Source organism: Pongo pygmaeus, chromosome 23 (assembly GCF_028885625.2).
Source record: "Pongo pygmaeus isolate AG05252 chromosome 23, NHGRI_mPonPyg2-v2.0_pri, whole genome shotgun sequence".
Classification (NCBI taxonomy): Eukaryota; Metazoa; Chordata; class Mammalia; order Primates; family Hominidae; genus Pongo; species Pongo pygmaeus.
The window spans coordinates 53306596-53439345 of record NC_085931.1 but is presented as its reverse complement, the minus strand read 5'-3'; the positions used below and the strand labels follow the sequence as shown (position 1 = coordinate 53439345).

The following is a 132750-nucleotide window of genomic DNA, read 5'->3' as shown; positions in this document are numbered from 1 at the left end:
CAGGAAAAAAAAAAGACACTTGTTAACCTATACCACAGGAATGTAACCAGCAAAATCCAGACTGTGGGAAGCGATACAAATTAACCATCCCAAATTTTTCAATAAGAAATTGAGAGAGAATAAAGAGATGCAGGGGGAATCTATAGATTGAAAGAGACTCTTAAAAGCAGGCAGTACTAACTATAATATTTATGGAGGCTATATTAATTTTCTATGCTGTGCAACAAGTTACTACAAATTTAGCAGATTTTTATTTTTTCTTTTTTTTTGAGATGGAGCCTCATTCTGTTGCCAGGTTGGAGTGCAGTGGCGCAATTCTGGCTCACTGCAACCTCTGCCTCCCGGGTTCAAGCGATTCTCCTGCCTCAGCCTCCCGAGTAGCTTGGGATGACAGGCATGCGCCACCACATCCAATTAATTTTGTATATTTAGTAGAGATGGGGTTTCACCATGTTAGCCAGGCTGATCTCGAACTCCCGACCTTAGGTGATCAGCCCGCCTTGGTCTCCCAAAGTGCTGGGATTACAGGCGCGAGCCACTGCGCCCGGCCTTTTTTTTTTTTTTGAGACAGAGTTTCACTCTTGTTGCCCAGGCTAGAGTGCAGTGGTGGGATCTCGGCCCACTGCAACCTCCGCCTTCTGGTTTTCACGTGATTCTTCTGCCTCAGCCTCCCGGGTAACTGGGATTACAGGTGCCCACCACCACGCCCGGCTAATTTTTTTGTATTTTTTAGTAGAGACAGGGTTTCATCATGTTGGCCAGGCTGGTCTTGAACTCCTGACCTCATGATCCGCCTGCCTTGGCCTCCAAAGTGCTGGGATTACAGGCATGAGCCACCATGCCTGGCTGTTTTTTTTTTCTTTTTCTTTCTTTCTTTTTTTTTTTTTTTAAGAGACAAGATCACCCAGGCTAGGGTGCCGTGGAGCAGTCATAGCTCACTGCAGCCTTGAACTCCTGGGCTCAAGCCATCCTCTTGCCTCAGCCTCCTGAGTAGCTGGGACTACAGGCACACACCATTACACCAAATTCAGTAGCTTCAAATAACACCCATTGTTAGCTCACAATTGGGTAGGACTGTAATGGATTCAATTGTGACTCGTTCTCCCCACTAAATTCACATGTTGAAGTTCCAACTCCTACTACCTCAGAATGTCATCTTATTTGGGGATAGGTTCTTCTCAGATGTGAACAAGTTAAAATCAAGACATCAGGCTGGGCCATATTCCAATATGACAGGTGTCCTTAGGAAAAAGGGAAATTTGCATATACACATCCAGAGAGAACATCAAATAGAAATGATGTGATTATTTATTTATTGAATCAGAGTTCGCTCTTGTTGCCCAGGGTGGAGTACAATGGCACGATCTCTGCTCACTGCAACCTCCGCCTCCCGGGTTCAAGCCATTCTCCTGCCTCAGCCTCCCGAGTAGCTGGGATTACAGGCGCCCACCACCACACCCGACTAATTTTTTGTATTTTTAGTAGAGACGGGGTTTCATCATGTTGGCCAGGCTGGCTTCAAACTCCTGACCTCAAGTGATCCACCCTCCTCGGTCCCTCGAAGTACTGGGATTGCAGGGGTGAACCACAGCGCCGGGCCCAGAATCCATTTTGGAGTGGAGCCAACAGGATTTGCTGCTGGGTGTTGTGAGAGTGGGAGGAGTCAGGGATGACCCATGGGTGTTGGCCCGAGCAGCTGGAGGAAGTGAGTTGCCATGAGCTGTGGGCACAGCCAGAGCTGGCTTTGTTGACTGTTTTATCTGATGTTGACCAGCCACTGACCTACTCTTCCTACAGATACATTGAGACTATCACACCGAGGGCCCATGGGCTTCGCTGGTCTGAGACCAAGTGCCCTTTCTCTTAAAGTGTTTGCATAATGTCTGCTTCAATGTACTGTAGGTGGTGTGCACTGTAGAGTTTCACTCTCAGGAGGAAATTTATTCCACAACTGTGGCTGCACATGTCTACCCAAAGATACTAACTTGCTGTGTTACCGACTCCTAGCATTCCTTACGACTGTATGGCTTTGAACTTCATCTGAGGCTGCTGCACTCTGTGGCTTTGACTTGGCCCTCCTCTGCTACCTTTGGTGATTCTTAGGGGTTGGTAGAATTCTTTTTTTTTTTTTTTTTTTTTTTTTGAGACAGAGTCTTGCTCTGCTGCCCAGGCTGGAGTGCAATGGCGCGTGATCTTGGCTCACTGCAACCTCTGCCTCCCGGGTTCGAGCAAGTCTCACCTCAGCCTCCCGAGTAGCTGGGATTACAGGCACCCACCATCACGCCCGGCTAATTTTTGTATTTTTAGTAGAGATGGGGTTTCACCATGTTGGCCAGTCTGGTCTCGAACTCCCAACCTCGCGATCCACCTGCCACAGCCTCCCAAAGTGCTAGGATTACAGGTGTGAGCCACTGCACTCGGCTGGTACAATTCTTTACCTCTCCCTTCATACCCCCCTTTTTTTTGAGACAGAGTCTTGCTCTGTTACCCAGGCTGGAGTGCAGTGGTGCAATCTCAGCTGACTGCAACCTCTGTCTCCTAGTCTCAGATCAGCAAAGCCCATGGGCCCTTGGTATGATAGTTCCCAGGTTCAAGTGAGTCTCATGCCTCATCTTCCCAAGTAGCTGGGATTACAGGTATGTGCCACCATGCCTGGCTAGATGTTTTTGTATTTTTAGTAGAGATGGGTTTTCGCCGTGTTGGCTAGGCTGGTCTCAAACTCCTGGCCTCAAGTGATCTGCCTGCCTTGGTCTCCCAAAATGCTGGGATTACAGGTGTGAGCCACCATGTCTGGCCCATACCCCGTTTTATCACACATGCATTCCCATGCATGCGCGTCCACATGCACGCACACACACACACACACACACACACTACTCTGCAGGTGACCTTGCCTACACACTAGGCAAGGTCACCAGAGTCCTCAGTCCTCCAGAGTCTGGCTCCTGGCCCCACCAATCTGTTAACATACTCCTATCAATACCACCTGTCCTGGCAAATGCCATCCGCAAACTTACAGCTGCAAATTCTTTGTAGATAGTCCCAATTTATAACATTCTGCAGCAGCTCTGTTCAACAGAAATACAACGTAAGCCACATATGCAATTAAAAATTTTCTAGGACCCTCATTTAAAAACATAAAAAGAAACAGGTGAAAGTAATTTTAATAATGTATGCATTTTATTTTACCCAACCTACTCAAAACATTTTTTTTTTTTTTTTTAAACGGAGTCTCTCTCAGCTGCCCAGGCTGGAGTGCAGTAACACGATCTCTGCTCACTGCAACCACTGTCTCCCGGGTTCAAGCAATTCTCCCATCTCAGCCTCCCGAGTAGCTGGAATTACAGGCACCCGCCATCATGCCCGGCTAATTTTTGTATGTTAATAGAGACAGGGTTTCTCCATGTTGGCCAGGCTAGTCTTGAACTCCTGACCTCAAGTGATCCACCCGCCTCCAAAATATTATCTTTTTTTTTTTTTTTTTTTTGAGACGGAGTCTCACTCTGCTGCCAGTCTGGAGTGCAGTGGCAGGATCTCAGCTCACTGCAACCTCTGCTGGGTTCAAGTGATTCTCCTGCCTCAGCCTCCCAAGTAACTGGGACCACAGGTGCACACCAGCACGCCTAGCTAATTTTTGTATTTTTAATAGAGACGGGGTTTCACCATGTTGGCCAGGATGGTCTCGTTCTCTTGACCTTGTGATCCACCTACTTTGGCCTCCCAAAGTGCTGGGATTACAGGCGTGAGCCACCGCGCCCAGCAAAAAACATCATCTTTTTAACATGCAATCAATATAAAAAGTATTGGAATGCTTTAAATGCTTTTTTTTCCCCTTCATGTCAAGTCTTCGAAATCTGGTATTTTACACTTACAGCACATCTCCTTTCCGACAAACCACATTTCACAGCTTAATGGCCACACGTGGCTGACTGCCACTGTTTTGCACAGTGCAGTTCCAGGTACTTAACTATCCCCAAAGTGGTCAGGCAAAATCAGCATCTGTCTCAGCTGGAAGTTTGTTTGTAATGCAGAATCCCAGACCCACTCAATCAGAATCTGCCTTTTAACGAGGTGCTCAAGTAATTTACACACACATTCCAGTGTGAGACACATGGGTGGATGGCCATTGTTTTGGTTTGTTCTGGAAAGTATACTTGCATTTTTCAGACTACATGCCTTAATTTTGGTTCTGAAAGCACAATCACTTCGCCTATGATGGCATCTGTATTAGGGTCCTCCAGAGAAACAGAACCAATAAAATATATAGAGAGAAATACAGACAGATTTATTTATTTATTGAGACATGGTCTTGCTCTGTTGCCCAGGCTGGAGTGCAGTGGGGCAATCATGGCGCACTCCAGCCTCGACCTCCCAGGCTCAGGCAATTCTCCTGCCTCAGCCTCCTGAGTAGCTGGGACCATGGGTGTGTGCCACCATGCCCAGCTAATTTTTAAAAATTATCTGTAGGCCGGGCACAGTGGCTCACGCCTGTAATCCCAGCGCTTTGGGAGGCCGAGGCGGGTGGATCACGAGGTCAGGAGATCAAGACCATCCTGGCTAACACAGTGAAACCCCGTCTCTACTAAAAATACAAAAAATTAGCCAGGCGCGGTGGTGGGTGCCTGTAGTCCCAGCTACTCGGGAGGCTGAGGCAGGAGAATGGCGTGAACCTGGGAGGCGGAGCTTGCAGTGAGCCGAGATAGTGCCACTGCAGTGCGGCCTGGGCGAAAGACAGAGACTCTGTCTCAAAAAAAAAAAAAAAATTATTTGTTGAGACAGGGTTTTCCTATGTTACCCAGGCTGGTCTAAACTCCTGGGCTCAAGCGATCCTCCTGCCTTGGCCTCCTGGGATTACAGGCATGAGCTATCAGCCTGGCCACCTAAATGATACTCAAATAAAGTTTAAAGACAATGCAAAGAACTCCCCAGAATATGCACCCTATGCTCCAAAAACAATTCCCAAAAGTTTGGTCACTGGCATTGCTGCTGACATCACCGCAAAACCTCCCGGGGCTACTTGGAAGGACCAGGCCTGTGCAGATGTGCACGCCAGCACCTCTTGGTAGGTGGCCCATGGCCTGTGGGGTCCACTGTTCTGCGAGCCTGGGAGAGTTGTGGTGCCCTCGCTATTGAGCACAGATACACCCGTGTTTAGGGCCGCTGCGTCCTTGGACAAATGGTGATGTGAGATGCTCAGGGGAGGTGGGTTGGGGGCGGGCATGAGTCCCAACGTGCCCCCAGGCCTTCACCCAGTGTCCCACACATTGTGGCCAATACCACTGCCACCGCAACTGCCCATTAGCTCGAGTGTGTGGCGCCCTCACCCCCATCTCTGATTTCCTTCAGCTGCTTCCGGCTGAAGAGCGTTCTCGGACTTCATGGGGAGGCTTCTGGAAAAGATTGCAAAAGCAACAGAGCAGCTCTGTCCACTGACATGGTGGCATGGGTGAGCACCAGGCCTGCCATGGCCAGAGCTTCAGGAGGACAAGAGGCCAGAGCTTCAGGAGGACAAGAGGCAGGACAGGTTGGGGCCTTTCAGCTGTGTGGGAGAAAGAGACCTGCTGACACCAGGACTGGCGCCCATTTGGGACACTGGCTACCAGCCAGGGAATGGGCACTGCTGAGATGTGAGTCTTTGTGTCAGCAATCAACGGCAAGGCGGTAGCATCCTACCTAAGTGCCCCTTCTAGAATGCCTGGACCAACCTTGCTGTTGGTTATTTTTATTTATTTATTTATTTTTGTAGAGATGGGGTCTTGCTATATTGCCCAGGCTGGTCTTGAACTCCTGGCCTTAAGAAATCCTCCCACCTTGGCCTCCCAAAGTGCCGGGATTACTGACGTGAGGCACGACACCTGGCCTGTCATTGTTATTATTTTATTATTTTATTTTATTTTACTTTTTTGAAATGGAGTCTCACTCTGTCACCCAGGCTGGAGTGCAGGGGTGCGATCTCAGCTCACGGCAACCTCCGCCTCCCAGGTTCAAGTGATTCTCCCGCCTCAGTCTCCCGAATAACTGGGATCACAGGCATGCGCCACCACACCCAGCTAATTTTTGTATTTTTAGTAGAGACAGCGTTTTGCCATGTTGGCCAGGCTGGTCTCGAACTCCTGACCGTGGGTGATCCTCCCGCCTCGGCCTCCCAAAGTGGTGGGATTACAGGCATGAACCACCACGCCCAGCCTGTTAATTGTTATTTTTTTTAATGGTGGTTGTCCATATGAAGTTTTTTTTTTTTTTGAGACGGAGTCTCTGTCACCCAGGCTGGAGTGCAGTGGCGCGATCTCGGCTCACCGCAAGCTCCGCCTCCCGGGTTCACGCCATTCTCCTGCCTCAGCCTTCCGAGTAGCCAGGACTGCAGGCGCCCACCACCACGCCCGGCTGATTTTTTGTATTTTTAGTAGAGACGGGGTTTCACTGTGTTAGCCAGGATGGTCTTGATCTCCTGACCTCGTGATCTGCCCTCCTTGGCCTCCCAAAGTGCTGGGATTACAGGCGTGAGCCACCGCCCCTGGCCCATATAAAGTTTTAGAAGGAAGGCTGAAGGCGTCTGTTTGAACCTAAATAGATCACCCTGCTCCCCTACTGCTGTCCCCGTGGAGGGTTTGTGACTCTGCTTTCAACATGATTAATTCTTTTCCTGCTTTACAGCTTTTGAAAGGGCACAGTGGGGGCTGCTAGTATGTTCTTCTCCTAAAAGACACCTACAAACTCAGACACAGACCAGAAACAATGGGGAGTGAACTTTTATTTAAGACTTGCTCAGTGGTTAGCATATCTCCTTTGCCTATTAAGGACGGCTCCTCATGTGCTTCCCTTAGGCATCCAGTACAAGTGTGGACTTCATAATCCCTGTGGCCAGCCAAGGTTGGATCCAGGGTGCTGGTTTCACAACAAGCCTAGGTGTCAGTAGAGGCACATTCATAGATAGCAGGATGGGCTTTTTCCTCTCTCCTTTGCTCCTAGAAAACTCTGCCTCAGCTCCAAATAGGATATTACAAACTATATTAATAAGTAAATAAAAGATAGGAAAGCTGAGTGCGGCGGCTCACACCTGTAATCCCAGCACTTTGGGAGGCTGAGGCAGGTGGATCTTTTGAGGTCAGGAGTTTGCGAACAGTCTGGCCAACATGGTGAAACTCTGTGTCTACTAAAAATACAAAAATTAGCTGGGCTGGGTGGTGGGCGCCTGTAACTCCACCTACTAGCGAGGCTGAGGCAGGAGAATCGCTTGAACCTGGGAGGTGGAGGTTGCAGTGAGCCGACATCACGCCACTGTACTCCTGCCTGGGTGACAGAGCGAGACTCTGTCTCAAATAAAAAAAATAAGGGAAAGATTAACCACTGCCAACATCTGACTAACGTTCTCTTTAGTAGTGGTGCCAGCCAGGCGCAGTGGTTCTCAGCCATCATCCAGCACTCTGGGAGACTGAGGGGGAAGATCGCGTGAGCCCAGGATTTTGAGGCTGCAGTGAGCCATGATTGCACCACTGTACTCCAGTCTGGGTGACAGAACAAGACCCTATCTCTAAAAAAGAAAGAAAGAACGAACAGGTAGATACCTATTCAGGATGATGCCTGTCGATGGCACTAATCGCACCTTGTGGCAGGGTTAGGAGTTCTCAGTCCCCATTCTCAGTAGCTTTCATCTTTCCGTCTTTATTCACACCACCACGCTGGCCTATCAGTCTTTTTTTTGTTTGTTTTTTTGAGATGGAGTTTCGCTCTTGTTGCCCAGGCTGGAGTGCAATGGCGCGATCTCGGCTCACTGCAACCTCTGCCTCCTGGGTTCAAGAGATTCTCCTGCCTCAGCCTCCCGAGTAGCTGGGATTATAGGTGCCTGCCACCATGCCCGGCTAATTTTCGCAGTTTTAGTAGAGATGGGGTTTCACCATGTTGGTCAGGTTGGTCTCAAACACCTGGACCTCAGGTGATCCACCCGCCTCGACCTCCCAAAATGCTGGGATTACAGGCGTGAGCCACCATGCCCGGCCATAGTCATTTGTATGTTTATTATTATTTTTTTCCTTTTTTTAATTTTTAGAGATAGGGTCTTGCTGCATTGCCCAGGTTGGAGTTCAGGGGCTATTCATAGGTGCGATCCCAGCCCACTGCAGCCTCGGACTCCTGGCGTTGAGCGATCCCCCCACCTCAGCCTCCCAAGTAGCTGGGATTACGGGCACATGCCACTGTGCCCAGCTTGTATGTGTTTTCTGGGGTCATCCGTTCCTTTAGCAAAAATGTGTTGAGCGCCAGTGGAGCAGCAGTGCACCTGCCCAGGAGGCCCGTGGCATGAGGCTGAGTCTAAACAGAAAGAGAGTAATTTCCTGGACTTTTACGAAGTGAGGCCCAAGTTTTGAACAGAATGCCCTGGTGAAAGGTTAGCTCATAGACCCCGGTGTGAGTTGAACTCTTAACCTTGTGGAGCAATAAATGAAGGCCTCCAGATATGAAATGATTTGCTCGGTGTCTCCTGCCTGCAATCTGTACATTTTTCTTCTAGACCATGCCTATTGTATTCTTGATTTTTTAAAAAGGACTATTTTGAGGAAACAGTTTTAGGTTCACAGCATAATTGAGAGGAAGGTACATTTATATGATTTTTAAACCTTGGAGGAAGAGGAAATTTTTTTTCTTTTTTTTTTTTTTTTTTTTGAGAGAGAGTCTCGCTCTGTCACACAGGCTGGAGTGCAGTGGCATGATCCTGGCTCACTGCAACCTCCGCTTCCCGGGTTCCAGTGATTTTCCCGCCTTAGCCTCCCAAGTAGCTAGGACTACAGGCACACACCACCACACCCGGCTAATTTTTGTATTTTTAGTAGCGACGGGGTTTCACTATGTTGGCCATGCTGGTCTGAAACTCCTGACCTCAGGTGATCCACCCACCTTAGCCTCCCAAAGTTCTGGGATTACAGGTGTGAGTGTGGCCTAATTTTTTCATATTTTTAGTAGAGATGGGGCGGGGGGGGTTTCACCATGTTGGCCAGGCTGGTCTCAAACTCCTGACCTCAAGTGATCCTCCTGCCTTGGCCTCCCAAAGTGCTGGGATTACAGACATGAGCCACAGTGCCTGGCCTCACAGGTAATAATTTTATTTATTTATTTATTTATTTATTTATTTATTTATTTATTTTGGGACAGAGTCTCGCTGAGTCACCCAGACTGGAGGGCAGTGGCATGATCTCGGCTCACTGCAACCTCTGCCTCCCAGGTTCAAGCTATTCTCCTGCCTCAGCCCCGCAAGTAGCTGGGATTACAGGTGCCTGCCACCACGCCCAGGCAATTTCTGTATTTTTAGTAGAGATGGGATTTCAACATGTTGACCAGAGTGGTTTCAGACTCCTGACCTCAAGTGATCTGCCTGCCTTGGGCTCTCAAAGTGCTAGAATTGCAGGTGTGAGCCACTGCACCCGGCCCTCGAAGGTAATAATTTTTGGGTTTTTTTTCAGACGGAGTCTCACTCTGTCACCCAGGCTGGAGTGCAATGGCACGATCTCGGCTCACTGCAACCTCCGCCTCCCAGGTTTAAGCGATTCTCCTGCCTCAGCTTCTCAAGTAGCTGGGATTACAGGTGCGTGCCACCACGCCTGGCTAATTTTTGTATTTTTAGTGGAGACAGGGTTTCACCATGTTGGTCAGACTGGTCTCAAGCTCCTGACTTCGTGATCCACCCACCTCGGCTTCCCAAAGTGCTGGGATTACAGGTGTGAGCCACCTCGCCTGGCCGAAGGTAATAATTTGAAATTATTGAAAGTTGCCCCACATTTTCTGTAATTACAGTTATTAGGCACAAGGATTCTGGAAAATGTTTCTTTTGCATGTGAACATTTAAAAAAATTAAAAACCACATATGCCTTGTATAGGTTGTCTACTGTCCATGACTTCAGTGGGCTTAACGGTTTTCTCTCAAAGGTGCTTAGCAAATATTTCGTAACTAATAGTGGGAAGCTCAGTTAGCCTTGGTGAGGGTCCTGGTCTTAATTCAGGCCTGACTCTGCCCTGACAAACCTGCAGAACTCTGAATCGCACAAGTTAGGTCCAGATTTAAACATTCCCAGAAAGTCCTAGCTGCAAAGGAGATGAGGAACACATGGTTACAGTGATTTTTCTGGAGTTAGGAACCTTATATTCTGGTTTTGGGAAGACACTTGGCTTCTAAATAGTTTTCTTTACCATTGGTCCTCTTTTCATAGATCTTACTATTTTATAAGTTTAGTTAATGAAAGAAAAGCTTTTCTTTTTCTTTCTTCTTTTTTTTTTTGAGATGGAGTCTGGCTCTGTCGCCCAAGCTAGAGTGCAATGGCATGATCTCAGCTCACTGCAACCTCCGCCTCCTGGGTTCAAGCAATTCTCCTGCCTCAGCCTCCCACGTAATTGGGATTACAGGTGCCCACCACCACGCCTGACTAATTTTTGTATTTTCAGTAGAGACAGGATTTTGCCATGTTGGCCAGGCTGGTCTCGAACTCCTAACCTCAGGTGATCCACCCACTTTGGCTTCCCAAAGTGCTGGGATTACAGACGTGAGCCACCATGCCCTGCCTCTCTTTCTTTCTTTCTTTCTTTTTTTTTTCTTGAGACAGAGTTTCACTCTTGTTGCCCAGGCTGGAGTGCAATGGCGCGATCTTGGCTCACTGCAACTTCCGCCTCCCAGGTTTGAGCAATTCTCCTGCCTCAGCCTCCCATCCTGCCTCAGCCTCCCAAATAGCTGGGATTACAGTCATGTGCCACCACGCCCAGCTAATTTTGTATTTTTAGTAGAGATGGGGTTTCACTCTGTTGGTCAGGCTGGTCTCGAACTCCTGACCTCAGGTGATCCACCCACCTCAGCCTCCCAAAGTGCTGGGATTATAGGTGTGAGCCAATGTGCCTGGCCACTTTTTTTTTCTTTTTTTTTTTTTGAGGCAGTGTCTTGGTTTTTTGCCTAGGCTGAAGTGCAGTGGTGTGATCACAGCTCACTGCTGCCTCTACCTCTTGGGCTCAAGTGATCCTCCTGCCTCAGCCTCCTGAGTAGCTGATTCTACAGGCACTGCCACCACACTAGGCTAATTTTTCAAAAAATTTTAAATGAATAAAGTGTTTTTACATAGAGACATAGTCTCACTATGATGCCTAGGCTGGTCTCGAACTCCTAGGCTCAATCAATCCACCCGCCTTAGCCTCCCAAAGTGCTAGGATTACAGGTATGAGCCACTGCACCTGGCCTTTTTTTAAAAAAAAAAAAAAAGAAAAAAAACAGCATCTCACCTTACACAGTTTGCTGCGGCCTCAGCCTCCCGGGCTCAAGTGATCCTCCCATCTCAGTTTCCCAAGTAGCTGGGACTACAGGCACACACCACTATGCCTGGCTAATTTTTTGTATTTTTTGTAGAGACGGGTTTTTGACATGTTGCCCAGGCTGGTCTCGAACTCCTGGACTCAAGTGATCCACCCACCTCAGTCTCCCAAAGTGCTGGGATTACAAGCATGAGCCATCGTGCCTGGCCAAAAAGTTTTTCTTCACTTGAGTGTCTGATGATAATAAATACTTCATCTTCATTCCTCCTGGGTGGTGATAGAAGTAGAAATTATTTACTTTGGTTTCCAATTATATGTATTTTATATATATATAATAATTTTTTTTTTGAGACAGAGTCTTGCTCTGTCACCCAGGCTGGAGTGCAGTGGCTCGATCTCGGCTCACTGCAAGCTCCGCCTCCCGGGTTCACGGCATTCTCCTGCCTCAGCCTCTCGAGCAGCTGGACTACAGGTGAGTGCTACCAAGCCCGGCTAATTTTTTGCATTTTTAGTAGAGACGGGGTTTCACCATGTTAGCCAGGATGGTCTTGATCTCCTGACCTCAAGTGATCCACCCGCCTTGGCTTCCCAAAATGTTGGGATTACAGGGGTGAGCCACCGTGCCTGGCCAGTCTCCAGTTATATTTATAGTAAAAGTCAAAATAACATTGCATTCAATTCTGGTAGACAACGACCTGCCCCAAATTTATCTTTTTTTTTTTTTTTTTTTTTTTGAGGCAGAGTTTTGCTTCTTCGCCATGGCAGGAGTGCAATGGCACGATCTTGGCTCACTGCAACCTCCGCCTCTCAGGTTCAAGGAATTCTCCTGCCTCAGCCTCCCAAGTAGCTGGGATTACAGGCACATGCCAGCATGCCTGGCTAATTTTTGTATTTTTAGTAGAGACAGAGTTTCACCATGTTGGCAAGGCTGGTCTTTAACTCCTGACCTCAAGTGATCCTCTTGCCTTGACCTCCCAAAATGCTGGGATTACAGGTGTGAGTCACCGCACCTGGCCCCAAATTTATCTTAGTAAAAACTTTTCTTTATAGTATGCAATAGTTTAAAAGAACATTGTAAAAATACATTAAAGTTATGTTTTATTAGTTTGTTTAATTCAGGCTTGTCACTGACTGGGTCTAGCTTTCTGCCAAATGGTCCAAATTGGCCCAATTTTCTGTCACTGTTGTCACCTGCCTGGTGCACTAGGCCGGGCATTGACTCCTGATCCAGCTAGGTTGCAGATCAGTGATCTGAATGACCCTGCTGGCTTAGCAAGAAGTTCAGAGCAAGTAATTCAAGCTTTCCACCTCTGAAGAAGTTCAGAGCAAGTAATTCAAGCTCTCCACCTCTGAAGAAGTTCAGAGCAAGTAATTCAAGTGCTCCACCTCTGAAGTCCTTGCTGATTGGACTCTTTGGTGACCTCTGTTCCCTTGGGAACTTCATTCTGGAGACAGCGTAGGTATCCACCCCTCAAGCACTGGTGAGGGTTGCCAGTGCTGTGCCCTAAAGTTACGACAGAGCCTTAAGGACCTACCCAGCGAGGACAAAAGAAAAGTGAGGGACAGAGCTCTCAGAGCTTTGTAATTGTGTCCATCCTCTCCGTGAAGTCCAGGTTCAATGGGAATAAACAGAGGCACCTTTAAAACAGAAAGGGAGGCCAGGCGTGGTGGCGCACGCCTGTAATCCCAGCACTTTGGGAGGCTAAGGCAGGTGGATCACCCGAGGTCAGGTGTTCGAGACCAGCCTGGGCAACATGGTGAAACCCCATCTCTACTAAAAACACATAACTTACCCGATGTGGTGGTCTCCTGTAATCCCAGCTACTCGGGGGGCTGAGGCATGAGAATTGCTTGAACCCGGGAGGCGGAGGTTGCAATGAGCCCAGATTGTGCCATTGCACTCCAGCCTGGGCTATGGAGCAAGACTCTGTCTCAAAAAAAAAAAAAAAAAAAAGCAAACCCAGAAAGGAAAATTAGCCATTGCAGAATTGCAGAGAACAACTGTGTTTTGTGAGCAGGTCCCAACAATGCCACCACCGGGAGCGGGTGCCGCCTGCTCGGCCCCTGCAGAGCCGGGGACCTCAGAGGAAGGGGTACACGTGGTAGGGAGGGCTGGGCTGCAGATGTGGGGCCTCATTTTCTTTCCCTGTAAAGTGAATTCCCCAAAGGGTTCTGAGGCTTTTGCTTGGCAGAGCAAGGGAAAATAAGACATTTTAAATGGATTCCTTTGTCTTTCCTGGTGACAGAGCAGCCTCCCCAGCATGTTTCCGTGTCTCTGTAGCCCTGTGAGAGCAGTTGCTCCCTTCTCCTCTTAAAACGCGGCAATAATGAGTCGGAAGAAAAAGTGCTTGTTGCCAAAGGCTGATTATTATAGGTCTCCGAGCATTCTGCATCCACCTGCTGAGGAAATCATGGCTTTGAGTGTGCAGAGATTTATTGCCATGCAAGTTCATTTGCAAGTTTAGAAGATAGGAACAGACTAATATTGAACTACAGAGGCAAAGATGGTAGAGTGTTTGAAGGGGTGCGACTTAATTTTAAGATCCAGCCAATTCTCCCCCTCATCTCTCCTTCCCATCCCAAGGGCAATAACATCCCGAATCCCTGGGGCCATGCCCTGCATAGCTCTACGTAGCTGGCACATTTTCTAGGACTTGAGCTAACTGGAGCTTGGAGTCTTTGGCGATGACAAGCATGATATGCAGGGCAGCTCTCATCTCACAAGACCAGCTGGTAGGAAGCCCTTCCAAGACGTGCGTGGCCCTGAGCTTGAGCTTAGCTCAGGCAAAGTGGGAGACTGGAAAGAGAAGTGGAGGCAGGCTGGCCATCTTCCTTTTCTGACATACCTGCTGTGGCCTTAAGGAAGTCCTGTAAACTTTCAGGGCCCCAACTACCTCCTTCTCCAAATGGCTAGTGGCCTCCTTGAGCTCCTTGAGTAGGGCCGCAGGCCACAGCAGTGAGAGTCCGCTGGGGGGTGATGAAGTTTTAGGGAGCCCAAGGCAAAGCAGCACACAGTGTGAAATACCATTTCATAGCATGAGCTTGTGTGTATGCCAATTAGTTGGTATAAAGATCAAGGCCAGGCATGGTGGCTCACGCCTGTAATCCCAGCACTTTGGGAGTCCAAGGAGGGTGGATCTCTTGAGCCCAAGAGTTTGAGACCAGCCTGGCCAACATGGTAAAACACCGTCTCTACAAAAAAAAAAAAAAAAAAAGCCGAGCATGGTGGTGCATGCCTGTAACCCCAGCTATTTAGGAGGCTGAGGCAGGAGGATCACTTGAGCCAAGGAGGTCAAGGCTGTAGTGAGCCATGATCACACCACTGCACTCCAGCCTGGGTGTCAGAGTGAGACTCTGTGTCAAAAAAAAAAAAAAAAAAAAAAAAAAAGATCAAACTCAGATTCTACCCAGGGTTTCAAAGATGAGCACTTACAGAGGGATGTGGACCTGAAAGGACGTATCTGGAGAATTTTAACTGCATTCAGTATGCTTTGAAATTGTGTATGGGTAAAAATGGCTCCAGTTGCCATCGCAGGTTGGGGGAGAGCTGGCAGGTGATGGGGAGGAGGGCAGCTCACATGCAGAACCATGATCAAGCAAAGGGGGTCTGAGAAGGTGGCTCCAGGTTCGTGGAGCTCAAAGACAGCGGGTGAGGGTGGGTGGGGGAGGCTGGGCCAGGGAGGAGGCCTAGGGAACAGCAGGTGCTCTGAGTTGGAAAGCGCCCCCAAGAAATTCATGGCTACCTGGTACCCGTGAATGTGACCTTATCTGGAAATAACGGTCTTTGCAGTTGTAATCAAGTTCAGATGAGGTCACACCCACATCCAATGACTGGCATCCTTAGAAAAGGAACATTTTGACACAGAGATACTGCCCCAGAGGGGCAATGGCCACATGAAGACGGAAGCAGAGGTCAGAGCGACGCTCCCACAAGCCCAGCAATGGCAATGACTGCAGGTGTCTTCGTCTGCTGTGGCTGCTAAAGAAGATGTGGTAGACTGGGAGGCTCAAAGAACAGACATTTGTTCTCACAGTTCTGGAAAGTGGAAAGTCAGAGATCAAGGTACTGGAAGATTTGGTTCAATCTGGTGAGGGCCTCTTCCTGGTTTTAAGGATGGCTGCCTTTCTACTTCGGACCTCACATAGCAGAGGTGGGTGTAGAACGAGAGAGGAGAGCGCAAGAGAGCGCACGATCCTCTGTCCCTTTTTTTTTTTTTTTTTTTTTTTTTTGGAGATAGAGTCTCACTCTGGCTGGAGTGCAGTGATTAGATCTCAGCTCACTGCAGCCTCTGCCTCCCAGGTTCAAATGATTCTCCCCCCTCAGCCTCCTGAGTAGCTGGGATTACAGGCACCCCCCAACCACACCTGGCTCACTTTTGTATTTTTAGTAGAGATGGGGTTTCGCCATGTTGGCCAGGCTGGTCTCGAATTCCTGACCTCAAGTTATCCACCTGCCTTGGCCTCCCACAGTGTTGGGATTACAGACATGAGCCACCGCGCCCGGCGTCCCCCATCTCTTCTTATAAGGACACTCATCCTATCATGGCATCAGGGGGCTCTACCCCCATGACCTCATCTAACCCTAGTTACCTCCTGAAGATCTCACCTCCTAATACCATGCCTAACTGGGGGTTAGGGTTTCAACAGATGAATTTTGCGGGAACACATACACTCGGTTCGTAACAGCCAGGAACCACCAGAAGCTAGAAGAGGTGAGGAAGGATCCCTTTCTTGATGTGACTCCTTCATTTTAGACTTCTGGCCTCTGGAACTGTGAGAGAAGAAAGTCTGTTGTTGTAAGCCACCCAGTTCATGGTTGTTTTACTTTAGCTGTGGTAGAAAGCCCAGGAAAAAGTCTCCAGAGTGAGCTGGGGGACATACCTGCCCCTCACACCCTTGGCCATGGTCACCCAAGGGTCTCCTTTCCTCCTCATGCCTCCTCCCTCTTCCACCAGGGGCACGGGCACCATCCAAGTGCAGCCTCTGCAGGCAGGGGAGACTCCTGCACGGACTTCCTGCAGAGTCAGTTCTGCAATAGACACCAGCCGGGGGTCCTCTGCTTCCACTCAGTCCCAACACTGTCTACCTGGAGATGTCCTCAGGTCCCACAGGTTGAGGACTTGGTCCCACAAGACCTGAGCCCCACTCCCAAAGCTGATTCCAAGCCCAGGTTATTCTGAGTTTGCTTCTTCTTCTTTCTTTCTTTATTTTTTTGAGACAGGGTCTCACTGTGTTGCCCAGGCTGGAGTGCAGTGGTGAGATATTGGCTCACTGCAGCCTCCACCTCCCAGGTTCAAGGGAATCTTCTGCCTCAGCCTCCCCAGTAGCTGGGACTATGGGCCTGCGCCACCATGCCACACCAATTTTTGTATTTTTAGTAGAGATGGTGTTTCACCAGATTGGCCAGGCTGGTCTTGAACTCCTGACCTCAAGGGATGCACCCACCTCAGCCTCCCAAAGTGCTGGGATTACAGGAGTGAGCCACCATGCCTAGCCTATTTTGTGTTTGCTTCTGACCAACCAGCCATAAATTGGGGTTCCCACAGCCCTCTCTTTGGGTTCAATTCACTTGCTAGAGAGGCTCAGAACTTGGGGGAACACTTACTCAGGTTTACCATGTGGGGTGAAGGGAAAACTTCCCCTTTGCCCTCTGAAGGTTCACGGAAAATCAACTCACAAAAGGCAGATGAATAGGAGAAAGGGATGCGCATTTATCTGATTATAGTTTTACCTGTCACAGGAGCCTTCGGAATGAAGACCCAAAGATACAGGGGAAATTGTCCATTTTCATGCTGAGGTTCAACACAGTATGGGCGGCTGTGGAGACATAGGACTGGACAAAAACAATCTGATCTGATGCTAGCAGATGGAGTGGGGAACCAAGCAGGCCTGTCTGGCTAGATTCCTCTTGGTCTCTCTGAGCAGAGTTCCTTCTGGGTGTGGGGAGGCCCCTCTCTGGAATGGGGGTCTTATTACTATTTTTTTTGAGACAGAGTCTTGCTCTGTCGTCCAGGCTGGTGTACAGTGGCGTGATCTCGGCTCATTGCAACCTCCGCCTCCTGGGTTCAAGCGATTCTCCCGCTTGAACCAGCCTCCTGAGTAGCTGGGATTACAGGTGCACGCCACTACGCCTGGCTAATTTTTGTGTTTTTAGTAGAGATGGGGTTTCACCATGTCGGCCTGGCTGGTCTTGAACTCCTGACCTCAGGTGATCCACCCACCTCAGCCTCCCAAAGTGCTGGGATTACAGGCGTGAGCCATGGTGCCTGGCCTGGAATGGGGGTCTTATGGTCTACAGTCAAACAAAATAGGCCAGAGAATTTCTTTATGGCCAGTTTTTACACAGATAGGGCAGTGGGGAAGTTAGAGTCATACTTTAGGTTGTGTGGCTGGTTTGGGGGAAAGGGGTTCTGGTTTCTATGACCCACCCTGAGGATGAGGGACTCTAGTCTCTGTGGTCAGCCTCAGGGCAGAATGAGCGGCCAGAGACAGGAGGGCAGGAGAAGGTCAGAGAGAAACTTTTGCTTCTGAGGCTGCTGCTGAGGCCTTCATTTTGGGGAATCATTTTCTGAGCCCCAAATCTCCTTTAGTATACAGGAGCCAGCCTTGGCAACATAGCAAGACCCTGTCTCTATCAATCAATCAATCAATCAATAATCCGGGCGTGATGGCACACACCTGTGGTCCCAACGACCCGGGAGCCTGAGGTGGAAAGATCGTTTGAGCCCAGGAAGTTGAGGCTGCAATGAACTGTGAACATGCTACGGCACACCAGTCTGGGCCTCAAAAACATATATTGAAAAATTAAAAAAGCAGCTAGATGAGGAGCTATACAGGCGAAGGTCTGGAAGGGCCCTGAGCGCAGGAGCTCCTGTCCCCGTGGAGTTGGGTGGGCCACCCCCAGCATGTGGATGTGTTCCTGTTCACTTTCCTGGAAGCCCCTGTATGTCTGGCTGCCTGTAAGCTTTCCGAATCCAGTCCTGTTGGGGTTTTATGGAAGCTTCATTATGTAGGCATGATGGATTAAATCAGTGGCCATTGATAATCAACTCAAACTTCAGCCCCTCTCCCTCCGGGGAGATTGAAGGATGGGGCTCAAAGTCCTAATTCTCTAATCTTGTCTCGGTCTTCCCAGTAACCAGGCCCCCTCCAGAAACCACTGGGGGCTGCCAGTCACCAGCCAATCATTAGCATACAAAAAGATACTGTCATTTTGGAGGTTCCAAGGGTTTTAGAAGTCATGTATCAGGAAACCAGGTAGAAGACTAAATACATATGTCACTGTGTCTGTATTAGTCCGTTTTCACGCTGCTGATAAAGACAAAGCCAAGAATGGAAAAGTTTAATAGACTCACATTTCCACGTGGCTGGGGAGGCCTCAATCGTGGCAGAAGGGGAAAGGTGGCGGCAAGAGAGAAATGAGAGCCAAGCAAAAGGGGTTTCCTGTTATAAAACCATGAGCTCTCATGAGATTATTCACTACCATGAGAACTGCCCCCATGATTCAATTATCTCCCACAACACATGGAAATGATGGGAGCTACAATTCAAGATGAGATTTGGGTGAGGACGCAGCCAAACCATATCAATATCACTACTCCCCTCTCACTCAGCCCACTTCCTGTTTGACGACAACCTCGATTTCCTTTTTTAACTTTTATTTTTTACTTTTTGGGATGGAGTCTCACTCTGTCACCCAGGCTGGAGGGCAATGATGTGATCTCGGCTCACTGCAACCTCTGCCACCCTGGTTCACATGATTCTCCTGCCTCAGGCTCCTGAGTAGCCGGGACTACAGGTATGTGCCTCCATGCCTGGTTAATTTTTTGTAGTTTTAGTAGAGATGGGGTTTCACCATGTTGGCCAGGCTGGTCTCGAACTCCTGATCTCAGGTGATCCACCTGCTTTGGCCTCCAAAAGTACTGGGATTACAGGCCTGAGCCACTGTGCCTGGCTGTCAACCTCGATTTCTTGAGTCTACCAAGCAAGGTCCTTGGGGGTCCTAGGAGCCCTCAGAGGCCTCCCTGCCTCTGCCTTCTTGCCCTTAGGTTTGGTTCCTCCCACACCAGCTAGGGCAATCCTTTAAAAACCCTCAGACCGCTTGCTGGGAGGAGGGTACTGAATGCTCCCAGCACAGTGACATGATAGACATGATCAAGAAGATGGATATGCTAATTATGTTGATCTGATCACTACACACTATATGTATCAAAACATCACTGTGTGCTCCATAAATATGTACAATTATTCTATGCCAATTAAAAAATAAGATAAAATAATATTCTGATTTTTTTTTTTTCAGACGGAGTCTTGCTCTGTCACCCAGGCTGGAGTGCAGTGGCACGATCTCAGCTCACTGCATTCTCCGCCTCCCGGGTTCAAGCGATTCTCCTGCCTCAGCCTCCTGAGTAGCTGGGACTACAGGCGCCCGCCACCATGACTGGCTAATTTTTGTATTTTTAGTAGAGACAGGGTTTCACCATGTTGGCCAGGATGGTCTCGATCTTGACCTCATGATCCACCCTCCTCAGCCTCCCAAAGTGCTGGGATTACAGGCGTGAGCCACCGCACCCGGCCCTGATTTTTTTAAGTAAGCCCAATTATATAATTCTGTTTAAAACTCCCTCATGGAGCTCCCCTAGAGTAAAAGCCAATGTTCTTGCCATGGCCTGTAAAGTGAAACCAAACCTGCCCCCTTCTTTCTCTCAGGCCTTATCCTTATCCCCCCATTTACTGTGATCCAGCCACTTGTCCTTGCTGCTTGGGGATCCTGCTGTCGAGAGGTGACCTGTGTCCAGGCTGGTGTCTGTTGGTAAAGTACAGTTTTTTGTTTTTTGTTTTGTTTTTGTTTTTTGTTTTTTGAGACAAAGAGTCTCACTCTGTCACCCAGGCTGGAGTGCTGTGGTGTGATCTTAGCTCACTGTAACCTCTGCCTCCAGGATTCAAACAGTTCTCATGCCTCAGCCTCCAAGTAACTGAGATTATAGGCGCCCGCCACCATACCCAGCTAGTTTTTGTATTTTTAGTAGAGACGAGGTTTCACCATGTTGGCCAGGCTGGTCTCGAACTCCTGACCTCAAGTGATCTGCCCTCCTCGGCCTCCCAGAGTTCTGGGATTACAGGTGTGAGCCACCACGCTCAGCCCAGCATAGTTCTTAATAGTGCCACTTTCACTCCTGAATGGATTTTGGATGCATCAACCTAAAGAAACTGAGGTAAAATTAATATAGGTAGAGAGTTTATTTTGGGCCAAAGTTTAGGACTACGGTCTCAGACACACTGGGAAGTGCCCCGGAGAACAAAGGAGAGACTGGAGTTTTTAAAGAAAAAAGGATCGGGCCGGACGTGGTGCCTCACGCCTGTAATCCTAGCATTTTGGGAGGCCGAGGTGGGCGGATCACTTGAGATCAGGAGTTCAAGACCAGCCTGGCCAAACATGGTGAAACCCTGTCTCTACTAAAAATACAAAAATTAGCTGGGCATGGTGGCACGTGCCTATAATCCCAGCTACTCAGGAGGCTGAGGCAGGAGAATTGCTTCCATCTGGGAAGCGGAGGTTGTAGTTAGCCAAGATTATGCCATTGCACTCCAGCCTGGGGGACAAGAGTGAAACTCTGTCTCAAAAAAAAAAAAAGAAAAAAAAAAGAAAGAAAGGAAAAAGGATGAATCAGGCTGAGCACAGTGGCTCACACCTGTAATCCCAGAAGTTTTGGGAGGCTGAGGTGGGAGGATTGCTAGAACTCGGGAGTTGGAGACCAGCCTGGGCAACATACTGAGATCCCTATCTCTATTTAAAAAAAATCAGCCAGGCATGGTGGTGTGTGCCTATAGTCCCAGCTACTTGGGAGGCTGAGGCAGGAGGATTGCTTGAGCCTGGGAGATGGGGGCTGCAGTGAGCCACAATCACATCACTGCACTTTAGCCTGGGCCATAGAGCAGGAACCTGTCTCAAGAAAAAAAAAAAAAAGTATGAAACAGGAGAGAAGCAATTACAGATGTTACAGGAATTCTCATTGGTTTATTGAAATCACATTGATTAGGGTATGAGTTATGGTATCCAGCAAATGGCGTGGTTAGGTTAATTTATGGCTGTCGGTGTTGACAGTTAGTCTAGGGTCCCAATAGCAGGTGGCTTTGGGGGCAGGGCGGGGAGGGGGCTTGTAACTGCCATCACATTTCGATGCCTCTCTGGGCCTGATCATTTAAAGGGGGCTCTCAGCAGGGCACAGTGGCTCACGCTTGTAATCCCAGTACTTTGGGAGGCCAAGGTAGGGGGGAAATCACCTGAGGTCAGGAGTTTGAGACCAGCCTGGCCAACGTGGCAAAACCCCATCTCTACCAAAAAATACAAAAATTAGCCAGGCCTGGTGGCGGGCACCTGTAACCCCAGCTACTCAGGAGGCTGAGGCAGGAGAATTGCTTGAACCTGGGAGGCAGAGGTTGCAGTGAGCTGAGATTGCGCTACTGCACTCCAGTCTGGGCAACAGAGTGAGACTCCTTCACAAAAAAACTAAAATATAATAAAACAAAGTCAGCTAATTAGCAAACTTCATTTCATCTTCGACCTTCATTCCCTCTTGCCATGTAACACAACATATTCACAGGTTCCAGGGATTAGGACATGGACGTCTTGCGGGAGGCACCATCCTGCTACCACTGTGAGGATGCTACTTTGAACAGGGTGGTCAGGGAGGGCTTCTCTGAGTAGCTGGCATTGAAAGGAAGATCTGAAGCATAAGAAGGAGCTGACAACATCAAGTGGCAGCTTCTCAGGCAGAGGGAGTGCCACGTGCAAAGGCCCCAGGGCAGTGAAGAGATGGGTGTGTTTAGGAGCAGGTGGGATCTAGAGTGGTACAGCGCACTAAGGGGAAGAGTGACCCCAGGTGAGGGTCAGAGGGAAGCTGGGATCAGCTAGTGCAGGTGCGCTGGTTTTCTCTCCCAGCCTAGGTCATCATAATTAGTGTGATTTCCATGCCATTGTCAAACACAAGCTTGATTCTGTGTGTGAGGTGGCTGTGTTTTAACAATGTGTGATTCTTGTAGATTTGTTCACGAAGCGGTTTGAGATCTGGCTGTAAGACACAGGCAATTGCTACTCATTCATAAGGTCACTTTTTTTTTTTTTTTTTTTTGAGACAGAGTCTCACTCTGTTGGAGTGACTGGCACGATCTTGGCTCACTGCAGCCTCTACTTCCTGGGTTCAAGCAATTCTCCTGCATCAGCCTCCAGAGTAGCTGGGATTACAGTTGTGCATCACCACACCCGGCTAATTTTTGTATTATTAGTAGAGATGGGGTTTCACCATGTTGGTCATACTGGTTTCAAACTCCTGACCTCAGGTGATCCACCTGCCTCGGCCTCCCACAGTGCTGGAATTACACATGTGAACCACCATGCCGAGCCCCAGTCACCTTTTAAATTTACTGAATGGACTGATTCATCCTTCAAAGAGAAGGGATAGCCAGGTGCAGTGGCTCACACCTGTAATCCCAGCACTTTGGGAGTCTGAAGTGGGTGGATCTCTTGAGCCCAGGAGTTTGAGACCAGCCTGGGCAACATGGTGAAATCCTGTCTCTACAAAAAATACAAAAAATTAGCTGGACGTGGCTGGACACAGTGGCTCATGCCTGTAATTCCAGCACTTTGGGAGGCCGAGGAGGGCAGATCACGAGGTCAGGAGATCGAGACCATCCTGGCTAACACGGTAAAACGCCATCTCTACTAAAAAAAAAAAATTACAAAAAATTAGCTGGGCATGGTGGCGGGCACCTGTAGTCCCAGCTACTCAGGAGGCTGAGGCAGGAGAATGGCGTGAACCCAGGAGGCAGAGGTTGCAGTGAGCCGAGGTATAGCCACTGCACTCCAGCCTGGGCGATAGAGCGAGACTCTGGCTCAAAAAAAAAAAAAAAAAAATTATCTCGATGTGGTGGTGCAAGCCTGTAGTCCCAGCTTCTCGGGAGGCTGAGGCAGGAGGATCACTTGAACCCAGGAGGCGGAGGTTGCAGTGAGCTGAGATCGTGTCACTACACTCCAGTCTGGGTGACAGAGAGCAACTCTGTCTCAAAAATAAATAAATAAATAAATAAATAAATAAATAAATAAATAAAATGGTAATATAACCCTAGTTTGCATAATGATTTTGAGCTATGAACCTAGACTTAAAGGGAATACATTGAATAAATCGAATGACCATGGAGAACTAGATGAGACCTGTTGTAACCAAGTGGCTTGTTTTCTTATTTTGTGTATTTGGGTCTCAACTTCCCCAAAGAAATTTATCCAAGTGTGGCATGTAGTATTAGCAACAGCACAGACATTTCCTTATCCAACCAATAAACAATATAGAGCAAATTCATCATCTAGCATCCCATGACTGGGATGAATTAAAGCCAAGTGAACAACAGTTCTATTAGGGATGTTGCCAAAGTTACCCACTAGGTGGCCTAAAGGATCTCTTAGGTCAGGTTCTGTCAAGTTACCAGCAGAAGCTACTGATTGTGAAGTTTCAGTTGCATCATTATCCTGCCAAGTGGAAAAAATTGGCATAAGCAGGGAAAAATTAAGAGGGACAAGAGGCTCATGATGGGGACTCTCGTTCTGTTGTCTTGGGAAAAGCCACCCACAGCGTGAAGCCATCAACCGCTTGTCCTGGTTTGCAGTTACGATGTCTCTGCTTATGGCATGGGGCAGTTCAGTGAACGTTCTAAGTGGTCCATAGATCACACACAAGACTCATCCCTTAAAATTCATTTAATTTCAGCTTATAGTGCCTTAGGAACAGAGCAATTCCCATTCTTAGTATACTATGGAAGAAAGTTGGATTGGAGGAACCAAAAAGAATTTAGGGTCAGGTGGGCATGGTGGCTCACGCCTGTAATTCCAGCATCCCGTGCATGCTTCAACCAGAGTAAAAATCTTTATGCGGTAAAAATCTTTATTTCTGGAATGTGCACAGAAATAGAACTAAAAATGGTCTATAACTGATTCCCTTGAGCTCGCAAGTCCCCACTCTTGCTAACGGCAAAAGAGAGAAAGGAAATAACACCAGGAACATGCTCATCAGAGCTAACTCAGCCTCTTCGGTCTTCGAAAACGCCCTTCCTCATTAATGCGTCAAGATTGAAGTTCAAGTTCAGGTTCAAGTTCCGATCAAGTGTCTCTCCCTGCTCCTTTCTGAGATGCTGCTGGGGTGCGGGGGAACTAGGGCACCCTCCTGGCTCCTGCCTCTCAGCCATGGCCAGGGAGGTTCCTGGGCCTTCTGTCCTGGTGTCCACGAGGCAATACCATCATGCATTATTCTCAGGCTCCAGCCCAGGGCTCCCAGCCTGGCCTCTGTACCCCAACCTCAGTCTTCTGATTCATCAGGGCCTGGGCTGCTTTTCCCACTCCACACTAGAGAGTGTAGGATCTGTGAGGCTGCCTTCCAGGCCACCCTCCTAGACCCTTTCCTGGCCATTTCCAAACCATGCCTGAGCAGCCTGTGCCATTCTGTTGCCATGCTCACCGCAGGCCTTGCTACCACTGTGTTAACCTCGAGGAGGGAATCAGGACGCTGACATCTAATCTCCTGTGTCTTCCTGCTGATGAGAACTTCCCTAAGTCACACCTTCTGACCCTGTGCACTGCTTATAATCCAAGTCCAGGATTCTGTTCTTTATGTCTTAAAGCAGAGCCTTTGGAATTTAGAAAATCTCTTTTTCCTCTGAAAGCTCAGTTTCAAGACTACCAAATCACATGCACTTGGAGTCAGTCTTAATACTTAAAGGTGAAAGGGTCTTTCTTTCTCATCACCTTCCTACTATGAAAATCATAATTATCCTTGTGGCCAACAGGAGCTTCTGACTAAATAGGAGAAGGAAAAAATATTAATACATCTAAGATAGTGTCTGGCCAGGTGCGGTGGCTCATGCCTGTAATCCCAGCACTTTGGGAGGCTGAGGTGGGTGGATCATTTGAGGTCAGGCGTTTGAGGCCAGCCTGGCCAACATAGTGAAACCCTGTCTCTACTAAAAATACCAAAAAAAAAAAAAAAAAAAAAAAAAAAAAAAGAGCCTGGCATGGTGGCCCACACCTGTAATCCCAGCTACTCGGGAGGCTGAGGCATGAGAAACGCTTGAACCCAGGAGATGGAGGTGGCAGTGAGCCAAGATTGCACCACTGCACCCCCGCCTGGGTTACAGAGTGAGAACCTGTCTCGTATCCCTCTTTTACTTGTAGCATAGCACTTATCACAAATGTGCTAGAATTGTTCCATATCTGTCATCCTAAATAGAGAGGAATTACTTAAAGGAAGGGCACAACTCTTACTCACTTTTTATGTCAAGTGCCTAAATATTGTTCCTGGCACTTTATACACTCTCAGAAACTATTGGATAGATGGATAGGTGGACGAGTGGGTGGTTGGGTGGGTGGGTGGTGGATGGATGGATGAATGGATATGTTGATGGGTGGATGGATGGGTGGAAGGATGGGTGGATGGGTGAATGGATGGGTGAGTGGGTAAGTGGATAGGTGGGTAGGTGGGTGAATGGTTGGTGGATGAGTGGATGGGTGGATGAGTGAGTTGTTGGCTGGATGGGTGAGTGGATGGATGGATGGGTGGGTGGATGGATGGGTGGGTAGATGGGTAGTGGATGAGTACATGGGTGGATAGATAAAAAATAAAATGGGGATAAAAAGGATTGGAGGTAGGCAAAGGAAGAGGTCATATTTTTTTCCTTGATGCCAACAATAAAAACTTTTAAAGCGTCTTACACGTACCATGACTTGCATCCAGACCACAGGAGACTTCTTGCCAACAGCCATGTGAGTAAACCTCCTTGGAAGAAGATCCTCCAGACCTAGTCAAGCCTTTGGATGACTGCAGCCCCAGTGGACACCTTGACTGCAACCTCATTAAGATCTTGAACCAGAACCACCCAGATAAGCCACTCCCAAATTCTTGACCCACAAAAATTGTGAGATAATAAAAACATCCATTGCTTTAAACCACTAAGTTTTGGGATACTTTGATATGCATCGATAATTAATAAACCTAGCAAACTTCAGCCTGAATCTCATTGTCCAAAACTGTGTCACTTGGCCGCCCTGAGATACAGAGGGAGCTGGGAATATAATACGATAGTTGTAGTCATTTTAAAAGGACCATATTAGAACAAAATTATCGTTCTATTCTTAAGGAAGTGGGGCAGAATGGATACTGGCTATGCTCTTGGCAGTAACAGCCAAAGGAGGTTGCATTTTAGCCAAACCTCACAGGGTGCAAAGGAGAGGAAGGTCATTTGGAGCTGAGAAAACAGCCTAATCAAAGGTATAGAGGCAAGAGAGTTCCTAACGAGAGCAGGGAATGGCTCCTAGTAAGTTCTGGGTAAATGCTAGCCCATGACTATTAATATACATACACAGAGGATTCTGTAGAAAGGATTTGTATTTTAACCTAAACTGTAAATAAATATTGCATTATAGAATGAGGCATGAAACTGACTCATAAATGTGAGCTATCGTTATTTCTGACTCTCTACTTTAGCTGTGTTCAGTTCCTTGGGTTAATTCCTAACAAGCCCATGCTTTCTCTTGCATTTGCTCTGCTGCTGTTGCCAGAGGTCTGCCTATTTCATGAGTCTTAAAGATCCAGCTGCAGTTTTGTGTATCCTCTATTCATTTTTTCTTTGATTAATTTCTGTTTTTATCTTTATGATTTTCTTGTTTCCTTCCTTCTACTTTTATTTTTGTTGTTTTATTCTACTCTTTTTCTTACTTTTAGAGTTGGACACTTAGCTCATGAATTGGGAATCTTCTTATTCTTTTTTTTTTGAGATACAGTTTCATTCTGTCACCCAGGCTGGAGTGCAGTGGCGTGATCTCAGCTCACTGCAACCTCTGCCTCCTAGGTTCAACCCATTCTCTTGCCTCAGCCTCCCGAGTGGCTGGGATTATAGGCAAGTGCCACCACACCTGGCTAATTTTTGTATTTTTAGTAGAGACAGGGTTTCACCATGTTGGCCAGGCTGGTCTTGAACTCCTGACCTCAAGTGATCCACCCACTTCGGCCTCCCCAAGTGCTGGGATTACAGGTGTGAGCCACTGTGCCCAGCGTTTTTTTTTTTTTTTTTTTTTGAGACAGGTTCTTACTCTGTCATGCCACCCAGGCTACAGTGCAGTGGCACAAACACAGCACACTGCAGCTTCAACCTCCTGGGCTCAAATGATCCTCCTGCCTCAGCCTCCCAAGTAGCTGGGACTACAGGTGTCCACCACCATGCCCGGCTAATTTTTGTAAAGATGGGGTTTCGCCATGTTGCTCAGGCTGGCCTTGAACTCCCAAGCTCAAGCAGTCTACCTATCTTGGCCTCCTAAAGTGTTGGGATCACAGGAGTGAGCCACCATGCCTGGCTGAATCTTCTTCTTTTCTAATGTGCGCAGTTAAGGCTGTAAATTTCCCTCTGCATACTCCTTTAGTGGTATCCTTCGAGATTTATCACACAGTGACTTAATTATCTTTCAGTTCTAAATATTTTCTGATTTCCCTTATGATATCTTCTTTAACTTTTATGTTAGGCAATCCATGAATTCAAATTTTAAAACATATGGGTTTAGAAAATCATTTTATAATTTCTTTCTAACCTGACTGCATTGTAGCCAAATACCAATTTATTGTACGTGTTGAGCATGACATTGCAACCTGCTACACATGCAGTCTAAAAAACTTTTTTTTCATTTCAGTCTTAAAACTATTTCTTCAAAGACAACATGTACAATTTTTGTAAAAGTACTATGTGTGTTTGGAAAGATATAGTCTCTAATTCTTGGGCATAGGAGTCTCTTATTGCCCATTCATCTTTAGGAGAATATCTCCATTTTGCCTGCTTGGTCTATCAATTCCTGAGAGATGGATAGGATGCAGATTATGACCTTCTACTGTAATATTACATGTGGTGGCCATGGACTTACGCCGCTCAGATTCCCCTTCAAAGGGACCTGCTGCAGGGAGTGTGATCGGCCAACAGCCTTCAGACCACTGTGATATTCAAGCCAAAACCACATTCCTGTCCCTCCGACCCCAGTTGCTCCCAGGCAATGACTAATCACCAGGGGGGTGCTGGAGCCCAACCACATTTGCCTGGTGCAAGACTCCTCTAACGAGCAGTCATTGCTTGGAGACTCATCATCTGCCTGGCCAGGCTTGCTCAGAGTCCTGCTGCAGCCTGAGGCTTCCTTCTTCTCTTCCTCCTTTATACGTCAGACCTGCCTCCGTGGCCTGAAGGCTCTCCTGCTACTTCTTTGCTTCTTTTTTTGAGACAGAGTCTCACTCTGTCTCCCAGGCTGGAGGGCAATGGCATGATCACTGCTCACTGCAGCCTCAACTTCCAGGGCTCAATGCGATCCTTCTGCCTCAGCCTCCCAAGTGGCCGGGACCACAGGCATGTGCCTTGATGCCTAATTATTTTATATTTCTTAGAGATGGGGTCTACCTATGTTGCCCAGGCTGGTCTCAACCTCCTGGCCTCAAGCAATCCTCCTGCCTTGGCCTCCCAAAGTGCTGGGATTACAGGCGTGAACCACCATGCCCAGCCCCTAGCCTGCTTCTGCACTCTCTCCCCTTCATCCTTCGCCAAATCTCTTGGGTATCTAACGTCATCTTGGTGTTTATTTCTTGAAATCCAAACTAGCACAGGGAATTTGTCCATTTCTCCTTGTAATTCTGACAATTCTTGACATATTTTGGGGTACATAAAAGTTCAACTTCTTATATATTCTTGATGAATTGTTCCTATTATTGTATATGATAATCCTAATTCTTAATAGCACACTTTATTAAGTATCTATGCCCCTGAACAATACATAGTATTGTTCTATATTTTTTCAACTTTAAAGTTGTTTTGAAGTATTCCTCTCCAATTTATGTTTTTGAGGTTTATTCATGTAGATATATGTAGTTGCAGTTTATTTTTACTGCTTTAATCTGTTATGTGAATAAAATACAATCTATTTATCTCCTCTGTTACTGAAGGACACATAGCTTATTTCCAGATTTTCTCTATTGCACATAAGGCTGCTGTAGACTATCTTTTCTTTTCTTTTTTCTTTTTTTTTTTTTTGAGACGGAGTTTCACTCTTGTTGCCCAGGCTGGAGTGCAATGGCGTGATCTTGGCTCACTGCAACCTCTGCCTCCCGGGTTCAAGTGATTCTCCTGCCTCAGCCTCCCGAGTAGCTGGGATTACAGGCATGCACCCCCACCCGCATGCTCACCTTCCACATGCGCCCTGCTAATTTTGTATTTTTAGTAGAGATGGGGTTTGTCCATGTTGGTCAGGCTGGTCACGAACTCCCGACCTCAGGTGATCTGCCCGCCTCAGCCTCCCAAAGTGCTGGGATTACAGGTGTGAGCCACTGCACCCAGACTGCTGTAAACGTTCTTGCACACAGAACACGGTGTTCATATACGAAAGTTTCCTTAGGATATTTGCCTGGCAATAAAACTCCTAGGTCATAGCACATGTACATCTTCAATAGAAAAAATATCCAATTGCTCTCTGCAGTGGTTGTCCTTATTTACACACAACTAGCACAGATATGGGTTTTCTTGTCTCCATATCTTTGCCTATACTTGGTATTATTAGGCTCTGATATTTTTGACAATCTGATACTATCTTATTGTGGCTTTTTATGTATGTATGTATGTATGTATGTATGTATATATGTATTTGAGATGGAGCTTTGCTCTAGTCACCCAGGCTAGAGTGCAATGGCGCGATCTGGGCTCACTGCAACCTCCGCCTCCCAGGTTCAAGTGTTTCTCCTGCCTCAGCCTCCCAAGTAGCTGGGATTACAAGTATGCACCACCATGCCTGGCTAATTTTTGTATTTTTAGTAGAGATGGGGTTTCACCATGTTGGCCAGGCTGGTCTTGAACTCCTGACCTGAGGTAATCTGCCTGCCTTGACCTTCCAAAGTGCTGGGATTACAGGTGTGAGCCACTGCCTCAGGCCAGCTTATTATGATTATTATTATTAGAGACAGAGTCTCACTGTATCACTCAGGCTGGAGTGCAATGGCATGATCATGGCTCACTGCAGACTCGACAACCCAGGCTCAAGCAATCCTCCCACCTCAGCCTCCCAAGTAGATGTGACTACAGGCATGCATCATACCCAGGTAATTTTATTCTATTTTTGTAGAAACTGGGTCTCACCATGTTGCCAAGTTTGGTCTCAAACTCATGAGCTCAAGCAATCTGCCTGCCTTGGCCTCCCAAAGTGCTGGGATTACAGGTGTGAGCCATGGTGCCCAGCCTGTTTGTTGTAGCTTAAGTGATCATTTCCCCTAATATCAATGCAGTTGATGGCACCAGTGGCCCATCTAGAGCAGCCACTGCCATGACACCGGCCGCAGTGGGGGAAGCACGGCCAGGGCTGCACACTCAATGGAACTGGCAGGAGCTGGGAATGGGTGGAAGCCCCACCCCCTTCTGAGATGGCAGGCTGGGAGCCTTGTGCTCCCTGGGCACAGTTGTAGCTGTTCAAGCCACAGCTGCAGACCTGGGCATCCCTGTGCTCTTGGGGGCTGGGAGCAGGCAGGAGTCCCACCCTTCCAGGCACAGCTGAGGCCGCCCAGCTGTGGCTGCTGACCCAGTCATCTCCGCACTCTTGGGGCTCAGAAAGGCCTCCCCTGTCCCTGCAGGCTTGGAGGTGCCTGCTCCCACTGCCTGTGGCCTCTCCCTGTTTCCAGTACCCGCTCAAGTCTTAGAGTGGAATTGAGGCCAAGCTCAGAGGCTGTCACAACCAGCCAGGTGTGCACATGCTCGAGGCAGCACTTACACACCAGCCCCCTGCCATCTTGGCCCCTTCCAGACTTTGGGCACCAACGAGCATGAGAGGGTGGCTGAGCAGGGTGCTGAGGGCAGCAGGGTGCTGAGGCGTGTCTCATCACAAACAGCCTCAGTGATGGCAGGAGGCAGACAGGCTTCTAGGCAGAAAGGGGAGGGTCCTCTGTGAAGCCCCACCTTCAAGCCAGGGATGGCCTGAAGTCTGGGGGCTGGGCTGATGGACCAGAATGGGAACTTATGATGCTTTTTCCAGGCCCGCCTAGAGCTGCCCATGGACCAATCAGCATGCACTTCCTCCCCTCTGAAGCCCATAAAAACCCCAGACTCAGCCAGACTCCAGGAGACAACAGGAAGACCTACCTTCAGAGAGGGGTTACTCACTCCAGGATCTCCTCTCTGCTGAGAGCTGAATGCTCATTAGGACATCCTGGCTGCAGAGAGGAGCTACCCACAGCAAGCCTCCTCTGAGCTGTTCTATCGGTCAATAAAGCTCCTGTTCATCTTGCTCACCCTCCGCTTGTCTGCATACCTCATTCTTCCTGGGCACAGGACAAAAACTTGGGACCTGCCAAATGGTGGGGCTGAAAGAGCTATAACACAAACAGGGCTGAAACATGCCCCTTGCTCATCATGTTGTGGATGACAAGAAAGAGAGAAGAGCTGCAGCACTTCAGGGAGCCCAGACCTAGGAGCTCACCAAGCCAGGGCTGTGACACTCTCTTTGGGGCTCTGTGGTTCTTGACATCACCAAACTTCCAGGTGCCACTGCGTTTCCCCAGTGTCAGCTGTGGAAGCTGCTTGCGGTACGCCTGGTCCAGCTGCAGCCTCTCAGGAAGTCGGCACCCATGCCAACACTTGGAACTACCTGCCCCACCACAGCCAGAATGCCTAGTTGTGCACAGTGGCTGGATTCCACACTTGTTCGCTCTCACACCCCTTGGCAAGCATGGGATCCAGGCCAGTAGCACGAGCTTAGTGCAGCTCAGCAGGCCTGAGCAAAACTTGGCCAGAGGCGCCACTGGCCATGGAGGTTTCCAGCTGGTGAAGTGACCCCCCCCCCGGGGTCCCATAACACAGTGGAACATCTTTTCATCTTCTCATTAACCATGTAAGATTTCCTTCCTGTAATTTGGCATTTGTTATCCTGTGCCTATTTTTCTAATAAACTGTTTGACTTTTTATTTCTGGGAATTCTTTGTGTATATTGAAAATGAATTCCTTGGCCAGGCACGGTGGCTCATGCCTGTAATCCCAGCACTTTGGGAGGCTGAGGCAGGTGGATCACGAGGTCAGGAGATCCAGATCATCCTGGCTAACATGGTGAAACCCCGTCTCTACTAAAAACACAAAAACAAAATTAGCCAGGCGTGGTGGCAGGCGCCTGTAGTCCCAGCTACTCTGGAGGCTGAGGCAGGAGAATGGCGTGAACCTGGGAGGTGGAGCTTGCAGTGAGCCAAGATTGCGCCACTGCATTCCGGCCTGGGTGACAGAGCAAGACTCCTTCTCAAAAAAAAAAAAAAAGATAAAAAGATAAAAAAAGAAAATGAATTCCTTGTCTGTTATATATGTGTTCTATCTTCTCCTAATCTATGGTTTGTTAAATTTATCATGTCATTGAGACAGAAAGGTTTTTTTTAAAATGTAAATATAGTCAGATTTTTCCCTCATTTAATTTACAACTTGTGCTTTTAGTGTCTTCTTTAAGAAATCTTTTGCTTCTTCAAGGTTGTAAAAATTTATCCTGGCCCGGCATGGTGGCTCTTGCCTGCAATCCCAACAATTTGAGTGATTAAGGATCACTTAAGCCTAGGAGTTCAAGACCAGCCGGGGCAACATAGTGAGACCCCATCTCCACAAAAATAGAATAAAATTACCTGGGCATGGTGAATAGAATAAAATTACCTGGGCATGGTGAATAGAATAAAATTACCTGGGCATGGTGAATAGAATAAAATTACCTGGGCATGGTGAATAGAATAAAATTACCTGGGCATGGTGGTGCACACCTGTAGTCCCAGCTACTCAGGAGGCTGATGCAGGAGGATCACTTGATCCCAGGAGGTTGAAGGGGCAATGAGCCTTGATTGTGCCACTGTGCTCCAGCCTGGGCAACAGAGCAAGACCCTGTCTCAAAAAGAAAAAAAAGATTGATCACGTTTGGGCCTCTGATGTTTTTATGTATGTGGTATGAAGTAGGACTCCAATTTTATTTTCTCCCATTTGTAAAACAAATAGTCCCAATATCATTTACTGAATACTGCCATTGTTTTTATACCCTAATTGTTGTTGTTAGTATTGTTTGATGGGGTCAGTGGTTGTTTGGGTCCATTCACCTTTTTTCAGGTCTTTGCTCACTACAATTTCCATTTGAGAATTCCTTCTCAACATTTTTTCACAAATTTATATTTTTTCAAATGCTGAAACCCAAGAAAAATAAGTTGAGAAACTGGGGGAAAGGATTAGAAAACCCTATGAGAACTAAGGCTTAATCAAAATAGAAATGTTTCTGGTTCAGGCTGGGTACAGTGGCTCACGCCTGTAATCCCAGCACTTCGGGAGGCCGAGGCGGGAGGATCACCTGAGGTCAGGAGTTCAAGACCAGCCTGGTCAACATGGTGAAACTCCGTCTCTACTAAAAATACTAAAATTAGCCGGGTATAGTGGTTGGCACCTGTAATCCCAGCCACTTAGGAGGCTGAGGCAGGAGAATCACTTGAACCCAGGAGGTAGAGGTTGTAGTGAGCCAAGATCATGCCACTGCACTCCAGCCTGGGCAACAGAGTGAGACTCTGTCTCAAAAAACAAAAACAAAAACAAAACAAATTGCCTGGGCCCAGTGGCTCACACCTGTAATCCCAGCACTTTGGGAGGCCGAGGTGGGTGGATCACCTGAGGTCAAGAGTTCAAGACCAGCCTAGCCAACATGGCAAAACCCTGCCTCTACTAAAAATACAAAAAAATTAGCCAGGTATGGTGGCGCATGCCTGTAGTCCCAGCTACTTGGGAGGCTAAGGCAGGAGAAGCGCTTGAACCTGGAAGGTGGCGGTTGCAGTGAGCCAAGATCGTGCCATTGCACTCAAGCCTGGGTGACAGAGTGAGAATCTGTCTCGGAAAAAAAAAAAAAGAAGGCATCTTGCTCGCAGCTATTCCATGTTGTGACCATGGATGGCCCTGTCTGCTGCTGCAAGTCATTCTTGCAAATAAAATAATTATTAACTTGTCTATATGAATAATATACTTTATATAAACTCTATCATATCAGTGGTGTTCCAAGAACAAATTTGGGAATCAAAATAAGTCTTAAAATTGGCAATTTTGACACATGAAGTGTTATTTGCAGTGACACATGAAGTACTATTAACCTTGCTAGGAAATCCAAATATTACATTATTTGAATATCACCCAATAATGGTCACTGGTTTTTCCCGTGTTGTAATATGCCCTATAGGCTACAGTTCTTTATAAATAGTATTAAGCTTAATGTTTCTTATTTGTTAAATATGTTTTTAGGTGATTGGGTTAAGAGTATGAATCATGTTGGAAGCATTTTAGGAATAACTTATGATTTGGGGAATTCCCAAGAATTCCTGGGAATTCTGATTTCTTATTCCTGAATTTTAAACTTTAATATCTGTCAGAATTTGGAAATGGTTTTACTCATTGAGGCAATATTGCTTACTTGAAAAGCACACCATTGCTTCTATTAAAATTTTTTTTTTCTGTCAAAAGAGAGCTGGAGTAATGTCATAATTTTTTGAGACAGGGTCTCACTCTGTTGGCCAGGCTGGAGTGCAGTGGCACAATCATGGCTCACTGCATCCTCAACCTCCCAGGCTCAGGGGAGCCTCCTGACTCAGCCTCCTGAGTAGCTGGGACTATAGGTGCACACCACCATGCTCGGCTAATTTTCCAATTTTTTGTAGAGATGGGGTCTCACTATGTTGTGCAGGCTAGTCTTGGAACTCCTGGCCTCAAGTGATCCTCCTGACTCAGCCTCCCAAAGTGCTGGGATTACAAGCATGAGCCATGACACCTGGCTCTCCACTACCACTTCTTGAGTTGGTATAGCATAGTGTTTAAGAATGTGTTCATGTCCTTTGTAGGGACATGGATGAAATTGGAAATCATCATTCTCAGTAAACTATCGCAAGGACAAAAAACCAAACATCGCATGTTCTCACTCATAGATGGGAATTGAACAATGAGAACACATGGACACAGAAGGGGAACATCACACTCTGGGGACGGTTGTGGGGTGGGGGGAGGGGGGAGGGATAGCATTGGGAGATATACCTAATGCTAAATGACGAGTTAATGGGTGCAGCACACCAGCATGGCACATGTATACGTATGTAACTAACCTGCACATTGTGCACATGTACCCTAAAACTTAAAGTATAATAAAAAATAAAAAATAAAAAGAATGTGGACTTTTGTAGCCAAACCTTGACCTGTGACCAGGGCAAGTTTTAACCCCTCTGTGGTTTCCCCATCTGTAAAGGGCGTATGATAGTAATCACACCCAGTTCTGAGGGTTAACATGAGAATTAAATAAATAAGAGGCCGGGCATGGTGGCTCACACCTGTAATCCCAGCATTTTGGGAGGCTGAGGCGGGCAGATCACTTGAGGTCAAGAGTTCAAGACCAGCCTAGACAAGATGGTGAAACCCTGTCTCTACTAAAAATACAAAAATTAGCTGGTTGCGGTGGTGAGCATCTGTAATCCCAGCTACTCAGGGAGCTGAGGCAGAAAAATCACTTGAACCTGGGAGGCAGAGTTTGCAGTGAGCCGAGATTGCACCATTGTACTCCAGCCTGGGCGACAGAGTAAGACTCTGTCTTAAAAAAAGAAAAGAAAAAGAAAAAGAAATAAATAAGGAAAGGTACCCACCACCACACTCGGCTAATTTTTAAATTTTTTGTAGAGAAAATCCTTAGAACAGTGCCCGGTATACAACAACCACTCAATAAACGAGACTTATTATTATTGTTTCCAAGTCTTTTCTTCCTCTGGGTTGACTTTTCCCTTTCATAAAGTACATTTTTACTAGTACAGCACTTCCAGTGAGTGTGGCAAACAGCCTCTGTCTTCATTCTAAAATATATATATATTTTGCCCTCATCCTAGAACAATAATTAAGCTAAGCATAGGATTCTAGGTTGACAATTCCTTTGAAAACACTGCTTAGCTGCCTTCAGAGATTTTGGTTGCTGTTGAGAAGTCTTCTGTCAGCAGAATTGTTACCCGTAGGTGAGGTGCCTTTTTTTCCTAGTTGTTCCTATGATTGTCTTTGTGTCTTTTGTAGCTTACAGTTTCTCTATAGCGTGCTGAGGTGTAAATTTATTATTACTTATTGCTCAGAGCCGTTTCTGCTTCTTGAGCCCAACGAGTTAGATCTTCCACCAATTCTCAAAAAACTGTCCGTTACGATTTCTTTGAATCTCACCTCTCCCTTTTTTCTTTTCTTTTCTTTTCTTTTTTTTTTTTTATTTTTTGAGACAGAGTTTCACTCTTGTTGCCCAGGCTGTAGTGCAATGGTGTGGTCCTGGCTTACCACAACCTCTGCCTCCCCAGTTCAAGCGATTCTCCTGCCTCAGCCTCCAGAGGAGCTGGGATTACAGGCATGCACCACCATGCCCAGCTAATTTTGTTTGTATTTTTAGTAGAGACGAGGTTTCACCATGTTGGCCAGACTGGTCTTGAACTCCTGACCTGAGGTGATCCTCCCGCCTCAGCCTCCCAAAGTGCTGGGATTACAGGTGTAAGCCACTGCGTCTGTCCCCTTTTCTTTTAGAGTTCCTATTAAATGAGCAGGATGCCTTTCAATATATTCCCTGTGTCTCTTAATCTCTCCTAACGTTTTTTGTTTTTTTTTTCTCTCTCCACTCTGCATTCTGGATTTTTTTTTCTTTTTCTTTTTTGAGACAGAGTTTCACTCTTGTTGCCCAGGCTGGAGTGCAATAGCACGATCTCGGCTCACCACAACCTCTGCCTCCCAGGTTCAAGTGATTCTCCTGCCTCAGCCTCCCAAGTAGCTGGGACTACAGGCATGCGCCACCACGCCCAGTTAATTTTGTATTTTTAGTAGAGACAGGGTTTCTCCATGTTAGTCGGGCTGGTCTTGAACTCCCGACCTCAGGTGATCCACCCACCTCAGCCTCCCAAAGTGCTGGGATTACAGGCGTGAGCCACTGCGCCCAGCCCAGATATTTTTTTTTCATATCTTCTAGTTTATCAATTCTCTCTTCATCTGTGTCCAATCTGCCATTAAGCTTGTCCTAAGTGTTAAATTTCATTATTGATATTGTTCATTTCTAGAAGCTCTATTTGGAGCTTTATGTTTTGTTTCATAATTTTTATTATAGAAAATTCAAATGTGTATAAAATTAGAGACAATGGAATAAACCTCTGTACTTATTAACCTTTTTTTTATTTACTCATTTTTTAAAATAGAGATGGCATCTCACTATGTTGCCCAGGCTGGTCTTGAACTGCTGGGCTCAAGCAATCCTCCCACCTCAGCCTCCCAAAGCACTGGGATTACAGGTGTGAGCCATGGTGCCTGGCCCTGTGTAGTTATTATTCACCTTCAACAAGTATCAACCCATGTCTCCTATTGTTTCATCCATGATCCTTCCTATAGCTCCCCACTCTGAGATTATTTTGAGGCAAATCTCAGACACCATATCATTTCATCCACAAATATTGTTCAAATCTGTCTAGTCTAGCCAGGTGCGGTGGCTCATGCCTGTAATCCCAGCATTTTGGGAGGCCAAGGTGGGTGGACTGCTTGAGCTCAGGAGTTCAAGACCAGCCTGGGCAAAATGGCGAAACTCTGTCTCTAGAAAAAATACAAAAATTAGCCTGGTGTTGGTAGCTTGCACCTGTAGTCCCAACTACTTGGGAGGCTGAGGTGGGAGGATCGCTTGAGCCCAGGAGGCAGAGGTTACAGTGAGTTGAGATCGCACCACTATACTCCGGCCTGGGTGACGGATTGAGACTTCATCTCAAAAATAAATAAATAAAATTAGCTGGGCATGGTGGCATGCCCCTGTAGTCCCAGCTGCTCGGGAGGCTACAGCTTCTCGCTTGAGCCCAGAAGGCAGAGGTTGCAGTGAGTCGAGATTGCACCACTGCGCTCCAGCCTGGGTGACAGAGCAAGACCCAATCTCAAAAAAAGAAAAAAAAATCGGTCTATTCTTGGTGTCATGATGTCTCACTATCTTCTTGAGAGTTTGAATCTTTTATTTTGGCCTTTAATCATCACGAACATTCTTATTCAATATTCTCTTTTGGCCTGCTATTCGGTTATCTCAGAGTCTCGGCCTCTATTCCTTCTGTGTGTACCATCTGTCCATGTGATCCAGGTGACCCCTTTCCTTGTGTGTACTGAGATTTGATTGTGAGCTCATCTTCAGTGGAGCATGTTTTTCGCGTGGGAATTTCCTGCTGCTGGAGTTGTAAAAATGCCCCTCCAGAGCCATTTTGCAGCTGCTGCACCAGGTGGCCCAGAGTTAACACCAGCCTGGTACCAATTTTCTTCTCTTGGCATAGGAATCCCAGGCCACGCATGAAGTACAAATTTGGATCTCAAACCCCCTCAAAGCACAGATATGAGGCTTGGATTTTTCAAGGGATCCTTTTGTAGCATGTCCCCCAGGCCCCCACTGCTCTATGCCCCTGCTATGATAAACAAGCTTTCTTGTTATCTCCCTGTGCCAGAGGGTAGGTTTTTTTCTAGCCCATCTTTCACTGAGAGATCTGCCCCCAGAGGAGTCTGGCTTTTGCAAGGAGGCATAGTTTCAACTCTCTACTCCTGTCAGCTGAAGATCTTATCTCCAGTCTCAACACAGCCACCAGAACCAAGGCTCCTGGTTGCTGGCTCTGATAACCCTTGCCTTCTCTCACGTGCCTCCTGGAGGCAGCTGTGGGACAGAACCCTGTGCTTACCATTCTGGCTTTTCCCTCTTTGTTTCTGGCCCCTGGGGATATTCCTTTCTTGCTTGCTAACTCAGTCACACACTGGCATTTTATTCATTTACTTAGATTTTATCATGAATTTGTTTTTGTAGGGAGAGGTTTTTCCCATGACCCTAGTCAAATACGATGTCAGACTGGAGTTCCTTTCATTGGTAAACCCAGTTTAATTTGGTTTTATTTCTTCCTTGCAATTTAAAAAACCTAACTGATCAATGATCGCAGCAACAGGCTCAGATCAGACCCATCTGACAGCAAAGCTGCTGCGGAGGTGCACCTGTCTCTCTCTGAGCCTTTCCTCGCTAAGGAGCCTGCACCTGCACTGGACAGAGGCCGGCCTGCTCACAACCCAGGATTCACAGGTGACCCAGCACTTCAGTCTGAATGCAGCCCCCTGCAGAACCTTTGAGGACAGAGCCTATGCCCTTTATTTGGTCCAGATCAGCTGCGGTTCTTGCTGCAGGAAACTTGCTGGACAGTGCTCTGTCATGCTCCCATTTTGCAGAAACTTCAGCATTCTGGATTTCGCTATGATATAGCCGCTCTGTCATTTTTTTCTTTGTAAATAAGCAACATCATCCATAATACTGATTTGTAGAACTGCCACTAAATAGCCAGCCAGCAAAAAATGACCTGCGTCTTCATAACCTAGTTCTTTCCCTGGCAAATCTAAGAGATGGAGTCTATTCTGTCACTGCTATAAATCTTTAGCCCTTGTGCACAATCACTGCTGTGCCATTGCTCATGTTCTTGGCTCAATGAGGGCCCACACTCGTCCCCTCCAAGCCCGTCTCTGCTCTGCTGCCAAACTGATGAGACATAATTTGGGCAGGCCGTGACCCTGTCAAAAACCCTCCTCAGAAGGGCTTTTCTGTGGGATGTCCTAAAGTTAGTTATGGTGACACAACTCTGTGAATATACTAAAACCCATTGACTTGCATACTTTAAGCAGGTGCATTTTACAGTATGTAAATTCAACCTCAATAAAGCAGTTTGTTGGTTTTGAGATGGAGTCTCACTCTGTCAACCTGGCTGGAGTGCAGTGGTACGATCTCGGCTCATTGCAACCTCCGCCTCCCAGGTTCAAGTGGTTCTCCTGCTTCGGCCTCCCAAGTAGCTGGGATTACAGGTGCATGCCACTACACCCAGCTAATTTTTGTATTTTTAGTAGAGCCAAGGTTTCATCATGGCCAGCCTGGTCTCGAACTCCTGATCTCAGGTGATCTTCCCACCTTGGCCTCCCAAAGTGCTGGGATTACAGGGGTCAGCCACCACACTTGGTCTGTTTGCTTTTTAAGTGTATGGGAATTATAGGGAGAAAACCTGCAAGGCACCCAAGCCCTGCTGGAGGCAGGTCCTCCACGCGACCTTAATCTCTAGCCATAGCAAACTTCTTACTGCTCCTCTCAGACACCACCATGCTCCACGGCGCCTGTGACCTTCGACAAGCTGTCTCTTCTACCTGGGATGTTACTGCCGCCACCATCTCCCAGCCAACTCCTAGTTATCGTACAAAGCCTAGATCTAATTTTGATTTCTCCAGGAAGTTTCTGTGACCCTCGGTGAGTCCCGCAGTATCCTGGTTTACCTTTGCCACTGCTCCCATCACATCAAACTGACAGTTTGTCCCATAGGACTATCAAAGGGTCTTAGTCACCTCCGCATCTCTAGGACCTGTCTTGGTGCCTGGTACCTCCAAGATGCCAACGTTTGCTCAACTGGCCCCAGCTGATCTCATGGGTCTCCTTATTGAATATTGAGCCCGCTACAGAAAGCAGGTGCTGCATCCGAGAAGCGTTTAGGCAGCGCCAGCTCACCTCAAGCTACAGAAACACGTGGTCCTAATTCCTTCCTCGCTCTCCTCTTTAGCTTTTTCTTAACCTCTGATTTCACAGTTACCAATTAGCAATTTAGCAAGAAACACCTTCCTTGTCTTTCTGAAATGCGTCTCTACTAAGGTACCTTTTCCTTGGGGTAAAAAAAAATAGGGGACGGGAGGTACTAAGTGAATGGGGGAGGGGAGCCAATTAACATTCAGCTAAGAAAGAAAATGATTTCTCCTATCAGCAGTAAAAACTGACAGCTCTATCAGAAAACGAGCTGGGGGAGCCACAAAGCCTGGCAAAGCAGGGTGGGGAGGGAAGGCGTCTGCAGCCCTAATCAGGAGTGATAAAGACGGCTGAGGGCAGAGTCCGCTGCTGGGAGCCAGGGAATCGCTCAGGCGTCCAAAAGGAATCACCTCAGGAGGTGGAACCGTTGCCTTCCACCTCCTCCCTCCTGTCTGATCCGGCCCCAGGCAAGAGGACTGGTACTATTCAGGTTTTATACCTGAAACTTACAGCTCCAACTCTCCTAACCACCTCTCCCTATGCACTCGTTTCCTCTGACCTTATCATAAAAGGTGGCCACGTGCTGTCTATTCATGGTAGCAGGATGGTCTGGGGAGAGGAGGCTCCGTGCGCGAATTCCAGGGTTGATGAAATTGCTCCGGCCCTCTAGATCTCTCCTCGCCATGAACGAATAAACGGGTTTGGGGGCAGGGTGGTGAAATCAAACTCCAGTGTTATCTGACATACAAGTTCTTTCTTGAGTGCCACATAGGTAATTTGTTATAAATCAGAGCTTAAACACCAGATCGGATTTCACAGAGCTCAATTCCATCGCTTTAAGATGAGAAGACGTGCAGAGAAGGATGGGAGAAACACCCCCATTCGGCCTGGCAGAGAAGATATTTAGCGTTTTAAAATGTAACCACTGATCTTCTGCTTGAAATACAAGTGCATTTTGCTAAAAAAGAAGATGTCAGTGAAATTGAGACAGGAAGTGATGGAGAGAAACCAAAGGCTCGAGCAGGTTGTTTAATTGGAAAGAGCGAGAGGCAGTTTTCGGTCATGTTTTGTGTACAGTTCCAGGCCACGCTCCCTCTCTCATATACAATCTGAAACATAAAGACACGGGAACAAGCTCAGTGCCTGAGAGCATCGACACCTCCCTCGAGGCGTGTGTGTGTCCATCACCAGGATGTAGGGAAAAGGAATAGTCTCAGCCTGTGTACAGACTGGGATTTCTGCAGACGCTAGTCTTCAGCAGACACTAATGGGGGAATGCAGAGAGGTCCAGGCCCCGCATCTTCAGAGACTATAGCTCCGGGGCTGTGGTTTTCTGAATCACTCCCAAATGCTTTTGAACTGGGTTTTTTTTTTTTTTTTTTAAATTAGGTTTCTTGTCTAAAATGTTCTACTTTTTTAGTGTTCTTAGTACAGGAGGTATAACAAGGCAGTTAAGCATTTAATACTCAAGAATTGGGCTGGTCGCAGTGGCTCCAACTTGTCATCCCAGCACTTTGGGAGGCCAAGGCAGGTGGATCACCTGAGGTCAGGAGTTTGAGACCAACTTGGTCAACATGGCGAAACTCTGTCTCTACTAAAAATACAAAAATTAGCTGGGCTTGGTGATGGGCACCTGTAATACCAGCTACTCGGGAGGCTGAGGCAGGAGAATCGCTTGAACCTGGCCAGCAGAGGTTGCAGTGAGCCGAGATTGCATCACTGCACTCCAGCTTGGGCAACAGAGCGAGACTCCGTCTCAATTAAAAAGAGAAGAAGAAGAATGTGTCTTTCAAGATACACTGATGATTTTTGAGGATAACAGCAAGGAAACGCTAGCTGTTGTAATAAATAAATCCCCTGATATAAATCCCCAAATATCAACGTCTTAACCCAAAAGACATGTGTTTCTCACTCACATAACTGACCAGTGTGAGTGTTTGTGGTTGATGAGGGGGTTTTCCCCCATCACCTTCCATCTCCTCTGCCTAAGGCTTCATCATCATTGCTTGCCTCAGTCAGGGGGAAGGGAGAGGGAGTAGAGAAAGAATAACTACTACTTTTTTTTTTTTTTTTTGAGACAGACTCTTGCTCTGTTGCCCAGGTTGGAGTGCAGTGGTGTGATCTTGGCTCACTGCAACCTCCGCCTCCCGGGTTCAAGCCATTCTCCTGCCTCAGCCTCCTGAGTAGCAGACACACGCCACAATGCCTGACTAGTTTTTTGTATTTTTAGTAGAGATGGGGTTTCACCATGTTGGCCAGGCTGGTTTTGAACTCCTGACCTCCAGTGATCCAGCCGCCTCGGCCTCCCAAAGTCCTGGGATTACAGGCGTGAGCCACCGTGCCCAGCCTAAGAATAACTACATCTTGATTGCATTGGCAGTGTGCAAAGCTGACTCAATATTCAAAAATTAATTAGACAGGGCACGGTGGCTCACACCTGTAATCCCAGCACTTTGGGAGGCTGAGGCAGGTGGATGGCCTGAGATCAGGAGTTCAAGACCACCCTGGGTAACATGGTGAAACCCCATCTCTACTAAAATACAAAAAATTAGCTGGGCATGGTGGTGTGCGCCTGTAGTCCCAGCTTCTTGGGAGGCTGAGGCATGAGAATAGCTTGAGCCTGAGCCCCGGAGGCGGAGGTCGCAGTGAGCTGACCACTGCATGCCACTGCACTTCAGCTTGGGCTACAGAGTGAGACTCCGTCTCATAAAACAAAAACACAAAAAAATTAATGTAATTTAGCATACCAACAGGATAAAGAAGAAAATCATATGATCATATCAATTGATGCAAGAAAAGCTTTCGACAAAAATCCAACACCCATTCATGATTAAAAAAAAAAAAAATGGCCAGGCACGGTGGCTCATGCCTGTAATCCCAGCACTTTGGGAGGCTGAGGCGGGCAGATCACAAGGTCAGGAGATCGAGACAATCCTGGCTAACACAGTGAAACCCCGTCTCTACTAAAAATACAAAAAAATTAGCCAGGTGCGGTGGCGGGTGCCTGTAGTCCCAGCTACTCGGGAGGCTGAGGCAGGAGAATGGCGTGAGCGCAGGAGGCGGAGCTTGCAGTGAGCCGAGATCACGCCACTGCACTCCAGCCTGGGTGACAGAGCGAGACTCCGTCTCAAAAAAAAAAAAAAAAAAAATTCCCAGCAAACTGAGAATAGAGAACTTCTTCAACTTGATAAAGAGCATCTACAAAGAAACGTACAGCTAATAATACCACACAACTTGATATGTTGGGTTTTCCTTTTCAGTCAGTTCCAAATACTTTCTGACTTCTCTTTTGACTTCTTTTTTGACCCGTGGATTATTTAGAAGTGTGTTATTTCGTTTTCAAGTTATTTGGGCATTTTCAGAGCTCTTTCTGTTATCAATTTCTAATTTAATTCCATTGTAAGAGCATACTTTGAACGACTTGAGTCCCTTTAAATGTACTGAGACTTGTTTAATGTCTCAGAATATTGTCTGTGTTGGTAAATATTCTGCGTGAACTTGAGAGGGATGTGTATTCTGCTGTTGTTGGGTAAAGTGTTTTATAAATGTCCATTGGATCGAGTTGGTTGATAATGTTGTTCAAATCTTCTATATACTTGCTGGTTTTCTGTCTATTCATTCTATCAATTTCTATTTATTTATTCAGAGGTGGGATCTCACTATGTTGTCCAGGCTAGACTCAAGTCCTGGGCTAAAGTGCTTCTCCTGCCACAGCCTCCTGAGTAGCTGGGACTACAGGTGATACACAGCTACCCCCAGCTATTCTGTCAATTCTGTCAATTATTGAAAGCAGGGTATTGACATCTTCAACTACGATTGTCAACTTTTCCATTTCTTTTTGGTGTTCTATAAGTTTTTGCTTCAAGTATTTTGAAGCTGTTATTAGGTACATAAATGCTTAGAATTGTTATGTCCTCTGGAATAACTGACCCCTTAATCATTATTAAATTAACCTCTTTATCCCTGGTAATATCTTCTGCTGTACAATCTACTTGGTCTGATATTAATAAGCCACGCTAGCTTTTTTTGGATTAGTGATAGTACGGTAGGTACGTCTTTTTCCATCCTTCTACTTTTAACCTATTTGTGTCTTTATATTTGAAGTGTGTTTCTTATAAACAGGATACTGAATCTTTTTTTAATCCAATCTGACAATCCCTGTCTTTAAATTTGGACATTTTCTTTTCTTTCCTTTTTTTTTTTTTTTAGAAAGGGTCTCACTCTGTCACCCAGGCTGGAGTGTAGTGGTGCGCAATTTTGGCTCACTGCAGCCTTCACTTCCTGGGCTCAAGTGATCCTCCTGCCTCAGCCTCCCCAGTAGCTGGGACTACAGGTGCACACCACCACACCTGGCTAAATAATTGTATCTTTTGTAGAGATAGGGTTTCACCATGTTGGCCAGGCCTAGACCATCTACTTTTTATTTTATTTTATTTTATTTTTTTTGAGACAGAGTCTCGCTCTGTCGCCCAGGCTGGAGTACAGTGGATCCACCGGCCTATGCCTCCCAAGGTTCTGGGATTACAGTCATGAGCCACCGCATCCAGCCTGAACTCATTGTATTTATTGTAGTTTCTTAAATAGATGGTGGAGTGTGTATGTGGAGAATCAGAAATACACTACTTTTAGGTTCTTTTTTTTGGGAGGGTGGGGAGTGGGGATAGGGTCTTGCTCTATTGCCCAGGCTGGAGTGCAGTGGCACAATCATCGCTCACTGCAGCCTTGACTTCCTGGGCTCAAGCGATCCCAAGTAGCTGGGACTACAGGCATGCACCACCATACCCAGCTAATTTTTTACATTTTTTTGTAGAGATGGGGTGTCACTGGTCTCAAACTTGTGGGCTCAAGCAATCTACCCTCCTCAGCCTCCCAAAGTGTTGGGATTACAGGCATAAGCCACCGCACCTGGCCAATCTTCTTATGCTTTATATTAAGTAGTATATTGGGCCGGGCACGGTGGCTCATGCCTGTAATTCCAGCACTTTGGGAGGCTGAGGCAGGCGGATCACAAGGTCAGGAGATCGAGACCATCCTGGCTAACACAGTGAAACCCTGTCTCTACTAAAAATACAAAAAATTAGCCAGGTGTGGTGGCGGGCACCTATAGTCCCAGCTACTGGGGAGGCTGAGACAGGAGAATGACATGAACCCAGGAGGTGGAGCTTGCAGTGGGCCGAGATTGCACCACTGCACTCCAGCTTGAGGGACAGAGCGAGACTCTGTCTAAAAAAATAAAAAAATAAAAAAAGTAGTATATTATCACTTAAAGGCAGATTGTGATTGGCAGGGCACAGTGGCTCACGCCTGTAATCCCAGCATTTTGGGAGTCCAAGGTGGGTGGATCACGAGGTCAGGAGTTCGAGACCAGCCTGACCAACATGGTGAAACCCTGTCTCTACTAAAAGTACAAAATTAGCCAGGTGTGGTAGTGCACACCTGTAACACCAACTACTCAAGAGGCTGAGGCAGGAGAATCGCTTGAAGCCGGGAGACAGAGGTTGCAGTTCACACCATTGCACTCCATCCTGGGTGACAGAGTGAGACTCTGTCTCAAAAAAAAAAAAAAAAAAAAAGAAGGTAGATTATGATTAATTGAAGTTGAACAGAAATACTTTTTTTTTTTTTTTTGAGATAGGGCCTCACTCTGTCACCCAGGCTGGAGTGCAGTGGTGCAATCTCGACTCACGCAAACTCCACCCCTCAGGCCCAGGTGATCCTCCCACCTCAACCTCCCAAGTAGCCTCCAAGCACCTGCACTACCACATCTGGCTAATTTTGTATTTTTTTGTAGAGATGGGGTTTTGTCATATTGCCCAGGCTGGTCTCAAATTCTTGGGCTTAGTTGACCTGCCCACCTCAGCCTCCCAAAGTGCTGGGATCGCAGGCGTGAGCTGCCACCCTGGCCTGGGAATTTTCTTTTTTCAATTTAAATTTGATTTAGAACTAAATAAAGCATTTACATGATGGCAAAGGCAAAACTGAAGAACAAGGGATATTAAAGAGGTCTGCTTCCATCTCCTCTATACTGTTACTGATTTTTTTCCTTGGCGTGGTCTTATTTTTTAGATTTTAGGTTCAAGAGATTCTCCTGCCTCAGCCTCCAGAGTAGCTGGGATTACAGGCGCATGCCACCATGCCTGGCTAATTTTTTGTATTTTTTTAGTAGACACGAAGTTTCACCATGTTGGCCAGGCTGGTCTTGAACTCCTGACCTCAGGTGATCCACCTGCCTCGGCCTCCCAAAGTGCTGGGATTACAGGCGTGAGCCACAGCACCTAGTCCCTCCTCCAGACTCTTAATATTGATGCTGCTCTTCTTCTATGACATCATGAGGTGGCAAAAGACACAGGTTCATTGTTAAGGGTCATGTCGACAGTCTGGTGACGAGGCTTATATGCTTAGATTTCCTGAGTATTTTGAGTTCCCCTGGTGTATACAGAAGGGTCTCCGTGGTCAGTAACTGATGCTTGCCATGCGCCGGCACCACGTTGAGTATTTTATAGATGTCTATGACTGTGTAACAGGGTGGGCACGGTGGCTCAAGCCTGTAATCCCAGCACTTTGGGAGGCCAAGGTGGGCAGATCTCTTGAGCTCAGGAGTTTGAGACCAGCTGGCCAACATGGTGAAACCCTGTCTCTCCTAAAAATACAAAAAAATTAGCCAGGCATGGTGGCGGATGCTTGTAATCCCAGCTACTTGGGAGGCCGAGGCACGAGAATTGCTTGAACCTGGGAGGTGGATGTTGCAGTGAGCTGAGATCGTGCCACTGCACTCCAGCCTGGGTGACAGAGTGAGACTCCATCTCAAAAAACAACAAAAAACGATGTCTATGACTGTGTAACAAATTAGCCCGAATCTCAGCTTAAGCAGTACATGTTTATCATCTCACAGTTTCCGTGGGTCAGGAGCCTGGGTGCAGCTTAGCAGGGTCCTCGGGCTGCTGTCTCTCACCAGGCTGCAGTGAAGGTGTCAGCCAGGGCTGCGGTCACCACGAGGCTGGACTGGGGAAAGAGCCACTTCCACCCTCACTCGTGTTGCCGGGTGCCTTTGGTTCTTTGCCACGGGGCCTCTCTCTAGGGCAGCTCTTGATATAGTATTAGGGTGAGCAAGTGAGCAGGAGAGAGTGGAGGAAAGAGTCAGAGACAGAGAGACCCAGAGAGCCCCAGTCTTGATCACCTAGTCTCAGAAGTAACCCTACCAGCTGTGCCCTGTCCTCTTGGGTGGAAGCAGGCAGTGAGTCCAGCCCACACACAGGGCAGGGGGTTCCACAAGGCTGTGAAGGTCAGGAGGCAGGGGATCTTGGAGAGCCGTTTTGGAAGCTGCCTAACACCGAGACGTTACCTCATTTCACAGCCCTAGCCGCCCCAGGAGGGAGGTGTTACCATCCCCACCTCACAGGTGAAGAAATTAAAGCACGGAGAGGGTGGGCATCTCCCCAGGACCCCAGAGCTAGCCAACTGTAGAGTTGGGAGTCCACCCAGCAGCCTGGCTCCAGGCCCCACTCTCAGCCCCAGCCTGAGAGGAGGAGGAGGAGTGGCAGGCGGCACTGGGGCCTGGGCGGGTGCAGCTGAGCCCTGCCACCTGCCAAAGCGTCACAGGATTCCCTAGGCCGTGCATCAGTTCAGGCAGAGGTGCCATGTCAGGACCACAGTTGACTTCCATGAAAACCAAAATCCAAACTTAAGCAGCGTCAAGATGACATTCGGAAAAGCAGTCTGAGAGCAGGGGCCCCATCTGCCTCGTTCAGCCCTGTCCACCCCGGCCAGGCAGGGCCTGGCCACAGAAGGTAAACATTCACTGGCAGCTAGTCAGGAGAGTCCCCAACCCTGTCCTAGGCAGCTCCAGAGCTGGATTTCTTTTTTCTTTTTCTTTTACTTTTTTTTTTTTTTTCTTGAGACAGGGTCTCACTCTGTTGCCCGGGCTGGAGTGCAATGGCACGATCATGGCTCACTGCAGCCTCCACCTCCCAAGCTAGAGCGATCCTTCCACTTGGGATCCTCAGCTTCCTGAGTAGCTGGGGCTACAGGCATGTGGCATCACACTCGGCTAATTTTTTAAGTTTTTTGTGGAGACGAGGTCTCACTATATTGCCTAGGCTAGACAGCTGGATTTCTAAAGCCCAGATCTGACCACATCTGTCCTTGCTCTACAATGGTGACTCCTCCCTGCCTAGGATCCAGTCTGAGCTCCGCCTGTCTGCCCCACCTCGTCACCCAGGTCCCCATCCTTGCCCGTTTTGTGCCTCCACTGCACCCCAGCTCGCCTTTACATCAGCCCCACTCTGTTTACTCTGCCTCCATGGCCACCAGTGGCCCCTTCAGCCCAGGGACTCTGTCTTATTCAGCTTTATGTTTCAGGGACTGGGGACCTGAGTGTGGAGCCTGAAGCTCCCATAGCATCTGTACAGAATGAGGAATGAAGGGAAGAGGGGCCTCTGCTACAGGGGATGGTGTGGGGAGCCACTGCTCATCCTCTGTACCTAGAAGAGGGAGGAGGGAGGAGGAGGGGGAGGAGGAGGAGGGGGAGGAGGAGGAGGCTTTGCTAAAGCTACCAGGCCATGAGGGGGCTGCAGTGAGGGGATCTAAATCTTGTCTGTTTTGTTTTTTGTTTTTTGTTTTTTGTTTTTTTTTTTGAGATGGAGTTTTGCTCTTGTTGCCCAGGCTGGAGTGCAATGGCATGATCTAGGCTCACTGCAACCTCTGCCTCCCAGGTTCAAGCGATTCTTCTGCCTCAGCCTCCTGAGTAGCTGGGATTACAGGTGCATGCCACCACACCCGGCTAATTTTTTTTAATTTTTAGTAGAGACAGGGTTTCATCATGTTGGCCAGGCTGGTCTCAAACTCCTGACCTCAAGTGATCCACCTGCCTCGGCCTCCCAAAATGCTGGGATTACAGGCGTGAGCCACCGTGCCAGCCCTAAATCCTGGGTTTTTCTTGAAATCTGGAAATCAGCTCTGGGGTAAGATGCCTGGAACCCTGGAAAGAAACACTGCAGATTATGAGTAATGACTCTAGAAATGCCCTCAGCACAGGTTCTGCTGTGTGCAAAAGCCACTGAACGCAAATATCTTGGAATCCCTCCGCTCCCCACTCAGATTATAGATCTCAAAATACCTGAGTCAGCTTAGCTCCAACTCAAGTCTGCATTTGTCTGTGACTTATGTTCAGGTCTAGATTTCCATCAGGAAGCATCAGTCGCCACCAGCAGCATCAAGGGTGCAGAGTCAGAGCTGATGATGTTTTCTGAAGGTCTAATTTCTGAGTTAATCCAAAAAGACGAAGCCCTGCACTTCCAGAGGTAACCTGCAGAGATGCAAGTATTGAAAAGTTTCTAGTTATTTATATTAAATTCTATTTGTTTATTTATTTAATTTATTTATTTAGAGACAGAGTCTCACTCTGCCGCCCAGGCTGGAGTGCAATGGTGCAAGCTCAGCTCACTGAAACCTCCACCTCTCGTGTTCAAGCAAGGGGTCACTCTGGCTTTCCCCATGGCAAAGAAACTTCCCATGGGCACCTGCACACACCCCAGGCCTCCTCCCTGCCAAGGCAGGGATTCCTGTGCCACCTGCTGGGGAGGGCAGCCCAGCAAATGAGCCAGCTGCATGGGTGGGAGTTGGTGACTGTTCTTCGTTTTCTGCAACGGTTCATTTTTTTGCATCAACTTGTTGGAGCCATGAGGTGCCCAGTATTTGGTTCAACATGATTCTGGGTCTGTCTGTGAAGGTGTTTCCAGAAGAGATAAGCATTTGCATCAGTAGACTGAGTAAAATGATGGCCCTCCCCAGTGTTGATGCTCTTCGTCCAATCCATCGAAAGCCTGATGAGAACAAAAGACAGAGTAAGCCCAGTGTGGTGACACATGCTGGTAGTCCCAATTACGCAGGAGGCAGGAGGATTGCTTGAACCCAGAAGTTTGAGACCAGCCTGGGCAACATGGTGAGACCTTATCTCTACAAAAAAATTTTTAAAAAATTAGCCAGGCGTGGCACACTCATAGTCCCAGCTACTCAGGAGGCTGAGGCAAGAGGATCATTTGAGCCCAGGAAATCGAGGCTACAGTGAGCCACGTTCACACCACTGCACCCTAGCCTGGACAGCGGGGCAAGAGCCTGTCTCAAAAAAAAAAAAAAAAAAAAAAAGAAAAAAAAAAAAAAAGGCCGGGTGAGGTGGCTCACTTCTGTAATCCCTGCACTTTGGGAGGCCAAGGCAGGTGGATCACCTGAGGTCAGGAGTTCAAGACCAGCCTGGCCAACATGGTGAAACCCCGTCTCTACTAAAAATACAAAGATTAGCTGGGTGTGGTGGCGGGCATCTGTAGTCCCAGCTACTCAGGAGGTTGAGGCAGGGAGAATTGCTTGAACCTGGGAGGTGGAGGTTGCAGTGAGAGTGTACCACTGCACTCCAGCCTGGGTGACAGAGTGAGACTCCATCTCAAAAAAAAAAAAAAAAAAAAAAAGAAAAGGAAAGGTAAGATAGAATTATTCGCTCTGTCTGCCTGACTGTGAGCTGAGCTGGGACACTGGTCTCCTCTCTTTGAGCTTGGACTCAGCCTGCAATGACACTGTTGGCTCTTCTGGTTTTCTTCTGCTTGGTGACCGCAGATCCTGGGACTTCTCAGCCTGAGCTGGGCCAGGGCTGCATTTAGGTAGAAGAAGGGCTCAGGGTAATTAGATGGGGCAGCTGGGACTCTCCAGCAGCAATTTTGGGGCAAGTCAAGCTAAGACAGCTCCTTGAGAATTGCTCTGCAGAGAACTGCCCAACCCCAGGCAGTAAGAGGTGAAGCTGCCACGCCTTTGCCTAATTCAGGAACAGTCTTTGCCTTTAGAAATTCCCTCTGCTGGGTTGGGCGCGGTGGCTCACACCTGTAATCCCAGCACGTTGGGAGGCCAAGGCAGGCGGATCACGAGGTCAGGAGATTGAGACCATCCTGGCTAACACGATGAAACCCTGTCTCTACTAAAAATACAAAAAAATTAGCCAGGCATGGTGGCGCATGCCTGTAGTCCCAGCTACTCGGGAGGCTGAGGCAGGAGAATGGTGTGAACCCAGGAGGCGGAGCTTGCAGTAAGCCAAGATCACACCGCTGCACTCCAGCCTGGGCGACAGAGCGATACTCCTTCTCAAAAAAAAAAGAAAGAAATTCCCTCTGCTGTTATGTTCAGGGTGGGATGGAAGTAAATATAATGTTTCATGCAAAGCAAAAAAATAGGATATAATACGGATTTTGGGCTGGACTGAGTGGCTCACACCTGTAATCTCAGCAATTTAGAAGGCCAATGTAGGAGGATTGGGTGAGCCTGGGAGTTTGAGACTAGCCTGGGCAACATAGTGAGACCCCATCTCTTAAAAAAAAACAAAAGAGGACTTTTTAAAAGTCTTACTTTGGCCATTACTGTTGATTCCCAATTATTCAGGATTCGATCATCCAGTTTGAGAATCATTGAAGCCTTTTCTAGGCTGTTTTGACTCATCTTTTCATTCTTTCACTAATCTTGGCATTTCCTAATATTAATGAAAATAAAAGGAAATGAGAGTGAAACAACAGGTTTACTTTCCTCTATTAGCTTCTGAGGGAAAAGGAACGGACAGGTTGGGCGACCAGCTGGCATTCGTCCTTTAGTCAGGTGACCTCGACATCCCCGCATTGCAGAAAGGACCCTGAGAGCTGACCTTGCCTGTGTGCGTCTCCCCAACGACACCTCTCAGCAAGTCTGACTTACAGACCACTAGAAACCTGATCGGGACCCAGAAACCCCACTCCCAGGTATTCGCCCAAGAGAAGTGAAAACTTCCATTCATACAAACACCTGTGCGTGAATGTTACAGGAGCTTATTCATAATCATCGAAACCTGGAAATCGCCCACATCCTTTACCTGGTGAATAGATAAATAGACCACAGTCCATCCAGACAGTGGAACACTTCTCAGCAATGAAAAGGAACCATACAACAATGTGGGTGAACCTCAAATCACGATGCTCAGCAAAAGCACCTGGACTCACACGATTCCACTTCCAGGACTCGCTGGAAAAGCAATGGGAGAACAGAGCAGTGGTTGCCAGGGGCAGCACGGGGAGTTCCGGGAGTGACGGGATGTTCCCTGTCTTGACGGTGGTCATGGTGCATTTGAACTATATACCAGAAGAAGTGAATTTTACTGTGTGTACATTTGAAAGTATTTTTTAACCATTAAAAAAGAAAAATCGAGGCTGGGCACAGTGGCTTATGCCTGTAATACCAGCACTTTGGGAGGCTGAGGCAGGCAGATCACCTGAGGTCAGGAGTTCGAGACCAGCCTGGCCAAGACGGTGAAACCCCATCTCTACTAAAAATACAAAAATTAGCTGGGTGCCATGGTGGGCGCCTGTAATCCCAGCTACTCAGGAGGCTGAGGCAGGAGAATCGCTTGAACCTCAGAGGTGGAGGCTGCAGTGAGCTGAGATTGTACCAGTGCACTCCAGCCTGTGCGACAAGAGTAAGACTATGTCTCAAAAAAAAAGTGACTTCAATTTTTCCTCCTCCTCCCCTTGGCTTGTAAAAGGGTTGATCCTGCGTGGCTTCAGAGTGTTTAAAATCGCTTACCTCCTCTTGAGGAGGTTCAACATTCTTTCTTTTTTTTTGAGACAGAGTCTTGCTCTGTCGCCCAGGCTGGAGTACAATGGCATGATCTCGGCTCACTGCCACCTCCACCTCCCAGGTTCAAGGGATTCTCTTGCCTCAGCCTCCCGAGTAGCTGGGATTACAGGTGTGCATCACCACACCCGGCCAATTTTTGTATTTTTGTTGCCCAGGCTGGTCTCAAACTCCTGGACTGAAACAATCCACCTGCCTCAGCCTCCTAAAGTGCTGAGATTACAGGTGTGAGCCACTGTGCCAGGCCTCAATATTCTTTCTAATAAGCTCACTTGGGTTCTTATTCAGTGTATTCCTTTTCCCAGGCTGCTGTAACAAAATAACATAAACTGGGTGGCTTAAGACAACAGAAATTGATTTCCTCCCAGTTCTGGAGGCGAGAAGTCCAACACCAAGGTGTCGGCAGGGCTGTGCTCCCTCTGAAGGTTCTAGGGAAGAATCCTCCCTCACTTCTTCCAGCGTCCAATGGCCACAGGCATCCCTTGGCTTGTAGCCTCACCACTGCCATCTCTGCCTCCATCTTCCTATCTATGGCCGTCTTTCCTCTGTGTCTCCTCTGCTTCTTCTTCTTCTTTTTTTTTTTTTTTTTTTTTTTTTTTTTTGAGACAGAGTCTCGCTCTGTCGCCCAGGCTGGAGTGCAGTGGCGCGATCTTGGCTCACTGCAAGCTCTGCCTCCCAGGTTCACGCCATTCTCCTGCCTCAGCCTCCCAAGTAGCTGGGACTACTGGCACCCGCCACCACGCCCGGCTAATTTTTTGTATTTTTTAGTAGAGACGGGGTTTCACTGTGTTAGCCAGGATGGTCTCAATCTCCCGACCTCATGATCTGCCCACCTCAGCCTCCCAGAGTGCTGGAATTACAGGTGTGAGCCACCACGCCTAGCCGTCTCCTCTCCTTCTTATAAGGACACCAGCTGTTGGACATAGGGCCCGCCCTAAGTCCAAGATTATTTTATCTTGAGTTGAAAGGACCTGATTACATCTGAAAAGACCTTGTTTCCAAATTCAGGTCACATTCACAGGAATGGAAGAGTCAGGGGGAGGGAGAGGTTAATACTTGAACATATCTCTTGGGGAGCACAATTCAACCCCTACATTCAGTAAGACTCTCTTAGAGAGGGCAGGGCAAGCTGGCCCTGTACTCCTTGGCCGTCCTCTGCTGTCACCCTCAGACCTCAGGCAGGGCGGCCCCTCACTCTCCCCCATCTCCTCTGTCCAGGTCTCTGAAGTCACCATTTCTCCATGCCCAGCTGTGGCCTGTGGAAGAGAGCTAGGGGGGTGAGCTGGAGCTGCTACTTAGCAGCAGAGTCACAAACTCACCGTTCCTAATGAAGCCCATCGCTTCTCCCTCCTCTTCCTCCCAGCAATGTCCCCAGTGGTGCCTGCGATGAAAGAAGCTGACCTAAGACATAGGAGGGAGGTGATTATGGGTTTAGAAAAGTCTTGACAAAAACATATCCTTTTATGATTGGGATGGTTCTGTCAGGCTCTGCTGGCCCAGCATCCTCCCCACAGCCCACCCCAGCCAGAGGGACAGACTCCTGATTTTCCTGTGGGGACTCCTGTCCTCTCAAGGTAATTTAGTTGAGCAGGATTGTCCCTACCCCCAGTTCCCTGTCCCTCTGTCTTCTTTCCACTGCAGGCCAGCCAGCAGAACCCTGCTTTTCTGCAGACCCTGAACAGGAGCTGCAGCCCCTCCCGGCCCTGTAGCCGCAACTGGCCCCATCTCTTGATTCTGCTTACCTGTCCGGCCCAGGCTGGAGCTACCCCACAGCTGCCAGGGCTGGGTCCTCCGGGCCACCTGACTATGAACCAGCAAGGTGAGCACAAAGCATGTCTCCCCCACCCCCTGTCTTGGGTCTGTAGGGACAATAAAATGCCCGCCAGTGAAAAGGGCACAGTGAGGCCGGGTGCTGTGGCTTGTGCCTGTAATCCCAGCACTTTGGGAGGCCAAGGCAGGCAGATCATTTGAGGTCAGGAGTTCGAGACCAGCCTGGCCAACATGGTGAAACACTGTCTCTACTAAAAATAACAAAAATTAGCCAGGCGTGGTGTCTTGCACCTGCAGTCCCAGCTCCTCAGGAGGCTGAGGCGGGAGAATCACTTGAACCCAGGAGGCAGAGGTTGCAGTGAGCCAAGGTCATGACACTGCACTCCAGCCTGGGCAACAGAGTGAGACTCCGTCTCAAAAAAAAAAAAAAAAAGAAAAGGGTGCAGTGCTGAGCCACGGATTTAAGATATCCTATTTCGGGAAAAACAAACAAGTCCAGATTCTCTTGGCTGTGGCTCCATGCTTTATATGTTTGCAGAATCAGAAGAGTGAGTGACAAAGGTTACAGGTGAGCCTGCAGGAGTAGACACCTTTGGGGGAGAGATTGGAGGAAATGATTAGCTTTTTCTGTATAGATTTTTGGATTATTTCACCTTGTGAACTCTGATATTTGCTCTGACGCCAGCCACCCTCACTGGGTCCTTGGTTCTGCCCTGTTCTGTTCCACCTCCTTCCTTGCCTGTGGGGTTTCCGGGTTTCCATCCTGAGCTCCGAGCCAGGGTCCAACCCAGCAACCTGCGGCCCTGAGGTCCGTACGTCCCCACGTGGGCACTCTTGACCTCCTAGGCTTCGCGGACCTGCAGGCCTCCTCGCCAGTGACTCATGAACTTGGCTGAGGCACAGCTTTTCAGATCCCGGGGGGGCCCCCTCTCTCTTCTCTCCCACGGGGTTCTTATGAAGCTCAAGGGAGAAAATGGTTGACAAACAGTTTTGCTAAACTAGGATCGGTTACCCAATGGGGAAGCTTATTACTGAAGACGCTGATGAGGAACATTCGAGCAGCGCCCCATCAATCTCCTCTGCTGTCAAGAAGGCTGGGGGAGGGGTGGTGGGACCCACGCCATCAGGAGCGGGATGCCACCGAGTTCTCAAAGACATTGTCCATCCTGGCACTTCCTGTCCGGCCTCCAGGGGGCACCAGATCTCCACCCAGTGTGTGACCACCCCCTCCCCACCAATCCCTCAGCGAGATTCTAGCAGAGGGAGAGAGCCAGGGGCCGTGGGGACCCAGGGGTGAGAAAGGGGCTGGCAGAGAGCAGGGAGTCCACCCAGGGTCAGGTTCAGGGCTGCATTGATGTGTGGCCAGGGTGCAACACAGAATTCTGCAAGATTCAGAACATCTCTCAATCACTACATTTTCAGAAAATGGATAAAAAGCTGATCAAACAGACGTTTGATGCCAGGATGAAGAGAAGCTGGATCTTGCACCATCGGGCTGGAGGCAAAGTGCGGGCTGGAGTTCCCCACAGCTGGAGCAGGAGTCCTCTGTCATCCATCAAGTCTGAAGCGGGAAATGCAAGAAGGATCATCGGCGCCTCCTCCCACGAGCCAGGCTGCTGAGAGCCTGGGGTGTGCAGTGGCGGGTTCAGGCCAGGGCAGCGGGACTCTGGGAGCTGGGCTTGCTGGTCCAAGAACCTTGGAGCACAGTCAGGTTTGCAGTTCAGCTCAGAATCCTGATTCAGAAACACCACCCCTTCTTCAGGCCTGGGGAGATAGGTGAACTCCCAAACTGGGCTCCCGGGGCCGCCCCAGCAAAACCCTAAATGACAGAATTGCCCAGATAGAAGCTGGTTGATCTGTTAGCAAGACTAACCCCATACTTGCCCATGCCCTCTTCTAGTTCACAGGGCACTTTCGTGGCAGGGGAATATGAACTATTCTTGCTAATGAGGCTGGTGAAGCTCACAGGACCTGCACTTGTCCAAGGCCCCACAGTTAGGAAACGGCAGAGCTGGGCCTTTAACCCAGATCCCCTGCCTCCAAGTCCTGGAATGGTTGTTTCAGAGGCTGAGCCTTCTGAGTGAGATGATAAAACTAACAGGAGTCTGGCTGCTGAATCCTCTTTGGGGCACTTTCTCTAGAACAGCCAAAAAGGGGTCCCCAGACTCCACTTGCTTGTATGTACCTGGTAAGTCAGTGCCATTCAGTAAAAAGAAAGTCCTTTTTTTTTTTCTGCTGAATTGCAATATGTAATTGCAATGTGTTCCTATGTCATATGTTTCTGTAAAGTTTGCAAAGGTGAGACATCAGTTAGTCACACCAAGCCAGCTTGGTGGCACAGCACATGCTTGTAGTCCCAGCTACTCAAGAGGCTGAGGTGGGAGGATGGCTTGAGCCCTGGAGTTCAAGGCTGTGATGAGCAAAGATTGCACCACTGCACTCCAGCCTGGGTTACAGTGAGACCTGTCTCTAAAAAAAGAATCAAACCTGGGCAACGTAGTGATAGACTCTGTCTCTAAATATACACGTATGTCTATGAATAAGGCTTTTAAAAATAATAAAAATAACTCAGCTAAGTCTATTTCCACTCTAATTCCCTGCCTTCCCCGCTCCCATCCAGTTGGATGGTGTTGGACTGGCTGTGGGTATTTTGGGAGAAGTTGATATGGAAATAGTTCAGAATTTAGGGGTACTTCTTGTGGTTCACGGTTCTATCCATGTGTAGCTCAGTCGTTGCTGGCTGTCCGAGGGTACAGATGGCTTCCAGGAACACGCTCACCAATGAATGAAGGAGAATGAATACAATGATCATGATGAAAAAAGATTTAAATTTCTTGCTGATTTGGCGTAAAATATTGACACCAACAAAGACAACATAAAACTCAGAACAGGTCCCTGTGATGACAGCATCAAAGCCTCGCTTGGTAACCAGTGTGGTCCATCCAAGGAGCATTTAAGGTCAGGTCCCACATGAGAAAACTTGACACAGCCATGCCCTGAACTCTTCCTGCTACCATATCAAAGAAATTTGATCAAAGTTTGTGTTTTCTCTATAGAATATGGCATTACAAAATCCTTGTTGTATAAGGAAGCGATTAGGGTATAGAAAAACATAGGGAAGCCAGGTGTGGTGGCTCAAGCCTGTGATCCCAGCCCTTTGGGAAGCCGAGGCAGGCAGATCACCTGAGGTCAGGAGTTCGAGACCAGTCTAGCCAATGTGGTGAAACCCTGTCTCTACTAAAAATACACAAGTTAGCCGGGTATGGTGTGGGCACCTGTAATCCCAGTTACTCGGGAGGCTAAGGCAAGAGAATCACCTGAACCCAGGAGGCAGAGGTTGCAGTGAGCCGAGATCACACCACTGCACTCCAGCCTGGGCTACAAGAATGAAACTTTGTCTCAAAAAAAAAAAAAGAAAAAGAAAAACATAAGGAATGCATTGTAGAGGTGGTCAAGTCGTTGATACAAAATGCCCTGTTATGTTTCCGAGTAGCTTGATGTTTATGATATTTACCAACCTTCTAAAAATTGTAGTGTGATTTGTATTTGTCTTAGAATGGGCAGTTAAAATTCACTGTCGGCAGGGCGCGGTGGCTTACACCTGTAATCCCAGCACTTTGGGAGGCCAAGACGGGCGGATCACGAGGTCAGGAGATCGAGACCATCCTGGCTAACACAGTGAAACCCCATCTCTACTAAAAATACAAAAAAATTAGCCGGGCGTGGTGGCGGGCACCTGTAGTCCCAGCTACTCGGGAGGCTGAGGCAGGAGAATGGCATGACCCCGGGAGGCGGAGCTTGCAGTGAGCCGAGATGGTGCCACTGCACTCCAGCCTGGGTGACAGAATGAGACTCTGTCTCAAAAAAATAAAAAATAAAAAATAAAATAAATAAATAAAATTCACTGTCATGCCTAATTTTGGTTTTGTAATTGTGTTTTTTGTTTGTTTTTTAAATGAGAGTCCTCTTGAAATTGTGTAAGCTTCAGATACCATAAACCCAGCTCAGCCCCAATGACCAACTCCCTCTGTGCTGTAAACAGGTGGTTTATAGAAAAGAGGAGGCTTGAGAGCCAGAGATATCCGGGTCCAAATCCTGGTTCAGCCTCCTCCTCGCCCTGAGAATCCTGGGTGACTTGCTTCTTGCAGACACAAGTTCTTTCCCTATAAAATGGGGATAACCTGCCTGACCAACATGGAGAAACCCTGTCTCTACTAAAAATACGAAATTAGCTGGGCGTGGTGGCACATGCCTGTAATCTCAGCTACTCAGGAGGCTGAGGCAGGAGAATCGCTTGAACCCGGGAGGCAGAGGTTGTGGTAAGCTGAGATCGCACTATTGCACTCCAGCCCAGGTAACAACAGGGAAACTCCATCTCAAAAAAAAAAAAAAAAAAAAAGGGAATAATCTGAGCTCCACAGGTGGCTGTGAGGTCTGGTGTGTGTGCAGCACCGGAGGACTCTGGATTCCTTCACCTCTGCCATTCTTTGCCCCTTCCCTCGATCTTTCCTGCTCTGTAGCCCACCCTGTGGTGCCCATGCCTCCTGCTCAGTGCAGGGCTATTACCCTGGCCAGGCATCCCTAGGGAGAGTAGATCCCAGAACCTGATCATGTCTTTTTCTAAATCAAAATGACGAGTGTACAATCTCAGCCACTGAGCAACGTCCTGGAATGAGGATGGGACAGAGGAGAAGGGCAGTCAAGGGGTCTTTCAAAACAGCTCCCTCCCTAAGGGCCACCCCGAATGAGTCCCTGCGAGGAAGGAAGGGCCTCGCCATGAGGGAGGCCCAGGTGGTTCAGCATCACCAGGCACCCACAAGACAAGCATGTAGGGATGGCGCCCTCATCCCAAGAGGAAGGAAGGGCCTCCTGGGGCCCAGAAGGGGCACAGCAGAGGGTATCCTGCAGGTGGCTGGCCCTGACCCCAGCTGGAAGGAAATGGGGGACCCGAAAGGAGCCAGGGGTCTCCCAGGAGCCATGTGTCCATGGTGAGGGGACCACAGTTCCACCAACCTCCATCCTGGTCAGACCCCATCTGAACTGGAAATGCAGGCTGGGGTCCCCCACGGAGAAAGGTCTGGAAGCCATGTTGGGAGGACAAACAGGACCAGGGATGTCTTAGCCTGGAGAAGGGGAGGCTGGGTGGCCACAAACCCCCATCCACACCTGCTGGAGATGCTGGGGAGAAATTCCCAGGGAAAGGGCTGTTCACCAGGCCAGGCTGTGGGCAGTGGGGGAACAGAGTAGAGGGGCTGGGCAGGGGACCGAGCTACGAGGCCTCCGGCGAACCAGGGACCCGGTGGGGAGGGGCTGGCGACCCAGGAAACCCCTCCTTCCCCTAGTCCGCCTCCTGGCCTGCGTCTGGGTGGCTGGGCCTCGCCTATGCAACCCGAAGCGAGGGGAGAGGAGAGTCCAGCGGGGTGTTCTCTTTCCAGGTGCTCTCAGCGCTTGCCCAGGCCGCCATGGGGCTCCCTTAACACCCATGGAGTTGAACAAAAGAGAGACCCCAGATCCAAAGCCACCTGCCCTCTTTCCTCTGCCCCATAGCCAGCTCCTTCCTACCTAGGGCCAAACGCAGCCTCTCAGATTCTGACCTCCACTTTCCACAAGCCGGTGTGACCCAGGTCCTACTTATCTTCTATTAAATTTAGTAGAATCCACCGAGGTGCCCTTTTCACCTGCGCATTAAGGGAAAGGGCTCCACCTTCATGCGTTCATTCAAGAGATTCCTGGGCTTTGGCCTAAGCACCTGCAGAGAGGAAGTGGAGCCTGAAGCAGGGCCGGGGAAAAAGTGAGGGGCTGCAGCAAGCTCCGGTCTAGCTGGGAAGCACAGACACCTCTAGAGGTTATCCCCAGGCAGTGTGCCTGATCCTAGGATTCGAACCCCAGCCCCACCTCCACTGGCCACGTCGCCTTAAAACAGCGACTTCCCTTCTCTGAGCCACAGTTTCCTCATCCGCAAAATGCAGACACAATAGCACCTGCCTCGCAGCGTGGCCTGGAGAACGGACTCAGCCAAGCGTGTGGCAAGTAATCCTTTCCCACCTTATGCCACCTCTTCCTCATCTTGCCCTCACCCTCACTCACTGGCCATGCCCAGCAGCTGGTGGCCCAGTGCCCAGAAGGGGGTTGGAAGGCTGTGGCCTTCCCTGGAGCCAGGCCCTGGGGTTGGTGACCAAGGGCCTCCCGCCCACTCCTAGGCCAGCCGCTCCTGGCAAGTGCCCAAGTCCCTGTCCCACGGGCAGCTCAGAGATGGCCTGGCCCCATGCTCCTTCTTTGACACAAAATCAGCAGACAGCTGGAGGAAAGAAAAGAAAAGGGAAGCTCGAGAGAAACAGTGACTCAGGCACAGGCTCCCTGCCAGGCAGACAAAAAAGCCCAAAACACTTTCCTTTTGCCCCGGGGGAGTTTCCTGGGGAGGGGGCTTCTGCCAAGTGAAGCCTTTGGTCACCTGTGACCTGCTGGAAAGATCACGGTCCAGAGATCCAAAGGCGGATTTTCCCTTCCTCTGATTCTATTCCGACAACGGAGGGCAGGCTGGGATTATTGTTGATCTGCACACCCCTGGGAGATTTCTGTTCCTAAAACAGCATCTCGCCTGTAGTCCCAGCTACTCAGGAGGCTGAGGCAGGAGAATCACTTGAACCCGGGAGGTGGAGGTTGCATCTCTTCAGTGTTGCGGGGCATTTTGTACAGAATGGACCTTCGAGTCCAATAAGTGCAGGAAGTCTCTAACTTCCCAAGGAGCTGTCTCCCAGAGAAAGCCGTTCCCACTCAGAAACCAGATTATAAATGACGTCGGGCTTCCAGGAACTGCCCGAAAGCTGCTGAACTGTGAATGCAGCTGAAAATCTGTACATGTGAAATGAAAACAGTAAAAATCAATACTAGTTGCAATACCAGTAATTTCTGAACAGAAAAAATAAATGGTATTATGCATCTGACTGTGGATGCTGCAGAGAGAAGGTAGTTTTCATCAGAGGAGGCCTAGGGGAGGAGGGAGGCCTTCTCATTCCACTTCCCCTGCGTCTCTCTCCAGCCTCAGCCTCTCAGCCTGGAAGGAACACCCCAGTCCCTCCTGCGAGCCCTCTTGTCTACTCCTGGAAGCTTTTTTTTTTTTTTGAGACAGAGTTTCGCTCTTGCTGCCCAGGCTGGAGTGCAATGGCGCGATCTCGGCTCACTGCAACCTCCACCTCCCGGGTTCAAGTGATTCTCTTGCCTCAGCCTCCCGAGTAGCTGGGATTATAGGCATGCGCCACCACGCCTGGCTAATTTTGTATTTTTAGTAGAGACGGTGTTTCTCCATGTTGGTCAGGCTGGTCTCAAACTCCTGACCTCAGGTGATCCACCTGCCACAGCCTCCCAAAGTGCTGGGATTACAAGCGTGAGGCACCGCGCCTGGCCTAAAACTACTTTTCTGTCAACATCTCACTGTTTGCAGAGTGCTCTCACTTCAATTACTTCCATTGTTCTTCACTAAACACTGACAAAGTGGGTATTTGATCCCCATTTTGTGGATGCAGAAACTGCCCCCCACTTCAACGCCTGAGGAGACAAGGCTGGGATGTAAACTGAGCTCACACCAGAGCCCTTGCCCTTCCCAGGAGGCGGCGCTGACCCTCCAAGGAGGAGGGAGAGGGGAGGGAGAGGGGAGGGGAGAAAAGTTGTCGGGAGGAGGAGGAGGAAGAAAAGGAGGGAGGGCAGGTTGGGGGCAGAAGGGGCGGGGAGGAGGGAGGAAGTGGGAAAGAGGGCGAAGAAGGGAGAAGTGGGGGAACGGAGAGGGGGAGGGAGTATCAAACCTGTCCCATATTTGAGAGGTGCTTCGAGCAGTTTCCGAAGTGTGAGAGCCAGGGTCTGTTTAAATGCAGATTTCCTGGCCCTGCAACTCTCTGGGGTGGAGCCAGCGTCTGCAGATTAGCGGCAGCCACACACACCCTGTGCTCACGGGAGACTGAGGCTCTGGTCTCACAGAACCTGAGAACTGTGGGTGAGGAAGCATGAATAGCCTCAGGGGAGGCCCATTGCTTCCTTAATTAGGTGAACCCGCGCTGGGGAGCCCTGCCCGGAAAGTCCCAGTTGCTGGGAAGGATGGGACTGGCTTGCCTGGCGGCCAATAACCGTCTCCGCTGGAGGCTGCCCTAGAGGAGATTGTGCGGCGTTTCCAGCAGAAACAGCACGAGGGGAAAGGGCCGGGCCACCGGGGTGCCCAGGAAGGGATTTAAAGAGGCAAGCTGAGGTCCTGCAGCCGCCACGCCCTGCACCCCGTACCCACAGCCCTCCGCCAGCACATTCCTGGTTCTGCCTGCACCGGACCATCCCGGAACCCCCACTGCCCTATCCCACTGCCGCTCAAGCCCTATCTTGATCTTGCTGGGCGGTAGCCTCAGGGCAGCCCAGGAACCCTAGAGGGGGAAAAAGGGTCTCGGAGAGGAAATCTCAGGTGAGGGCGTTCCCACGTCTACCACCAGGTGGCACCATCAGCACAGGCCAACCCTGGGGCTGTCCTGCGTGGCCAGGAGGGGAAGTGGGTGGCACCGTTAGTGGGGGACTTGGTGGCTCTGGCGTCTGTTGTCTGAGGGCCTCCTGGTTCTGTGCTCGTCTCTTTCAGGGACATGGTTGTGTCAAGGGCCCGAGCCTCCCAGAACCTTGGCACATGGTGGAGGTGGAATAAATGTTGAAAATTGTGGCCGAGTATGGTAGGTCACACCTGTAATCCCAGCACTTTGGGAGACCGAGGCGGGCGGATCACTTGAGATCAGGAGTTCGAGACCAGCCTGGCCAACATGGTAAAACCCCCGTCTCTACTAAAAAATACAAACAGTAGCCGGGTGTGGTGGTGGGCGCCTTTAATCCCAGCTGCTCGGGAGGCTGAGAAAGGAGAATCACTTGAACCTGGGAGGAGGAGGTTGCAGTGAGCCAAGATGGCACCACTGCACTCCAGCCTGGGTGACAGAGCGAGACTCCATCTCAAAAAAAAAAAGAAAAAGAAAAAGAAAAAATCATGCCACGTTTGTTTTTTGTTTCTTCCAGATCGTGAAGATTCCTTTTGGTGTGGCGGGGTTGGGGAGTGGGCACTAGCTCCTTGCTGCCTCCCAGAAACCGAGCATAGCAGGGGGACCATGGTATGTGTCCAGTAGGAAAGCCCGGGTCCCCTCTGTGACCCTAAGCAGGTGAGTCACTCTGTTTTTCTCCCTCACTAAATATGTCAGCTGAGGCGTATAATATCTGCCCTGATTAAAGGAGCGCAGTGGTTAAAGCCAGGTCCCAGGAGCTGGAGCCGTTGTTCCACTGCGTCCTCGCTGTGTGGCCTTGGGCAAGTGACTTGTGTTCTCTGAACTCCAGTTTCCTCATCTGCAAAGCAGGAGCAGTCATAACACCTCCCATACAAGGTTTCTGTGAGGGCCGAAGTACAAGAGAAGCCTTTAGAACTGTGTCTGGCATCAAACAAATGCTTAAGAGCCAAAAATACAAGCAGCTGGAACTGAGAGGGGATTCTGGAGACAAGCCAGGCAAGGCTTTCAGCCCCGGCAGCCTGCGGGCAGATGGCCTCCAGGTGGGTCTGCCTGCCTCTGGTGGGGTCAGTGCCACCCAGCTGCAGGGCCACTTCAAGGCACAAGACGGCTCCAGAGGCAAACCCGGCTGCTCCTAGGATGGAGGCTGCCCTTTCTGATAGTAAGGGTGTTTGAGAGAGAGGATGGATCGGCCCCTGAGTACCCCGGAACCCTTTTTGCCTCAGCGAAGCCAGCTCAGAGGGTCATTCTGAGGGGTCCCTCCTGCTGGTTGGCTCGGCTCCTCTTGGTGCTGGAGTCTTTCGGGAGGAAGGAAGTGATTTCCGCAGCCGCAGCGGGGAGCAGAGGGATCCCCTTCCCACGGCACTTCTGCTTCCTGTGCAGAAAGGAACTATGAAGAGCTCAGGACCTCACTGTGTCCCGGCTGGAGGTCCCTCAGCCGCCACTTGCTCGCTGGGGCATTTGAAAATCCTGGATTGAGGCCAGGTGCGGTGGCTCCCGCCTGTAGTCCCAGCACTTTGGGAGGCCAAGGCGGGCAGATCACCTGAGGTCAGGAGTTCGAGACCAGCCTGGCCAACATGGTGAAACCCCATCTCTACTAAAAATACAAAAATTAACCAGGTGTGGTGGCGGGTGCCTGTAATCCCAACTACTTGGGAGGCTGAGGCGGGAGAATCACTTGAACCCGGGAGGCAGAGATTTCAGTGAGCTGAGATCATGCCACTGCACTCCAGCCTAGTGGAGTCTTTTTTGAGCCTGTCTCAAAAAAAAAAAAAAAAGAAAAGAAAGAAAAAGAAAATCTTGGAGGTGGTCGTGGGTAGGGGATCTGTTTTTCTCCCTAGACGGGGAGTGCCTTGAGGGCAAAACCATGACTTATGTTTTGTCTGCCCAATGCCTGGCATGCAGTAGGCACATAATAAGTGTTTGTGGAACTAAACTGAAAACAGAGACCAGCTGGGCAAAGTGGCTCACACCTATAATCCCAGCACTTTGGGAGGTCGAGGCGGGCGGATCACCTGAGGTTGGGAGTTTGGGACCAGCCTGACCAACATGAAGAAATGCCATCTCTACTAAAAATAGAAAATTAGCCGGGTGTGGTGGCACATGCCTGTAATCCCAGCTACTTGGGAGGCTGAGGCAGGAGAATCACTTGAACCTGGGAGGCAGAGGTTGCAGTGAGCACCATTGCACTCCAGCCTGGGCAAAAAAAAAAAAGAAAAGAAAAAGAAAACAGAGGCCAGTAATTGTGGTCTCATTTGGAAAGCCTTAGTCTTAGAGTCGAGGAGGCCCCTGGGGACTGCAGGGGACACCTGGGCTCCCCCATTTCCCCACCCAGCTTCCACCTCCTTCAGGGCTGCCACCTCCTCCATGAAGCCCTCCTGGGCAGCCACTCAGAAATTACTTTAACCTCCCTGTTCCTCAGTTTCCTCATCTGTAAAATGGAGGTGATTAGAGTGCCTGCCCCATAGGACTGCAGTGAGGATTAAACTGGCGAGGAGAGCAGGTCCCCTGGAGCAGTGTCAGGCACTTGGAAGCTTCCCGGAACTGCTGTGTTACTGCTTCACTCTCCTGAGGTTGCTGTGCCCCTAGGCTTCCCAGGGAGGCTAGGCTCTTTCACTTCTACAGCCTCTGTGAGGCCAGGGCCCAGGGCAGGGCAGGTGTTCAGTATACTGTGAGGCATAGATGCACGGATAAACGGGGGATGGACGGAGGCCTGGGCAAACGCCGGTGGCTGAGAGGTGTGGTCCCCCAGGGACCTCACCTGCAAATTCAGCTGCCAAGGCCTAGCTCGAAGGCTGTGCCACTGCAGCTGCCCCTGGGACACCCACAGAGCCTCCGCCCACTCCTCTGCTCCGCCTTCAGCCTTTGGGGCCTTTACTGTTTATTCACAGCTCTGGCTGAGGGCATAGGAGAGGAAGCACATGACAGGTGCTAGAAAGTTTTGGTAGAAATGAGGCTCCTGGATGGGCTGCAGTTTTATTTCTATTCCCCTGGCTCCTGAGGAGGATCAGGGCCAGACACGAGGCCCCGACAGCGCAGCCAGGGCTGCTGGGCTCCTTGCCAAGGCCCGTCCCTGCCTCTCCCCAGGAGGCTGCGCGGCTGCAGAGCGTCTCAGAAACTGGGCAATGAGCTGGGACCCTCAGCTGCTTCTTGTCTAGTCACGTCTGCGTTCCGCAGCCCAGGGCCTGCCTGGGGAGTGTGCACGCCCCTCCCGCCCTGCCTCCCAGAGCCTACGCCTTCCCTTGAGGCCTCCTGTGCACCAGCGTGGTGTTGGGCACCTGCCTTCACATCAAGCCTGGAGGAAGGCTTCTCCCTGCCTTACGCTCACCCATCCGTCCATTCGTGCACCCCCTGGGCCAGGCTCAAGAAGGAGAGGGGAGGAAGACAGGCAGCTCAGGCAGGCGAGCGTGGAAACCAGGTGTGCAGCAGGCTAGACGCAGACTCAGAGGTGGCAGAACTCCCGGGAGTCGGGGGGTACAGAGCTGTGGTGTGGGGGGCACCGTGATGGGCTGAGGGGCTTGTCGTCTGAGAGGCAGGGGCAGTGAGCTGGCACAGGGGCAGGAGTGGAGGCAGCACCGGGGTTGGAAGAGCAGGCTCCCTTGTTCCGAGGCAGTTTGGCATTCAGCTGCCTCCCAGTGCCAAGTCGTAATGAGACTTGTGGAGGCACAGACCGATGCTTTTCCAATGCGCCCCGTGTACCCTGAGGCATTGACACGAGGTCTCTCACCATGGCATCAAGGTGCTTAGACAACCTGCTACCCCCAGGAGCCGGGAATAGCGTGAAGCAGCGGATCTGCATCTCACTGTGACATATGCGAGCATGTATCACTGTGATGGATCAACAGTCAATACCACTGGGGTCCCTGCCTGCCCCCTGTGCGGTAGGAAACGTCTCCTGTTCATACATCTTCCTCCCCCGGTGGGCGGCCCCTGCTCTTGCCAGCCTCCCAGTGCTCGTGGCATTGGTGGAAACGTCTTCAGGCTTTCACTGTTCATGTTTGGAGCAGCCCAGGGGAAAGCATGTGTGCAAAGAACTGAAATGGACCTCATGATGCCGTCACCGGGGGCTGCAGCTGGACACACCTGAGCAGGCAGCAGCGGGGTGGGAGAAGGCTCGGACATCACACCGCTGGCAGTTTAAATGCCCGCCCCACGGACCTGCCCTGATCCTGGGCATGTTGTTTTGCCTCCTGGGGCCGAGGTCTTCTCTTTTGTACAACTGGGATCATCATATTTATCTGGTGAGTGAAGGGACGCCTGCAGAAAAGGGAGGTAAGCGCTCAGCATGCGCTGAAACTCAGCCACCTTCCCGCCCACGTCTTCCATGTACCAGGTGCCTCCAGCTCCACCAGCCATCACCACACCCCAGCCCCTTTCCTCTGCCACTCCAGACACGCAGGCAGACGTGTGGGTGCCAAGGGTGCCAAGGTTGAGAGAGTCTTCCAGTCTGCTGGGGAAGGGGGTCCTGGCAGCAAACAATTCCTGTCCCAGGCTGATGCTGCTAGAAGTGAGAGCAGGGGCTGTGACTTGCAGCTAATGGGGAAGCAGTTCGAGGGTCTCACAGTTGGGAGGCTGAGTGAGCTAAGCTTTAGGGAAGCCACAGGGAGGAGCTGACGTTAGAGATGGACCAGAGAGGAGGCGTCTCCTGGGCCTCTGCAGGGGACACACAGAGGCTCTCGCTGGGCGAATGATGGGCAGCCTGTCTTTCACCTGCCCTGGGTGTTTGGCCTTCTCTAGGGCTAGGAACATGAGGCTTCTGCCCTTCACCCCAGCCTTCCTAACACCCCCCACCAAAAAACCTACCTTTGGTAAACACCTTATTAAGGGATTCTCGGAATATTTTAGAGAAGCTTGTATGAACATGCTTGTGGTCGTTTTAAAAGTGTTTCAGAAGTGAGAGGCTAAACCAAGGCCCGAAGTCACTCATGGAAATCCCATGAGCCCTCTGCACGGTTACCAGTGTCTCCTGGACGGGGCCCCCGCTAGAAAGGGGCCGAGACGGGGTGAAGCCCACCAGGGGTTGGACTGGGGAGGCTTGGGTCCCGTCTCCAGCTCTTCTTCTGGTCGTGTGGCCTGGACCAGTCTCAGTGCCAGGTTCCTCATCTGGCGGCCACCCTGCTGGGCTGTTCCAGCTTTGCTTCTGAGCGGAAGGTCAGGGGCTGTCAGGGAGGAGCTTCGTGGGGAAAGCAAAGGGGAAGCTGTCAGCGCCGGCCGTCCCCTCCTGTGAACTAAAGAGTCGCCGCGGACAAGCAGGCCCCCAGATGGAGAACCAGCCTCTGAGGTGGCGGGCCCTGCCGGGCCTCCCATGCCCTCCTGGGCCCCCGACAGCCCACTGGCTCCTCCTTAGCCTGCTGCTGCTGCCCGGGACCCTGCGACTGGCAGGTAGTGTCTATCCTCCTCCTTCTCTCTACTCTCTCGCTCCAGAACATCAGAGCGGCTTTCATCCCGCCTGGCACAGCTAATTCCCAGGGACCTGTCTCTGGGGATTTGCTGGTTGTCGTTTGAACGCTGCAGACTTCACAGGGGAAGCCTTCTGGGACCGAGAAGATGTTTAGCTAATGCCTTGCCAAGGTGGCTTTTGAAGGGGAGGGGGACAGTGCTCTCTCCCTCGCTGCTGTGACAGCTTTCCCCCAGCAGTCTGGCCTCCTGGCCCTTCAACAAGGAGGGTGGGCACTGTGTGGCTGGGGTCGGGGGTGGGGCAGGGGGGAGGGACAGCTCCCCACCCGAGGAACCTCACGTGGCTGCTGCAGGGGAGCCTGCGTTGAACCTGGCAAGTGGTGGGGCTACCATCTGGGTTGTTGCTGGCGTTGGCCAGGGAGAGAGGGGGGATACCAGGGCTAGCCACAGGGCGCTGCGCCCGGAGGCACAAAACTGTCAGTCACCAGAAAGGGTCGCATCTCCCAGTTCCTGAAACACAACCAGAGGCCAAGTGTTTTAGGACACAAGTGTGTCTTTCCACGCCAGTGGTGCTCCTTTCCTGGTTCCAGGCTTTCTTGGAAGCTGGGTGGCCGGGATCCGAGCCAGGCTGTGGGGTAGGTGGCCTCAGGGCCAGTTCATCAGGCCAGGGAAGGCCCAGGAGGGTCCCATTCCAGGGCTGCCAGCATGAGGGCTCAGTGAGTTCTGCCAGATTCTCTCTGCCCCTCCTTGGCTGGGCAGCAGCCAACCCTCCCTCTGGCCAAAGGGGTGGCCTCCACTGTGGAGACCGGGTGCCTTCCTTTCTATTCTCTTGGAGTTGATGGGGCTTCCAAAAGCTGCCCCCACCCTGTCCTGCTGCACCCCCTCTCATGACCACGAATTAGGCTTTATGGAGCCCTTAGCAGGGCACACACTGGCCACCCTCACAGCACCCCTTGGGGCCCCTATTGTCCTCACCTGCACCATTTTAAGGACAGGGAAAAGGAGGCCCAGGGAAGCCAGTTCATTTGCTCAAGACCTAGCCGGTAAGTAGAGGCCAGGCTCAGCCCCAGGCCAGCCTTCAGCCCTGAGCTGGGCCCCTTGGCCAGTAGGCTCAGAGGATCCTCTTACTTGTAAAGAATGTTCTTCACCGGAAACTTACCCTGGGGAGGCAAAGGCTGACCTGTGTGTACCTCCCCAGGCTGGAGCCCAGGGCCCTAGGACACCATCTCCTTTAATCCTGTGCACACCTCCCCCCACACCCCAGACAGTTGGTGCAAACACGGCCAGACCCCAGAAGTGCAGCCTGTTAGTGTCAATGTGTCTCAACTCACAGTCATTTTTAACTTAATTTCCCCCCAATTCCCATCCTTTCCCTTTGTGTGGTTCCTCCTCCCCAAAAGACACCCAGCACACCCTGGTAACTGAGCAGTAAGAGGTTTTGCGGGGTGCTACCGAGGAAAAGCTCTTTTGTAACAGTCTCAACTACAACAAAACACTCCCAGCGCCACCCCCTCCCACCCGGTATTGCAACAAACATTACATAAAAGAGAAACTGTTCTTTCACAAGAGGTGAAAACACCCTTATGGTGTCCTGGTGTCCTAGAGTCCCTTGGAGCAGCAGACAAACCCCCAGGCACGCTTTTTTTTTTTTTTTTTTTTGAGAGAGTTTCACTTTTGTCACCCAGGCTGGAGTGCAATGGTGCCATCTTGGCTCATGGCAACCTCTGCCTCCTGGGTTCAAGTGATTCTCCTGCCTCAGCCTCACGAGTAGCTGGCACTACAGGCGCCCACCACCATGCCAAGCTAATTTTTGTATTTTTAGTAGAGACAGAGTTTTGCCATGTTGGCCAGGCTGGTCTTGAACTCCTGACCGCAGGTGATCCATCCGCCTCAGCCTCCCAAAGTGCTGGGATTACAGGCATGAGCCACTGTGCCCATCCTGTTTTTATTTTTTTGAGACAGGGTCTCGCTCCGTCCACCAGGCTGGAGTGCAGTGGTGCAATCTTAGCTCACTACAACCTCTGCCTCCCTCACTCAAATGATCCTCCCACTTCAGCCTCCCGAGTAACTGGAACCACAGGCATATGCCACCACACCCAGCTATTTTTTAAATTTTTTTGTAGAGATAGAGACTCACAGTGTTGCCCAGGCTGGTCTCAGACTCCTGACCTCAGGTGATCCACCCGCCTTGGCCTCCCAAAGTGCTGGGATTACAGGCGTGAGCCACTGTGCCCAACCCCCAACCCGCTCTTTGTCCTACCCCTGTGCATCCCCCTTCATCTATCTGTCACTCCATGTCACATCCCTGCCTTTTCGTCTCAGAGCTTTGAGGGCTTGCTGGAAGGAATCTTGTCCCTCCCACATCTTCCAAACCTCCCCTGACCGTAACCATCAGCCTGGTGCAACCAGCTCTGCCACCTGTCAGTACCAACCCAGCTTGCATCCCTCAGCTGCGTCCACAGGGGTGTCACTGAAGGCCAGTGTCCCTGATTCTGCGCTGTATCCCTGGACTTGCGATAGGATGCTGGCTTAGGAATACAGGCCAGGGGCATTCATCTTCAGTTTGATTTTTTATTTATTTATATTTTTTGAGACGGAGTCTCGCTCTGTTGCCCAGGCTGGAGTGCTGTGGCACCATCTCAGCTCACTGAAACCTCCGCCTCCCAGGTTCAAGTGATTCTCCTGCCTCAGCCTCCTGAGTAGCTGGGATTGCAGGCACCCACCACCATGCCTGTCTAATTTCTGTATTTTTAGTAGAGTCAGGTTTTCACCGTGTTGGCCAGGCTGGCCTTGAACTCCTGACCTCCGGTGATCCACCCACCTTGGCCTCCCAAAGTGCTGGGATTACAGGCGTGAGCCACCGCGCCCGGCCCAGTTTGAATTTGAGCTCTGCTACTTGCCCAGGCACCCTGGGCAGATTACTTCTATCGCTATGCCTCAAGTGTCTCCTCCATTAAATGGATGTGATAACACTGCCCGCCTAAACACATCCTGAGGACTGAGTGCGCAGGATGTCACTAGTGCTCAGTGAGTGTCAGCCGCCTGCCAGCCTCGCCAGAGCCACGGAAACTTGAGGTGCAGTTGGTGAGCCCACAGCCTCCAGCTCATCCTGGGTGCCCGCTCCTGCTCCCAGTTGTCCTCCTCCTCTTACTGGAGCCGGGACTTGGGCCTGCCCTCTGGCTTCTTGACCCCTCTGCAAAGCCTGCTTTTCTCAAAGGCAGCCACTGGTGGTCTCCCCAGGACGGGAATTGTTGGGGGCTTGGCTTTTCCAGGAGCAGCTGCAACTCAGCTTCCATGGGCCTCAGTCCTCCCTAAGGACTTTGGGGCTGGACAGACCTGAGTTCCAGGCCTGCCTTCTTCTGGTGACGGCTGTGTGACCTCAGGCAATTACTTAACCTCTCTGCACCTTAGTGTCCTCTGCAAATGTCAGTCCCCTCTCTCTTTGTGGCCTTTCCAGAACTCTGGGCTGTATTTATTTCTCACATATCCATTGAGAAGGACCGGTTCTAATGTTCACCGGAGGGACCCAGAGGTGAACAAGCCATAGGCCCCACTCTCAGCCTGGTGGGACCGTGAGCCTCGGCGGGAGTTACCAGACAGGTTTGTTCTGGATCCAGGTGGTGGGCGCTTGTAATCCCAGCTACTCAGGAGGCTGAGGCAGGAGAATTGCTTGAACCTGGGAGGCAGAGGCTGCATTGAGCTGAGATCGTGCCACTGAACTCCAGCCTGGGTGACAGAGCAGGACTCTGTCTCAAAAAAGTAATAGTAATAAAAAAAAAGATGTTCAGGAGCCCCTGCCTGCTCCAGGCTGAGACCTCCTGCCTCCCTTCCCGCCGCTCCGGACCTCTGTCAGGAGTAGCCTCTGTTTTTCATCTTTGTCTAATCCCAATAAAAGACTTCCGAGGCACAGGCAGAGGTGGGCGGGGAGGGGCAGGGGAGTGCTGGAAAGGCTGCCCGCGGAGTGGGGACAGAGCGGGAGGTGGCTGAGGGAATGAGGGCTGAAAGCCCAAAAGGCAGGGCCAGGAGAGGCTCAGCTTGACCTCAGGGGAAGTCTGACACAGCAGTGGGATGCAGATTATTATTGGGTGGATCACAAATGCCCTTCAGGTAGGGGTCCGGGCACACTCCCAGCGGGTCCTGTCTCACTGCTGTCTCCTCTGTCGTGGTGAACTATCACACACAAAAACGCAGTGCTGCGTGGTAAACACTAGAAAACAAAGTCCTGTGTGGCTCCCAGCAGGTCAAAAATGAGAACATCCCAGTGCCTCAGAGCCCCTTCTACTCCCCTCGCCCCACAGACACCGCCCCGCCCCGTGCCCCACCAAAGGTACCCCCATCCCAGCTTGTGGAGGGATCTCTTACTGACATTTCTTTGTAGTTTTATCGTTAATACACATCCCGAAACCATATGGACTAGCTTCGCCTGTTTGTGAACTTTGTCTAATTGAAGGATACTGTGTGTATTCTCCTGCGACCCGCTTCTTTCACTGAGCATTATGTTTTTTAAGATAGATCCAGTCCACGATATGGCTGAAGTTCGTTTTGTTGCTATAGATAGAGCAAGAGTTGAAACCACGGCCGGTGGGCTAAACCCAGCCCACTGCCTCTTGTATGGCCTGTGAGTTATGAATGGTTTTTATATTTTTAAGTGGTTGAAAAAATCAAAAGGTACTGTGCGGACTCATGTGGCTTCTAATCCTTGACTCCCAGCACGGGGCCGGCACCCAGCGGATGCTCAGGAAATGGTGACAATCAAGGATGAATTAAGCTCTGAGCAGGGTGGAGACGCGATGCCACAGGAGGGGCACCTGGGGGAGGAGATGGAAGGACTGGGTAGTCATCCTCTGCCCTCCCTGAGCCCTGGCCCCTCTCCAGCATTGGTAGGGTAATGAGACCCCCTGTGTAGTGAATGGGAGAGAGGACACAGGCATCCTGGGGAAACGTGGACCCGGAGGCAGGATCTGACCCTCTGCTTGCTCCTCATGGATCTAAGCAAGGCCGCACCCTAGTGGGGACGTGGGCAACAGGACCCGGATTGGGCTGAAACCAGAGAAAGGGACGGGGTGAGCCTGTTGAGAGGGAGGGGAGGGATATGGAAATGAAATTGGCAAGTGGGGCACCTGAGCTCCCAGTGAGGTCTGAGCAGCCTGGATTTGGGTCCTGGGAGCCTTTGGCCAAATCTCCAGAGCACGCTGAACCTCCACGAGCCCCCCTGCCTGGGTGCTCAGCATCCTCCCAGAGAGCAACAGGAAGGCACATCCAGCACCATGATAGCCTCAGGGCGTGGCACCTGGGACCCCTCAGGGAGGGTCTGTGAGGCTTTGGCCCTAGGGACAGGGCTCAAGGGCACTGTGAGGGAGGGGACTCAGTGCTCACCTTCAGTCATGGGTCATGGGTCGTGGGTCATGGGTGGCCTGCCCACCAGGCTTCTCTGGGTCCAGCCACTGGCCCCACCTATTCCTCTGCACCCTGAGACTCAGGTCCTCACAGGCTAAGGGGCTCACCATGGCCTCCCCAGTCCTCCTGCAGGCAGGGATGATTCACTGTCCCAGGACACACTCAGGCCAGAGCCCTGATGGCGCCTTTGCCAAAACAGAGGGCCTGGAGGGCCAGGCCCCACCTGAGCTGGTTCTCTGAGGCCGAGTCCAGCACCAGGCCAGGCACAGAGGAGGCGCTGCAGAGTCTTGGCTGGGGCTTGGATGTGCTTGGCTGCTGAGGATCTATTTGATGAGTGGCTGCACCTGGGGGCTTCATTTTAGGGCTTGGGGGCTGTGCAGGGTGCCGAGAAGAGCCAGAAGAGGCAGAATGCTGACCCTGGCTGTTTCTGCTCCCCACGCACCCCATTGCAGGTGCTGAGGTGGAGGAAGGGCAGGGCCTGGGCCAGATCTTTGCATGCTGCTGGTGGGACAGAGGCCAGGGGTCCACAGAGCATAACCGCAAACAGCCTCACTGCCATCAGCAGGCCCCTAACCCTGGTGCATTCAGATAAGACCCTCCCCATCCCTGGGCCACCCCTTCTTCCTGGGCGCCTGCTCCTTATGGCCACTCCCACCTTTGAGGTTGGCTGGAGGCAGAGGACTCCTGTCCCCTGAAGAAGCCAGCCACACCCACTCCCCTGAACCTTTGCTTCTACACTGCTCCCTGGGTCTGGAGGGTATCCTGTCACTTGCCCACCTGGTAACATCCAAACTGTCTGTCAAGGTCAAACTCATAGGCTCTTCTGTAGTACCTCCACTGGCCCCTTCCCCACCCCGAACAAACCCAGTCCCCCTCCCTCTCCCCCAAGGTGTTCATCTGTGATCCCAAGCACACAGGCGCTCAGAGGCACGTGGGGCATGACTGAGCTCGCCTGAGGCACGTGAGGCTGTGGGCAGAGCCAAGGAACAAGCATCCAACTTTAAGAGGCAGGCTGTGTGAGAAAAGCCAGGGACAGTGCAGAGAGAGTACGTGGGCTCAGGAAGCCTGGGGGTGGAGGGGAAGAAGAGGGAAGGTCAAAGAGAGAGGGTCTGCAAGGTCATGGTCAAGGCCAGAAGCCTCAGGACCCACCAGCATCTTTGCTGACCTCCTTGGTGGCAGCGGAGCCAGCCAGCTGAAAGCATCCTGTGGCGGGCAGGAGGCGGCGGACAGGGAGGGAAGGAGGGAGCTGGCAGGGTGGAGGAAGTGGAAGGGTAAGGAGGGGAGGACACAGGGAAGGACGGAAGCCTGGAGAGGTTGTGTGCCTGGAGGGTGAGGGATCTTGTGGGAGGTAGAGATTTAAGAGAAGTCAGGATAAAAGTGAGCTAGCCAAGTTGTCCAGGGGAAGGAGTTAGTGTGTTAACAGCCAGAAGCACATATATTTTAAAAGGAGGCTGAGGGTGAGAGTGCAACAGATCCCACAGAAGGAATCACTAATGCGAGGCAGGGTTTCAAAGGCTGAGGGAGACTGGATTTCTAGTATTGCTCTTGTCCTTGTTCTAAAATGCAAATATGGGCCAGGCACGGTGGCTCACACCTGTAATCCCAGCACTTTGGGAGGCCGAGGTGGGTGGATCACCTGAGGTCAGGAGTTCGAGACCAGCCTGGCCAACATGGTAAAACCCCTTCTTTACCAAAAATATAAAAAAATTAGCCAGGCATGGTGGCACACACCTGTAATTCCAGCTACTGGGGAGGCTGAAGCAGGAGAATTGTTTGAACCTGGGAGGTAGAGTTTGCTGTGAGACGGGATTGCGCCACTGCACTCCAGCCTGGGCAACAGAGCAAGACTCCATCTCAGAAAATAAATAAATAAATAAATATGAAAAAAAAAAGAAAGGAAAGAGAGGGAGGGAGGGAGGAAGGAAGGAAGGAAAGAAGGAAGGAAGGAAGGAAGGAAGAAAGATAGATGATCATGTCACTTTCCAATTTAAAAGCCCTCAGAGGCTCCACTAGGTTTCCAGGGCAGTGTTCAAGCTGCTTCCCACATCTGAGGCATCCCCTTGTACCCCCCCCACCCAGACACAAATCATTCCTTCCAACTCCACCAAGGCGCAGTGCCCATTTCAAGAATTTGAGAAGCTTTACCCGAGAACTTTCTTGCGTTTAAAACCTCTCTCCACACCCCTCCCCCAACTGTCTGCCTCCTGCTCTTCTCTTTCTTCCAAGTTCAGCTTCGTAAAGGGATGGGAAGAAAGATAGCAAGATGCTCACAGCTGTGAGGTCGGGTGGCAGAACTGTTCAGCTGAACAAGTTCAGCTTGCTTCTTGAGATTTTGTTGTCATTTCTAGAATTTCTTTTTCTTGTTGTTTGTATGTTTTTTGTTTTTTGTTGTTGTTGTTTTTGTTTCTTTTGAGACGGAGTCTCGCTCTGTCCCCTAGGCTGGAGTGCAGTGGTGCAATCTCAGCTCACCGCAAGCTCCGCCTCCCGGGTTCACGCCATTCTCCTGCCTCAGCCTCCCGAGTAGCTGGGACTATAGGTGCCTGCCACCACGCCCATCTAATTTTTTTATTTTTAGTAAATATGGGGTTTCACCGTGTTAGTCAGGATGGTCTCGATCTCCCGACCTTGTGATCTGCCCGCCTCGGCCTCCCAAAGTGCTGGGATTACAGGCATCAGCCACCGCGCCCGGCTGTATGTTTGTTTTTTTTTTTTTAAGAGATGGGGTCTCAGTGTGATGGCTCACACCTGTAATCCCAGCACTTTGGGAGGCTGAGGCGGGCAGATCTCTGCCTCAGTGAACAGGAGTTTGAGACCAGCCTGGCCAACATGGTGAGGTCATGAGGTCAGGAGTTCAAGACCAGCCTGGCCAACCTGGTGAAACCCTGCCTCTACTAAAATACAAAAACTAGCTGGGTGTGGTGGCACATGCCTGTAATCCCAGCAACTCAGGAGGCTGAGGCAGGAGAATCTCTTGAACCTGGGAGGCAGAGATTGCAATGAGCTGAGATCATGCCACTGCACTCCAGCCTGGGCAACAAGGTGAGACTCCATCTCAAAAAAAAAAAAAAAAAAAAAGAGGGATGGGGTTTCACACTGTCACCCAGGCTGGACTGAGGTGGTACAGTCATGGCTCACTGCAGCCTCAAACTCCTGGGCTCAAGTGATCCTCCCACCTCAGCTTCCAGAGTAGCTGGAACTGCAGGCACTGCTACCTTGCCCAGCTAATTTTATTTATTTATTTATTTCAGAAACAGGGTCTTGCTATGTTGCCCAGGCTTGCCTCCGAAAGTGCTGGGCATTTCTAGAATTTCTACAGTGAACATGTTTCACTTTGTTACTGGGAGGTGGTAGGGGTACCTAAAGAATTCTAATTTAAAAACCAAATAATGATCCACACTCCAAGAGTTGCCTTCCCAGGAACCCCTTGCCCCTTCCAGGCTGAGATGGGCCCCCCTCTCTGGACTCCCGCAGCCCACGGTCTTTCCTTTCTCCCACCTCTTTCTGTCTCCATCTGTCAGCTCCCTTCCTGGTGGCAGGCCTGGCCCTCCTTGGTGAGACTTGGGGTGGACACATACTCCCTGCTGAAGGAGGCACTCTGGGGGGTCTGTTCCCCTCACTTCATTTCCTTTTTTTTTTTTTTTTTTGAGATGGAGTCTTGCTCTGTCGCCTAGCCTGGAGTGCAGTGGCGAGATCTTGGCTCACTGCAATCTCTGCCTGGCGGGTTCAAGTGATTCTCATGCCTCAGCCTCCCAAGTAGCTGGGATTATAGGCGCCCACCACCGTGCCCAGCTAATTTTTGTATTTTTAGTAGAGACGGGATTTCACCATCTTGACTACGCTGGTCTCGAACTCTTGACCTCGTGATCCACCCGCCTCGGCCTCCCAAAGTGCTAGGATTACAGGCGTGAGCCACCGTGCCCAGTCTGTTCCCCTCACTTCATTTTGCCCACTCCAATTCAGAGACAAGAAGCAGACCCCAACCTCACCCTTTTGGCCCTATTGCCACCTTCTATACCATCCTGATGCCCCTTAGAAGGTAGAGAGATGGCTATAAAAGGAGAGGCTGAGTCCCCTGATGACCCAGACCACACTCTCAAATGAGCTCCAAAGTTGGAGCAACTTGACCACTTTTTGACCTTCTTTTTTTGTTTGTTTTTGTTTTGAGACAGAGTCTTACTCTGTCACCCAGGCTGGAGTGTAGTGGCACAGTCTCGGCTCACTCTCCACCTCCCGGGTTCAAGCGATTCTCCTGCCCAGCCTCCTGAGTAGCTGGGGCTACAGGTGCGTGCCACCATGCCCAGCTAATTTTTGTATTTTTAGTAGAGATGGGGTTTCACCATGTTGGCCAGGCTGGTCTTGAACTACTGACCTCAGATGATCCGCCTGCCTCAGCTTCCCGAAGTGCTGGGATTACAGGCGTGAGCACCTGCGCCCGGCCTTGACTTTCAAAACAGGCAAAAAGGAGGCAACTGCTATAAAGACACTGATTGACCCTTGTGAGGCTTATTCCCGATTCAAATCTTGGACGTTCTGCACATGGTTTGTGTCCCCAAGCGGCCACCGTACACCCTGGTTCGGGGGTCTAGAGACATGAAAATGAGCCGTGGATGGGCTGTGGAAATGGCCACGTCTTGATGCATCTTTGTAATTTGGAGATGTTGAAAGATGTGACAACCTGTCCGATGGCGCCATTCCAAAGGCAGCGGTGCTAAAAGCTCCGAAATAGTCTCTGTTCAAAGGTTGCCTTCCAAGTCCTGCAAAATGCCCCTCCCTCGCCAGCCACTTGACCACACGCCTTTGCATTTGATGCCGTGTCCTGCCCGCCTGCTCGTCTGTGGCATCCTGGGATTTGTGCTCAGGCACATGACTGGGGCTCTGAGATAAAACCAACAGCCCCGATCGCAGCCTTTCAGATGGGCCTTTAAAAAGGCACAGCTCTGAGAGATGCCAGAATTAAATTGGAGGGCAAACCCCATGCCTAAAATAAAGACCGTGGGAACTGCTTTCTTCTGTAGCTGGGGAATCAAAGTGTTTTCCTTCAAAATCGACCTAACTTGGGATGGATACCTTTGATCAGCGTTGTCTGGGTCCTCACACCCTTGGCTGACAACGCGCGCTTGATGCCATAGAAGGGATTGAGTTCCATGCAGCGGGGAGCGGGGACCAAAGCCCTGGCCCGTGACTTGGTGGTGAGAGGAGCCTCAGTAGCTGAAGCAGAGTGTGAGGAACAGGGGAGATTGTGGGTGGCAGATTCTGGGGGTGAGAGAAAGCCACAGAAGCATTTTCTTCTTTTCTTCTCTTTTTTCTTTTCTTTTTTTTTTTTGAGACAGAGTTTCACTCTTATTGCCCAGGCTGGAGTGCAATGATGCGATCTCGGCTCGCCGCAACCTCTGCCTCACAGGTTCAAGCGATTCTCCTGCCTCAGCCTCCCGAGTAGCTGGGATTACAGGCGCCTGCCACCACGCCTGGCTAATTTTTGTATTTTTAATAGAGACGGGTTTCACCATGTTGGCCAGGCTGGTCTCAAACTCCTGACCTCAGGAGATCCACCCACCTCACGCTCCCAAAGTGCTGGGATTACAGGCGTGAGCCACCGCGCCTGGCCCATGGGAGCATTTTCAATAAGAGCATACCAAGTTTTCCACGGTGCATTCCTTTCCCAAAATGTCCGCCCCTGCTGCAGAGCAGGGATGCCATCTGGCCCTCTGCAGCACTGGCCTTGTCACAGGGCCAGCCTGTAGAGGGCTCGGGGGTCACTTCTGTTTTGGGAGCCACAGGCTCTGCTTGAGTTGAGGTGACAATAACAGTCCCCCAGTGCTGCAGGGCCATTTCTGACTACCATTGTCCCCAGGCCCCTACATATTGCTGGCCCTGTCTACCTATTAGATGACCCAAATTTAAGGAAACAGCCTCTGAATTTTTGACTCCCTTTAAATAAGTATATTTCTTTCCTTTGAGAATGTTTTCTTTTGCTTGCTTTGAGGAGTTTGTTTGTTTGTTTGTTTGTGACGGAGTGTCGCTCTGTCACACAGGCTGGAGTGCAGTGGCGTGCGTGATCTCGGCTCACTGCAACCTCTGCCTTCTGGGTTCAAGCGATTCTCTTGCCTCAGCCTCCTGAGTAGCTGGGATCACAGGCGCCTGCCACCACACTTAGCTAATTTTTGTATTTTTAGTAGAGGCAGTGTTTCACCATGTTGGCCAGGCTGGTCTTGAACTCCTGACCTCTGGTGATCCACCTGCCTTGGCCTCCCAAAGTGCTGGGATTACAGGCATGACCCACTGCACCCAGCCTGTTTGTTTTTTAAGAAAGGGTCTCTCTCTGTCACCCAGGCTGGAGTGCAGTGGCATGATCATAACTCATTGCAGCTTCGAACTCCCAGGCTCAAGTGATCCTCCTGCCTCAGCCTCCTGAGTAGCTAGGACTACAGGCATGCCATCGTGCCTGGCTAATTTATTTATTGAGTAGAGATAGGGTCTCGCTATATTCTGCAGGCTGATCTTAAAGTCCTGAGTTCAAGAGATCACCCAAGGTCAGGAGTTCGAGACTAGCCTGGCCAACATGGTGAAACCCCACCTCTACTAAAAATACAAAATTAGCCAGGCGAGGTGGCACATGCCTGTAATCCTAGCAACTCAGGAGGCTGAGGCAGGAGAATCGCTTGAACCTGGGAGATGGAGGTTGTAGTGAGCTGAGATCGTGCCATTTCACTCGAGCCTGGGTAACAAGAGTAAAATTCTGCCTCAAAAAAAAACAAAAAACAAAAAGCAAAAAAAAACACGAGTGGGATTACAGACTCAAAGGGACCCAGCTTAAAATCCCATGTCTACCACCGCAATTTGGGCAAACCTCTTGCCTTCTCTGAGCCTCAGTTTTGTCATCTGCAAAAGGTGAAACCAAACCCAGGGGACATTGGCTCTTCTGATCACATGGCTTAACAGTGATGCTTGAGAGTCTGTGCTGTGCAGGGCAGCCAGACACCCAGGAGTGGCTCAGGGAGGAAGTGAGCACGTCCTGGAGACAGAGAGGGGGACCTCAAAGCCCAGGAGAGGAAGGAATGGGTAGGACATTCCACGCAGCCGGGCGAAGGCGCCGGAGTGTGGCCGGCTGACGTCTAGGCAGGAGTGGGCGAGTGAGGGCCAGAGAGCAGCTGAGCGGGGCTGTGCAGGTCCTGGGAGGCAAGAAATGGATCCTCCAAGCCAGGGACTTTCCATTTTTTTAGCAGCGGCCCAAAGTTAAGAGATGCATGTTTTAGCGTGACCCTGTCTGAACCCAGTTGCATGAATATAACTGAAACTAGAAGGTCGCAAACAGTGCCCTTACTACGCATGAAATGCTTCATGTTCTGTTTTTTTAATTGCTTGTCTTGACCCCGTAAATTGATTTCAGACTCCTTCCTGGGTCTCCTCCAGCAGGGAGCCCCTGCCGGTTCAGGCAGGGCAGGAGCAGGATGAGTTTGTGGATCGCTGGGGGCTCAGAGGCACAGAGACAGCGCTGGTTGGGCAGGAGAGGGGACTGGATGGGAGCTATTGAGTTGGAGGGATGGGGGTGCTGTGCAGGTGGTGGGCAGGTCTGATCCTGAGCATCAGTGATCCACAGGAAAGCTGCCAGGTGGGCACACCAACGCGTGGGGGCACACCCCACCAGGGACTCACTCAGCATGTAGTCCCCACGCCAGGTGTGGGAGGATAGCAACTCCGCCCAGCTCTCAAACTCCGAGTTCAAGCAGCCACAGATTCATAAGAAGAACCGGAAAAGGAAGGACTCAGGCACCCGCGGGCGGTTGACAAACTCTTTCCCAACAAGGGTGGGAGAAGAGCAGCTGGAGGCTGAAGGCAGAGGGCTGTTCGTGCCCCCAGCCCTGCACACACCACACCCCTGAGGGGCCTTCAGCCAGGCCAGGCCAGCACCCGGGACAGGGACGGTGCCCAAGCCTGGGTCAGGGAAAGACCCCTGGGGGTCCTCCTGTGCCTGGACCATCAGGGCCTATGTACCCTGCGCTGAGGGCATGTCATTTAACCCGGCAGAAGGGTATAGGGCTGGCATTTGCCTTTTTTTAAAAAAAACAGAGATAGCTCTCGTCACCCAGGCTGGAGTGCAGCAGTGCGACCTCGGCTCACTGCAACCTCCGCCTCCTGGGTTCAAGCGATTCTCTTGCCTCACCCTCCCAAGTATCTGAGACTGTAGGCTTGTGCCACTACACCCAGATAATTTTTTGTATTTTTAGTAGAGAAGGGGTTTCACCATGTTGGCCAGGCTGGTCTTGAATTTCTGACCTCATGTGATCCGCTTGCCTTGGCCTCCCGAAGTGCTGGGGTTAATAGGCATGAGCCGCCACACCCGGCTGGGATTTGCCTTTGTAGATCCCCAAGGAGGACTCCCTGTCTCATTCTTGTCCCTGGGGAAAGGCAGCCTGGCCTGTGGCAAGTAGCTGGGTTCCAGGTCCCAATTAATCCCACGACAACCCCTTAAGGCTGGCATTGTTGCTCTCCCTGTGTTGCGGGGAGATGCTGAGGTCAGAGGAGTAAAGCCAGCTGCCCAAGTTGCACCACCTTGAAGTGGCAGAGCCAGGAGCCGCATCCACGCCTGTTGCCTCCAGAACCTGGGCTTTTCCCAAACGCCCCCGCTCATCGCCCCTATTTCTGGCCAGGCCCAGGGCTTCCTCACAGTGTGGGAGGGACTTCCCTGGAGCTGCAGAGAAGTGAGGGGTGGAGGGTGTGTCACCCCCGAAAACACAGTCTCCTGTAAAGCAGGGTGGGCAGACTAAGCAGGGATCCGTGGTGCTGCCCAGATGAGATGTCTGTGCTTGCAGTTCTGTGGGGGTGGGGAGGCACAGGAGAGGAGTTGAAGACTCAAAACAAACAGCCAAGCCCGGGGGCGGGGCAGGGGCCCTCCCAGACACCGTGTGGCAACCCTGCCTCTGATGGCCCTGCTGCCCTCCTGCTGCATCCCTCTTGCCCCATGGTCCTCACTATGGGTGCCCTCTCCCCTCTCCCTGTACCATCCTATCCACATTCACCAGTTTCAAGACGCTCCTGTTCAGAAAACTCCCCCTGGGCCAAACTCCCTGCCCCTGCAGCCTTCCCTCCCGGCAGGGCAGGCCAGGCAGGAGAGTTCAGGTCCTCACCAGCCCCTCCTCACTCTCTGCCCCAACTCCCTGAGCCTCAGGGGTGCTCCTTGCAGCCACCTCCAGGTCCCGCTCTCCACAGGGCAAATCTCAAATCCTCCTAAACTCTCTAAGTGGAAGGGAAGTTCTCAAATCCGTTCCCTGCACAGAAAACCCCTGGGGCTCCTTGAGACGTTTCCTCCCTGCACCCCAGGACCTGTTCCAGCTCTGCCTGCCCCAGATCCCATGGGACCTGGAGAATGACCAGAAAAGCAGCTGGGAGCAGCTCCTGGGCCCTCTAGGCCCCTTGGTGCTGGGGGATTTCTCCAGGCAAAACTCAGCTCCTCTGGTCACTCCAAGTCAAAGTTCTATGGTCACTGAAAGTCACAAATGCGTCCCAGTTCTTCACATCTCTAACCCTGTGTAACAGACAAAACTTCAAACTCTAAGGCTGAAGTGGTTTCCCAGGCCACCTGAGGCCTGTGTGAGGGTGAGGGGCGAGGTCCCTCTTCTCTTTCCCACCCAGACCCCTTCCTCGTCCGTCCCCACCGGTCAACCTGGGTGGAGGCAGAAAAGACCTGCCTTGTCAGGTGCAGGGGAGGCTGGCCCTGGGCTCTGGGTGCTCGCGGTGTTGGTGTGGAGTCTGTTGGGGGCCCCCACGGAAGTGGGGGAGTGCTAACTGGAATTATGTGGCTCTCACTCCCTCCTCAGCCCCCAGGAGTCTGGTATCCACCCTGGTCTTCCTCGCCAGGCCGTGGGCCCCTCTAGGCAGCTGCATGAGCCAGTCTAGAAGGACACTCAGCCAGCTCACTGCCCCGGACCACGTTATCCCATGGGGACACACTGCCTTTGCCAGAAAAGGGACAAACCATGATGCAGCCACACCACGCCCTGGCATGAGATAGTCGGCAGCCGAGTGCCCTCACTCAGGGGATACTGCTCAAGCTCAGCCAGGGTCCCGCTAAAGCCCTTCTCAGCCTGGGGTGAGAAGCAGGCACCCCCAGGGCAGGCCGGATGCCCTGCAGCTCTCCCCAGCCCCCTCTACACCCACCTTCTTGGCTACAAGCCAAGTAGCCACTTGTTGGCCATCTGGTGGTGAAAATTTGTGAGGCCCATCAGGGTTCTGACAAACCTCTTGTTAGCATCTGATGGCTACTGTGCCCAGTGCCACCATGAGCACCCCCTGCCATATCTGATGACAGCTTCCCAGCCCGGGTGCTGGCTCTTCTTCCGCAACACAGCCAGACCAACTGGGGTCCAAAGCCTGGCCCCACCACCCATGATCTCTGTGGTTTTGGGCCTTTAAAATCCTCTGCTTTTTGGTTTTGGTTTTGAGATGGGGTTTCACTATGTGCTCAGGCTGGTCTCAAACTCCTGCGCTCAGGCGATCCTCCTGCTTCGACTTCCTGAGTAGCTGGAACTACAGGCGTGCGCCACCACTCCTAGCTAGACCCGCTACAGAACACGGTTGCAATAGTTGCCTCCTAGGATTGTCGTGGTGTTTAATTGACATAGGACCTGTGTCACACCAAGCCAGGATACGATTTCTGTACTTTTTCTTTTCCTTCTGTCTGTGGGTTCCTGCTTCTGGGTCATGGACGCCCTCTAGACCCCCGGGCCACCAACCCTGCACCCCAACCCCATCCCAGGCAAACTCAATGCTCCCCATACCAGCCCTTCTGCCTCAGGCTCCTTCTGCTCCTTCCCTTTTGGACTGGGGATGTTGCCAGGGCAGGGAGCCCTTCCTGATCTGGGACAGGGCCTGTGACCTAACCGGTACCCCTTCAATGTTTGTGGGAGGCAGAAAGAAATGACAGCTGAAAAGAATTTGTGGACTTGGAAATGACCGTGAAACCTATCAGCACTGTGTCTTCACAGGGGACCGCTTCTAGTCGGCAGCCAACTAGGGCCTAGACCTCTACAGGCTACATCTCTGAAGGGGCCTCTGGGAGGCACAGGTCCAGGAGATGGGGTGGGAGCTGGGCAGTTGCAGGGGTCCAGCTCTGGGGTGCTGATGCCCCATTGAAAGGAAGGTGCAGGCCAGGCGTGGTGGCTCACGCCTGTAATCCCAGCACTTTGGGAGGCCGAGGTGGGCAGATCACAAGGTCAGGAGATTGAGACCATTCTGGCTAACACGGTGAAACCCCGTCTCTACTAAAAATACAAACAATTAGCCGGGCATGGTGGTGGGCGCCTGTGGTTCCAGCTACTCAGAAGGCTGAGGCAGGAGAATGGCGTGAACCCAGGAGGTGGAGCTTGCAGTGAGCCAAGATCGCGCCACTGCACTCCAGCCTGGGCGACAGAGGGAGACTCCATCTCAAAAAAAAAAAAAAGAAGAACGAAAGAAAGAAAGAAAGGAAGGTGTAGGTGCAGGGGAGGTGGTAAGCTACTTTCGCAGGCCAGAACCCAGAGGCCTTGGCTGCAACTGCAGACCTCCTCTCCTCCCCCTGGTGTTTTGGCCTGACGTCTCCAGACTGGCTGTTGGTTATTGACTGAGCTCGTCAGAGACGGCTTCCTCTTTTTACTTTTTGGACACAGCAGTTTCATCAGAGGTCTGAGGTTCTCGTTTGGAAGCCTCTCCTCGCTGTGGCAGATCTAAGCCAGAGCCGTGCATTGTCATGAGCCTAACCCGGTGACCTTAAAGAAAGGAATCCCAAAAGAATATAGAACAATGGACGTCTGTTTTTATAGATTTCCCTGGAATTGTAAAGATTGGCTTAATTGCAGTAGCAGAGTTCATCATTTTCTAGAAGGATACCTCAGACAGGGAGAATTTTGAAAGAAATCGGTCTGAAGTCTTCCTGCCCAGGACAAACAGGAAGGTTTCGTGGTGCTGACAGTGTACCTGCCCTCCCCCTGGAGTGGCCTCTTAGATACACTGTGAGGTGGAGCAGGAGGCCCCGGGTGAGGATATGGAGGTCCCAGGTCGAGGGGGCCACAGGGTAGGTACACAGAGGGGGCAGTGGCCTGTGAGTGCTGTGCAGGGCTGCTGGGCAGGGTCGGTGGTGATGTCATTTGTGGTTCACCCTACCCCTCTTGCCTCTAAAAAAAATTTTTTTTAATTAAAAAAAAAAAATTGATGGCCAGGCTGGCCTTGAACTCCTGGCCTCAGGAGGTCCTTCTGCTTTGGCTTCTGAGTAGCTGGGATTACAGACACGCGCCACCATCCCAGCCCACCTGGGTCCCTGGGGGACAATATAACAGCCCCCACCTCTTATGCCTACCCTGCCCCTGCCCCATCTCGGATAAGCCCCTGCCCTGAAGCAAGGCTCTTAGTTTTATGACAAAACGAATGTAATGTTATCATTAAACAGCAGCAATCCTGCAGTAGAGTCCAGACATACAAAGTCCAGGGTAAAATCCCTCCTGCTCCGTCCACCAGAGGGGAGCCCTAGAGGGGGCCCGGGTGCCAGCTCCCTGGAATGACATTTCACAAGTGAGCGTTGTTATATCAATTACAAGTCGAACCTACTGTGACTGCCGGACATGTGAGTCGATTCCCTGGAACTGTCAGTGCCTTTTGTTCTTTGAGGGAGGGGGTGTCTCTCTTTTTCTTTCTTTCTTTTTTTTTTTTTTTTTTTTTGAGACGGATTCTTGCTCTGTTGCCCAGGCTGGAGTGCAGTGGCGTGACCTTGGCTCACTGCAACCTCCATCTCCCAGATTCAAGCAATTTTCCTGCCTCAGCCTCTTGAGTAGCTGGGATTACAGGTGCCCACCACCACACCTGGCTAATATTTTTTAGTAGAGACGGGGTTTTGCCATGTTGGCCAGGCTGGTCTCGAACTCCTGACCTCAAGAGATCTGCCCACCTTGGCTTCCCAAAGTTCTGGGATTACGGGCATGAGCCAACAGGCCTGGCCAAATTGGCCAGGCCAAATTTTTGTTGTTGTGGTTATTGTTGTTACATAGATGAGGGCTTTCTGTGCTGTCCAGGCTGGTCTCAAATGCCTGGCCTTGCCTCCTTATGTGACAGGACAACAGGCCTGAGTCACCGTGGCTCCTGATTTTTTTTTTTTTTTTTTTTTGTATTTTTAGTAGAGGCGGGGTTTCACCATGTTAGCCAGGCTGGTCTCGAACTCCTGGCCTCAAGCAATCCACCCGCCTTGGCCTCCCAAAGTGCTAGGATTACAGGCATGAGCCACCCTGCCCAGCCTGGGGGTGTCTCTTTAGTGGCTCAACAGGAAGCTCAAAATATCAGCATTGCCAGAGTTTTGAGGGATTAACTGAAGCACAGGGCCAACTCCATCTCTGTTCCCCCATCTTCCAGAAGGCTGGCCTCCCTTTGGGACCCCCTTCCCAGAGCTCTGGCTCAGAACTGAACTGAAGAGACCTGGGAAGAGATCAGGCTGGCCTCCCTCCAGCCCCACACCACAGGCAGGGCCCACACCTCACTTTCCCCAATGAAATAAATCTTGTGGCTCCTCTGAGCATCTCAAACACACGATCTTCTCCCGATTAACAACCCAGCCTGCATGTTCTTGGCTGCTGGCTGCCGACCTCAATTTAGAACTGTCTGCTGCTCAGCTGCTGGAGAAGGAGGGGCCTGGAGAACCCAGGAGCGCTAAAGCCGATGGGCCTGTGCAGCTGAAGTCTGGGGCAGGGGGTGGCTGCTGCCCCCAGCCAAGGATCCAAACAGCATCTCAGAGGCCTGCAGTAGGGGTTAGAGCCCCCCAGGCAGGGCTGCTGCTTTGGGAATTTTCAAACTGCTTTCTGAGGTGCCTCTGATGAGTCGGGGGAGGGGTGGCTCCTGCAAAACTGGCTTTGTCATGGTCATTGACCTCACGATCACAGCCGAAATGGCCCCACGTGGAGCACCTCTGCGTTGTTGGAAAAACCGCTCTCAGGATGTTGCCTGTTATACTATATAAAAACCTGACAAATCCTCTCCGAGCCCAGAGTCCGGGAGAGGTTTGTGTCTCCCACCGCCTGCGTGCCTCCTTACTTTGGCACAGGGAGAACTGTGGGCAGACCTGCCTCCCTCTCTGTCTACCGCCAGGAAACACTTGGGTTTCTTTATTTTGTTTTCCTGCCTCCTTCTTTATTTCTCATCCATCACCAGCTTTCTCTCTTCTCAGGCCTGTGCTTTGATCCCAGGTGGCCTCTTGGCCTTTGGGAAGAAGAGGGGTTGGGAGCGCAGGCTCTGGTGTCCCCCAGCCCTGGATGGGGTTGTAGCTCCACTGTCTACCTGCTGAGGGATCTAGAGCTAAGTGCTTCAACTCCCTGACCCTCAGACTCTTCTTCTTCATAAAACAGGGGCTCTCACTTTGCCTTGGGGTATATTAGGAGAGGTAGAGTGGTGTGCGTAATATGCTTGGCACAACTCCGGCACACAGCGAGTGCAGGAGAGGCAGAGGCTGCACCTGCAGAGGTAGAGGTAAGCTCACAGGATGCATGAGACTTTTCTTTCTTTCTTTCTTTTTTTTTGAGACGGACTCTTGCTCTTGTCTCCCAGGCTAGAGTGCAGTGGCATGATCTCTGCTCACTGCAACCTCAGCCTCCCAGGTTCAAGCGATTCTCCTGCCTCAGTCTCCCGAGTAGCTGGGATTACAGGCATACACTACCACACCTGGCTAATCTTTGTATTTTTAATAGAGACAGGTTTTACCATGTTGGCCAGGCTGGTCTCAAACTCCTGACCTCAGGTGATCGGCCCACCTCAGCCTCCCAAAGTGCTGGGGTTATGGGCATAAAAAAGTTAGCCTGGCTAATTTTTGTACTTTTAGTAGAGATGGGGTTTCACCATGTTGGCCAGGCTAGTCTGGAACTCCTGACCTCCGGTGATCCTCCTGCCTCGGCCTCCCAAAGTGTTGGAATTACAGGTGTGAGCCACTGTGCCCGGCCGTAAGCCTTAACAGGCAAGTAGGTGGGATTGAGGCAGCTTCAAGTGAGCTGTCACTCTTTCCCTTTGCTTCCCTTCCAGGAGGACAGTCAGTGACCCACACCGGCCTGCCCATCATGGCCTCCCTGGCCAACACAGCTGTCTCCTTCAGCTGCAGGATCACCTATCCATACACTCCCCAATTCAAGGTTTTCACAGTCAGCTACTTTCATGAAGATCTCCAGGGACAGAGGAGCCCTAAGAAGCCGACCAACTGCCACCCTGGACTGGGCACAGAGAACCAGAACCACACCCTGGACTGCCAGGTCACCCTCGTGCTGCCAGGTGCATCGGCCACTGGCACCTACTACTGCTCTGTCCACTGGCCACACTCCACGGTGAGAGGCAGCGGCACCTTTATCCTGGTCAGAGGTAAGGCTTCCTCTGTGGCTCTTCAAGGGCAAAGGACACAGAGGTTTCAAATGGCAGTTTGGGACTTTGGATCGGAAATAGAGAATGGGGCCAGGCGCAGTGGCTCACACATCCCAGCACTTTGGGAGGCCGAGGCGGGTGTATCACCTGAGGTCAAGGATTCGAGACCAGCCTGGCCAACATGGTGAAACCCCGTCTCTACTAAAAACACAAAAATTAGCTGGGCATGGTGGCGGGTGCCTGTAATCCCAGCTACTCAGGAGGCTGAGGTATGAGAATCGCTTGAACCCGGGACGGGAAGTTGCCGTGAGCCTAGATTGCACCATTGCACTCCAGTCTGGGCGACAAGAGCAAAACTCCGTCTCAAAAAAAAAAAAAAAAAAAGAAAAGAAATAGAGAATGGTTTGCCTTGTCTGCCAGCGTTGGCAAAGCAGGCTGAGCCACTTCAGGGAGCCTCGGCCTGCAGCTGTGCCAGGGCTCCACCTGGGTGTGGAAAGGGCAGGGCCAGGCATGCAGATCTGCCCCTAAATGCCGCTGGCAGGTGACCTAAAAGAGCTCACTTGGGCCCTTGGTCTCAGTGTGCCATGGCCATCATGGTGGGGGAACTTCTGCAGAACTAGGTATGTGCATGTATGTATTTGTGGGGGCCTCGTGTATGTGAGCACTTGGCTCATGTATAATACACCTTTCCAGAGACAGATCTTTAGTCACACATCACATTCTCTCTCTCTCTTTTTTTTTTTTTTTTTTGAGACGGAGTCTTGCTCTGTCACCCAGGCTGAAGTGCACTGGCACAATCTTGGCTCACTGCAATCTCTGCCTCCCGGGTTCAAGCGATTCTCATGCCTCAGCCTCCCAAGTACCTGGGATTACAGATGTGCAACACCACACCAGGCTAATTTTTGTATTTTTAATAGAGAAAAGATTTCGCCATGTTGGCCAGGCTGGTCTCGAATCCTGACCTCAAGTGATCTGCCCACCTCGGCCTCCAAAAGTGTTGGGATTACAGGCATGAGCCAGCACACCCAGCCAGTTTTCATCACATTCTCAAAGGAATGATGATCCCAAAAGCTATGAGTGAGCCCATCACCGAAGCCCTGATTCTCTGACCTACCTCTGCGATCCCCTGGAAGGAGCTGGGGGCTTCGGAATCCTGTAGACCTGGGTTTGAACCTCTGTCCTGCTGCTGTCCGATGTTATCTTGGGCCTGGTCTTCATGGGGATCCTCTGCCTTCCAAGGACTTGGATGAGGTTGAAGGAGATGGTGCCCTTATGGGCTGGTGGCTGACGATAGGCAGTGTTGGGGAAATCATGCTCATGTGCCTGGCACGTGGTTGGCACTCCGTGTGTTTTTGCCAGCCAGATGGATGGATGGATGGGGTGAGGGGAAGGAGGACTGGATGCCAGCAGGAGGGACCGGGGGATGGCATGGGGTGGGAGGGCTGGGCCTACCTAGCCTGGGTGCAGCCCCCTGTCAGTCCCAGGATAAACCCGCCTCCTTCAGCCCTAGCCACATCCACCCATATTATCACCACTTCACACAGGGAAAAGAAGAGGCCCCAAGAGGGGAGACATCTCGCTCAGGGCCCTACAAGCAGCCTGCAGGGGAGGCAGGTCACTGGGGCAGGGGCACCGGAAGAGCAAATGATCCCTGTCCTTGCAGAGAATCAAGGCAGTGAACATGAAAAGGAGTGAGGGGGACAATGAAGGCCCGAACCCTGGCTCCCAGGGGGCCTAGTTGGGTGTGGAGCGTATTGGCAGGGTAGCATTGAAAACGGGGTCCTGAGTGAGGGAGAACATCAGGTGTGTGTGCCCCGCTTTCTCCTGGGTCACTGACCCCTCTGCTCCCCTGCGCTTCCTCCTAGACGCAGGGTACCGAGAGCCCCCGCAGAGTCCACAGAAGCTCCTGCTCTTTGGCTTCACCGGCCTCCTGAGTGTCCTGAGTGTAGTGGGCACGGCCCTGCTGCTCTGGAAGAAGGTACGGGATCAATGCTCACAGCCATGCAGCCCCTCCACACGACACGCCATGGGCTGCCTGCCTGCCTGCGCTCTGCAGGGCATTTGGTGGGCCCTGGTGAGGGCACATCCACATCGGTAACAGGTGGCCCTCGTGGCCCCTTGCACCGGGGCTGGGGGCACCCCTCCTGTGCCACTCCCTGTGCTGCCATGGGGCGCCTTTTGATCTCATTGCAAGAAACCAGGGCTCTGCAGGGTTTCTCAGGTCCCACGCCCCTCTGAGAACCTGGGAGAGGCTGTAGGCCCTCCTGCCTACCATTTCTAGCTCCCCAGATTAGGGAATCCCTGCTCAGGTTTTCTTGATCCCAGCAGGCTGGAAGGGATGAAGGGGCTACCAGCCACTCACACAGGTGCTCTCCCACACGCCCTCCCGCTCGGCCTCTCGCACGCCCTCCAGCAAGCCTCCCATACACCCTCCACCATAGCTCCATGAGGAGATTTTTTCCCATTTCACAGCTCTGGAAGGTCAGGCTCAGAGATGTTGTGATTTGCCCAGGGTCGCATAGTAAGTGTACTGCAGTCAGGGCTAGAGTGCAGGATGGGGCGGCTTGGTCCGTTTCCTCACCTGGACGGCTCCTGCTCACACTGTGGGTGGCACCTGCCTGGGGAGGGAGCCTCTCTGCTGGGGCTCCTCTCATGCTCATCGTCACCCAGCCCTACGGATTCCTGCTCGATGCTGGCCCACCCTCCCTGCCTGGCAGCAAGTGCCAGGAGGCCAGAGGCCGAGGTAGTCTTGTTCAGGGGCTCCTTGCCCAGCACATGGTGGTGCTCAGACAGCATGCTGAGTGAAAGGATGCAGTGCCCAGCGGGTACCAGGTTCTCCCAGGCTCAGGGGTGCAAAGGTGATGGGTCAGGGCTCATCAGAGGCTGCTGTTAGCAGCTCAGGCTACCGCTCCACCCTCCGGGGACCTTCGGGGCCACACCTGGGGGCAGCTGAGTCAGCAACAGCCCTGGGTGTAAGGGGTGAACACCGGCACCATCACCCGGGTCTCCCTGCATCCAAAGGCCGAGACCCTACCCGCACCCAGAGAAGAGCTCTCTTCCACGGGAATGTATATGTTCATTCATTCAACAAACACTGAAAACCTACAACATTCCAGGCCCTGTTCTAGGCACCGGGGATACAGCAATGACCAAACTGAAATCAAGAAATCTCTGTCTGAGGCCGAGCGCAGTGGCTCATGCCTGTAATCCCAGCACTTTGGGAGGCCAAGGTGGGTGGATCACTTGAGGTCAGGAGTTCGAGACCAACCTGGCCAACATGGCAAAATCCCGTCTCTACTAAAAATACAAAAATTAGCTGGGCGCGTTGGCAGGTGCCTGTAATCCCAGAGGCTGAGGCAGGAGAATTGCTTGAACCTGGGAGGTGGAGGTTGTAGTGAGATTACACTACTGCACTTCAACCTGTGTGACAAAGCAAGACTAAATCTCAAAAAAAAAAAAAAAAAAAAAAAGAGAGAAATCTCTGTCGGCCAGGTATGGTGGCTCACACTTGTAATTCCAGCACTTTAGAAGATTGAGGCAGGAGGATTTCCTGAGCTTAGGAGTTCAATATCAGCGTGGGTAACAGAGAGAGACTCCATCTCTACAAAACATTTAAAAAAATTATCCAGGCATGGTGGCATGCACCTGTGGTCCTGGGCTACTTGGAAGGCTGAGGTGGAAGGATTGCTTGAGCCCAGGAGGTCAAAGCTGCAGTGAGCTGTGATCACACCACTGCACTCCAGCCTGAGCGACAGAGGGAGACCATCTCAAAAAAGAAAGAAAGTTTGAGACCAGCCTGACCCCTGTGGTGAAACCCCGTCTCTCCTAAAAATACAAAAACATTAGCCGGCTGTGGTGGTAGGCGCCTGTAATCCCAGCTACTTGGGAGGCTGAAGTGGGAGAATCGCTTCACCGGGAGGTGAAGGTTGCAGTGAGCTGAGATCACGACAGTGCACTCCAGCCTGGGCGACAGTCTCAAAAAATAAAAATAAAGAGGCTGGGTGCGGTGGCTCATGCTTGTAATCCTAGCACTTTGGGAGGCGGAGACAGGCGGATCACTTGAGGCCAGGAGTTCAAGACTAGCTTGGCCAACATAGCAAAACCCCATCTCTACTAAAAATACAAAAACTAGCTGGGCATTGTGTCACATGCTTGTCATCCCAGCTACTCAGGAGGCTGAGGCAGGAGAATAGCTTGAACCCAGGAGGCAGAGATTTCAGTGAGTTGAGATGGCACCACTGCACTCCAGCCCCTGGGCGACAGAGCGAGACTCCATCTAAGAAAAAAAAAGGAAGGTCCGGGTGCAGTGGCTCATGCCTGTAATCCCAGCACTTTGGGAGGCCGAGGCAGGCAGATCACAAGGTCAGGAGATCGAGACCATCCTGGCTAACACAGTGAAACCCTGTCTCTACTAAAGATACAAAAAATTAGCCGGGTGTGGTGGCCACGCACCTGTAGTCCCAGTTACTTAGAAACCTGGGGCAAGAGAATCACCTAAACCTGGGAGGTGGAGGTTGCAATGAGCCAAGATGGCACCACTGCACTCCAGCCTGGGCAACAGAGTAAGACTCTGTCTCAAAAAAAAAAAAAAAAAAAGAGAAAAGAAAAGAAAGGAAATCTGTTTTCATTAAATTGGCGTTCCTGTTGAGGCGAGACAGACGATGAACCACTCAGTGAGTAGGTCGTATATATCAGATGGGATAATTACTGGGGGAAACAGCAATATGAAGGGAGGTCAGCATGGGAATGGAGAAGCGCCTGGAATGAGGGAGGCAGGTGCACATCAGGGCTGGGCATGCCAGTGGGAGAATAGTGGGTTCAGGTGCTCTGAGGCAGGAGTGGGCATGGGGTGTCCCAGGAGCTGCATGGGGGCCCATGTGTCTGGTGTAGCCCGAGCTCACAGAGAGTAGACGGAAGTGGAAGGAGATGCAGCCAGGTAGGGAGCATTGAAAGGACTTTAGACCTTACTCTATGTGATACAAGGGAGGGGGTGAGATCAGACCTAGATTCTGATGGACCCTATGTCTGGGTGAGGGACACCCAGTGAGGAGCTACTGCAAAGTCCAGGCAGAGGTGACAGGAGCCGGGACCAGGGTGGCCTCAGGGAAGTGGTGAGCAAAGCGGGTGAAAGGCTGGAAGCGGACCCAAAGGGACTCGCGCGAGCGGTTTGCTCTGCTCCATCGGGGGGTAAGGCCCGAGCCTGGGGGTGTTTGGATCTGAGGCTGCCGGGCAGGTGTCAGGTGAGCTGTGGACTGGAAGAGCAGGTGAGGAAGCTGAAGGTCAGAGCGTGCCTGAGCCAGAGCAAGTGGCAGGCCTGGGTCTGGAGCCCGTGCCTTAGTTTCCCATCCTTGTCTTAAGGCTGGGGATGTCATCACTTTTCCAAGAAGGCTCTGAGGTGCTAAAAGAGCATGAGCTTGGCCCCTTTCACCCCCGGGAGCCCCAGGGGCTGCATTTCCTGCCTTCTGTGAGCCAGCGTCTGGGTCAGGATCCCAGCCACGATGCTGGCTCCCCTCCTTCCTATGGGTCTGACACTGGGGCAAATGGTCCTACTTTGACCTTGCCCTGTTAATGAGCTTCAGGGTGAAGTGAGTCGCAGGCCCTGGGTGCCACTGTGAAGTCCAGGAGGGCTCTGTGCTCCGCCTTGACTCCAGCCCAGCCAGAGGGACGAGCTGAGCCAAGAAGACCCGAGATGGGTGGGAAACATTTCCTTCAGCTTCCATGAACCCAGGGTTAGGATGGAGACCCACTGGCTTCAGGCTGCCTCCCTCCCCAAGCCAGCACGAGTGTGCACCTGCCATGTGCCCAGCCTGGGCCTTTCTTGCACACCCCCGACTCTCGCCCTCAATATATGCCTTCCCTCCCGGCTTCCGCTTTTCCCATGATGATAGCAAGTAGGGTATCTCTCGATTTGTTCACTACCGAGCAGCCCCCAGGCACTCAAAATGAGGCCAGGGGAGGAGCTGGGGCATGGACACAGAAACTGGGCTTCAGGCACAGGTGACAAGGGACTCCCCCCGCCTGCGGACCCCCACCCAGGCTTATAGGAGTGACCCACACAAGTGCCCTCTGTGTACACAAAACACAGTGGGCAAGGAACAGAACGGGGCCAGGTGAGATCTTAACCTTGAGGCCCCCATTTGCTGAGCAACCCCAGCTCCTGCCCTACAAAGATGGGCCGTACCATAGAGACTGGATCACAGTATCAGTAAAGGAGGGGACAAAGCTCAGAGCCCAGGGCTTGAGTTCTGGTCCCTGCTCCCTCCCCTCCAGGATGGCCTCAGTGACTCCTGCCTTCCTCTTCCTCCTCTCACCACCCTGCCTGTGCTTCCAGGAATGTCTGCAAAGTGTCTCGTGTGTGCCATCACTAGGCTAAGTGCCAACAGGGTAAAAAACAAGCCCTCTTGTCAAGTTTGGATCCTCTCTGAGCCTCAGTTTCCTCCTCTGGAAATGGGGGTAAGGAGGATAGACCCTGCCCACTAAGTGAACGTGGAAGGAGAGAACTTATTTGTTGTTGTTTTTTTTGTTTTGTTTTGTTTGAGATGGAGTTTCACTCTTTGCCTAGGCTGGAGTGCAATGGTGCGATCTCGACTCACTGCAACCTCTGCCTCTCAGATTCAAGTGATTCTCCTGCCTCAGCCTCCCAAGTAGCTGGGATTACAGACGTGTGACACCACATCCGGCTAATTTTGTATTTTTAGTAGAGACCAGGTTTCACCATGTTGGCCAGGCTGGTCTCAAACTCCTGACCTCAGGTGATCTGCAGGAGAGCACTTCTGAGGCACCAGTTGGGTGCCTGACACACAGTAGAAGCTTCCTGCTGCCCACACACCCTCTGTACCTGGGGAGGATGGCTGATGTGAGAGCCTGGGCTGGTAGGGAAAGAGAACCCAGAGGCCAGAGCAGCTGCTGCGTTTGCATTGCTAAAGCATCCCTGGGAGCCCCCGGTTCGCTGTGGATGCCCCTGATGGCAGCGGCAGGCTGGGGTAAGGAGAGAGTCCAGGAGAAAGAGGTTCCCTCCAGGCACAGAGGACCCGGGAGCACCTGCGGTGGTGGATAAATGAATTGAAGCTGGAAACTACCAACCAGAAGTGGCAGAGGGTGGACCCGAACCACAGTTGGCAGCTTTGGGGACAGTGAGGACAAAGAGCAGAGTGTGCGACTCCACTGGGGCGAGTCTGGAAGAATGGCATTGCCTCCTGGGGCAATGCCTGCACCTGACTTCTGCAAAGGCCGGCAGGGAGGGCACGGAGCTCACACCCCCGGGAAGATGGGAGCTGGAGGGTGGCAAGAACTGGAGATGCATGAAGTCTGCCCGGAGGGGCTGGGGCAGCAGGGATGGGGGTAGAGCCCAGGAATGGATGAGCCGCAGGTGGCACACTCAGCCCTGCCCGCAGGCCCTTCGACAGCAGAGGCTTCCCAGGCCCTCCTTGTTCTCTGTGTTCCGGCACCTGGGATCCCTCCCAGAGATCTCCTTCTTTGCTTTCTGGACCCAGCTCCCATGTACTCAGCTCAGAGAGGCCCTCTCTGACCCCATGGCTTTCTTCCCTGACACCTCCTTTGCCTCTGCCCTCGTCATCTGTACGTTCCCTGAGCTTACTCCATCTCTTCCTCAAGGCCAGCTCTGTGAGGCTGGGTGCCTCTCGGCCTGTTCCCTGCCCAAGCCCCAGCCTCTAGCACAGGCTCCCCCCCAACATAGTAGGCCCTCAATAAACACTTGCTGAAGGGCTTACCATTTATAGGGCCCTTTCACACCTGTCATTAAATTCATTTGTTCAGGCTGGGTACAGTGGCTCACGCCTATAATCCCAGCACTTTGGGAGGCTCAGGTTGGCTGATCACCTGAGATTAGGAGTTTAAGACCAGCCTGGCCAACATGGCAAACCCCCACCTCTACTAAAAATACAAATTAGCTGAGAGGCAGAGATTGCAATGAGCCGAGATTGCGCCACTGCACTCCAGCCTGGGCGACAGAGCTGAGCATGTGTCAGGCCCTGTACAGAGGCTGGGAACACAGCAAGCTAAACTCTTAGCTGGGGAGATCAGCTGTTATGCTGTCATGACCTGTTCAGGAAGAAAGGAAGTAGAAATCAGCAGGGGGCTTAAAAGCACAGACTTGGGCCTTCGTTCAGTTCCAGCTCTGCCACTTACCAATTTCTGCGAGCTTGGGCCGGGTGCTCCGGGCTTCAGTTTCCCCAGTGGGGGGGCCAAACAGAGGAGCTGTGTCATGGGGTTGTAGAAGGCACAGAGGGGCCGGGCGTGGTGGCTCACAACTGTAATCCCAGCACTTTGGGAGGCCGAGGTGGGTGGATCACGAGGTCAGGAGTTCAAGATCAGCCTGGCCAAGATGGTGAAACCCCGTCTGCACTAAAAATACAAAAAAAAAAAAAAAAATTAGCCGGGCATGGTGGTGGGCCCCTGTAATCCCAGTTACTCGGGAGGCTGAGGCAGAGAATTGCTTAAACCCGGGAGGCGGAGGATGCAGTGAGCCTAGATTGCGCTACTGCACTCCAGCCTGGGTGACAGAGCAAAACTCCATCTCAAAAAAAAAAGAAGGCACAGAGGGGCTGGTGTGGGTCTGAGGCGCTTTCAGTACCAGGAGAGGTCTCTTTCTTGAGAAGGCAGCGATCGCCATGATTCCTGCCATGAGAGTAGGTTTGGGGGCTCCTGCCTGGCTTGAGGGATCAAAGTGGTCTTCCCAGAGCAGGCGCTCCCTGCGGCTGGCCCGTCCTCATCCTCATCCTCTCATGGCGTCGGGCACAGCAGGCCTCCCGCCTCACAGCACACTCCTCCTCTTGGTTCCAGGACGCCATGCCCTCCTGGTTCTGTCCCACCCCATAGGCAGCTTTGCTGGGTCATCCCCCTCTTGGTGACCTCTAAATTCTGGCACATCCCGGGCCCCTTCCTCCAAGCCCTTCCGCGCTCTGTCTATGCTCCTGCCGTGAAGGTTCTGCTCTGCGGGTGGCATTCCCTGTCCACAGATGCTGTTGCTCAGACCCCTCCCCAAGCTCCAGACCGCGGTCCACAGCCCCACATGGGGGCCTGAGGGCGCCGCCACCTCACGTGTCCAGAGCAGTGCTCAGTCCCCAAGTCCTCTGTGTCCCAGCACGCGTGCTCCAGATGCTCAGGCCCAAGCCTTGGAGTTGTGCTCGGCTCTTCTCTCTCCCCACATCCATCCCTCAGCAAGCCCTGCACTCAGTCTGTCCCGGATCCAGCCCCTTCCCCGGGGCTTCCTAGGTGTCCCAGGCTGGGCTCCGTCACCCTCTCCTGGAATATGGGTCTCTGCTGCCATGCCCTGGCTTCCATTCACACCCTGGCGTCTGTCTTTATGCTGTCTGTCCTGCCAAAGCATAGCCGCTGCAGGCAGGGGACTTAGTGTCCCCAGCACCTGGGGGAGCCTGGCATGCAGTGCATGCTTGTGGAAGGAATGACAGGATAAATGCACGTGAGGACCTGGAAGATAAGGCAGAAGTGGCCAGGGTGTGAGGTGGGCAAGGCTACATTATCACTCCCATTTTACAGAGGAGGAAACTGAGGCCCAACAGGCTTCCTGAGCTGCTGATGGCAGCACCCCTGGTGTGCAGAGCTGGATCTCAGCCCAGGCCTGGTGACTCCCTGTCCCACCACCGTCTACTAGGGAGGGGAGACTGGGGCCACAGAGAGCTGGGCGCGGTGGGAAAAGCCACACTGGTGATTCATCTGAAAATCACAGTTGAAAGGCAAATGTTGGCCCCGAGGACAGAGCGCTCGGTGGGCAGGGATGGGCAGGGAGCAAAGCAGCCCCACCCCCGTAGTGTAATGTGAGTTTTCAAGAAGGCTCCCTCCCTCCTCCACAGGACCCCTTGCCCCAGCCCAGCCTCCCTAGCACCCCCAGGAGGCCTCTCTCCTGGAGATCCTGCCTCCTCCCTTTGCCAGCCCCAACCTACAGTCCACCCCGCATCTGTGGCAGCAGAGGGAGGTTTATACAATGCAACTGCGGCCACTTCCCTGCCCTGGTGGCCCCCACTGCCCTTCGGGTGGACACCATGGCATTTGGCCTTTCGTGGCCCCACCCGTGCCAGCCTGTGGCTTATCTCCTCCTTTTCGTCTAACTGTCCATTCTTCTGTGTGTCCATGATACTCCTGCCCCCGAGCTGTTCGCAATGCCTAAGACACCTTCTCAGACTGGGAGAGCTTTGAAGTTCCTCCCGTGTCTTCAGAAGACAGCACAAGATGGCCCCAAGTCTGCTTCAGTCCCCTGCAGACTTGGGGCTCCTTCCTGGGACCCTGCAGTGGCACTCACTTCTCTGGCAACCCCATCAGTCTCACTAACAAAGCCTCGAGGCCAGGCGTGGGTCTTGCTCACCATGGGGTCCTCCATGCCCAGCCCAGACCCAGCGTGTAGGAGGGCCAGGGAGGGACACCAAGAGCTAACTGAGCTTCAGGGACCTTGCTTTCCAGCCCCGGCAGGTCCAAAGAACTGAGCCCAGGTCAGCCTCCCGGGAGACCCACTGCCCATGAGCTCACATCCTCAGCCCTGGTGGTGTCCAGGCCGGCCAGCTCAGTGAAGAGACAGACACTAGGTCCCCAGCTGCCTTGAAAAGAGGAGGCACTGAGGTGCACTGGGGCGGACCACAGCCTCTGACTGTGATGGTCCCCTCATGAAGCAGGTGGTGCAGGGGAGGCGGCCCTGGATTTGAGGACACACATCTGGGTTTGATCCAAGGACAGCCTTTGACCAGCTGGACAAGCCTCAGCTTCCCCCTTCTGTTTTTGTTTTGTTTTGTTTTGTTTTGTTTTGTTTTTGAGATGGAGTCTCACTCTTTTTGCCCAGGCTGGAGTGCAATGGCGCAATCTCAGCTCACTGCAACCTCCACCTCCCAGGTTCAAGCAATTCTCCTGCCTCAGCCTCCCGAGTAGCTGGGACTACAGGTGCTCACCACCACACATGGCTAATTTTCGTATTTTTAGTAGAGACGGGGTTTCACTATGTTGGCCAGGCTGGTCTCGAACTCCTGACCTCAAGTGATCTACCCACCTTGGCTTCCCAAAGTACTAGTATTACAGACATGAACCACTGCACCTGGCGCCTGTCTGTTAGACGGGCAATTCCATGCCCGCCTCCTCTGGCTGCTATGAGAATTACATGAAAATAAGGACGAGTCCCAGCAGACTTCGTAAACTGTCAAGTGCTACACAGACGCCAGCACTGCTCTGTGTCTGTGAGGCTTACACATTCTAACTAAGCAGAGGAGTCAAAACTCCAGCTCCTGTCTCGTCAATATCTTGGTGAAACACAGACCTGGATTCAAATCTTGCCTCTGCCACTTCCTGGCTGCGTGGCCTCAGCAAGTCACCTGCCCTCTCTGAGCCTTCACTCCGTCAGGTACAGAACGGAGAGGATGGAAAGATTCACCTGCGGTTTGTGGAGGGCATGTGAGAGAAGGCGGGTCAGGTGTCGAGAGCCCTACCTGGCTCCATGCTCTGAGCTATTATGTGCTGTGACTGGGGGTGGCGCCGGCTTCTGCCTGCGAGTTGAGTAGCTCTCAGCAGCTAATCCTGCAGTAAATGGGCTGGGGTTTGGCAGGAGGCCAGGGTTTTTAATTAGCTTCTGCCCTGAGATGAGACAGTTGTGGCTCCACTGTCAGCAGTGGCAGTGTGGTGCCTGCAATGAGGGGGGATGTCCAGGCCACCTCCCTCTGCCTCCGGAGGGCCACCTGTACTGACTGCCTCCTGACTCCCCAGCCTTCACCTTCCCAGCAGGCCCGGCCCAGCCTCCACTGTGACCAGCGGGAGCTTTCTCCAGCACAGCTCTGACCCTGGCGCTCCCACTTCCAGCCCTCAGATGTTTCCTATGCTCTTCACGCAGCCTGTACGGCCACGCCACGCCTGCCCCTCCCAGGCAGGCAGGCTCCCCTCTCTGGCCACACACTGACCTCTCTCTCTCTCTCTTCTTTTTTTTTTTTTTTTTTGAGATGAGATCTCGCTCTGTCGCCCAGGCTGGAGTGCAATGGTGTGATCTCAATTTACTGCAACCTCCGCCCCCTGGGTTCAAGCGATTCTCCTGCCTCACCCTCCCAAGTAGCTGGGATTACAGGCGCCCACCACCACGCCCAGCTGGTTTTTATATTTTTAGTAGAGATGGGATTTTGCCATGTTGGCCAGGCTGGTCTCAAACTCCTGATCTCAGGTGATCCACCAAAGTGCTGGGATTACAGGCATGAGCCACTGCGCCCGGCCTATGCTGACCTTCTCTAAGTGCCTAGAGACCTCCAGGCCTTGGCATCTGCTGTTCCCTCTACCTGGGGCTCCCTCCTCGCTCTTTTGCTAAATGAACTTCTTGCCCTCAAGATTTCACCTTCAATATCGCTTCTGCCCAGTGGGGCATTGGTTTCCTCCTCGTGTGCCAGAGGCTCTGTGCCTGGCGATCAACCCACATACCATGTTTCGGCAAAACTACTGGTTCATCCTCCATCTCTTCACTGGTCCCTAAACTCCAGGAGGGTAGGGACGGTGCCCACCTCCTCACACTGCCTGGCTTGCCAGTGCTATCAAGTGTGTGTTGGTTGACCAAGGGCCTTCTAAGCACCACCTCCTAAGCACCAGGCACCTACTCCTTGTGCCCTCCTTGTCACTTTGCATCAATCTCACAAAGGAGGGTTATTGCTGAAGAAACCAAGACTCATGGCCGGGCGCGGTGGCTCACGCCTGTAATCCCAGCATTTTGGGAGGCCAAGGCAGTGGATCACCTGAGGTCAGGAGTTCGAGACCAGCCTGTCCAACATGGTGAAACCTCGTCTCTACTAAAAATACAAAATTAGCTGGGCATGGTGGCACACATGCCTGTAGTCCCAGCTGCTCAGGAGGCTGAGGGGGGAGAATCGCTTGAATCTGGGAGGCGGAGGTTGCAGTAAGCTGAGATCGCACCATTGCACCCCAGCCTGGGCAACGGAGCGAGACTCCATCTCAAATAATAATAATAATAATAATTAATAAATAAATAAAAAAACCAAGGCCCAGAGAGGGGAACTGGCTCGCTAGAGTCCAGAGCCAGTGACAGCAGAGGAGGACTGGACACTGGACCCGGCTGGCACCACTAGGGGCCCACCCATGGCTGCTGGCTTGGTCTCTGGGGCCCTGCCCCACTGGCACTGGTCCCAGTAGCTTGTGTCCCTACCAGCCAGGTGCTCTGTCCAGGGACAACACCTCGTGTGGGCCTTTTCCATTTCCTGTGTCTCCAGGTGCAAGAATGGCTTGATGCAGGTCTTGTAGGCATTTGCCATGTTTCCCTGGAGAGGGTGAGTGGGAGGGACTGAGTGATGAATCTCTGTGTGACCTCATGACAATCTGCCATCCTTTCCCTTTGGGGGTCTGTGCGAGGAGGAAGATGAGAGCCACTCATCCCTGGCCCTGACTCCTTTCTCCCTACAGAAGCAGATGCGGGGTCCAGGGAAGGACCCCACCAGGAAGTGCCCAGATCCAAGATCTGCCAGCAGCCCTAAGCAGCATCCTTCAGAATCCGTCTACACAGTGAGTCCCGGGGCCCCTGGCTCCCTCCACCTCTTTCAGGCCTTAGGCAGAGTCTGTCTTCTACCAGGGTCTGTCTGGCTCAGTCTTGTACCAGCTGTGTGGCCTCTCCTAGCCTCAAGTTCCTCATCTGTAAAATGGGGATAACAATTCTCACCTCGTGGAATTTCTATGAAGCTGAAAAGAGGTGACACGTGCAGGGCTCCTGGAAGGCATATGAATGTCAGGTGCCCCCCATGCCCTGTTCCCCTCTTTGGCATGGATCCTCATTCTGGGACAAGGGGTAGTGACGGCACAAGTTGGTGAAGAATGAAGAAAGCTCCTTCATCTGACCACACAGCTGTTACCACTTCCTCCTGTTTTTATTGTATAAACAACAAAAATCACAAAAAGAGGAAGAGGTCAGGCGCCATCCCACGCCCTTAACACATCAGTGATTTTTAATTATTTGCTGTCTCACCTCCTGGTACATGCAGATATCGTCTTACATGGTCACAATCACAGCGGAGACACGCGTTGGGACCCTGTTTGTTCCACTCTCTGCTGTGTTGTAGGCATTTTCTGAAACAATCTTCCTGGAGATGTGGGTGCATCTCCAGGAAGTGGAAGGTGGGTGCAGCATAGGGGCTGAGGAGGCCAGGCTGCCCCAGCCCAGCCAGCCAGCCAGCATGCAGTCCTCTGCCCGGTGGCTGGGGCCCGGGACGTCTGGGAACACTCTTTTTGCTACGTTCCTTTTGGCTCCACAAACAACATATGCTCCAGGTAGAGCAAGTGAAGAACAAATGCCACCCAGTGCCAGCTGGGGTCCCCATCTCGTGCGAGCTGGCACCGCCAGGTGGGCTCCCCACTCCACGCCTGGAAGGCACACAGCCCTTCTGGGGCCCTGCAGGTCCCCAGGTGCACGCTCCCCAGGTGCACTCCCCCTGGCTGCGTTGGTGCTTGGGTTCTGCTCATACGTGCTGCCGTTTCTGTTCCCACAACATTGACTCACTCTAATAATGCCACAAAACGCCACACAGAGGACGTCCGGGATATGGCCTTGTCTGCTGAGGATGGGGCGGGTGGCAGCGAGGCCAAGGAAATGTCCCTGTGGGGCAGTGCCAACAGTTCCAAGTGGAATGTGACGGTTCTCAAAGGGCTTTCAGCTTCCCCATCCCAGGGAGTTTCTGTCAGCCACGGTTTTGCACATGGCCGGAGACTTCCTCATACTCTCTCCTGTCTCCCAGCATCTCATAGTGGTATTTTCCCTACCAGGGATTCTGGTGTCAACTGTTAGATGAAAATATTTCTCTCTCTCCCTCTCACTCTCACTTTCCCTCTCCCCCGACATACACATATGTGAGATATATATATATAAAAGAAGAAAATAACCAGCATCCTAATCTCATCTTCTTCCAGGATAAATACTAGGAACGTTGATTAATATATTTTCCAGTATTTTTTCTATAAATATATACAAAGAAACCCATACACACTCACACATACTTCTTTTTTAATTGGAGTAATACAGCTATTTTTTTCATGAACATCGCATGAACATCTTTCCATGCTAATAAATATCTTTCTATGAGATTATTTTTAATGGAAGAGCTCTTTTGAGCAGAGCTTCTTTTTTTCCTGGGTTTCGAAGCCTCTAAGATGCAGGCTGACTTCTCTGGAGTGAGGTGAAGAGACCTAACTGCCTGCAGAGTTGCAGGGCAGCTTGGAGAGTAGAGGTCATAGAACTTTGCCAAGCCCTTGACATAAGGGTCTACCAGCTGGGATTGGGCCTGGGCGGAGAAGAGTGACAGTCACAACAATGATGATGGTATCAAGAGCCATTTGTTGTGTACCTACTATGTGCCAGGGATCATGGCAGGACTTTACACCTGTTATATTTTATCAATCCTCTTGATAAGGTTTTAGGGTAAAGGTTTTGTCCCCATTTTCACTTTCTTTACTTTTCTTTTCTTTCTTTTTCTTTTTTTCTTTTTCTTTTTTTTTTTTTTTTTTTTTTTTTGAGCAGAGTCTCACTCTGTTGCCCAGGCTGGAGTGTAGTGGCACGATCTCGGCTCACTGCAAGCTCTGCCTCCCAGGTTCATGCCATTCTCCTGCCTCAGCCTCCCAAGTAGCTGGGACTACAGGCGTCCGCCACCACACCTGGCTAATCTTTTTGTATTTTTAGTAGAGATGGGGTTTCACTGTGTTAGCCAGGATGGTCTCGATCTCCTGACCTCGTGATCCACCCGCCTCGGCCTCCCAAAGTGCTGGGATTACAGGCGTGAGCCATCGCGCCCGGCCTTCCTTTGGATTTTCTACGATCCCAGTCATGTCATCTATGAATAATGCAAGTTTTACTTTTTCCTTCCCAATCCTCATTATTTTATTTTATTTTTACTATTTATATTTATTATTATTATTTTTTGAGACAGAGTCTTGCTTTTGTCACCCAGGCTGGAGTGCAATGGTGCAATCTCGGCCCACTTCAACCTCTGTCTCCCCTGTTCAAGCGTTTCTCCTGCCTCAGCCTCCTGAGTAGCTGGGATTACAGGTGACCACCACCATACCCGGCTAATTTTTTTGTATTTTTAGTAGAGACGGGGTTTCGCCATGTTGGCCAGGCTGGTCTCGAACTCCTGACTTCAGGTGATCCACCCACCTCTGCCTTCCAAAGTGCTGGGATTACAGGAGTGAGCCACCACACTTGGCCTGTTTTATTTTTTTTGAGACAGGGTCTTTCTCTGTCACTCAGGCTGGAGTGCAGTGGTGTGATCTCGGCTCACTTCAACCTCCACCTCCTGGTCTCCAGCGATCTTCCCACCTCAGCCTCCCAGGTGGCTGGGACTATGGGTGTGAGACACCGCACTTGGCTAATTTTTTAATTTTTTGTAGAGACGAGGTCTCACTATATTGCCCAGTCTGGTTTTGAGTTCCTGGGCTCAAGTGATCCTCCCACCTTAGCCTCTCAAAGTTCTGGGATTATAGGCATGAGCTACCACACCCGGCCCAATCCTTACATCTTATTTTTTCCACTTTATTGCACTGCCTGAGGCCTCTGATATAATGACGGTGAATAGAGGTGGTGATAGCAGGCATCCTTGTCTTGTTTCCCAGTCTCCAGGGAAGGTTTTTTTTAAATATATTCTTCCTTCTTTGGGTGGATACTTAAATAATTTCCTATCTTTCTCTTTTCCAATTTGTGCACTTACAGTATGAACTTCCCTTTAATATGGCTTTAGCTGCATCCCACAAGTTTTGATGTGTCATATTTTCATTGTCTTTCAGTTTAAAATTTCCATTGAGAATTCTTCCTTGCCTCACTGGTTACTTAAATGTGATTTGCTTGATGTGATGTGGTGGCGCACACCTATAACCCCAGCTACTTGGGAGGCCGAGGTGGGAGGATTGCTTGAGCCCAGGAGTTTGAGACCAGTCTTGGCAACATAGCAAGACCCCACTAAAAAAATTTTTTTTAATTAATAAGGATCAATAAGGATATGGAGGGCCGAGCGCAGTGGCTTACCCCTGTAATCCCAGCACTTTGGGAGGCAGAGGCTGGTGGATCACCTGAGGTGGGGAGTTCGAGACCAGTCTGACCAACATGGAGAAATCCCATCTCTATTAAAAATACAAAAAAATTAGCCGGGCATGGTGGCGCATGCCTGTAATCCCAGCTACTCGGGAGGCTGAGGCTGGAGAATCGCTTGAACCCGGGAGGCGGAGGTTGCGGTGAACCAAGATCGCGCCATTGCACTCCAGCCTGGGCAGCAAGAGTGAAACTCCGTCTCAAAAATAAATAAATAAATAAAAATAAGGATATGGAATATTTTATCAACATGATCAACAAACTTGGCCTAATTGACATATAGAGAATACTCATTCAACCAGGCATGGTACATGTTATTTTCAAGTGCACACAGAATATAAACTGAGCCATAAAGCAAGTCTCAAAAAATTCAAAAGGATTAAAAACCATACAGAACATACTCTCTGATCACCATGGAATTAGGTAAAAATAAAAACATCACATAGCCATCATATAATTAGACATTCAAAACTGTTGAATGAGTACTCTCATTCATTAAGGATTAACGATTGATCCTTACTAATTAAACTTTTTTTTTTTTTTTTTTGGCTGGGTGCAGTGGCTCATGCCTGTAATCCCAGCACTTTGGGAAGCCGAGGTGGGCAGATCACGAGGTCAAGAGATCGAGACCATCCTAGCCAACATGCTGAAACCCCGTCTCTACTAAAAATACAAAAAAAAAAAAAATTGGCCAGGTGTGGTGGTGGGCGCGTGTAGTCCCAGCTACTCAGGAGGCTGAGGCAGGAGAATCGCTTGAACCTGGGAGGCGGAGGTTGCCGTGAGCCGAGATCGTGCCACTGCACTCCAGCCTGGGCCACAGAGCGAGACTCCGACTCAATAAATAAATAAATAAATAAATAAATAAATAAATAATTTTTTCATGAGGTCTCACTATGTGGCCCAGCTGGTCTTGAACTCCTGGGTTCAAGTGCTCTTTCTATCACAACCTCCCGATTAGCTGGGATTACAGGTGCATACCACCACGTCTGGTTCTTACTGACATTTTTGGCCTGTTTTCTCAATTTTTAACAGAAGTTAGTTAAAATCTGCCAGTATGATTGTGGATTTGTCTATTTCTTCTTTTAATTATGTCACTTCTTGCTTTTTATTCATGTGGAAGAGTGCTCATGGCATATTATGACATGAAAAAAAAAAAAAGCTGTACTACTTCAATTTGTTTTAAAAAAAACTTGACCTATTCTTTGGGAGGCCGAGGTGGGCGAGTCACCTGAGGTCAGGAGTTCAAGGCCAGCCTGGCCAACATGATGAAACCCCCTCTCTACTAAAAATACAAAAATTAGCCAGGCGTGGTGGTGCACACCTGTAATCTCAGCTACTTGGGAAGCTGAGGCAGGAGACTCACTTGAACCTGGGAGGCAGAAGTTGCAGTGAGCCGAGATCATGCCACTGCACTCCAGCCTGGGTGACAGAGCGAGACTCTGCATCAAAATAAATAGAAATAAATAAAATAAATTTAAAAAGAAAAGAAAAGGCTGAGTGCAGTGGCACACGCCTATAATCCCAGCACTTTGGGAGGCTGAGCGGGGTGGATCACAAGGTCAGGAGATGGAGACCATCTTGGCTAACATGGTGAAACCCCATCTCTACTAAAAATACAAAAAATAAGCCGGGCGTGGTGGTGGGCGCCTGTAGTCCCAGCTACTTGGGAGGCTGATGCAGTGGAATGGCGTGAACTCAGAAGGTGGAGCTTGCAGTGAGCCAAGATCGCGCCACTGCACTCCAGCCTGGGCGACAGAGCGAGACTCTGCCTCAAAAAAATAAAATATAAAAAAATAAAAATAAAAGAAAAAACTTGACATATTAAAAGCATGAATTTGGGGTGGGTCAGACAAACCCACCAAAACCCCCATCCGAGCCTTGTTCTTTTGCTTACTGGGTCTGCTACTTAAACTTTCTGAGTCTTAGTTCCATAATCTGCAAAATAGGGTTAACAGTACAATATTGGTTTACAGCTTGCAAACATGCTATGATTTCTTCCATCTGAAATTGCTTGAGCCCGCATCCCCCTCCAGCTCCCTGCCCTTTCTCCACAGCACCTTAGAACAGAGTTCCTCCAGCGTTGACAGAGCCCTCTCACCTTCAGCCCCTCTCCCTCTCCTTTCTGTTTCTCTCTATAGGCTTGCAGCCCTCCTCTTTGCCAGAACCTTCCTTCTCAGGGTCACCATTGACTCCACATTGTTAAACCAATGGGCAGTTCTTGGTCCTTACCTTCCTTGATGAATTAGCGGCATCTGACACCCTTGAGCTCTCCCTCCTCCTCAACACACTTTCTTCACTTGCTTCCAGAACATTCCACACTCTCCTGATCCTCCCCTGCCTCACCACCACACCTCCTCAGCCCCTTTCACTTGTTCCTCTTCCAGAACCAGTGGAACCCTGAACTGTAAAGATTGGAGTAAATGTTGGAGCCCATCCTGGGACCCTTTTTCTTCTTCACTCTCTTCACTGGGTGATCTCATTTAGCCACAAGGTTCTGAAGACCATCTATATCCTGACAACTCCCAAGTTTATATTTCCAGCTCAGACATCTCCTCTGAACACCAGAGTCAACCCCACTTGAATGTCTAAACGGCATCTCTCTCAAACCAAACTCCGATTCTTTTTTTTTTTTTTTTTGAGACAGAGTCTTGCTCTTGTCGCCCAGGCTGGAGTGCAGTGGCGTGATCTCGGCTCACTGCAACCTCTGCCTCCCAGGATCAAGTGATTCTCTTGCCTCAGCCTCCTGAGTAGCTGGGATTACAGGTGCGCACTACCACACCCGGCTAGTTTTTGTATTTTTAGTAGAGATGGGGTTTCACCGTGTTGGCCAGGCTGGTCTCGAACTCCTGACCTCAAATGATCCGCCCACCTCAGCCTCCCAAAGTGCTAGGATTGCAGATCTGAGCCACTGCACCCAGCCTTGAACTCCAATTTTTTACCCCTCTGAGTGCCTGTTACCCCCGTCTCCTCATCACTCCTCCATCCTTCCCATTGCTCAGGCTGAAAATGTTGAAGTTGTTCTCTCCATCTGTCTTTCAATCACTGCCCATATCTGATCCATCAACAAATCTTGCTTCAAAACGTATCCAGAATCCAGCCCTTCTCACTGCCCCAGCACTAACACTGGTGGGAGCCACTCCCGTTTCTTGCCTGGAGTCCTGCTGTTGGTCTCTAAGCAGCTGGTCTATTTTTATCCTTTCCCCTCCCCATGTCCCCCTACCCCCACCCCCAAGACCCCTGTTCGTTTTTCACCTGGCAGCAGCCAATGATCCTGGTAAGCCATCGACAGATCATGGCCCTCTGCTCAGAGCCCTCTGAGACAGAGACACCAAGATGGGGTTAGGTGAGCAAGAGTTTTATTAGAGAAACCCTCTGGAGAGAAAATGAGGAAGGGGCTGGGGAAGACTGGGAGAGCAGCCCCTCTGCGGAGCAGGTCTGATCTCAAGGGAAGGAAGCCCCTAAACCATCACACTGCCTAGGGGTGTGAGGAGTGCCCAGGTCAGAGTCATGTGGCTTCCATGCAAATGTGGTGACAGGTTTCAGGGCCCAGCAGCTGGGCGGTTTTGAGCCCTTGGTCGGTTCCGATCCCTCGAAGCGGAGGTCTGTGAAGCAGTTCTCACGACCGCCACGGTCCCGCAGAGGTTCCCCTCTCACCAAGGGTCAAGGTCAGCGCCCTGGGCCTCTGTGCTGGCTGTTCCCTCTGCCCCAGGGTGGCCTTCCTGACACTGGCCACGCCGCTCTGTCATTTTTTTTTTTTTTTTTTTTGAGATGGAGTCTCACTCTGTTGCCCAGGCTCGAGTGCAGTGGCACAATCTTGGCTCACTGCAACCTCTACCTCCCGAGTTCAAGTGATTCTCCTGTCTCAGCCTCCTGAGTATCTGGGACTACAGGCACCCGCCACCACGCCTGGCTAATTTTTGTATTTTTAGTAAAGACGGGGTTTTGCCATGTTGGCTGGGCTGGTCTTTAACTTCTGACCTCAGGTGATCCGCCCTCCTCAGCCTCCCAAAGTGCTGGGATTACAGATATGAGCCACCACACCTGGTCCGCTCCCTCATTCTTTCAGATCTCTGCCCTCGTGGGACCTTTCAGTGCAGCCTTTTCCTGACTTCCCTTTCAAAATTGCAGCCTCTCCCCTTTCCTGTCCCATCCCAACCTCCCTGTCTTCCTTCTCCTTCTCAGAGTCTCTGCAGTGACTTCATGGCCACCTTTTACTGTGATCATTGTCAATCTAGAGCCTCCTGGCGCCCAGCACACAGTAAGTGCTCACCTACTATGTGATGGGCAGAAGCCTGTTCTTACCTCCCAGGGTGTCCGGGGTTCCACGGGGCCCAGCACAGGGAAGGGGGGACACTCAGTAGCAAATGTGAGGCGTCAGGATGTGATCTGCATCCTCGTTCAGCAGCAGTCCTCAGAACCCCCACCAGCCCAGCGGCTCTGTCCCAGCCCAGCCTGGCCCAGCATCCTCGATCTTGCTCTCAGCCTGCAGTCCCTCCTGCTCCCGTTCCTGCTCTGAGCTGCTGCTGGAGGGACCTTTCTAACACGCGACTCTGATGCCTGGTGAGGAAAGCCTTCAGGGGCTCCCCATTGCCAGTGCCTGGTCTAGAGCTGAATTGCTTCTCCACGGAGTGTGTTCCTTCCCAAACAACACCCCCAGATCTCACCCATCACCCCCAATGTCCAGGACCCTCAGACTAGGTCCAGGCCCAGGGACGCTAACTTCAGCTCTGGCCTCAGCCTGCCTGGAGAAGGCCTTGGCATTGACTTCACACCTCTGCCAGTCGGATGACCACTGGGGTCGGCACCATTGCCCACTGGGCAGCAGGAGGCAAAGGGCTTGGAGGGCCTGGATCCCAGACAAACAGCCACAGCCCAGCCCAGCCCCCAGCCCCCAACACCCAGCCCAGCCAAGCCCAGCCCAGCCCAGCCCAGCCCCCAGCCCAGCCACAGCCCAGCACCCTCCCAGCCCCCAGCCCCCAAGCCCCAGCCCAGCCCAGCCCAGCCCCAGCCCCACAAGTGGCCCACTCCAAGGCCTGTGCAATCTCCCAGCAGGCATACCTAAGGGAGGGCCAGGAGGGGATGGTTCAGGAGCTCAAAGGGTGTCCTGTTGCCAAGGCTGCACCCTGCATTTCACAGCCTGGTGATGCAGGTCATACCCTGCATATAAATGCACACAGCGGGTCAGGACTTGTCAAAGGCCTCCCTCAGCAGCTGCTAATTGGTGGCCACCTCCGCAGCCTCCCCTGCCCTCAGCCCCGCAGCTGCTCCTGCCCTGTCCACTGTACCCACCGCCCACTCGCCTATTCCCCGACTCCCCCACTGTATGGGTTGGGGGCCTGCAGCATCCCAGGGCAGGCTAGTCTTCTCTGGCCCTGCATCACCTGCACTCTCTGGGCTCATGTGTTCTGGGCAGCCCGGCTGAGCTGGACAGGAGGGAGAGGGAAGCGCAGATCTGCTCCCCTGCCGAGACATGGACAAGAAGGCTGCTCCCCTCCCTTCTCTCTGTGACCAGAATCATCCAGCTCAGAGAGACTGTCAGATCTGTGAGACTTCGAAGGGTCTGGGCCTGGGTGGGTGGAGGGTTGGGGGCACAGGACCACAGAGGAACATTCCCATCCTGGGTGCCAGGCCAGCCAGGGTGGCTGGTGCTCCTGACAGGCACGAAGGCCGCACAAGGCAGGGCAGGCCTTGGAAGTTTCCCTCCATTGGAAATGAGGCTTCTTCCTGGGGCAGCCCTGGACCCTTTCCTACAAGGAAGCAGGTGGGAAGCCCCTCTCCCCAGACCCAGCCTGTTTCTGGCTCAGAGACCCCTTGAACTCGTCCTCAGGGCCGCCCCACCATCCCCATGTCTGATGCCCTTGAAGTGAGGGTCTCCCAAGCGCCACATGGTTTATTACTTGGATTTTCATGCCCAGCTGCCTCTTGGCGCCTGCCTCCCTCCCTCCTTCCCTCCTGCCTCCCGCCCTCCTCCTGCCTCTGAGCACCACCTGTCTCTCCAGCCTGCCTCAGCAACCCCTGCTTGCCTGTTGCCAGGGAAACCGCCTCCTTGGCAACCAGCCGGCATCCATATGACACGTACACTCAGGAAGGAAAGGCTTCTGTTCTTGCTTAGGCTGTTGGTGGGCTCTGCTCCGGAGTCCAACAGGTTCTGAGGGAGGGTCTGGTCTGTGATCCCAGAGAGGGGAGGTAGGCAGGCCTCATGCCTCTCTTGACCATTCAACAGCAGCTTATTCAGCACCTACTACTTCCCTGCCCTTTGTGCAGAGTATCCCATTTAATCATGCATTGAACCTGCAAAATAGATGCGATTATTCCCATTTTACATACGTGGAAACTGAGGCATGGAGAGGTTAAGGGGTTGCCTTTGGCTGGCAGAAGTCAGACCCGAGATTCGAACCTACCCTTGGCTGACTTTAAAGCCCTGGTTCTTTCTACCATCTTGAGGTCTCTGGCTAGGCCTTTCTTAGCTGGGTCAAGAGTGAGTGGGCCTAGGACACACCCGAGTGACGAGGAAGCCCCCTCACTATAGCTCATTTGGTGCTGCTCCCTTTGTGCCAAGCACAGCTGTAGAATCAGAAACCCAGAGATAGACTAGGCATGGTCCCTGCCCTCAAGGGGTTCCCAGTCTGGTGAGATGCTGGTGGGGGCAGGACTCCGACATGACCCAGTGCAGGAGCCATGAGGCCAGGGGCAGGGCCTCCAAGCCCAGCTGAGCGCGACACTGACTCGGGCTTCTGGGAGGAGGCTTGGGCTGTGGGGGGACCGTGGTCAGAAAGTGGGTGGCAGGAGCTTGGGACCTCCAGGGAGGTGCATATGGGTGATGACAGCAGCCCAGGTGGCCCAGGAGGGGTGGCTGAGGGGAATGAAAGGAAAGTGACAGGCAAGGGGGATGAGGGGTGTGCTAAGAACCAGGATTGCACTCTGGAATCCCCCAGCAGGGCACAGGCTCGATGACCAGGGATTGTGACCCCAGTGGGTGCCAGGGTTATCCTTGAATACAGGCTGGGGTAGGGAATGGGGAGAGCTAGAGGGTACAGGTGGGTGGGAGGACCCTCACAGGGGCCGGGGCTTTGAACAGGGGGGTGAAGGCAGAGGTCATGGAGACATCCTATTGGAGCAGTGGCCACAGGTATCATGCAGGGGGCTGCTGGCTGCCAAGCCCTTAAGAGCCTAGGGACAGGCAGGGACAGCAGGAGGCGGCCTGGCCCTTCCTCTTGCCAGCCAGGTGGAAGCCTGGATAGAACCCTCCAGGTGGAATACAAGGCTCTACTGGAGGTCCTTAAGGGGGGTTAGGGAGGTGGCCGAGAACAGAGAGGGGTCAGCCCTGTACAGGCAGGGAAGGGGCAAGGTGACTCTGGGAAAGGGGGTGGCAGGTGCAAAGGTGTGGCTGGGCTTCACCCTCCCCTGGGCTCCCACGGTGGGGTGTGTAACAGGCAGAGGGGCTGGATGCTGGGGCCAGGGACTGCCCCTCTACACGCTTGCCCCTGATCCTGGCACTCCATCTCCTGTAGGCTCTGCAGCGCCGCGAGACCGAGGTCTATGCCTACATAGAGAGTGAGGATGGCAGCCCACCCACCGCCAAGCAGAGCCCCCTCTCCCAGGTACACAGGCGCTGGGGCACCAGGCCTGGCTTCTCGCTCCATCTGACCCTCCCATCACCAGTGAAGTGGGGGGGCAAATGGGACATGGAAGTGAGCCACCTGCTGTGGAATCCCAGCCCTCTCCTGGTGGCAGCTGGCCTGCTGGTTAAGAGGACTGGTGGGTTTGAGTTCCTGCTCTGTCCCTTAGCCACTGTGCAGCCCTGGCCGAGATGTCTGACTTCTCTGTGTCTGAATCTCCTTGTGTGCAGATTGAGCAACCTAACAGTACCCACCTCATAGATGTTCAGTGAGGGTGGAATGTTGTACTGAGAGAGCTGCCCGGGACCCAGCTGTGCCCATGCACTTTGAGCCACTGTAACTACCACTGGGCACAGTGTCCACACTGGTCAATCAGACAGCGGTGTTAGGCTTCCAGCTGCCCCCAGGTTGGTGTTGGCTAAAGTCTGGAGCTAGAGTGTGAGCTGGTAGAAGCCGGGCTGGCCTGGTCAGGGTTCTGTGATTGTCATGATAGGGCCTCAGACATATTACCCAATCATACTTTCTCTCTTCTTTTTGTTTTTGTTTTTTTGTGTGTGTGTTTTGTTTTTGTTTTTGTTTTGAGACAGAGTCTTGCTCCGTCACCCAGGCCAGACTGCAGTGGCGCGATCTCAGCTCACTGCAACCTCCACCTCTCAGGTTCAAGCAATTCTCCTGCCTCAGCCTCCCGAGTAGCTGGGATTACAGGCGCCCGCCACTGTGCCCAGCTAATTTTTTGTGTTTTTAGTACAGACAGGGTTTCACCGTGTTGGCCAGGCTGGTCTCAAACTCCTGACCTCGTGATTCACCTGCCTCAGCCTCCCAAAGTGCTGGGATTAAAGGTGTGAGCCACCGCGCCCGGCCCATACTTTCTCTCTTAAACCTGTTCGCTCATCTGTAAAGTGGATGAGCAGTGTTTTCCTGCAATACCAACTGCCTCTGAATTCAAATGTGTTCCAAGCTGAATCACATCTGCACCAGAGCTCCCAGCGCTGTAAAGTGTGAGGCGTTGTTCAGCCAGAACAGGAGCCCACAGGCCTCTTGGAGCATCTGTCAGGGAGTGCGGGCGACTGGCACTTGGCCTTCTCTGGCCCAGGCTGGCACTATTTGTTAAATCGCCTATTCTCAAAGCCCTTTCTATACTCAGCACTCAACTAGACCCCGAGTGAAAGCAGGGACATCTCAGGCAGTGCCCACCCTGTGCCAGGCCCTGGGGTGCTGGACAGGAGAACTAGGCATGTCCCTACCCTCTGGGAGCCATAGTCTGCAGGAACAGGTCACTGACCCCATAGACACACAGAGGCATTTGTAGCCCTGTTGTGAGGGGTGGTCTTCTGGGAGGGACCAGCCAGGGTAGGGAGGGAGGGAGGGGGTCCCTGGAACCCTATGATGAGCCCGCAGGCAGGGTGAGTAGGAGGCAGTCATGGAGCAGGGTGTCTGTGGGAGGAGGCGCATCCCACACAGAGGGCAGAAGGCAGAGGGCAGAGCTGTGGGGGAAGCTCTGAGGCTGGAAAGGCAGGCCTATGTGGCTGGAGGGCAATGAGCAGGGGTGGAGGCAGCATGGTGGGGGAAGAGGCTGGGGAGGTGGGCTTGGAGACAGAGGGCAGGCCCCCCATCAAAGCTACACAGGAAGTGATCTGTTGCCCTCTGGCTAAAACTAAATTAGTGCGAGTTCATTATTTTCCTACTTAATGGTCATTCTCTCTCTCTCTCCCTCCCTCCCTTTCTTCTTTTCTATCCAGGAGAGACTGCATAGATTTGAAGATGATGGCGAACTTAACCTGGTCTATGAAAATCTCTAGGATGGGCTCCACTGCTCATAGAGCTTGCCCTGGGTCAGAGGACCGGGGCAGCCCCTGCCACCAAAGGACTTGACCTGAGTTGGGAGTAAGGCCCCCAGGGACACCCCATCATTTCACCCTCACATTCAAGGCCCTTCCTGCCTTGGCCGGCCCTACTGCCCCCCATTCTATACCCCAGCTGCCAAGGTTTTCCCATCTTGCGGCCCTTGCCCAGGCTGTTCCTTCTGCCAGGCAGGGCCTTCCTCCCTTGGCCCAACCAGCAAAGTGCCCCTCAGTCTTCAAGGGCTTTCCTGGATGCCACCCTTGCCCAGAGCCCTGCTCACTGCCTCATGCTGACAGAGCAGCATGCTCTCTTGGCTCTCTTGGCACCAGGCTGCACCTCAGCCAGCAGGGCAGCCTCTGAGCTGAGGGAGGACCCTGCAAGGGCCCCTAGCAGTGCTGTGTGGGGAGCCGACGTATGGAGGAGCTGGGGAGCAGTCATGCAAATCCCTACCTACCCAGCTGGGCCAGAGGCACGAGGCAGCCAGGCAGGGTGGGAGCAGGGACTGGCGTGGGAGGTTCTGGGGGACAGACAAGGATGATGGACCCCGCAGAGGCAAGACTGGGATCAGGGACAGATCTGGAGGCCCAGGACATGGCTGAGAGATGGTCAGCAGGCTGGGGGCATGAAGCAGAGAGGGCTTGGTTACAAGCCAGTGAGGAAGGAGATTCTGGCATGTTTGGGGTGAGGGCAGAGGGACAGATGAGGGGAGGAGGGTGCTGGCTAAACAGGAGCTGAATGAATGGCCTGAAGCTCCCCCTCCCAAGGGTTCCCACTCCCATTGGCCTGGCCCTGTACGCGCACTGTGTCATCTCCTTGGTCACCCTCTGCTCCAGGCCTTCTCCACCGCAGGACCTCAGCTGTCCCTCCTTCTACCCAAGGTGGAGTCCCCCAAAGTCCCTTCTGTCTGGTCTGTCCTGTGCCCACCACCTGTGGCTTCATCCAGCCCTCCTCCTCTATCTTTATCTGCCATAGGCCCCAGCCCTGGCCCCCTGTGGATTGAGGTCCCAAGTGGTCCGGCGGGGTTTGGTGCTGGGACCCTCAATGGCAGCCGGAAGGTCCCTCTGAGGCAGAAGCTCAGGCCCCATGGGGACAGTGGCTCCCCAGTGCCTGGCCCTGAGCCATTTCCGCTGTTTCAAGTGCCCACATCACCCTCATTTCCTCCTCACAGCAGCCCTGCACTGTGGCCAGAAACCCATCCACAGGCAGGCAGTGGCTGGGGTCCGGGTGGCCCCGGGCTGTTGGGCTCTGCTTCCTCCCTCTGCTCCCCCATGTCTCCCTGAGTTCTCCCACCTTTGCTCGTTTGTAAAATGGGCAGGTCAATCTTCCCACCCTACCGTGTGGGCTGCCCCAACCCCAAATGTGCCCAGGGAGGTTGGGGAACCCGAGGCACAGGCCCCGCCCCTGCCCCCAAGCAGCACTGGGTTACTGGCTCTCAGAGACACCTTTGGTTCTGCAGGTCGTGCCCCTCCCTGCAGGGAAGGGAAAGCTGGTGGTAGAGGCTGGGCACAGACTGACCTCCAGAAGAAGTCCCTCGGCCCTGCTAGGGTGGCACCAGACTTCTCTGGTCCCACAGGACAGCCAGTGGCCTCCTAGCTTGGTTCTGGTCCCCCGCCTGCAAGCACACACGGCAAGGAGGCAGGCTCGCATAACCGAGTGGCAAGGCCCCTGCTCCCAGAGGCTGGATTTGAATGAACTCCGGGCCTGTTTGGGGAGGTGAAGCTGCCAGGTGTGCACAGGGGCCTCCCAGGCTCCTGGCTCCACCAGCCTGAGGTGGGGGCAAGGGTCAGGGCAATGGGGGACAATGCCGCTCAGGGTGCAGTGAGCTCCCCTGGGAAAACCGAAGTCAGCAAGACCAGGAGAGGGCCACCTCACTGGGCCTGCCTCCCCCACCTCCTGGGCCTCTCTGACCTCAGCTCCTGGACCCTGGACCCTCTGGCTGGGACTCAGCATTTTCCAGTCTTTTTCAGGGGTAGAGAGGGGAGCCTGGGTTAAACTTTACCACCATGCCCTGGCCCAGGCATCACCAGCACGGCCTCCCTGCTCCATACCTTGCATGGTTTTTGCCTCACAGGGAGGCCGCTCCTCCCTGTGGCCTAGGAGGTTCTTGTCCATCACCAGAGGGGTCCATCACCCCTCTGGTGGACATAGACATTGCCAGCGTGGTGGTCTTCTGTGCTTGGTTGAGGGCAAGGCTGGGAGGCAGTGGGTGCTGAGGTCTTCGGTGAGCAAGGCGAGAGGCAGGGAGGAGGAGGACGAGGAGGAGGAGAGCACAGCATGGAAGGACAGGACCCTAAAGGGCTTTGGCCCAACGGAGGGTGGGGCAAGAATGTTCTGAGACTTCTGTGGGCAGCAAAGAAGACTGAGCACCTGTTCCCCAGCCCCCAAGACTGAGAGCCTGCAGAGACGAGCTGGCGCAGGGCGAGGGGTGTCAGGGAACTTCAGGGTGGCAGGTGCACGGGGCAGGTGGAAGAAGGAAGAACAGAGGGGACAGAGAGGTTATGAATGGGAGCTCCTGGGGTGCAGGCTTGCTTTCCACTATGAATGGGTGGAGGAGGGAAGAGAAGAAAATTGCTTTTGAGAGCCATGCAGGCTGGGTGGCCCCAGGGCCTCCCTTGAATCCCTGCTCCACCTCCCACAGCCTTGTGGACTTGGGCAAGTCACTGGCCTCCTGAGCCTCAGTTTGCAGTGACAGTCAAGACAGCTCAGGCCAGGCGTAGTGGCTCATGCCTGTAATCCCAGCACTTTGGGAGGCCAAGGAGGGTGGATCACTTGAGGCCAGGAGTTTGAGACCAGCCTGGCCAACGTGGTGAAACCCTGTCTCTACTAAAAATACAAAAATTAGCCTGGTGTGGTGGCACACACCTGTAGTCCCAGCTACTCGAGAGGCTAAGGCAGGAGAATCTCTTGAACCTGGGAGACAGAGGTTGCAGTGAGCCGAAGTGGCACCACTGCACTCCAGCCTGGGCTACAGAGCATGCTCTGTCCAAACAAACAAACAAACACCACTCAGTGTCTCGGAAAGGACAGAAGGGGACTCCCTGGCTCAGGCAGAAGCTCAGTGGGTATGGATTTCCTTCAAGACTCGTCCTTCAGAAGAAATAGGCTTCTGGGGCAGTACAGAGGGGTCTAAGTGAGAGGCAGGCCTCCCTGGGAGCTGGGCCCAGGCTCTCTGCAGCCATGCCTTTAAGGAGTGCCTGCGGGGTGGCACGATCAGATGGACAGGCCAGGGCTGCCCAGAGCTGGGGGTGGGAGCAAGGTAAGCAGAGAGGTGAGGGGAGGAGGGTGCTGGCTTAGCAGGAGCTGCATGAATGGGCCTGGAGGGGAAAAGCTAAGGGGGATGGGGTGGCTTGAGTGGGAGTAGGTGAGGCCCAGGTAAAGGGGAGCTGTGGACCTTCCAGGACGGACGGATGTGAGCAGTCCTGAGTGGGGTCTGGGGTTAGGGTGGGGAAGGGAAGCCCCAGGCAGCCCCTGCAGGCCACTGCCCCTGGGCCCTACCGCAGCAGGGCAGCCCTGTCTCTGGGTCTCCGCTGATGCTTCCCTCTGCCCACTGGCCCCTGACCTGGTGGGATTTCCCACCATCTCTCCCGGCCCAGCCTGCCCTGCCCTCCTAGGTCTTCCCAACCTCCCCTCTGCAGAAACATCTCAGCCACGTCTGGCACCCCCAGGCATCCCTGCCTGCCTCTAGGAAATTGACCCCTTCAATGGGTTTCAGCCTCCAACCCCACCCCCGCTTGACTCCTGCTCTGTCAGCACTTGCTTGAGAAAATCATCCTGGGAAACCAGCCTCTGGGAGCAGGGGCCTTGCCACTCGGTTCTGCGAGCCTGCTGAAGCCCTCCTTGCCATGTGTGCTTGCAGGCGGGGGCCCAGAACCAAGCTAGGAGGCCACTGGCTGTCCTGTGGGACCAGGGAAGTCTGGTGCCACCCTAGCAGAGGGCCCATGGACTTCTTCTGGAGGTCAGTCTGTGCCCAGCCTCTACCACCAGTCCAGAACTTGCAGTGGGTACGGTAAACGGTGGCCCCTCTTCAGCAAACATTTCCAGGGGATTCTGGCAGCAGAGTTTCCATGGGAACATGTGCTGGTTCTGCGCTGAACCCGGTGGGGTTGGGGTTCCCTTCACAGCCAATATTGCAGGAATTGAGGCTGGTGGCCTCGGCCAGGGTAGGCAGTGCTCTTTGGCCACCCAGTGTCACAAACCTGAACTCAAGTTACAGGCAAAACCTGCTTTTCCTTTTTCTTTCTTTTTTTTTTTGTTAAAGCACATTCTAATTTAAAGTCCATGCTCCATTCTAAAGATGCCTCTGGGATTTCAGGGATGGATTTTTATGTAGTTCAATAGTTTTCTTGGCAGACAGCTTATGCAGGAGAGGTGGGCCGTTGGCTCAGTCCAGCCAGGCTGAGTGGCGTCACTCCGTTCCTTGCAATGCCAGGGGATGTCATTTGCCCACCTGAGGGGGCTTCCCCGGTCTCCCTTCCCGGACCTGTGGTCAGAATGATGGCCTCAGCCTTGACTGAGCGCGGGTCAGGCCAGACTCTCTGAACTTGGTGTTGGCGTGTGTTTTGTGTGTGTCTGGAGGTGACATATGTGGGTGACAGAAGCATATGTTACAGTGAAACATTAAAACTACAGCAAAGTGAAACTCCTCTGATGCACCTGCCACCTCCCAGCCTCTATACCCATCTCCTCCCCAGTAGCAACCAATCGGATCATTTGGGAGTGTTTTCTTCGTCGCTGCTTTTATGGCATCTAGGTGCCTACCTGTGAACATGTAAAATAAGGAGTGCCGTGTGGGCTTCCAAACAGCCGCAATGCATTCATTTTGTAGCTGTTGTTTGCACTTGCTTTGTTGATGCAGCCCCACGTGGTGGGATCTGCTGGAGACAGCACACAAGAGCTGCCAGACTCCAATTACAGCAAAGGATCCTGCAGGACAGATGGATCCTAATTTAATCAGGCCCCCTATCGAAGGCCTTTTCAGTTGTTTATGATTTTTCAACCTCACATAAGGGGCTGCAGGGAACATCCTTGTACACACACACATCTGCAAAACTTTCCCTATGGGAAATGAGGCGGGATTCCTGGGACCCAGTGCATAGAAGTTCACTGTTCTAACAGTCACCACCAAATCGCCAGGCCCTGAGGTTGGACTGGTTTCTATTCCTCAGACTCTTTATCTAGAATATTTCATTTAATCCTGAAAATGGGTCTGTGATGATGGGCAGGGGTGATCTCCCCATTTTACCAAAGCAGAAGCTGCCACTCAGAAAAGCTGACTGGCTCCAGGTCACACAGCCCAGGAGGAGCAACGCTGGGCTGCTTCGGCATGTGTGCAGTCCTGCTGTCCCCAAGGGTGTGTGTGCAGTCCTGCTGTCCCCAAGGCCAGATAGGAGAGGTGATGGAGGAGGCAGAAAGAGCCATGGAGGGATGTGGTGCCCCCAGGACTAGGGAAGCCCACAGAAGAACAGGTTTCCTTCAGAGATGGGCTGGCAGCCTCACATTCCTTATATCCAATTTCTCAGAAGTGTGTGTGTGTGTGTGTGTGTGTGTGTGTGTGTGTGTGTGTGGTTGGGGGGTCCTCCTGCCTCCTGGTATTCTATCTCTTTGGGGAATTGGAGGCAGGTCCATAGAGCCCCAGGGGTTGGGCCTCCCCAGCAGTCCACGCCTGCTGTGAGGCCTGGATCCTGGCAGCCTGTATGCTCTGATCCCAAGTCTACCCTGGAAATTCCCAGGCACAGCATGCCTGGAGGTGTGAGCCGCCTCTTAGAAGCTTTATAATCCCGGATAATGCTGCTGTAATTGGCATTGTTTTTCCATTACAATCCTCTCATTACCTGAAAACTGACTTTGCAAATGGCTATATCTGGAGTGGGTTTTATTTTACCACTTTGAGGACCTTGAGGGGCCGAGGAGTGGGGGCATTTTCTCTGTCTCTCCCTTGACTGCCCCATCCCCATCCCCCAGTGAGTTCCACAGGCCCAAGTGGGCCAGATCCTGGCCTTGGCTCAGGACATAGCCCTGTACCTTGCTCCCCACCATGGGCAGATCCAGGGATGTCCCTTCTCCCCAGATGCCCCTTCTGTCCCCCTGCCATCAAGTCCACCCATAAGAGCCTCCCTCCAACCCCTCCTCCTCCCAGCCATTCCCAGTCCAAACAAGTCTCACCTGATCTTTCTATAGCACATATCTGACCACATCATTTCTCTCTCAAAAGCCTGCCATACCTTATGGTAATGGTCAATTCATTCCAACAAGGGGGCCACCATCATTCAATGGGGAACAGTCTTTTCAACAATTGGTGCTGGGAGAGCCAAACCTCTACATGACCCCTACCTCACACCCTATACCAAACCTCACAGTGGTTTCCACTGTCCACAGGATTGGGGCTCAAACCCCTTAGTCTCACATTCAGGGCTCTTACCACTCCTACCACTCCTTCACTCTTTTTTTTTTCTTTTCTTTCTTTCTTTCTTTCTTTTTTTTTTTTTTTTTTTTTTTTTTTTTGAGATGGATTCTCTCTGTGAGGCCCAGGCTGGAGTGCAGTGGTGTGATCTGGGCACACTGCAATCTCCACTTCCTGGGTTCAAGCAATTCTTCTGCCCCAGCCTCCTGAGTAGCTGGGACTACAGGCACGTGCCACCAGGCCCAGCTAATTTTTTTTGTATTTTTAGTAGAGATGAGGTTTCACCATATTGGCCAGGCTGGTCTCAAACTCCTGACTTCAAGAAATCCACCTACCTCAGCCTCCCAAAATGCTGGAATTACAGGTGTGAGCCACTATGCTCGGCTTTTTTTTTTTTTTTTTTTTTTTTGAGACAGGGTTTCCCTCCTATCACCCAGGCTGGAGTGCAGTGGCGCAATCTCGGCTCACTGCAACCTCTGTTTCCCAGGTTCAAGCAATTCTCCTGCCTCAGCTTCCCAAGTAGCTGGGATCACAGATGTGTGCCACCACGCCTGGCTAATTTTTTTGTATTTTTAGTAGAGACAGGGTTTCACTACATTGGCCAGGATGGTCTCAAACTCCTGACCTCAAGTGATCTGCCTGCCTCAGCCTCCCAAATTGCTGGGATTACAGGTGTGAGCCACCACACCTGGCCATCCCTTCATTCTTTTAACAACATTTGTCCTGCTCCAACTATGTGTCAAGCCCAGTGCTGTGGCTGGAGTAAGAAACGGACAGTCCTGTCTTCATGGAGTCCACCAGCTATTTCTGACTGGCTCCTACTGGCCCAAAGTCACCCCAGCTCCATTCATGCTTCCATCTATGGCTTCTGTTCCCCAAGATGCTGAGCTCCCCACATCTGAGTCTGGGCTCCTACCATTCTCCCTGCCCTGAGGCCCTGCACCCTATTCTTTGCCTGAGGAATTCCTGCTCAAATGCTACCTCCAGCTGGGCACAGTGGCTCACGCCTACAATCCCACCACTTTGGGAGGCCAAGGCAGGCGGATCACCTCACGTCAGGAGTTCGAGACCAGCCTAGCCAACATGGCAAAACCCCATCTCTACTAAAAATACAAAAATTAGCCGGGTGTGGTGGCACATACCACAGATATCAGCCACAGAGTAAAACTCCGTCTCAAAAAAAAAAAAAAAAATGCTACCTCCACTGCGAAGTCTTCCTTAAAGCCCCCTCCCACACCAAGTAGTTTACTGAATCTTCTTATTTCTTTGACCTCTTTGAACTGAATCAGTTCACACACACCCATCTCCCCCCAGAATTCCCGAGTTTCCCAAGCATGGCAAACACCTCATTTGTCTCTCTTTGTCTGTGCCTGACTCACAGTAGGGGCTTAGGAGCTGTTTGTTCAAAAAATAAAGGAGTCTTTTCCTTTGCTGTTGATTCAACACCGGTTCTTAGTGAAAAAGGGATAATTTTTTTTTCGATTTCCAGGAAGTGATCTTTAATTAGTATATGACCCATTTTACATATGTGAAAATTGAGACAGACTGTTGCTGCACCCACAACACCAGGAGAAGCAGGGCAATAAAAAGTGCAGGCTCTGGAAGGCCAGCAGCCTCCGCCTAATGGGGAGGGCGGGGGAGGCTCTGTGCTGAGCTGTTGGAGGCGAGGCCAGGCACAGGGGAAAGGCCGACATTCCCCTCCCCCACCTCCTTTCGATTCCTGGCTGCCAAGGCTGTCAAGAGGCTCTGAGGACACGTGCCTGCGTCAGGGGCCATGAGCCCTGTTAGGGTGGTTCTGCTAATTGATCCCAGAAGCCCTTGTGACTGCCAGGGGATGCCTCAGCGGACTCAGCAATGTCCTGACCGCTACCTCTCGCCTCACCAGATGGCCTCCCTCCTGCCTCAGCTGCCTCTAGGCCAGGCCACATGTCCCTGATCATTCAGGGCCTGAGACTCCCCCAAGTAGCCAGCAGAACGGAGCCCGACCAGGGGTGGTGGCGGGGGTGTGTGGGGAACACTGGAGAAGCTCCTTTTTTTCTCTCTCTCTCTGGCTGATTGGATGGTTTTCCAAAAAGAAAAATTTTAATGTGTTTTCGGTTTTGTTTTGTTTTGAGACAGGGTCTCACTCTGTCATCCAGGCTGGAGTGCAGTAGTGCGATCACAGCTCACTGCAGCCTCAACCACCTGTGCTCAAGCAGTCCTCTGCCTCAGCCTCCGGAGTAGCTGGCACTACAGGTGCGCACCATCACACCTGGCTAATTTTTTGTATTTTTCATAGAGACTGGGTTTTGCCATGTTGCCCAGGCTGGTCTCAAACTCCTGAGCTCAAGCGATCCTGCCACCTTGGCCTCCCAAATGCTGGGATTACCGGCATGAGCCATTGCTGCTTAGCCAGCACTCAGCCTCAAATGCCCCCACAACTTCCTCCAGCAGCCCCACAATCTCCTGCCCCTTATGGGTGGGGAACCCTGGCATGTCATGTGACGGGGGTGGAGCCAGGAGAGCTGCTGTCCTTCCTGACCCATTGGGACAAGTCTGTGCAGCTGAGTCCCAGGGATAAGGGTAGGACCCACAGCCAAGTGACCAGTTCCAGAAATATAGATGGTCATTGTGGTGCTCAAGGCACCCCTGCCTTCTTCCTGGGTTCAAGCCTGGAGCTCAAGATTGGAGTTCAAGATTGCAGACAGCTTTAGAACTGCTAATGGGGGCCAGGCGCAGTGGCCCACGCCCGGCCAACATGGTGAAACCCTATCTCAACTAAAAATACAAAAATTAGCCAGACAGCCGGGCACGGTGGCTCACGCCTGTAATCCTAGCACTTTGGGAGGCCGAGGCAGGTGGATCACCGAGGTCAGGAGTTCGAGACCAGCCTGGCCAACATGGTGAAACCCTATCGCTACTAAAAATATAAAAATTAGCTGGGCGTGACGGTGAGCGCCTGTAATCCCAGCTACTCAGGAGGCTGAGGCAGGAGAGTTGCTTGAACCCAGAAGACTGAGGTTGCAGTGAGCCGACACGGTGCCACTGCCCTCCGGCCTGGGTGACAGAGTGAGACTCCGTTTCAAGAAAAGAAAGAACTGCTGGCTGGGCACGGTGGCTCACACCTGTAATCAGCACTTTGGGAGGCCGAGGTGGGCGGATCATGAGGTCAGGAGATCGAGACCATCCTGGCTAACACGGTGAAACCCCATCTCTACTAAAAATACAAAAAATTAGCCCGGCGTGGTGGCGGGTGCATGTAGTTCCAGCTACTCGGGAGGCTGAGGCACGAGAATGGCGTGAACCTGGGAGACAGAGCTTGCCGTGAGCTGAGATATCACCACTGCGCTCCAGCCTGGGTGACAGAGCAAGACTCTGTCTCAAAAAAAAAAAAAAAAAAAAAAAAGAACTGCTAATGGGTATGGGGATTTTTTATGAGGTAATGGAAATGTTCTGGAATGCGACAGCAGTGATGGTTACACAACCTCGTGAATATGCTAAAATCCATTGAATTGTACACTTTAAAAGGGTAAATTGATAGTATGTGAATTACATTTCAATAACACAAAACAAAAATAAACGGAAAAAAATTGCCCTACTTAAACACTTTCTGTTGTCCCCTGTTCATTACCCTTAGGACAGAGCACACACACACTTCCCTGGGACGTGGCTCAGCTTCTTCCTCCATCCAGCCTGCCCTGCCCGTCCCCTTTCCTGCCCTTCCTCCTTTCCTCCTACAGAAGGGCCCTGCTGGGGTCTCTTTCAAGGTCCAGGCTCTGGCACATGAAACTCCCTCTACCTGTCAGATGGTTAAATGCCTATTCAGTTTTTATCTGTGGCGATAAGTAAGCATTGATCTCATTTCACAGATGAAGAAACCAAGCCTTAGAAAGATATAACAACTCACCCAAAGTCACCTAGCTGGCAGATGGTGCAGTTGAGATTCAGGCCCCAGCAGTGGCTTCAGAATCCATGATCTGAACCACTTTGGTTGGTGGCCTTCTGTGGTAGGCTGAAGAATCCCACCCTCGCCAAGATATCCACATCCTAATCCTGGAACCTGTGAATGTTACCTTATATGACAAAGGCGCTGCAGATGTGATTAAGGATCTGGAGATGAGATTATCCTGGATCATTACAATCACAAACGCCCTTATAAAGAGGGATGCAGAGGGAGATTACAGACCAAAGGCAGAAGGTGGCGTGATGATGGAAGTAGAGAAAGAGGTCTGAAGATGGTACACTGCTGGTTTTGAAGATGGAAGAAGAGGTCACAGCCAGAGAACAGAGCCCCAGAAGCAGGAGAGGGCAAGGAAACGGATACTCCTCAAAGCTTCTGGAGGGAACGTGGCCCTGTGAACACCCTGGTTTCTGCCTGTTGAACTGATTCTGAATTTCCGGTCTTGAGAACTGTAAGAAAATAAATGTGTGTCTTGTTGTGGGTTTTCTAAAAATAATTTTTTTCTTTCTTTTTTCTCCCGGCTTTTCAATAGGGATAACGTGTGTTGTTTTAAGTCACCAGGTTTGTGGTGATTAGTTACAGCAGCCATAGAAAATGAAGACACTGGCCAGGCGCGGTGGCTCACGCCTGTAATCCCAGCACTTTGGGAGGCTGAGGGCAGGTGGATCACCTGAAGTCAGGAGTTTGAGACCAGCCTGGCCAACATGGCGAAACCTGTCTCTACTAAAAATACAAAAATTAGCTGGGTGTGGTGGTGCATGCCTGTAGTCCCAGCTACTCAGGAGGCTGAGGCAGGAGAATCGCTTGAACCTGGGAGATGGCGGTTGCAATGAGCCAAGATTGCGCCATTGCACTCCAGCCTGGGCGACAGAGCAAGACTCCATCTTAAGGGAAAAAAAAGAAAAGAAAATGAAGACACTTTCCCTCCTAGAAAAGCCTATTCTGCCTCCCAGGCTGGGCCCCTCTCTGAGAGGCTCTCCTGCCCCGCGGTCAGTGGCCCACCCTGTTTTGTGCTCCTTGGGGATGCTTCCTGTGACCTCTGACCCTGGAGCTTACCTCGGTCATGACCTCCATGCTCACCCTGACCTTGGGCCTCTTGTATGGCTCCCAGCACTGACCTCACCAGGCTGGAGTCATCTTCCAGTTGCCCAGGGGCAGGCACCAGCTCTGGGGCAGTGTGGAAGAGGAAAGTGAGGCTTGGAGGGGGGCACCAAATGCTCAAGGTCACTCAGCTAGCAAGAGGCAGAGCCGCTGAATGTGTGGCCAAGAGATGACCAGGGCACCCAAGCCGAAGGGCTCGTGAGGAAAGAGGCCACATTGGCTGCCCACTGCCCCTAGGTTCCAATCCGGGCACCCATCTGGGCCCACATAGAATTGGACCATTGCTGGTGGGCTTGGCTTTAGGAAAACCTGATAGCAAATTCCAAACCAATAAGAGCAAATAAATGAGGGGTGATTACCGACAATAAGAGAGGATACACTGCAGGGTGCCTCCAAATCGCATCTCCTCCAGTACGTTTTAAGTGCTTTATAGGTCATTAACTACTTGACAGAGAGAGCCTGACACTTAAAGCAAAGAATTTGGTACCTCTGCCAGGGAAAATCAATCAGAAATGAAGCTAGAGCATCAGAGGCGTTAAGATGTACCAGGCGGGCCAACGGGATTCAATTGACACAGAATTTTAAGACCCTCTCCACTGTGTAAAGTAAGGCATACTGGTATTTGAAGCCATTTATAAATCCCAAACTAGAATTTAGAAACACTTAACCTCTCCCCTGCCATTTTTTTTTTTGTGTGTGGATGTTAATGAAATATTTCAAAGACATGGAAAAGTACAGAGATAAACTAGAGCATCTAAGTCCCCCATCTGACTCTGTCAAATGAAATATTGCAGCTATGTGCAGCTATGATTGAAGCACCCACTTTTTTTTTTTTTTTTTTGAGATGGAGTCTCCCTCTGTCACCCAGGCTGGAGTGCAATGGTGCGATCTTGGCTCACTGCAACCGCAGCCTCCCAGGTTCAAGCGATTCTCTTGCCTCAGCCTCTCAAGTAGCTGGGACTACAGGTGCCCGCCACCATACCCAGCTAATTTTTGTATTTTTAGTAGAGACACGGTTTCACCATGTTGGCCAGGCTGGTCTCGAACTCCTGAGCTCAGGTGATCCACCCACCTTGGCCTCCCAGAGCGCTGGGATTACAGGTGTGAGCCACTGCGCACAGCCAACAGGTGCACCTTTAGAAAGAGGGTGCTTCGGATGGGCACAGTGGCTCATGCCTGTGGTCCCAGCACTTTGGGAGGCCGAGGCGGGAGGATCACCTGAGGTCAGGAGCTTGAGACCAGCCTGGCCAACATGGTGAAACCCTGTCTCTACTAAAAAATACAAAAATGAGCTGGGTGTGGTGGTGCATGCCTGTAGTCCCAGCTACTAGGGAGGCTGAGGCAGGAGAATTGCTTGAACCCAAGAGGCGGAGGTTGCAATGAGTGGAGATCGTGCCACTGCACTCCAGCCCAGCAACAGAGTGAGACTCCATCTAAAAAAAAAAAAAAAAAATTGGTGGGGCGTGGTGGCATGCACCTGTAGTCCCAGCTACTTGGGAGGCTGAGGCAGAAGAATCACTTGAACCTGGGAGGTGGAGGTTGCAGTGGGCCAAGATTGCACCACTGCACTCTAGCCTGAGAGACAGAGCGAGACTCTGTTTCAAAAAAAAAAAAAAAAGTGCACCTGTTTTTTCTTCCTGGCTTTTCAAATCCTTTCTGTCTTCTGGCTCTGCCTTGTCAGGGAAACCTAAGCTGACCACCCACCCCTGCCCAAGACATCACTCCTTCCTCTGAAATCAGAGTGCAATTACTGCCTCTTTAATTAACTTGGCAATTAATCACCAGCTGCTTATGAAACAGCTTTTATTGTCCTTGTCCATCTTGGGATGTGGGTGGGAATGAAGACCAGGCAGGAAGAGGGAGGAGGGGCGGGCAGGCAGGGCCCTGCTCTGGCACCAGGCTGGGCAGGGTCAGCTGAAAAGGCTTGATGTCCAGAGGGTCGGCTGCCTCCCAACTCTGTTTCCACAGCTGCCAGGCACCAGGATCTGTGGAATCCCAAGAGAGCAGTGGGCAGCGACAGGGACATCCACCTTGTGCAGCCCTGGGGCCTCTGCTCTCGATGTTCCCTACTAATCAAAGTGTTCTTTCCTCATTGAGCCTTGTTGAATTGTGTCCCCAGAAAGATATATTGAAGTCCTGACCGCCGATACCTGTGAATGCAACCTGATTGGGAAACAGGGTCTTTGCAAATGTAATCATCTTAAGATGAGGTCATACCGGATTAGGATGGGGCCTAAATCTAATGACTGATGTCCCTATAAGAAGGCCATGTGAAGACAGATGCAGGGAGCACTCATTCACCACACCATCAAGCCAGCTCCTCCTCTTCATGCCTCAATCTGGCTGCCTATGGGAGACAGGCTTTCAGCATTTTTCTAGTTGATTAACCCTTCCCTGCCCAACTCCGGAAGAAGCTTCTACACCTTCCTTTGTCAGAGGAAGCCCTCTCCCCCATCCCATCTCATACATCATCTCTCAATCAAAAGGACCTACTTGGGGGGGCATCCCAAGAACCCCCTCCCCCTCAGAGAACAGCAGCCAGGAAGTCAGTCTGCTTCACGATCCTCCTCATGACTTCCACAGGAAAATCCACCCCAAATGCCCCAAACTGTCAGAGTGGGCAATGCAGCCTGGTTTGAGCAGAGTGCTTCCAACTTCCCCTGTGATGGGGGTGCAGGGTGAGGTCAGGGGGTGGATTCCCAGGAAAGGAAAGAGCCCAGCAGGTTACCAGGAATTTAACATGGAAGCAGAGGCTGTGCCATTCATACTGCCAAGCACAGTGCTGGGTATAGCATGTTCAAGCGTGTTCATTTAAATGACACTTTTTTTTTTTTTGAGACAGAGTTTCGCTCTTATCGCCCAGGCTGGAGTGCCAGTGGCATGATCTCGGCTCACTACAACCTCTGCCACCTGGGTTCAAGTGATTCTCCTGCCCCAGCCTCCCTAGTAGCTGGGATTACAGGCACCCACCAGCATGCTCAGCTAATTTTTGTATTTTTTAGTAGAGATGGGGTTTCACGATGTTGGCCAGGCTGGTCTTGAACTCCTGACCTCAGGTGATCCACCCACCTCCGCTTCCCCAAGTGCTGGGATTACAGGCGTGAGCCACTGTGCCCGGCCGAAGTAAGTTTTGTTTTGTTTTGTTTTGTTTTGTTTTGTTTTGAGATGAAGTCTCACTCTGTCGCCCAGGCTGGAGTGCAGTGGTACCATCTCGGCTTACCGCAAGCTCCGCCTCCTGGGTTCACGCCATTCTCTTGCCTCAGCTTCCCGAGTAGCTAGCTGGGACTACAGGTGCCCACCACCACGCCCGGCTAATTTTTTGTATTTTTAGTAGAGACGGGTTTTTTTTTTTTTTTTTTTTCTGTCACCCAGGCTGAAGTGCAAGTGGTACAATCATAGCACTGCAGCCTCCAACTCCTGGGCTCAAGTGATCCTCCCACCTCGGCCTCCCAAGTAGCTGGGACTACAGGTGCACACCACCACGCCCAGAAAACTTCTTAATTTTTTGTTGTAGAGACAGGGTTTCTCCATGTTGCCCAGGCTGGTCTCAAACTCCTGGGCGCAAGCGCTCCTCCCACCCTGGCCTCCCAAAGTGCTGGAATTATAGGCGTGAGCCACAGGGCCTGGCAGTAATAACCCATCTTCTAACCTATCTCGTGCTCTAACACAACACTCTTGATAGACAGGAAACTGAGCTCTGACACTGCACAGGGCATCGCTGTGTAGAGGATCCGAGATCCAGTAATGTAAGCATGTCCAAGCATCAGCTCAGCCATTCATCCCCAGGTGACCGAATTTCTCTGCACCTCGGTTTCCTCATTCTCGGGAGAGAATAGTAATATCATCTCCTAGGGATGTTGCCAACATTAAAGATAGCTCTAAACACCTGTATGCATATTTTCCACTAATTCATTCAACTAACCGTTTTGAGCACGTACTGCGTGCTAGGCCCTGGGGAGACAGTGGTGAGCAGCACGAACCCCATGTTCCTATCTCCAGGTGCTGTTTGGTAGAGAAGGACAAGGAAATGCACGTAGCGTTATGATAGGGAGCATGGAAGCAGAGAGGAAAAGGCCGCAGAGTTCAGGAAGGTCCGAAAGAGCAGCGGCCACCGCCGGAGCGAAAAGGCAAAGAATGAAATCCACAAACCCCCACCCCCACGGCCTTAGTCCCTTCTTTGTCTCAGCCAATCAGACGTCAGCATTGCTGGCCGACCGACCAATCAAGAGCTGGAACAGGAGCCCTAGTCTCAGGCCCGGTTTCCCGGGGGAGGGCGGCCGGAACCAGCGCGCCCCGCCCCTGCCCCGACCACGCCCCGCCCGCCCCGGTCCGGCCCCTCCCCAGACCACGCCCCGCTGCGGCCAGCCTCGCCCGCCCAGAGCCCCGTGGCCAGCGGCCGGCCGCGGGGCCGTTTTGTCCTGAGGGCCAGAGAAAGGGAGAAGGGGGTGGGGGGACAGACACGTGGCCGCAGAAGGATTTACAACATTTTCTTTCGCCATCGATGATATCGCAAAATGTGTGAGAGAGGCGGCTGCGCAGCCCAGAAGGGAGCGTGAGGGAGCGCGGGCCAGGTAAGCAGCCCCGGCGGTTTCGCCGCGGACGGGACCGGGGGGCGACCGCGGGCACCAGCCACGCGCAGCGGCTCCGCGGGGTCTCGGCCGGGTCCGCGCTCTGAAGGGTCTCGAGAGCCATGGGTGGTGCAGGCGGGACCCTCGAGCCGAAGCATCTCCGGTGACCCGGGGTTGCCGAGGCGGTGTAGACCAGCACAGGTGGTCCGGCCCAGGCGCCTCCGAAAACGGGG

At 51.6% G+C, this 132750-nt stretch overlaps 1 protein-coding gene and 1 pseudogene across 1 annotated transcript; one reads left to right on the top strand and one right to left on the bottom strand.

Annotated features, from left to right (window-relative positions):
• Positions 1-49382: 49382 nt before the first annotated feature.
• On the bottom strand, positions 49383-56375 carry LOC134739282 (putative uncharacterized protein encoded by LINC00269; annotated as a pseudogene).
• Positions 56376-69076: 12701 nt separating this feature from the next.
• Positions 69077-117964, top strand: NFAM1 (NFAT activating protein with ITAM motif 1). Its single transcript, XM_054469983.2, has 6 exons — positions 69077-69213; positions 89650-89979; positions 91845-91957; positions 103387-103485; positions 114559-114648; positions 116406-117964. Exons 1-6 carry the CDS (start codon positions 69093-69095, stop codon positions 116463-116465), a joined length of 813 nt encoding a protein of 270 aa, XP_054325958.1. The 5' UTR covers positions 69077-69092; the 3' UTR covers positions 116466-117964.
• Positions 117965-132750: the final 14786 nt, after the last annotated feature.

Excerpts from the sequence above, each read along its gene's own strand:
- NFAM1 (XM_054469983.2), top strand. The coding sequence starts at position 69,093 with ATGGAGAACCAGCCTCTGAGGTGGCGGGCCCTGCCGGGCCTCCCATGC. Across the intron at positions 69,214-89,649 it reads CGGGACCCTGCGACTGGCAG|GAGGACAGTCAGTGACCCAC; the intron begins GTAGTGTCTATC and ends CTTCCCTTCCAG. Across the intron at positions 89,980-91,844 it reads CACCTTTATCCTGGTCAGAG|ACGCAGGGTACCGAGAGCCC; the intron begins GTAAGGCTTCCT and ends GCTTCCTCCTAG.